This window comes from Echeneis naucrates, chromosome 12, assembly GCF_900963305.1.
Source record: "Echeneis naucrates chromosome 12, fEcheNa1.1, whole genome shotgun sequence".
Taxonomy (NCBI): Eukaryota; Metazoa; Chordata; class Actinopteri; order Carangiformes; family Echeneidae; genus Echeneis; species Echeneis naucrates.
Genome location: NC_042522.1, coordinates 7,989,832 through 8,134,010, shown reverse-complemented (window position 1 = coordinate 8,134,010; position 144,179 = coordinate 7,989,832). Strand labels below are relative to the sequence as shown.

Below are 144,179 nucleotides of genomic sequence, written 5' to 3'. Positions count from 1 at the left end.
TCATCCCAAACGCCTCACACAGCCATGACAGACCCAGACCATCCAACCAGTTTTGTTAAAGCTATGACATATCTCCGAATCCAATTATTCATTGTCATGCCACGCTATCTTCATTGTCATCTATTTCCCAGCCCGCATGTCATCTTATCGTCTTCAGCCCCTGTGAACCGTTCTCTCAGACCAGTTTCCAGGCGCAGCAGGGAGTGGTTATCTCAAACTTGCCATGTTAAACACAAAATAGAAGAGAGGCCACAGAAAGGCTGAGTGTCAGAGCCACTGGGTTTCTTCAGCAAACACCATCAGTTAGAAACTCATGTTTGTGTAGCAGAGACACTGACATTATCTGAAACAGTAGAAAAGAAAAACTGGGTCACACTTTGATTGAAGAATGGATTGATAGATAGGCTCACCATTCAATCAGCTAAAATAACTGGAGTGCTGTTGCTAGGCTACTGAAAACAAAAAAATGTCTCAATCTAACAATTTTCTTTCTGTTTTTTTAATTAGTTTATTTACTTACTGTGTTTTAAAATTGCACTTTGGACCACAGGACTTTTCAAGAGACTTTATAAAATTGTCTTATGAGCTCTTGAACTATGCAGTTAAATGTCATGACTGAATATGAGTACGAATTTACCGGGAAAAACATTTGCAACAATGTACTGTGAAAAGAATTGGAGAAAATAAAAAAAAAGAGGGAATGGATTTGCTCTGTATTTTTACTCATGCTACCATGGTTGTACCTTATTTGACCAGAGCTCTGTCTTCAAATCAGCATCACCTTATACATGTCTTATTAAAGATAAATGCCATCAGGCATAAATTAACCGTATCATTAATAGCTATTAATTAGTGAGGTAATGCTGGGTCTTACAAGAAAAGCACAACTGCATATTTCAAGTTTTTTATACTGTAGCTATTAATTCCTTTCCAATATGTTTTTTTTTTATTTCCCTGTTGTCTAAGTTTATTATCTACATTTTCTTCCTCACATTTCTCATATCTACACATTCCCAGAGACTTGTTTATTTATCCTCTAAGGAGTGATGACAGCTTATTTATTTGTTTATTGGGTGGGCCATAATACTACTGAATTTCAACTTAAATTTGACAAACATGTGCCACAGTAAAGTTTGCACTTCCTGCTCAGAATTGCTTTTCGCCTCCTTTGAACTTTCTGCTAAAGAGGAGAGCATGTTTTGAGGGCCTTCTCTTCGTCACCCTTGACACTTGAGGTACATATAGGCATGTACACGTGCATACATACGTGGACCAGACAGGAGCATGGTGATTATCCATAGGGAAGCTGGGGTAACATAGTAGCGAACCATGATGAGTGGGAGGTGTGTGATGCTGGCATGCCACAATCTATTCTTCTGGCTCTGCGGGTGACATCAGCCCCGAAGACGGAGCCTTGACACTGGATTTCTCTGAGTCACAGGGCACAGTGGGTGAGATGAGATCTCTTAGTTACTTCCTCACTGTTACACACACATAGACATACAGCTCACTGGTCAGTGAATAAAATCTAGGGTATAGTGGTGAATTAGAAGTCTTAGGTGAGATGAATGATTACACCAGTGATCTACAGCAGCTGCAGGATGGTGCTGACTGTCTCCAAGGCCACAGTTTTCCACATGCCTGCTGTCAAAACTGAAGTGAGCTTATTATTTTTTTTTTTTTAAATCACTTGTTTCACATATTGTAACTAATCTTTAGTTTAGCTTCAAAAGTAAATTATATTAAAGGACACTGAATCTTTTGGCATGTTTACACATTCTGAACCTTCTTTTTTCCTCCTTACGTTATAGTAAAAGCTCACATGGAATTATCAACAGACTGGAGACTTTGTTCTTATGGGCAGTTTGAGCCGAAAAGTCATGATGGCATGAGTGTAAAAGTCATAAGTTCTTGCTCTGCAGGAAGGTGATAGATTACAATCTCTCCAGTGAGTTATAGAACTAATTCTAATTTGGAAAGTTTGGAGAACTACACTTGATTTTTGTCCCACTTAAGTGAATTTAAATATGGCAAAAGACCAAGGGCAAGAATTATTTGTAATAATATGTGCAAGTGTTCTTGTAATTCCACTTTAACTGTATTATTTATTATTTTTACTATTACTTATTTCATTACTAGGTTTATTAATTTCCATACATCACATTCCACTTTATTGCCTCTTTTATCCTTATATGGAGGCACTGATGAGGAAATATGTTTGTTTCTTGATTTGGTTTCTGTCCTCACCGAAAAATCATATTTCAGAAAACCAATGCAGAGCAACAGAATAAAGTGAACCCACTCGTCATGTATGTTGCTTGCTCTCGTCTTTCGCATGTTGCAAGATCATGCTTCGCAAATGCCATGCACCTTTTGCAATATATGACTGTGATTGTGTATGAAAGTCAACCTGTGATTGATATTCCCTTGCACAAGGGAAATAACAGTCTGGAGATTATCGGTTTGTTTTTCTTCTTCGGCTCTCTGTGAACAGTTAATTTTCATGTTGTGAATTGGGATATCGATTTAGACTCTGTGCTGTTTGTCCTCAGCTCAGTTTATCATCTGAGGAGGAAAGAGGAAGAGAAACTTGCACAAGTTTGGCTTGTGGGAGAATGTGATCAATAGCTTGAACATGTTGTGCTCTTTTCTGCGGAACGTTTGTCTCACATTTTTGATTGTGCTTGTATTCCACTCTACTGTCTTGATACACTTTTTCTAAAAGCACATTCTTTCCTCAATTTTGGCACAATGCAAAAAAAGCATCATTTATACAGGCAGGATGATTACAGGTGGGATCATCTGCTTTTATAGCAAAAGTTCCTAATTAGAGAAGATTTAATTTTTGGTGTCCCAAGCAGGTGAAGGATGTTGCTATGACTGGCAGTAACACTCCTGTCAACAGAGAGAAAAAGAGCTATGACTGAACATCAGGTTTGAATTAAGTTTGATGAACACAGCATGTTCAGCAGTTAACATCTGATACAATCATCATTATATTATTTTTCTTTTTTTTGTATTCTTTAAATTATATATAATGCTAAACTATATTTAATGATAACCGTATGTGGGAAAGTTATTACTGCCACCCTCTTTCAAATAAATCTCATTTGTTGACGATTATAACAGCTTTATGAATCCAGCAGGATGCAAACCAACCTCTGCTGAAGCATCATCAGTTATTTGCACAACTCTCCTCTTAATGCAGATGCAATAAGCACAGCTTGCCAACATTGTTGTAAAAACAGGCTTGACTGACTGTCTGCATTGTGCCAACTGTGTCTCCTTTGAGTCTGGTTCATATACAGCTCATTTCAATCAGCAAACCTTTTCGGAGGAAACAATGCTTGAATTAATTGCAGTGGGGATTGCGTGGCATCCCCATCTTTGCTGTCTACTTCGGCCGCCTGCTACCTGTCAAATATAGACAATGTGCCAGAAAAAGCGAACCACATTGCTAACTTGAAGCTGTCACCATGTATCTGTATCGCCAAGGCTAGGTTAGCAGTTGGGCAAAGCAAGGAGCTGCCTCAGGACCTAAGAACCACAAGGCATTCAGAATTTCTTTATTCATGGTTTGACTGCTTTTCTAATTGGATTAGTAGATTGATCCACACTACTACTTTAACTACCACAAGAAAGATGCCATTTAACATTACTTTAGTATTCTCAACTGTGAATAAAAATGCATGTAGATTCTGTGACTGAAAAGTAAAGCCAATGCAGAGGTACTTTAGACCTGCATTGACCATCAGGGAACTACTCCACTTTGCAAAGAATTGCATTGAAGTCCATGTGAAACTATGTATTATTCTTTGTAGTAAACATTTACACCATTTATCAAAAAAAGTTTATAAAAACTTTAAAAATTTATAAAAACGAAGATGGCAAAGGCCAAATCTTCAAAATTCAAAATCTTCAACAGTTCAAAATCCAACAGGTGATGTCACAGTGAGTTACTGCCCCTCAGAACTTACTAGAAGATAGGACTATCCTCTTGCTACATAGTCTTTGGAGAGGATTTGGTTGCCTATGTCCCCAAGAGCCTATTTCTTGAGGTTCTTCACTTGTGCTGCCACTTTTATTTCTTATTATATTCTTTCCTGTTCAAGTTTCCTCAGCCTGCTCTGATCATCCAGCATGACCATGGTCCTTGATGGATTTCATACCTTTTCATCTGTTGCATGGTGTCTTTCATCCACAAGGTCTGTCCTGTTTTATAGCATAGCCCTATTGTGTGACCGAGACAGCAGTGCTAGACTGACACTTGACTGTGTTTAGAATTCTTTGAGCTTTTAATCTATTGCAATGCAATCACACCAATGGAGTTTTTTTTTTTTTTTGGCTAATATTAACTGGGCCAAATTAACCAAAATGTGCCTTGTCATTGCCGTTGACTTTGTCTCATCAGGCCTATCACATTTAGCAGTATTTGCACTGAGCACTTGCAATGCATTTACTATACGTTTAAATAAATACAAAGTATTTCACAATTAAGGCAAAAGCTGGTCTCATTCCTCCCACAAGCATGCCACCCATCTGCAAATCTTGACAAATATGTATAAGCTTTTAGTCGTATTGTGTGCTATAAATTAAATTGTAACTTGATTATCAGGGATTCTTTTGACTGGAAAGGTTTGAATGAGGCCAAAAATGTGCGCCATATGTTTTCAAGCTGAGCTGTAACCCTTCACAGCACATTTGATTCTGCTGCTGAAGATATAGTAATAAAGGTAAGTGCTTCAGCTCTTCTGGCAGCCACATTTGTGTTCATGAAATGAAAGAGAGAGAAAGAGGTGCAAGAAATCTTTTCAATGCACATCAGCTGCATGCTGCAAGTTGTGCTAAAAATGTGTTAAAAATGAGAGAGATGTCCAAAAAGCGGTGAACAAAAGCAGGGCTGGTATGGGTGTGGGGAGAGCGGTTAGCCAACAGACTGTAATGTCATGCCTCAGTAAAGCTGGTCAGAGCAGTCAGCAGAGGACAAGAAGAGAAAAGCAGCACTAGTGACATTATTTGTTGAATCATTAATGTCTGCGAGGTTTTGTGAAACGCATGCCTTCAGAATGTAGAGCCACCACCACATGTTCAGGGTGTTTTATAACGGCTTTTTCTGAACTAATGGAAGATTCTAATGTGACGGAAAAGACAACAAAAACTAACTAGGTAAAGTGTGATCCATACCCACCCAACCTGAGCACACAGTTGCAACATTCGTTGATTCATTAAATGAGTAAAACGGGCATTGATATTTATCTTTTCACTATCACAGCAACAGGATTCGTGATTCTGTGAAGCCAACTGCTTTGACTCTGGTTTTATGTTTATACTCGGGTGGTTAAATCTATTTAAAGTAATCTTGGATTCTAACTGATCTGGGAGCTCGCTGCTCTATTGGATTTATTCAGTTAATTTGGGAACCTGCAGGAGCTACAAATACACAATCCATCGGTGCAACACCCTTTCAAGAAATGAGATTTGCCTCTTTTTTTTTTTTTCCTTCTTCTTCACTTTTATTGTATATTTCACTAATGCTCAGCAGAGTGTAATAGGCTTCTGGCCCAGGCCATGGCATAATCTTTATTACTGCAGCTACAGTGTGATGCAGCGTGGAAAATATTGGAAGACAAAAGGTGAAATCTTTTGCTTCTGACAGTGTCTCTGGTGATGCTTTAGATATTCTATCCATTTAAAATTAACCGTTTGCTCTCCAAAAATCTGATTTGAGCATAAAAAACGAGGAAAACTATCTATGTTCATGTTCAAAATGTGCTCAAAATGCCTCAGTCTGTGACAGAGGCTTTTGTTCTTTGTCATTTCAGAGATTAAGATCTTTACTCCCACGAGAGGCTGCTGTGCTCTCAGAGGAGCCTGAACTCCAGAAGTTTGTGCCAATATGAATATGTTTAAGTGTTTTGCGGGCTGATGCATTGATTAAAATCATATATCTCCAGAATACTCTGTGTGCTGACAGAAAGTGTGCAGATAACATTATTAAGATACTTAATTTTGAATTCACAGGTTGTGCCGCAGTAGGGGGAGAACTCTGAGTGATTAGATGCATAATCGCTGATCATATATGCATATAAACAATGCCTTTTTGCACAAGTTAGTCAATGCATTGTATGACTTTGGGATTAATATTTTTGTGGACTCCTAATTCATTCAGTCAGTCAGTCAGTCAGTCATTCATTTATCTTCTACCCAATTTCCTGTGTGTGTGTCGGTGTGTGTCGCTAGGTCACTAGGCCCCATCACAGGGCCAACATACAGACAGTCACCAATTAACCTAAACATGCAAAGGCCCCAGATGCGGGAACGGAACCCATGACCTTCTAGTTGTGTGCAACACCACTATCCTGCCATGAAGCCCCACAAATATAATATATGCACCAAATACACTTTAGCCTCTATCCTATTCATAATAAAGTCACATTCATGTTTGCAGCTGAACACATGGCCCATCACAGCTGCATTTAACTGATAAGGCACTTAAGGAACAAACCTGATGGCAGCACAGAGACCAAAGACTAGTAAAATAGATTGACTGTATAAATCCCATGTGGTGCTTTCCATATCTTAATAGACCAGTGAGAGGGTGATGATTTACAACACAACAAGCTATGGTGATAGGTTAGCACTATATATGTGCATATGTGTGTGTGTGTGTGTGTGAGAGAGAGAGTGCAGTTGGTGTTTTCTTGTGTGTTTGGCAAGCTCAGGATTTTCCTGTGCAGCACATCACATTACTTTTCTTAAGAAATACAGTTCCTACACGGCACATCTGCTCAGAGCCACGGAAGGACTGGGTGAGAAACCAAATGAAGCCGTCTGCTCAGCCGCTGCTCTCCACCCACTCACACATTCCCAACTTTCAAATGTCTACAAGCTACTCACTGTTTTTACCCTCTAAACTACACCTGACAGCAAATCCAAATGAAACTGACACTACAGTTGGGTGGATCACCTGGAGGCTGCACTCTATCTGTAAAGGCTCCAAACGCACGGAAAACTACAAACAGCTGTGTTGATCAAATGTCTCATTTATTATCTGATGCCATTATTCCCAACATGAGGGCTGGTGCTGGGGCAGATGCAGCAGGTTAAGATTATTTTCTGGGGTCAGAGAATGAGTAACATGCTTATTTTTCATTTTCACTCCAGACACACAGTATTCTAACCGGTTGATAGATGAAGGGCTAAGAGGCAAAAGTGAAGCCCTTTACTGCTGATAGAGACGTGGCTCATTTCTAGTTTTGTCTCAGATACAGAACTATCATTGCACGATAAAGAGATATTCAAAAATAACACGATACAAAAAAGTTGATGTTTTTTTTTTTTTCCTAAAAGGATTGTACTTTAAAGCCCCACATTCACCGGTTTGCACACACATTGATACAATGCATTTGCATATTGTACCTTTCACACGCCGATGATGCACTGAGGTTCATTTGGCGGTCCGTAGCTTAGCTGCAGACATTGAAATGCGTAGAGCGTGCCAACCAACCTTAAGTTCAAAGCACTGTCTGCCTCCGTATGGCCACAGAGATGGGAAACCATCTTGAAAAAATCTTGTAAGTACTTACACTATAGCTCCAAGAGGAGACTGGATGTCTGCTTTGTTTATGTTCATATACAGTGATTAATGCAATTACCTCGTTATTATTATTGTTTTTACATAAACCATTAGAATCCGCTTCTGATGATTTGTTTTGTTTGGGGAAAAATCTTTAAATAAAAAAATAAAATGTCAAAAGTGTTAGCACTTGTCCAGTTGAAGATGAGTGGAGGGGGGGGGGGGGGGGGGGGGGGGGAGTGTTAGCATCTGGTACAAAGTGCGATGAAGCTATTTTACGTTTCGCATTTATTTAAGATATATTTTATCAATCCATATATTAGATATGGATTGATGAAACTTCACATTATTTACTTTACAATGTCTCTTGATTTGGACTTGGCGTAAATTAGAAATTAATGTTAATGTTAATGTTTGCTTCTATTTTGAAACCAAATAAAATATTAAATATGAAATATAGATAGATGGATAGATAGATAGATATAACTTTATTGATCCCAAGGTGAAATTCACCTAGTCAGGAGCTCATCAAAATAAAAATAAAAATAAAAAATATATAAAAGACAAAAACCAAAACATTATCCAGTCAGCAGGGTTGAAATCTCCAGATATTAAGACAAGTACCTCAGACTGTTTAGACTGTATCCTGGCTACAGTTTCGTGGAGAACTTCACATGGAACTTCAGCAGTTGCCTTGGCTGGAATGTACACAAGTATTGTTATAATATGACTGAATTCTCTTGGTACATAGTGTGGTCTCATACCAACTGCCATGAATGAAATATCTGGACAGCACATCTTCTCCTTGACAGTCATAAAGCCAGTCCTCCTCCTTTCCACCAGCTTTAGTGTCTCTGTCCATCAGTATGAGAAGTGAAGTCGGGTAGTTCCACACAGGAATCAGAGTTGTTTTGATTGAACCAGGTTTCAGTAAAACACATGAGGCTGCACTCGGGGTACACTGTCCGAGTCTTCACCAATATCTCCATCTCATCATGTTTGTTGGGCAGAGAGTTGACATTTGCCATGACGGTCGATGGCAGAAAGGGGTTATATCTCCATTTCCTGGCCTTCACCTTTGCACCAGCACAGCAACCATGAAAACACCTCTTTATCTCAGCTGGAATCGGGTGGCATCCTCCAGATTTGTCCAGTTTCAATGAAAACTCGCCTCCCCACAGAAATATCCATCAGCAATTGATGAAAAATAATAAAAATACAACAAAAATAAAGTCAAATTTAGTAAACATTGAGAGCTTCCAGACTTTGCTGCTTCTTGTTGATGCGCATGTTCTAGAATTTTGACTAATATGGGAGTAAACAGTTTCATTTCACTCATGCGACTGTTGCCTGAAAATACACTCCTGATTTCCTGAGACCTTTGATCTTGGATTAGATTGGAACTAACTGTTTGGCCTGGGAGAGCTTGTGGTGCAGCCTTAGGTGATCCAGGCATCTGAAGTTTAGGCTGCTATGGAATCCACTGAAAGGACTTCAAACCAGATGTATTAAAATATATATATTTAATCATGCAGTTTTCACTAATGTTGCCAAGACAAGAAAGCCAACTAATATAGCACGTGAGGAAAACCTCCTCCTCGGGATATTCTTAGTTCAACTGTCAGATGTATGCAGTGTTGGGCAAGTTAAAAAGTAATTAGTTACTCAGTTACAAATTATAAAAGTAACTGGTTTCTGCAGAAAGTGACTATAACGTTACTTTCAAGTAAACATTTAAATGCTCAAGTGTTTCTGCATTTGGAGCCCACCTCCAGCCCTGCATGTTCAATGCTAAGATGTTTGAGGAAGTTTGAACTGACGCCGACGTGGAGAGCCGCTTCTGTCCAGGACATTGTGTGCATTTCACAGTTCCATTGGTTCATTTAATTTGTTGGAGGGTAATGGCTACACTTTCGTTGAGAGAGGGCTACTTTTGGATTGGCTCGCCCTTCCCGTTGGCTGACTCACTTGTGTCATTCATTGTGCGTGCTTTCGAATTTCTGTAATAAAAACACCTGCCCATTATTTGATTGGCTTACCATGAAATTTTACTCTACCTCAGCCAATCATAATCCTTTATGCAGTTGTCTCATGCCCACTAACCAAGGAAGAACAGTAAAAAAAGTCTCTGCCTCTTGACTCAGAGATCTGGTTGGTCTGATGGAGGGAGGGGAAAAAAAAAAAAAAAAAAACCTGCTTCAGTTATAGTAATGCACCACATTTTTTGGCAGTAATGTAACAGCGTTATAAAGATGGGAAGAGTAATCAATTAGATTATTCGTTACTGAAGTGACGCCGTTATTCCTGTCACTGGATGCAAGCCCACATCACACCATTTGATTTACTTCCATTCCAATGTAATGACTAATCAGTGTTTAATTTGCAATAACAAGCGGGGCTGAAAAAAACAAAAGTTCTCAAATAAATGGTCATGCATTAGCACTATTAGTTTTTTTTGGCAAGTTAAAAAAAAACAAAAAAAAAAAACAGATGTAGCACTCACTCTCACACAGCCTCAAGCTTGACAGCTCACTGTACTTTGTAGAAGATGACACCTCCCCTCAAACCAAAGGCGTTATATGGAAAAATTGCACAGTGTGTCACGCAGCTTGCCTGAGGTCTTTAGCCTGACAGGTGACATGCCTGCTGGGATCACCTTTCATCAGTGCACTTGCTAACCTCAGTAAGACGAATGTGTCAGGGGTTTAGTCAGGACCCAAGAGCAGCACAACAGCAGGAGCATAGAAATAAAGTCTTTATTCAAATCCAGGCAGCAACTGAAACAATCCTACAGGAGTTTTCTAAAAGGTTCCGAGGTCAGTTAGTGTCCTTGTCAGGATGTGAACCCAGCTGTCTGGAGTGACAGACTGATTATAGCACTCAGTCACAGGACAGGCTGGCTGGAGTGGCAGCAGCAGCAGACTCAAAAGATGTAGCAGCAATTTCTCCCAGAAGAGCCAGAGGAACCAGGAGCAGGAGACACACAGGCAGAACTTACAGTCAGGGGCAGAAAGCAGGTCCAAGTTCCAGGACAGAGACGAGGAGACGTGATCAGGAAGAGGCAAAGTTGATACCAGGAGCTCAGTCCAGAAACATGTCTTGGCGAGCAGTTTATGTTTATGATGCAGTAATAATCTGACAGTGTCTGTTAGGATCTGGGCTGTTAAAATACTGGCTGGCTGATGAGTGGAGAGGAGCTTCAGCTGGGGAGACCAGGTGCCGTAGATTGTGACTGATGAGGTGTTGAGGCAGGAGGTGAGTGAGTGTGGGCTGGGTGTGACAGAATGTTCACATAAAAAAAACCAAAAAAACAAAAAATCCTTCCTGATGCAATTAAAGACGTTTATGTTTTCTGTATCTTTCCCATTTTCTTTTCAATTCGCCTGAAATGAACTTACAGTTGATTTTTATTTTACCTAAATGATTTTTTTTTTCTGTCTTCCTTCCCTCTCTTTCCCCATCAAAAGCTTTGAATCAATTTCATGCCCTACAAATGCTGTTTACCCTTTTGCGTGTGAAACATCTGCTGCTAGCTCCCACTGGTTTCTTGAGCTCTCCTTTGCTCTGTCTCTCTCTCGTTGGCTCTTTTTCCAACATTTTATAAAGAAGCTTGTTGCAGTTTAGGCCTGCTGTGGAAATGGTCGATTGCTCATAATGTGCATTACGAATGAGTGGGTTTGGTGCATTCATCTCCTCTATTCATCAATGTGGGACACTGCTACAGAATACTGTTCAGTCACCCTATAGTCTAATACATTTTCCATTGCAATCTGTTCCTTGTACTCACTTCCTTCTCAGTATGACTGCTATGAGACTGAAGAGTTGTTGCAGAAAACATATCTCTGGGATCCACACCATAATTTACACAGAAAATATTTAAATAAACAAATATCCACCATCTGGAAAAGTTTATAAAATGTTATTAGTTGCATTTATGAACATTTTGTAACTGCCGTAAGATGTTATTGCTCTCTGTCTCTCGCTCCTTTTCCTCTTAAAAAATTTGCTTGTTCTGGGAGTTTTAGGATTTGGAGTGATTTTAAAAAGATTATAATTTCAGATACACCCCAGGTCCTCAATGCAGTTGCATCACTAACAACTGGAAATACCAGACTGAAGTCTAAAGAGGAGATTTACCCGTAAGGGAGACCGGGTATGGTTGTGACACTTTCAAAAAAAAAAAAAAAGGAAAATGCCCACATTTGGTTATTTCAAATGGCACCTATTCGAAACCCTGCAAACCCTGTCAAATACATGGTGCTCCTTTGTTACAGCCCACTCTGGTTGTGGGGTGGGTGGTAACACATACTGCGGAGAGTTGTAACATTGAGACAAAATAAGCCAAAACAGAGACCACGCTAAATAGTATAATTCAAAACAGCTGTCCTGAGAAAAAAAAACCCAAACAAAGAAACAAGAATCCAGAGCAATGTCTGTCTCTCTATTACTGACCATAACTCACACACTGTGTGTTTAACTTAGGAGTGTGTCTGTGTGTGTGTGTATATGAGTCTACTAGAACAAGCTTTCATAACAATAAAGCAATACTGCAATGTTTAATGAATACTACAATGCACCTGTATAAAAAACACAATTTGAGCAGTATCTGCTGGCAGAGCCCTTGTTCCTTCACCGCTGATCTGTGATCTCTGTGGCCTAACCCCCCACCCCCCAAAAAAAAAACATCAGCACCTCTCAGTGTTTCTTTTCCACTGCCCAGGCATGATGTGAAATGGTTATATTCAAAGAAGTGTTTTTAGTTTCATGTGAGGGGATGGTTTTAATACTTAAATATATATTGAACCCCACCCAAATTATAGCAAATTATATTGGCATACGGGTTTGAAATTAGCAGGGGGAAAATACTCACCAATCACATTTTGCCTGAGAAGCTACAATTTGATACACTGTAAGCCACATGACCTTATCTGCAATTGTGTAAGTACTAGAAAAAAATCTAGTTTCGATCACAAAAATTTCATTCATATCTCAAAATCATTTTTTTCTCAATAAAATCTGCATGCATCTCTTCCCAGCCTTGACAACTACCATGTTGTCTATGCTGACACAGGGAGACTTTCTGTGTTACAGCTCAAGGATTTCTTGGTGCACGTTGTGTGACACAAAGGAATATGGCATCAAATCCTGCAATTCATATCCCTGCACTGCGTTTTCACTGAAATTATTATTTCAAAGATCTCTTCAACGCCACAGTTGCAACCCCAGCGAGCACTGTGACCACACTTTCAAAGACTGAAGGGTTTGAAAAATAATACTTGACTTTTTTTACATATGTGTTCTTACTCTATCTTTCTAGATTGAGTTAAACTTTTTAAATCAGGATAGGATTTCTGAAATACTTACTTAATACCGCATTTACACCTCAAAATAAATGTACATACCATCGACAAACACCTGTAGTTGTTACTGGGGAAAATGCATGTAAATACCATGTGTAAGTGCAAGAAGAACACACGAGGATCAGAGTGCTGCTGGATCATGCAGGCAGTATTTATTGGTGGTTGGGATCAGAATGTTATCAGATCTCAGTCAGGACTAAGCCCAATCCCTACTACGTGACAATATTTCTAAGAATAACAGCGACCCAGCAAGTTTAAAGGTCGTCTAACTCCATTTTCTCCTGCTAAGTCAAGCCCGACCTGCAAAAGCTGCACAGGTAGCAGCACTAATAGTTACTACCAAAAAGTCGGCCAGCCCCACTATATTTACTCTTACATTGAGAAACAGAGCCATTTTGTTGTAAATTGAAAGGCAGATGCCATCATCTAGATACAGGTCAGATGTTATCAGCAGGTGAAAATTGGGCGTGTGATTATTTCCAGTGCCTTGGTGCAAGGAAAACTCTTTTACAAGATGGAAGTTTTCAATTCACTTCTTGTGTTTTTCTACGACTGTGACTATAACAATGCCACCCTCTTTTCTCACTGAGGCCTGACCTTTTCTGTTCTTGAGTTGGAGTTTGCTACTACCTCAGCTGGAGATTACTGGAGTTTCAAACCCACAAGATAAATATTTCCACTCTTAGCACAGGCACTCTACACAGATAGAGAGCCACTGTCTGACACTGTCTCCACAAGTTGTTTTGTATTGTAACAGATACCATAACAGCTGAGAGGGTGCAGATTGTAAAGGTGCCATACAGTGCTGCAGAGATGGCACATTTTCACCCCCCCCCCCAAAAAAAAAAAAAAAAAGTCAATGAGCTCATATCTGAAATCAAATCTCCAACAAATGACATTTTTGACAATGAGACATTTTCGTCAGCAGGACAACATTTGCAAATGTAGACAACTTGTATGATGTTCGAAGCTCAAATGCAACTGCAAAACTATACCGCCGTTTTATTTTGCCGCTACTAAACTTCCAGCTCAGAGTTGGATTTTTAATTTTTTTTTGCTTTGCTTCTTTACAAAAGCTTTGCCTCTGACAAAGGTAGTCGGAGTAGTTTGCAAAAGTACAATAAGATTTTGAAAGTGCGCCGTTGAGTAGATTGGCTTTCAATTTCAGACTTTTTTAAAAAGACATAACAGCTTAAATAAGCCATTTCTGTTGAATATGATCATGTTTCTCAAGTTGCAAAATAAAAAAAAAAATTACAACAGACGATATTACAAACACAGAGCCAAAAACCCATTCGAGAAGTCGATGGACTCTGGAATGAGGGAATCAGAAGTGCCAAAATGGTAACTAACTCATTTTATGATCATTCATACGTGCTTCCTTCAAACATTACAAGTAGTTTTTGTGGCGATTTACATTACAAATGTCAAATGCATTCTTTTGATTATTTTGCATCTATAGCGTGCAGATACAACACACATCATTGACTTTTGACTATTTTATTTTAATTTAAGTACCTAGGCTGTTTCAGACTCGGACTGTCACTTTCATCAGTCACTGCAATTTGTTCCAACACCGTCACGCTGAGGTGCCCACCATCATCCTCAGCTACAAGTTGTTGGCTTCAGCAGCGCTTGATAATTTACAGTGGTGTCACTGCACTTGCGAATTGTCAGCTTCGGCTATATTTCATCAGCCGTCTCTCATTTTTAATTTTTCACCTATACCTCTGATTTTCTTAAACTTCATTGGTACGCCATGAGTGTTAGCTAAATTTCATCAGCCTTTGCAACACCTCATTGTCTGTACCTTGTCAGGCTCAGCACCTCAACAATTGAAATATCCAGACAACAACAGAAATCTGCATATGGCTGCATTTCTACTATAATTCAATTGCTCTAAGTCTATTTAATGTTGCAGTGGATTACTGAATATTCTGTAATAATTAATGAAAATCTATTTGAATGCCACTTCCCTTTCATTTAAATGTGTGCAGATCTGCTCACATCTGTGCGGCAGACTTTTACCTTTTTTTTTTTTTATTAGACAAGAATGGACACATCTCCAATGCATTCCTGCCCACCACCGCTTGTTGCCAAGTAATAAGTGAATCCCCTACTGCTACCACACAACTCCAATCAGCCAAAACAATCAAAATTTTGGAATAGATGTGAGCAACTGGCATGACAGGAAAAAATATTTCCGATTTTTTTTATTTTATTATTATTATTATTTTTTTTTTAAAGGCGACAATAGCCTCCTTATCTAACTTTGCTGTTATTGCACATTGCTCTTAATGTTAGAGCCTCTCAGCTCATTTGGAAAGATAAACATTTTCTGTTTCTGTAATATTCGAGAGGATTAATCCAACTTTACAATATAATGCTGATAAATGGAAAAAAAAAAAAAAACACCATCCACCCCCTCTAAAGCATCACTGAACACACACATGTAACCTTGTAAGATGTATTTGATATTAAAAAAAAAAGCTCACTGTAATCCCAGTGATCACAGCTCTGGTGTGACATACAGGCAATAATGCTCTTATGCAGTAGATTAAGGTCAGACTATAGGCGTTAACATGTGTCAGAGTGCTAAAAGTGGGAATCCTAAAAGTAAAACATTTATCTAATGTAAACAATGTCCTAAAAAAAAGGCTATGTTCCCAATGCGTGTTTGATATGAGAATTTCTCCTCTGAACTTGCCAATAAGTCAAGAAGCCAGAATGATACAGAGTTTATCATTTCTCTTTTCATCCTTTTCTTTTGCCACTTATGTATTACTAAACGCTCAGTGTGTTGTGTGCTGTGAGTGTTGTGTTGCTACATCTAAGGTGGGCTGTTTCTCTTAACCCTTACCTGTGCCATAAACGGGTCACCACTCTGGGGAGGTGATTATTCTCTAGCCTGGTTAATGGTCCTTACTGACAGCGCTTAATGAAAATTAATGACTGCACACAAATAGGGCAGCAACTGTATTTCCCCTTCTTAAAGGTTCCTCATTCAGAAACCAACCACAGAACAGAAACAGATAGAGCCATATGGATACAGCTAGATGAGAATTTACAAAATCTTGCCTGTTAATTTGTAGTTGGTGCCAATGTGTCCCTTTGCAGAGCAAACGTTCCAAAATAAATCAAGCCACCCTGCGGTAATACCCCAAATTTACTTGATGAGATGAACTCCAGGATGTATTTCTGTCTAATAATAACAAATTTTAGTTCCTGGCCAAGCCTCTGATGAACTGCCTTGGCAGTATTCTTGCTTCATCATGCACTCATTGGTCGGCCCAGCTGGCCATGGAGAGAAAGCAACACCCACTAGAAGAGATCAGCCTCAGCCTTAAGCCTGTGAGAATCCCATTAATGAGTATTAATGGATGTCTTGGTATGCTGTGATCCCTGCAACATGGATTGGATATATAGCCTCTTTACCTGACTCATTCTCAGAGATTAGGTATTATTGCAGTGAGGTAGATAAATTTCACTTGCTGTGTTTTAAGACATCATTGGACACGGCTGATAGCAAGTTGGAAAAAGTCAGTCAGAAGAATTGTCTTACAGTGTGCTGCTCCACACTGATTTTCTTCTCAACTTCTTAACATTAACATTATTTAAGAGTCATTTTTAACTTTTGCAATCAGGATTGTTGAGATCACATTTGCTAACCAAAAGAAAAAGAAAGTTGGAAGAAAATTGAAACACTACCAAATATGCTGAGATCATCCAAGCTCCAGTGCAGAGTTCACCTTCTTAGACAGCGTCTCTGCAGAATCCAAATGTGCCTCTTTACTCAATGTCTCGCGTCGTTTGTCGCATTAGTTTCAGAGGTTAACAGCATGGAATGAATGACCTTGTTTGTTTGTTTGTTTTTTCTGTAAATAATTCATGCTTAAGTTGAATTTGGACCGTTGCCTCCTGTCTCAATGATTGTCTACCTGCTATTAGTATTGTTGTCTGCAGTATTTGGGGTTCAGTTTTTAGTTTTCAGGGGAGGGTGTGAGTGTTTTGGAGTTAATCCATCAGGCAGAGTCTTGGTTTCAGCGCTGAGTCAAGTCAAACTATGCTTAGATCCGAGATCTTGTACTCACAAACAACTGCATACATTTTGTATGAGTCCTGTTCAGGTTGATGCTTCTGGCATACTTGGAGCACAGGCTGATGATTGTTGTTCAAATGCTCAACTGAGCTGCTATATGGGTTGGTAACCTTCAAATGTTGGACATAAATTCAACATTATTTTACATTAATCTGAGTTGTGAAGTCTGAAAGACAGCTCACCAAGCAATACATTTTCTGCTTGGGAACCTGTGGATTAGTGATGTGAAATATTTATTTTTTTGACTAGCTGCTATTAGAATCACAGATTTGTAATACTGATGGCAAAGAAGTTTCCAGACCCAAAAGTTACGTGACCCACCTAAATACATTTATTACATAATGGCCCAAAGGCAAACATCTTGGTTATAGTAATTTGTTTCCCTTTTTCAAATGTAATCACCATGGCACATGATCTCTAGTCGATCGCTGCTGCGAACACATACTTTTATTTAAGCAGCTGTTGCATTACCCTTTTAATTATGATTGATTTTTCTAGTATTTTGCCTTTTAAAATGTTGCATAAGTGGTTGGACTAATCTACCAAACACGCATAACATTAAGCGTTCCCCAAAGTTTTCCTGTTTTGCAGCGTCAGAGTCACAGTGAATTTACTGAATCAATGAAGATTAGGAAAAAGTGCAGAAAAGAAATGTGTCACATTCAGAAAGTGAACTGTTTGTATAGAGCAGATGCAAACAAGAGGTTGTCAATCCAGCGTGTGCAAGGAAATAATGTAGAAACATAGAGAGGGTTGATTTGTTTGTGAGATACCAAGCTGAGCATGTTTGGGTTAAATCGTGACTCTAGTCTGAGTGTGAGTGTGAGTGGTTGTTGGTCTCTGTCTGTTTCTGTGTTGTCCCCGTGATGGACTGGCGACCTGTCCAGGGTGTACCCCACCCTCACCCACAGTGAGCTGGGATTGGCTCCAGCACCCCGCCACCTGGAAACGGATAAGCGGTTGAAGATGAATGAATGAATGAATGTGTTCATACATGTGTCTGTAGAATAACAGGGTCCTTCTGAGAAAACTGATATTTTTGTGTGGCTGGTTTATTCTTGAGCAGTTGTAGCCGAGATATTAACAGTCAATACTCGTGCAAGCAATCTGAAACCATTGCAATTTATAGGCCATGTTTCTGCTGATACAGCCTGGCTGTCAAAATCATCAGTGTGTGCACACAAACACAGAGTCTTTCTGGAGGCACACAGAGCAAGACGTGCCACACACCCTGAGAATGAAAGGAGGGAGGAATATCTCTCTCCCTCTCTTTCTCTTCACGCCCCTCAATACTTCATGCCATTCAAACAGAGATTATCTTGTTTTCCTCCTCTTCCACAGCAGCAAACCCCATCAAACTGGGATTTGTCTGGAAAGCTGTCATTCAAAACCTTTGTGCTGCGTTTTTTTCTTTTTTTTTTTTTTCTTTTACAAATAATCTATAGCATTATAGTTAAACCATCTCTGAGATTATTATATACATGCTGCACAACACCAGTAGCATACCAGTAAGAAAACAAACAAAAAAAATCTTTAAAAGAAAATTTAATAAGTAATAGAAAATTCTACTAAAATAATGGCAGAATGTGAGTGAATTTATCCAGAACTGTATGTTTTTTTTACACCAGGAAAAGTCAATATCTGTGCCAAGCCAGTGGCTTTATTATGACTCGCATGTTGCAGTTTAATGGGCAATTATACCCATGCAGCACTTTTGATTTTTTTTTGGTCTACATCCTTTTGTTGACTAACTCTCCCCCAGTGGCTTTGTGTACACTGCGCATTGATAAATCATATGTTTCAAATATGCCGAAAGCTCTTTGGAGACAGATGAAGAGGGGGGATGGGATTTCAAAGCTATCAAGGACCGATAAGTCAAACTGATAAACCCCAAAGTTCTTCTTTCAGTGGCCTGGTCTAACATACCTGTTTGTATCAAGCTACACTGTCAATAGAATGCACTGATTTGATCTCTGCTTCTGGGTCCTGTGATAATTACACTGCTCAAGCATCAATGAGGATTTATTGGTGTTCACTCCACAGTGTATCAAAGAGCCTGCGTTTAATCCATGTGGGGTGAGAGGCTTCGACTTCTTAGCAATGTGTGAAACAACCCATCGTTTCTTTATCCTTGAGTAATCATTAGTGGAAATTAGTGTACAATGGATGGCGTGAGACTGGATGCTTGTATGAGGGGGAATAAAAAATACCAAAAGAAGTAAGGGGAAGTCATGAAGTTTGTGGTTGGAACAAATGAGCCACATGTGACCATGAAGGGCCAAACACAAGGATAGAGTATGGAGTGAAATATTTCCCTAATACTGAACAGAGGGATTCATTTGCTGCAGCATGAAAATGATCATCATTATTGTGCATCTTCCTGTTATATTTTTCTCTGTGCCCACTAAGTCTTGAATATAAACTGCTTGCTTTTTTTTTTTTTTACCGCATCCATCGTCTAAAAAGCTTCTGTGGGCTAGGGGCATTTCTCAATGATCTACCTCACATCAGTTTAACAGGACAAAAGTGAGGCATTTTACAGTGTAAGGCTCTAAATCAACCCTGTTTCCAAGAAATTACATTTCCATGCAGCATTAACGCGTCAACAAACCGCTGGATCATGTTCAGATCCAACGGGCTTTTTTAATGAATGAAGCATTGCTGTTACTCACAGCGGTGGAGCCACCAGGGGGTGCATGAGGTTGAGGGCGGGGCATAAAGGCCACAACTAGGCTCCCATCTGTTGTTAGCCTTAGGCGAAAAAACAATTTCTAAACAATTTACTGATATTCAGGATCGACATATCAATGACTTGCCAGTTCAAGAACTGAACAACACATTCTCATTATGCTGAGAGAAATCACCTGGCTTTCTATTGCAGTTAAAAGGTGTAATTTCGAGGAGGCAGAGTTAGCCAAGAGTTACTCAAAATATTGTATTGACAAATATGTATTGACCTTTGCTCAAACAGTGGCCATGCTTTGCGTCAAAGTTTTTCAGGCGTCAGCATTTTTGAGCCCAAATAAGATTTGTGTTATTTATGACTGCCTGACTTGCCTGAATGGCCACATATGACTGACAGGTAAATATGTCCAACCCTGACTTTGGTTTCTTGCCAGAAGCAGGTGACCAAATGGCCATGCAGTCGTCTTTTGTTTGAAACCTTGTTTTTGCTGTTTCTTGTTGCCATCTTGGTTTTCTGAACTGTGTATGGATTAGAAGGTGCAGCTGTGGTTGAGCAAGGGGGTGGCGGGGGGGTGGATCTGCCCTGTTCCAGACAGTATCCTATTGTCAGGCAGGTCAGCGTGTACAGTCTGTGAACAGCTACACCCTAGTGCATAAATTGCTTCATGGTCAATCTTCCTTTCAATATGACCACCATTTAAATTAACAACTAAGACTATAAACTCTTGAGGCAAAGCTTCACTGACGTAATACATCAAATCAGAAGTGGAACCATTTTCCGATAGACTTCAATACCAACAGGTTATATATATATATATATATTTTTTTTTTTTTTTTTTTTTTTCCTAGCACTGGAATATGCATCCATGTGATTTTGACGAGAACTTTGCCCACCCCGGCAATCCCCGTATCATCCCCTTCGTTAAAGGGGATGATACGGGGGTGCTTGCTCGACGGAGTTTGTGGGTTTAAAGTAAAACTAATGTTTTGATATGTGTAATTGCTGAAAATGTTCCCAGGGGATAAATATACGTCAACAAATTGCTCTCTAAAAATGCTGAGTGGCGATTTTTATTTTTTTGGTTGTTTTGTTTTTTCAATGTGTACATCAATGCTGTTGTATGCCATACCATCCAAATCTAGGCCGGAGAAGCCGGTACAGTGTGCCCTTGGCCTAAGCATCTGAACTCTGAGGTCTGAGGAAGGTGACTCCCACAGTGTGTAATTAAACAGCAAACTGCCTCACTAAACATGGAAGCTGCCCCACTGAGAGCCTCCTCGCTCTGGCATCTGTGCCCGACACCAGGCAGGCTTCCTTTGTCCATTTTTCATGGCGCTCCTCACGCTGTCAAAGAACTCAACAAGCAAGCAAGGAAAAAAAAAAAAAATGGCACACCACCAGTGTGACAGGTCATAAGTCAGGAACCGTAAAAAACACAAAAGAAAGTTAGCTTCACCTGAACTAACAAATCTCAAAGTGCCTCATTATACTGTAGTTCCCCGAATCCAGAGGTGTCGGGTATTAGACTACACTTTGAAGATGAGTTTTGTACGTTCTTTAGAAAAAATGTCATGAAATGTCAAAGGCAACACCACTGAAAGTGATATTTTCTCAGTTCTTTTGCTTCCTTTACTTGAGAGTATTTGTGCTAAATGTCAGTATATGCTTAATATTTAGAAATCCAGTAGAATCACAAGCATTTCAAGCATGTTCACTCCAAAAACCCCAGCATGAAATTTGGTTTCCTTTAGTTCTTTTTTTTTATATAAGAGGTGCTAATTTTTGATTGAAGCTTTGATTAAGACTTAGAAAATGTGTATTAGTTGTAATTTAATTTGATGGCAAATGTATTGACATCCTGTGTGTGTTTGTAGGCTATAGCTGTTCACCTCAGTAAAGCCAGATAATGTTTCACTTTCATCTGGCACAGCTGTTTATGCTAGTCTGGCATCACTGCTGACACCTGTGGATTCCCTCACCGCTTTGTGGAGCATCAGTTAGCTTGTTGGACACTGAAAGAAGTTCTGGTACATACTCGCACGCTGTGAACAATTAAAAGCGTCCGAATGAAAGCAACATTAAGGTCGCCTGTACATCCACGGCAACTGATATCTGCAGCACATGACCATATGTAACTGTGCTGCCTGCGTAGTTTTGTCGCCAGTCATTGTCTAAATCTGAGTGCCTTGTGAATTAACTTTGAGACCATTGAGGACGTATAACATTACTGTCTTTGCAAGGTGGTTTTTTTTTTTTTTTTATCAATAGCAGATCAGTAGGTCAAGTGCCAAATCCATCCTCTGAAGAGTGGATGAAACAGTTTTGTTTATCTGCAGCAACAAAGTATAATTCCATTTTCCCATCTGTTTTATTATGGTTTAGTTTTTGATTTAAGTTGAGAAAAAATGTAGTACTATTTCTTCATAGTTTTTCTCATTTTTGGCCAAAAAAAATAGGTCAGCAAAGAACATTTTCCCTGACAGTCATACTTTTCATTAATTAAATGAACACCTGATATAGTTTGACCGTATTTCACTGGAGGTCATCGATCATCAGCTTGTAAAAATTATCTTTTCGGTACTCTAGGCCAAGTGCTGGCCATGCACTTAGTATTTAACGGTGTCATTTTAAACATAGATGGATATCACTATTTGTTTGCTTTCCTGCATTAAGGGAACCAGTGGTGCTCTGCATTCGCTGATGGTTAATTAAGCTCCACAGGAATTGTCTTTGAAGCCAAGCCAAAAACCAGAGGTGCCATACATGCCACATGCTACAAGCATGCATCGCACAACTTGAAAATCGAACACTCCCATACTCTACTACAAGTAATAAAACCTTAAATTTGTGTGGGTTTGAAAATGATTCTGTGCATTGGTGTTTAACCACGGTCACCCGTATGAAATAGCCTGAGACCATCTGCGATTTATGATTCGCTCCAAGCCTCTGGCAAGCCAGGCTGAATAATTTACATTGTGCTGAGGCCTACGTGCCCAGAATTTCTGATGCCAAAAATAGAGGGATGAGGGGAGCAAGTGGGATGAGGGGACAGAGTCGGACAAGCTAACACTACCGTTGGAATGTAGCGCAAAGTGGGTGTGTCGGGAGAAAGGGAGGGGATCGCATGCTGAGTAATTGGCCAAACATGCTGAGTCATATGAAGTCCACTTGAGAGCCTTGCTAATGTCTCTCCAGTGTGTCACCATGACACTTTAAACACTATGTGTGGGAACAGCCTCTCCCTTCCTCTCCACCCCTAGAGCTGGAGCCTGTGATCCACGAGTCCGCAATGAAGTTGGTGGGAAAAGGCAAAAAAGCTGTCAAATGTTATTCACTCATCTCAGTTGACAGTCGGAAATTTACAAAATCAAAGAAACGGATAAATCTATAGGACGCAAGCCTCAGTAGAACAAATTCCCAAAAAAGAGAGGTACAGGAAGAGTGTTATGTGACTGGAGAATAAGTGGAAGTGTGTATTTGTGTGTGTGTGTGTTTTTTCTCCCTGTCTACCCCTCGGTTGGCTGGCTCTGACTCCCTCACAGGTGAATGCTCTTTAACAAAGGTGCAGCTCCGCCGCTCACAGCCCTCCCAAAGGGCCCCCGAGAACGGCAAGATGGGGAGGAACCAAATACGTACCTGGTGACCCTGTTTTATTTTTTTTCCACCAGTTGTTGCATGTGTTAATTTAGGAAAGGTCACAAATAAAAGCCTCCTTGACATTGCTTGAATTATAAAGCACCCTGCATTGCTCAGTGTATGAATGGTGCTATACAAATGAAGTTGCCTTTCCTTGCCCATAGAAAACAATGAGATACAATATGATAATGGATAAATGATAACACTGCTGCAGGGGGAAAAAAAAAAAAAAAAAAGGTCAATAACTGCATAAAATGTGTCCTTGAGGGTGCTTTTCTTATGTCTTTGACCACAAAAGTAAGCAGGAAAAGAGTGATTGCGCTGGGCGATAATCTACAACTCATGCCAATCACCCAGCCTAATCACATTGGGGATTTAATGAAAGTGGAGGACCATAGACAGCACAAAGTTAAACTGAGGCAGATAAGAAACTCCAGTGGCCTGTAATTGGACCTCATTGATCTGCTGGGTTTATAGATCCTTATCATCTCACATTATGTAAATTCTTCTGTCCCACAAGAGCATTAGCAGACATTCTCACTGACTCTAATTTTGACTCATATGGTTGTGCAAGGCTTCCTGTGTAAAAGACGTCGTGGTATTGCTGCTATAAGCTCGAATTACTGACGACTACCCTTTGAGTTTTCCCAACGAAACTAAACTCAACTTTGGACCCTTTCTTTGGCTATTTTTTCTCTCTTGTGACTTGTATTTTTTTTTTCATTATAATAATAATAATTATTATTATTATTATATAATTATATAATAATCAAATCTAAATCATTTATATCAAAAATCCCCTCGACTAAAACAAAACCTTGATGTCTACCCCTATTCTACCCATGTGCGCTTATGTCCACAGAGACCCCATGGGCAGTTGACAGATGGCAAGGCACTACCCTACACAGATGCCCACCTCTTATCCCTCACATCTTTGCCAAGACAAAACACGTGAAGCAGGAATGAAACCAAACAGTTGGTAACAAAATATGGGAGGAAACACTGAGGGAAGAAAGGCATACGCTAACACTAAAAATACACAGATCATCAAATCAGAAAAAAACGTGTTGCACGGTATAAATTTATTCTGTGTTCAGAAATGTGTTATCCTAGGGTTGGAAATGGCTTTTTCACTCAACGAAGATTTAAAATTGCAATTTTTACGATGGCCATTTTTCAGTGCATTTCATGGAGTTTCTGAAGTTTTGCCAATATGGAGGAAGAAGTTATAAAGTGTAAGTTTGTTTAACTTCCACTGTGGTCCCAGAGTCCCATTATTGTCTAAATCTCCCTGGTTATTCACGATACCAACTATAAATGTAAATCTGCTACAGACATTGAAAGAGAAATCTGAAATGACATCCGCATGGGAAGTTCTGAAAAAATCTTCACTTGATATTATTAGCAATATCCCCTGTCTCACAGACAGTGCGGTTGTGTCTGGCAGTAAATCAAATTTTCATTATCCCAGGATAGTAGATACAATCAGATGTATGAGGGGAAAAAAAAAATATTGCCCCCCACAAAAAACGTTGAGTAACAGCAGAAGGGATTGTTTGAAATCGTTGAGAAAGTTAGGAGCAATGGCTAAAAACAAAGAGTTGTTTCAAAAATTAAGAACATTTCTGACCAATGACATTACATTTACAATGATAAAGCATAGTTTTTGAAGGTCTATTATTTTACAGATGTAAAGGATCCGCCAGTGTTCTAAAAGTTGTGTGGTAAATGAATCATGTATCCTGGCTCTGCTGCCGTTTGTATAGCCGAAGCTTGCCATCATCCTAAAGGACCCAGTCGTTCCATACACGTGCGTCATACAAGAAATTCAAACATCTAATTGACACTTATATCCAAAATCGGGAAAATTTGCGTGGAAGACACTCACACAATAGATGAAATTCAGTGCTGACATAATTAAACAAACATAGCACTGGTGTTGCCGCTGCCAGGACAGAAGTGAAATTGTTTACATCATGTTGTCTTTTCATTATGCTGCTGAATCACACAGGCTGTGACATCACCAGCCTAACTGGTGTAGGTGGCCAACAAGCTGGCAGACTTTGGATTGTTACCTTCTCGTTCCTGGTGATGATGGCTAAACTAAAGGTTTGAGAAAAATGCTGTTGCAATCCTGTCTACAGTGGGAGTAGCTTTGCTCTTACATGTGCTGAATGCCACTGAGCATAATTAATTGCATTAAAAAGGTTTTAAAATTGTATGACCAGTTCTGGGAGTTTGCTGCTGTTAGGCTGCCGAGTAGAGCTTAAATGAGGAAAGCTTCACACATTCCACAGCACTGAATCCAACACTTCTAAAGGGCAATTACCCATTTAAACTACGCAAACATTGTGATCAACACAAATCTACAATATGGTCTGCAATCTAGAGCCTGTGATGAGGGACAAAGGGGGTGGACTAAAGAAAGCAAAATGTAGATCAATGTAAAGTGTTCACATCATAACTCTTCATTTGAAAGAAGCAGTTTAAGCGGAAAGAATGTATTCACTTTGTCAATCTTTTGCTCTACACTCCTCTGAAGTAGGTGCCCGTCACATGTAAATGAAACTGTGCACAATCAATAGACGATCCTTCTTTATGGCATATAAATGAAAAATTCCATTTAATCTGTTACCAACAGTGAGAGTGCTGACCTTGATGAAAAGCTGTCATAGAATCAATAGTTTGTGTTGGGCAACTTTCCTGCAAAACTGTAATCAGTTACTCACGACATATAACACGCTGAAAAACTACTTACGACAAATTACTTCTGGTTTAATTGTAAAAGTAGATTACCTTGGCAATATAAACCAGCTCTGACAGTTGAACGATTTGACAACAACTCCACAACCTCCAGAGCCTCATGTCAAATTCTGTGCGGAGTCAGGCTGCCTTTTCCACAGTTCCAGCTCCCTCCCAGTCCCTCCACTGATGGAGACAAAACTGCCCTCAACCCCCCAATGCATCCTGAAATATACAAAGCATTAAGAATGCTGCCTTTCTTGCAACAAGAAAGCTCATTCGAATACTGTTATTTATATTTATATATAAACATACACATTACTAAATAATCCATAACTGCATCACACTGTTCACAATACTGTAAGTTTAACATACAATAATGAACATGGATTTGATGTTCACTGTGACGGATTAAACAACTCAATCACAGTCCTTGAGCCTGTTGATAGATTTTTGTACAGAGCGGGAGTCTGAAATGGGAGCTCGAATATATTCACATTTCTAGAAGGCAACATTGTTGTTTGCTGAATGCATGGCGTAATAAAGTTTCAGACTTCTAAAACCTGCACGGCAATAAATCGTTGGTGCAGTCCCTCAACACCCTCCCAACCTACTCTTACCATGTGTGAGCAATACAAATAGTGTGCATTATCATCTTTGTTTAACATGACTGCAGCACTTTTCATGCGTCTGCTCATGTACATCCAAGCCCAGGCACCTTAGTCCAAACAACACGGGAACACAGAACCTCCAGATTGGAAACCAGCTTGGGGTAAAGGTTAATGGAAGCGACCTGCAAAACAGAGATTTACAACAACCGCATCTGCTGTGGCAACCTTGGCATCATAACATTCTTTATTCCAAAAACATCTTTTTTAAGGGAAGAAAAATGAGGAGCAAGAAAAAGTTTTATTTTCACATGGCTCTGTGTTTACCATATAAGCTGTCCCTGGATATTTGCTCTGTGATTCACATTCATAGGTGAAGTCGAAAAAACTCAGTGTCAGGTTGAAAATTGCCTTGAGGCAGGTTAAGATTATTCTGCCAGGCTTAAGATCAGAGGAAATGGAAAAAGAAAAGAATACTAGAGAGAACAAATCCCAGTCTAATGTGAACATGGGAAGGACGGAACAGAGCTGTCTTTCACCCTGGAGATAGCCTGAAAATACCTTCTGGTGTCAGAGTCACTTAGATAGAACACATATATCAACTAAAGCTGTACATTCACCTGTACATACGATGTCATTGACCAAAGCATAGTGTGCCAATGTGGGACTTGTACATGACGGCCAGCTGGTCCATCTATCTTTGTATGAATCTTGTGTCCGTGCTGATACAGTATGTTCTATTCGAAATCCCCCAGAATAGTTTTTTTTTTTTTTTTAACATTTATGGAATTTTTTATTTTCAGTTACAGGCGGAGGAAACTTTAGCTCTTTCAATTCTCACATGAATATTGGCAGGATATAAACACATCATTGCCATTTACGAAATATTTGTGCTCCATTATGTGTTCTGTCAAATTTAGCATCTCCATATATATGTGGGCATTATTATGAGTACTGTAACATTAATGTTAAATAGATATATAAACAATAAAGTAATAAGAATTTGAAGGATGTTTGTTCTATGTGACTTTTGAATCGGTTTTGAAAGATTGAAAAAGTGCTGCTATTGAAATCATTCGAGGCCTCAACATTCACAACCTGAAAGATTGTTCAGCATGTGAACATTGCCAGGCAACAAACACAGGTCTGATCAGGGAAGACAGCTTCGGTACCTAAAACTAAAATGTGTTTCGAAGGCTCTTCCCTTTTTATAGGGCTCCTTCCATTTTGTTTTTTTTCTTTTTTTTTCTTTTTTTACATGTAATAAACGCTACCAATCGGATACTCAGTTAAACAAACAAGTAGATGCATTCCAAAAGGTGATGCTAAACTATATAGTTATAGTTCGTGAGAGGATAAATCTGCATTGTAGCCTGTAGCCTGGCACTGTCTGTGTGTCCATAACTTCACAGGGTATTAATTGTTTCAGCGCCGTCAGCAGAATAGCCTCTGCTTGTTGAACAGAGTCCAGAAGTAAAGTCATCAGCCAAATTGCATGGGAGCAGAAACTGAAGCAGAGTTACAGTGCAAGATGCTGAATTTTAAGATGGTTGTGTTGGAGAATGTCTGGCTCCATTTTGAAATGAGAGGAAGCTGTGGAAACAGGTAGCCAACACTGAGCAGATGAACGGGTGGGAAACTGAACACATCAGTGGGTTGTTATCATAGCGATGTGGCAGGACAGGAAAACTGTAAATAATGCTGCTGAATTTTTTTGTGGCCGAGTTCTTATCAACATTAACCTGCAATTTTGTTTCATATTAGTGAATTTCATAGTCTACCAGATCAAGTCAAGTGCGGGATTTGATAGCAGTAATGCAGCAGTAATTAGCTGCCAAATTGGTGGTGTTGTGTTTTTTATTACTGTGGACGTGAAAGGAAAAAAAAAAAGCATATATATTCATTCATTCATGCATCTTCTACTCCCCTGAACAGGCCACCAGTCCATCACAGGGCCAACACACAGAGACAGACTAACAACCACACTCAGAGACCTACAGACCTGCAATACCGACAATATAGAGTCACCAATTAACCTAAACACGATGTCTTTGGATGGTGGGAGCAGGCACGGGGAGAACATGCAAGCTCCGCTCAGAAAGCCCCCAGGCCTGGGAGTCGAACCCACAACCTTTTTGCTGTGGGCAATAGCACTACAGCGCTAACCACTGTGCCGCCGTGCTGCCCTAGTGCATGGCGGTATAGTGCAAATTATACATAATGGAAATACTTAACAGAATGGAACCCAAATACCTCTGCTGATTCATAAACAAACCTTAAATTTGCTTCATACATTGTTAAACATGTTTAAGCTATGTTCATTGTGAATATGGGTGTCAGAAGAAGGCCAGCCGTATTTAAGGTTGAAAGAAAAGCGGACAACATAGATTCCTTGCCCGGTGCAGAGGCTATACACATTAAAAATTCAGATGCCCATTTCTTCCTTAAATACAGGCAGCTGGGGTGACGCAGAGGGAGGCCACTGTCGATTAAGTACTATTGCATTTCCGATACGGGTTAGTGCAGATTGTGAAGTAGAGTTCTGTTTATGACTCCCTAAGTCGTTTTTCATAACCAGTTTATCCCGGGGGGGGGGGGGGGGGGCAGTACCCTGGACAGTTCCGGGAAGCGCGCCTCCTATATTCACTGACTCCAATGTATCATTTCAGCACCACGGACAGCGTACTGCAAGCACTTCGCATTGGTTCCCAGTAGGTGGTTAAAGCTGCCTTCATAACGGACACGACACACACGACAGCTTTGTGTGTGTGTGTGTGTGTGTGTGTGTGTGCAGGCATGTTTTGCATGCAGGCATGCACCCTATAGATTCTACACACAACCTGCCTCCCAACCTGGACCTAGAGCTCATTATAAGAAATTATTAATCACTCTGCACAAAGGACCCGACAGTGAAGGCCAAACACTGAAAAATGGTCCTCACAGAAACGGAAGAGTACATACAATCTATTAAAAAATAAAAAATAAATAAATAAACTAAAGACACAACCAAACAAACAAACAAAAAAAAAAAAAACCCAACAACTGATATTTCAATGTTTGGACGTAATGATTGTAAAATTGCAAAGACGTCTCCCTCATGCAAATGACCTACTAGTGACCTACTCGTAATAATATTAACATCAGCACTCATAATCAATGTGATATTAGGCAGCCTTTTTCCAAAATCGTGGCTCAACCCACGACGCAGCCACGGACGAGCTTACGGGGTCGCAGTCTCACCAGAAGAGGGCATTCCGCTTCTGCCTGACAAAGTTGCCTTGACATGCAGACGTGATTAACAACAGCGTCATGCTGTACTTCAAACCGAGCCACGGCGACAATGAAAGGAACATTTGGGTAGAAAGGTGGATAATTGGATGTGCGGCTGTTCCGCGAAACCCGCTGAGAGTGTTTCACAGAGACTTGTGGATAAGCTGCCGTTACTTTCCTCTGTGCGCCATGCGCGGATCACACTGAGCATCCCGTAGAATAGAAACGCCGAGGTTGTACTTGGGGGAGAGGAATCTAAGGGCTGCTCGACTCCTTTGGAAAATTACGCCTTGCTTTTTCTGTGTGTGCATGTATGTGGGTGTGTGCGCGCGTTTGTGTTTGTGTGCGTGCGCTTGTGTGTCTGTGTTGCATCGTGCCACGTTTGTGAAGTTTGGCGACAGGATTTCCGCGGATTTTCTTTTTTGCGCATGTAAGACTGACATGAATTACTTGGATGTGGCTCCGTTATTGTCTGCGCCCACTGCGGTACTCCTTTTGGCTGTAACTTGAAAAAAAAAAAAAAAGAGAGAGAAAAAAAACCCCCAGAACGATTCTTTTGCTGTGAAGACACGGATAGGGAGTACTGAAACCGGATTTTTTCCCCCCCTCCTCCCTCTCAATCTGGATATGGAAGTAAATGACATTCGTCCCGGTTCAGTTGAACGGTTATACATGCAGAAGTAAACCGGATAGCACACCCAGGTCCGGGAGTGTAAAAAGGCAGGTGCGCTTTGGAGTCGGCGTCTGCGCGGAGAGACCGGGCTAGTGGATTAGGACGGTACCTGTCTGTGGAGAGCGCGTCATGCGGACTCGGATGTCGCGCACCAGAAGCCATTAAAACCTGTAGGCTGGAGCTGACAGATACGCGGATATGGGTAAGTTCTGCTTATGCTAACATCTTTTTTTCGTCTTTTTTTTAATAGCGTGGGTTGTTGGGAAATACACTCCAGTTGCTCTCCTTTCTCATAATATCCCCCTCCTCCTCCTCCACAACCCCCTTTCCTTACCCCCCCCCCCAAAAAAAAAAAAAAAAAAAAAAATGCCTTCACTCCAATAAGCAGAATCTCCCCTGAATCAGGTGTCTGCACTGAAATACTGCCGTCTTTTCCAATGCGCTGTTGGAGCAGCTCATGGGGGATTTAGCTGTTTTTTTTTTTTTTTTTTTTTTTGTGAAGTGCTTGTGGGAGCTTGAGAAATGTGTCTGAAGCCCTTGCTGTAGCTTGTTAGTCGCAGACCCGCAATATATTGTTTCCACCGCAGATGGATTATTAGACACTGGGGGTACTTGTGTGTCTGCGAGAATGCGCGCTGTAAAGATCTGATCTGAAATCACGAGCAAACCAAACAAGCCTGTTTGTCTAAGTGAGGACTCTCCACCCCCCCCAGTCTTTCCCACCCGGACTAGTTAGAGTGGCTGGCTCATTGACATGGACTGGAATGCTAATCACCTGAAATGTTGGAAGCCAGTCAACTTTATAAAGCGTGCTCCTGCATAATCATTGATTGCCCTTAATCTGTGCGCACGGTGCCTATTGTTCAGCCCGGTCTCATCCAAAACTCCGGTGGGCTGAAAGCACCAGTCGTGCAGATTTGGCCCAACAGACTGATTCTCATTCAAGAAAGCCGTCGTGTTCCTGCACCGGCCATCAAGAGGGACTCTCCAAATCTACCATAAAAACTGTGCATCCATGTAACCCTCCCCCCGCCCACCCCCTTTCTCTGAGTGCCCGTCACTAACGCATGACCATGTTTGTGTGCGCGCGTCCATCTATGTCTCCACATTTTAGTCTCACTTCTGGATTATTACTAGTAGAAATTTTTTCCCCTTATGCTTAAACATGCTCACCCCCCCAGCCCAACGGCACACTCTTGGCCTCTCTATCACTCTGTCCCTCATTCCACCCTTTCTCTCTCTTCACCTTTTGCACTCTCGGTCTGATATTATTTTCTGTGGTAGCCTAATCTCCTCAGCCATTCTTAACTAGTGTACAGATGGCCAAGTTCACTGGTGGTGCTGTGCCATTAATTGTAAGGCTGCATGATATATCGACCCACAGTGGGTTACTGCACCACATCAATATAAACTATAACAGCACACAAAGCCCTACAGTGGAGACTATATGGGCTCAGATGCAATTTATGCGTACTGCAAAACAGCGATATATGGTTAATTCTAGAGGTCTTCTTTATGGTTTGAGTCTAAATTTATGACCAGAGTATGTAAAAAGGCCCTGCATAGTTGAGGTATTTTGTTTCTGCCTCAGACCCACATGGTGCAGGTGCACTTGAAATGCATTTGTGTCCAGGTGCGGAAACCTGCCCCAAAAAATGGTAAACTTTTGTCAGCCGTATGTCTTCAGGCTGCTGCCCACGATTATTTGGTGATTACATGGCACTGTAGTCCCCCCATTATCCACCATTGTTGCTGACTGCGATGCTCCCTATTAACAGCATGCAATGCACTTATGTTTCACAGACCATATTATTTGAGATCTGCTTTGCATAAGGAGAACACTGGGGGAGAGACATTTAGAAAAGCCCCAGTCAGAGATGCTGTTGGACAGCATAAAGGCACATTTAGAGGCCCAAATGACCATCTGCATACTCTTTCTACATTAAAATATGTATTTGCCGCTCTGTAAACTAACATACTAGCCATCCACACGATAAAAAATGAAATAAATGCAGTGGTAAAGTTGAAATCAATGGCATTTCTTTCATACTGCTGCTCCTGAGTACATTTACGAATAGTACCATACAGGCAACAGATGACCTTCTGTTGGCCCTACAGCATCCAACAGGCAGCACTCTTGAAATGTCAGGAGAAGCAGGTGAAAAGAGGAGATCAACAGGTCTTTTGAGGGTAATGTCGTGGACATTTGTTATTTATATCTGCTTATTTATAAAGTAAAAAAAATAAAAAAATAAAAAAATCAATGGCTTGTGAAGCAATAGGAATCCAGCCACCATTATTTACAGTTCGCCTGCTTGTCATCTTCAGGTCGCAGGGTCTGGTTGCATTGAGCTATATGAGCTGAGGACCCACTGGAGAGGCTTCATTTTGTTTTGTTTTTTTATTGCTTTGTAAGCTAAAATTTATGGAGAAGGAGACATTTACAGGCCACAGATGAGCTCAGTGGAGTAAAGGCTGGCTGATTAAGGTGGCGGCCATGATGTACAAATATTCAGCAGAAATGGAAGTTGGAATTTCCCGGTACTGGATTAATAATTGACAGGACTTGTTGCGCAATGTATATTCTGGAAGCCCAATCATCATCCCAACTCTAGAATTTCTCGCTACTACGAAAAACATTTTGTTTTTGGGTCTTTGCAGAGTTCTGTCGTTGGCCACTGACAGGCGCAAACATCAAATCATCACACATTAAGATCCGGAAGCTATTATAAGATGACATTTTACGAGAAACTTGCAACTTCCACATTTGAAGAAAAAAAGCACTATTTAGTTTTTTCATCAAAAACTACAACAAAAATTGCAATATATTATCAATAAATTGTTATTTATAAACAAATACAATTAAAGTACAACAATGAGGATTTTTGCATTTTTTCAACCTTTTAGCTAATAGCCTTGTTTCTGTTATAGTTTCAGTTTCTTTAAACTATGACAATAAGCATTGAGGTTTGTTTTTGCGGTAACCACAGTGAAAACGATTGTCGAGCTCGGGTGTGGACAGGAACTTAGTCCACTACAGTACAGTGAAGGTTGATTGATTCTTACTGAAATATCAGTCAATTAAATATTTAATCCTTTTATTCTACATATGTTTTATATTTATTTTTTTAATTAATTTATTATTATTATTATTTGCTACAGCTGTTGTAATTATATTTTCAAAGTTTGCCAGAGTGAACTGATTATATACACTCTGAATTTGTTTGACTTTTTCATTTGGGGCTTTGAGTCAGTTTCCATTTTATTTTGAAATCCATTCATTTGTGTATCTCAAGTTAATTTACTTCCTGTCCTGTTCTTTCCCCCTCCTCTTTGATTATTTGCCCCGCCTTAATGTGTTTCACCTTTGCTCAATTGCACCACCAACTTGTGTATTTAAGTCTGTCTTCTTCTGCGCATTTGTCAGTTAGTCTGTTTCTCAGTGTTTGACTCAGGGAAGGCTCTCCTGACTCCTGTGCTACTGCCTTTTTTTCCCCCCTGTTATCTTTCCCCGTGCTCCTGGCTTTTGTTCCTTCCTGGATTGGTTTAGTAAGTTTTTTTACACACATTTTTTTTTTTTTTTTTAATTCTTTTTTCCACCAAACACCATTTGTCTACATTTGGGCTCCGCTGTCCTTCTAGCATGACACTGAGTTCAAGCTAAAATGTTGGATTGGTTCCCACGAATTGTACTTGCAGTTTTCTGATTGCTTGTATAGTACGTATGCAGTGGGAGTGAAGTCATGCAAGTGAATGGGAACCCACACTTTTATTGATGGCACTTTGTAGTCATCTCTGTATTCATTAATAATTCCAGCGGTGAGCTCCTTTTATTCTACCTGAGAAGTGCTAGGAAGAGCAGGCAGACACTTCAGGATGCAATGTTTTCTGACCACTGTTGAAATGGCTGTAACTTGGCAGGCCTTGCTATGATCTCAAAGATAATTGGAGACTAATAGAAGGGCTTAGGCTGGACCTAGGATGTCCTTCCCTGTCTGTTAGGCCCCCGTCCAGCTTCTATGTGCAGTCAAGGCTGTGGCTGGTAGCACTTTTGTCAATGATAAGCACCAAATAGCAATAAGCCACTTCTGTGCACTCAAAGTGCACCAGTTACTGAGTCCATTTGCCAAGTTATTAAGCTACATTTGGTTTTATTTTAGGTCAGCAGTAAAGTGCACTTACTCTCTCTATGTGTTAGGGTTGAGAGGCAGAAATAGCTATCTTCTCATGCTGAGGACAGCAATGCTGTCTGCTACATAACTAAGTATTGCGCTCATGCCTTCAGACAAATACACTACGTGGCAATAAAAAATGAGACATAAAGGTCTATGTATTATTATCCCCAAACATAAAAATGGAAATATTCAAAAGCTGGAAGAAATTAAGATGGAGGAGGAATGAAAATAGAAATCAATAAGGGAAGAGGAAAGCGCTAAGAAGATGGGTTTTGACCACATGCATAAAAATAGACTTCACATTTTGAAAACCTCCTGGTAGTTTTAGGGTTCAAGGACATTTAAAAATTGCTTATTTCAGTAGAACGGAAAATTAAATGGTGGGGAAAAAAATCGTTCATCTACGCAGATACAGCGTAGGAACAGTAATAGAGAGGGGGACATCATTTAACAGGTAATAGAGATGCAAACCTCGTGAGTGACACCTCAGAGAGTGACTTGTGCTCCTTTGTGAATAAGATTAGAGGAGCAGTGCAGAAGGAGATGGCTTACAGAGGCATTAGCGCACAGAGTGCTCATTAAAGCACGTACAGTGTCAGTAAGAGGGAGAGAGGTGTCCTGTGAGGCAGGCTCCATCTGAAAAAGATGGTGGAGTCACTTCTGATAAAGCATGCCTATTATGCACATGGGAAATAAAAGCATGAGGGGTTTGTTTCTATATTCTCCTAGTATGAGTCAAACAAAAAGTTTAGAAAAATTGCATTCATGTTCAACAGCCCACACGTTGTGTTTCACAGCCAAACGTATCTATTAAAATTCATTTAAATACCCATGGAACATAAAACATGAAGATTTTTTTTTTTTTTTACACGAGTATTTCTCTATCGTTGCTACAATAAAAGGGGGAAAACAACAAAACAGAAACAGCCTTGTAAACCTTTGAGGCAGAGTTGTTGACAAATTAGTTCGTCACATTCAGAAAACTGACACCATAAAAAAATTCTATTCTGAAATACTGCATCTTGTGTTCACCACCTTTCTCGCAGCAGGATTAAAGTGAAGGTATCTTGTGTGATCCAAGACGAAGGAACCTGACTGATATATTTGTTGGTATAATCAATAGTTAGCACAAATTAACTGTGCAGTTCCATAGTTCCTCAAAGAATGATGAAAGATTCCTCTGAAAACAAACAGTTAGCGTATCTTACTTTCTCCATCACACACGCGCACACAAACAATGTCCATATGGGCTCAGCAGATGCTTGGCAAGGAGAGAAATGGCTATGTTAGGTAGCATACGCCTTTCAGGCACTCAATGTCAGGAAATCATTTCTGACAAATCCTGCAGAGATGAAAGGAAAACACTAGGAAAATTGAAATTGTGTTTTTCATTTTTTTTTTTCCCCCCTCCAATGTTCCACAAGTTTCCCTGAAGTACTGGCGATGTAATGTTGGAGCTCAGGTTCGCCGTACATGTAAGCTGTCATTTTCACACATTACTTTGCACTTCTACTGTCTTAACATGAGAATCTCATCTCACTGTTATAATGTTAAGACCAAACCTGATGATCCTGTCTTGAGAAACAATCCTAAGTAGTGAACCCCCAGTCTCTCTCCTCCCCCCCCCCCGGACACACACACACCACCTCCTCAAGGGGAAGGGGAATGCATCTTAATGACAGATCATTAGTGGCTCTGTAAGGGGGAACGACTTTAATGGAAACAACTCTGTCTCACCTTAGAACGAGGAGTGATATGATGCAGCTACAGATCGTTTTGCTTCACTTTTAAAATTGCATTTGAGACAAAGCATCCACTCCAAGAAAATTAAGAAATGTACACTGTGAACATGTAGCCAGTCCTTCTTTGCTGACATTCACAGGCGTTCAGGTAGCTGCTGTCTTTAGGAGAGATGAGTTGTGTAAACCCAAAAGGGTTATAGTGTTTTTTTTTTTTTTTTTGTTCATTTATATATATATATATACAGTACAGGCCAAAAGTTTGGACACGCTCTCCTCTTCATTTGAATGAGAAGGTGTATGTTTGTGTATGTGTGTGCGTGTGTATATGTATGTGTGTATATATATATATATATATATATATATATATATATATATAGGAAGAGGAAATGACTGCTTTAACCTGCCCTGTTTTGGTTTGGTTAAATAAGAAATGGCTGGCGTTTGTATCTAAATGCATCCAGGATCTTATATACAATCACATTAAAAGAGGAAATGACTGCTTTAACCTGCCCTGTTTTGGTTTGGTTAAATAAGAAATGGCTGGCGTTTGTATCTAAATGCATCCAGGATCTTATATACAATCATCAGCTCCTTGAATGTTAACTTGTGCTTTTTGTGACTTATCTGCTTCTGCGATTGGCGCGCTGACAGCTTATTGAATGACTGAATGTAAATACAGATTAAAAAATAAGAATGAATTGCAAGTTCCTTATCCTCAACATTGATCGCCAAAGTGCATTCACTCGAAACATGCAGTACAAATGATGACAATCCAAACAGCGGTTAATGTATTCATCCAATTGAATAACAAAAATCTAAGATAAGTTTGCTGGTCAATGTTGAACGTTTTTCCGTTTCGTGTAAAGCAGCTCGTCACTCAGGTGCAACGTCGAATTGTCAGCAGACCAATACAAAAAGCATGAATAAATAAGTCAATCGCAAGTCGTTACATTAAAACACAGAAAGTTACAAAACAATTAATATTGAAAAAATCAAAATAAGCCCAAACAAGACAACTGAGAAAGAAATCTCAACATGCACATTACAGAATCTTTGATTTCAGTTAAACTCCAACAAATTAATCAGTTTAATTTCCTTTAACAGTTCCAAGTGGCTGGAGCAGAAAACATGAAAGCTTCTTTTCCCTTCTCTGCCAATGTGCCAGGGAGATTTGTCTCTTATGATTCTTAAGATTATGGTTGGAAGATGCATTAAGTAAAAGAAGGGACGTTTGTCAGGAATTACTTTAATAGAAATACGCTTGTGAGTCCTAAACTAACTAATTAAAACTAATTAAATGCACTTAACCTTGAAGTAACGTTAGTGTATGTAAAATCAAATTTTTTTTTAATAATTTCGGTTCTGGACTCAAGATGGGAAAAGGAAATTATACATTCTGGAAATAGTAAGTTTGTGTGGAAGAAAGAGCTTTTCAGTTGCAGAACTTTTCTTCTCTGTGCCTTTTAATCTAGTGATAAATAGTTTGCCTCGAAAAGCGATGACTCACATCATTCACAATCTCAAGCTGTGTTCTAGATGGTTTTTTTTTTCAGAGTTCAATAAAATAGTAAAAAGCTTTTTTTTTTTTATACTTTTATAGGTCTTATCAAGGATCAGCATTTCTATATATATATATACACACACACACTACCAGTCAAAAGTTTGGACACACCTTCTCAGTCAAACGCATAGGAAAGTGCGTCCAGACCTTTAACTGGTAGTGTGTATAGCTGCAGATGCTGTGTCTGGAAATAGCACTTTGGGAAATGAATTTGAACCTGAATGGTGGAAGGAGGAGCGAATGCTTAACTACTGCAGTAGTAGAAAAAGCAATCTCTCAAAAGCAGATGAAAGGAATTCTATCGTTTTGAAGCTGGGTTTTATCTTCTACCATTTCCACATTAGACAGGATGTGGAAAAGTATTCCTTCCTCTCGGATGTATCAGTCGTTGCTACTTTCAAAGCTTAATCTTATATTATCTGGTAATTTTGTTTTAAAGCTCTAATGTTTTTTGGCAAATGGGTTTGTGTCCTTCACATTCAGATGCACACTCATGAATCATTACATTAAATAGCTAAAAAGACAAATAAGATTGCTTCTTTGCTATCCTGCAGCAATGTTGTTACTTGATAATGATAAGAATACAATCTAAATGTAGAGGCACAGATACTTAATGCCTGCCTCGAGATACTTAATCAATTGCGAGTAAAACTGCAAAGATTTACCGAGAAGATGAGGCATATCCTCCCCAGGAATAAAATATATATATAAAAAAAAAAAAAAAACAGAGCAGGTAACTTGTTTAAAATCATCTGAACACCTGGAAAAATAATTCAGTGTAGCATCTTCTCACTAAGGGAAGAAAAATTGTAAGATACTGTTTGCGTTTTCTTTTGCAATACGATCATCTTCTTAATGGTCTTCTCTTTTCTCCATTTCCTCTCCCCTTCCCCTGCCCTGCAGGCTCTGCTCTGCGGCGTCGCTGGCTAGTGGTCCAACTCCTGATGCAGGTGTGGCTGGCGGCGAATCCATCTTTGAGTGAGCGTCCGTGCCCCAAAAGTTGTCGTTGTGATGGAAAAATTGTGTACTGTGAGTCGAGTGCATTTCGTGATGTTCCCAAGAACCTCTCAGGAGGATGCGAAGGCCTGTCCCTGCGGTACAACAGCCTCGCCAGTCTTCGTGCTGGCCAGTTTGTTGGTCTCAACCACCTCATATGGCTCTACTTGGACCACAATTACATAGCCTCTGTGGATGGAATGGCATTCCAGGGGATCCGCAGGCTCAAAGAGCTGATCCTGAGCTCCAATAAGATCACATCGCTCCACAACACCACATTCCACCCTGTCCCTAATTTGCGTAATCTGGACCTGTCTTACAACAAACTGCAAGCCTTGCAGCCTGGGCAATTCCAGGGCCTGCGGAAGCTTCTGAGCCTTCATATACGCTCAAACTCTCTAAAAATAATCCCAGTGCGTCTATTCCAAGATTGTAGAAATCTCGAGTTCCTGGATCTGGGTTACAACCGCCTGCGCAGTATCACTCGGAATGCATTTTCAGGCCTGGTCAAGCTGACTGAGCTGCATCTGGAGCATAACCAGTTCTCAAAGATCAATTTCTCCCACTTTCCTCGCCTGTTAAATCTTCGGGCACTTTATCTGCAATGGAATCGCATTCGCTCGATGAGCCAAGGCCTGACGTGGACCTGGACGTCCATCCAGAAACTGGACCTGTCTGGGAACGATCTGACGGAAGTAGATGCTGTGGTTTACCAATGCCTGCCCAACCTGCAGACGCTGAACCTGGACTCCAACAAGCTGACCAACGTTTCCCAGGAGGTGGTGGACGCCTGGATCTCTTTGACTATGATCAGCTTAGCTGGGAATGTATGGGACTGTGGCCCTTCCATCTGTCCTCTGGTGGCCTGGCTGAGAAACTTCAGAGGGGCAAAGGAGACCACCATGATCTGTGCCTCCCCCAAGAAAGCTCAGGGTGAGAAAGTGATGGATGCTGTCGAGGCTTTCAGTGTGTGTCAATCAAACCCAGTTACAACTCTCACTGCGAGTATTCCTCCGACCCCATCCATTGTTCCTGTGCAGACTGAGCGTCGCCCAGCCATTCTGGCTTCACCGACTGGTTCTGGAAAGAGGGGAGAGGGATCTGTCAGAGGCACCACATCGTCAGCCGTCACTCCACCTGCAGCACTTCCCCCAGACCAAGACATTGAGCCTGTGTCCTTCCATAAGATTGTGGCTGGAAGTGTTGCCCTTTTTCTGTCCGTTGCAATGATCTTGTTGGTGATCTACGTGTCTTGGAAGCGCTATCCTAGCAGCGTTAAGCAGCTGCAGGAGCACTCGGCAGCAGCTCGCAAACGGCGCAAGAAAGCTAGAGAGACAGAGCGCACCCTAAGCTCGCCGCTGCAGGAGTACTATGTGGACTACAAGCCCACCAACTCCGAGGCCATGGATGTCCTTGTCAATGGGACCGGACCCTGCACCTACACCATCTCAGGCTCTCGAGAATGCGAGGTATGACCCACACCACCGCCCCTCCTCCTAAACAAAACTCTGTCCACAGCGAGGCGACCAGAGGTAATTACTTACACTGCTTTGATAGATAAGTCTGCTTGTTGGTGATTTACTCTTACGCAGCAGATTAGTTAAATATGTGGCTTGCGCATTGGTTTTTTTATTGAACGAGGCAGGGGTACTTTCAGGAGCACCTTTTGCATAACAAGATGTCTCTGGTTTTCAGATGGGCGTTGATATATTTGCTTAAATCTTTGAGATACAAATGTTGGTTTTGCCGCAGAAATGTAAAGAAATGCAGATGAAGGAGACTGAGTTCTGTTTAAGCGATGCTGTTTGTAATAAGACAGTTGTGCTTGTTTAGGTAATAGTTGTGGTACTAGTGGTGGCGCACATCATATGCTTTGTGTTTGCTCTATTGTGATACAGATTTTGCTTAGGGAGAACAGTTGAACGGAAGATGGACACTGAATGTGAATACTAATAGGCTCTTTTGAGTAAACAAGCGAGCTGATGACTTCACATTTTTCTTGGCCTTGCTGCAACTCAAGATGCTTTTTGGAAATGCTAAACAATAGCAACAGCTTTCAGACTTTTACCTTCCTTTGTAAACTGACTGGCTAAATGTGCTCATTTTATTTTGGCTTGATTAGTCACGTATAAACTGAAACACACACTTGCAGTGACCATCCATATTTGAACTTGCTCAGAGATAGAGGGAAAAAAAAAGTGACACGCACAGATACTGTTTGATAGTTTCGAAGGGAGTGGGGATACTTTGGAAATGTTTTGTACAGGCAAGTTAATTCCTTTAAAACAGTATTTACAGACGACAGCAATGTGGGAATATGTCTTTTTTCTGCTCTTGCATTCAGTAGCTGGACACCTGTGTATCTGACATACTGTTCCGCTCTTAAACCTTTTCTTTTACTGTGCAGTTTAACCAAGCTGCATGAATCATGGCTTCTGCAGAAATCTATTATGTCATTGATAAACCAGCCCAGTTATAACAGGGAGCTAAGCATTGGCTAAGGCCACCTGGGTGATCAGATAGCACACTCTCAAAAGCTGTACTCCAACAGGCATGAGGCGCATTATATATATTTTCACATTACCAGCCCACTCACACTCGTTCTAGTTCCTAGAATTTCTCTTCATTTCCATGCCATGACTTTCTGGCGGGTTCTCTCTGGAGGAAGGAACATAAATGGAGAGGTTTAAACAACAAGGAGGAGGAGGTGGATGAGGGCTTGATCCTCCACACTCCTCCATTTCTGTTACTGACTGTCTGACTTCCGTCGAGGCAGGTCACCTGGTAAAAACTAACACTTGCAGGTTGTTCACAATTGGCACTTTGTTTTCTTTTGTTGTCACCTGTAGAGGCTTTCAGTGAGCTATTGTGTTGACATTTTTTTCCCTTTTTCTTTTAAACATAATACTCTGCTTAAAGTGATATTCTGAAAAGGACTGGAAATAGACTATGTGGCAAGTAATAATTCAGCCACTGTATTTCATCATTGACAATGCCAAACAAGCTTTCATTAAATTATGCTGTTTTCATATGACCTTTTGTGGTTTCACCACGACATACTGTTTCCCAGCCAACAAAATGCATTTTATGACATTTTATTTTCAGGTGCTAAATAGATCGCAGAGAGAAACGTGGTGTAATCAAAGCTTACCTGTTTACAGAGGGAAACTAAATGAAAACAGTTATTGCAGGATGCCATATTACCTGGTGCAAGACCATTACATATTCCTCAAAAACAGAAGTGCTTTAATGTTTGAGATGCCGTCTCAATAAAAAAAATTTAAATAAGGTTGTGGGGGTTTTTTGGCAGAAGGTATTTTGGATTTCAAAAGCTTGTGCAGGTGTTTGTGTTCTCGTGGCTGTCTCTCATAATGTAAATGATTAGCTGAGTAATTTGCAACAGTACATAGTGGCTGACTTCTGCCCTCAGGAATCATATTCATATGAAAAGGCATAATGAAAGATGCACGAAAGATGAACTTTCAAATCACAGATGTTACCCTCTGCTTGAACCTGAAGATTGGTCACTAAAATGTATGACTGTGACCATTTCAAGTTCATTATCCTTATACATTATTTCTCTAAGCAATTTTATATTGAAGGCATACATGTGGTGGACCAACAGATTGTCAGAGATCCTAAATACTGCATGTCATGATGTTTGCCAGAATTGTGAAAGTCAACATTAATACAGCATTAGGGAAACTCACTGGAAGGCTGTCGCACTGGGGATCAGCAGGAATTTACAGACCTTGGGGATAAGAGATGAAGACAAGATGTAAGAAAACTAAGAAAATACAATTCCAGTTTCTCATATTACAAGGGAAACGAGAGCTTCTCATTCACTCTTAGTCTTGATGCCCCAAGTCAGTGGCATCAGACTATTATTGGATTCATAATGAATGGTCTGGGGCAGCCCTACAAGAGACCTTATCAATTAAGGCAGGCCCCCACTTAAAGGGACAGTACGCAAAATACCTCAGAGCTTCTACATCAGCGCAAACTACAAGTGACCTTCAGCACATCTATCATTAGTGTTTTTATTTTGACTTGAGTGAACATTTATCTAGTTCTTTTATCTAGTCGGGCTTATAATGGAGGAGTTAACCCACTCTAAGAGGGGCAAGGGCTAAATCAATACAACAGAGCCAAGAAAGTGTAATAACCTGGACAACAAACTTATTCATCAACAAACTTATTAAGGAACTGTCGACAGAGATATAAGAGCCAGAGGAAAGCAACCAGTTTTTGTTCTTTTAGAATTGAGGGCAAAACTGGAATAGATCCAGAGCAATATAAAGGAAGGTTGTTAAAGGACAAAGTGAAGTAAGTCCTTCCTTAGACAAGATATCTGCATTGACCACAGACCAAATAAATAGTGGAAGACTACCAGCTTCATGAGCCGCATTTGAGAAGAGGGTGTATGTAGGGTGTAAAATGTGTGAGATGTGTTCATACGAACATGTGAACAAAGCTAATCAATGATCATTTATGCAAAGTAGGTCAGATCATTTAAAGGGAAAGTCGTTGTTTGTAAGTGTTTTTTTGTTTTTTTGTTTTTTTTGGTTCCGTAGCCATCTTCAGCACTAAACTTTATTCCTGTCCTCTATGGCCTGTCTCCGGTGGCACCAACTTGTCTCGCCACTCTCTGATATGGTCCCACTGTAGCCTCCAATCTGCTCATAGTCCAGTATTTACTCAGAGGGTTACAAGTAGTACTATGACCACTTGTAAATGCAGCTAAACTAGAATATCTTGCAGTAGAAGTGTAGCTTCCTTGGCTGTTTCCATGGGATGATTTGTTTTCATTAAAGGCCCAGTCCGCCCCTCCCCCTCCAGCCTTCAGCAAATTGCTAATTAATTCAATACACCTACAGGGGATTGCTATTTGCAGCAGTGTTACGTTTTGACCTCAGGTTTCTTATAGCTCCGCCTGTAAAGCGATATCCACATTATGTAGCATTGCCCACAAAAATCTTTTAAACTGTCTGTGGGGATGAAAAGTGAGCTAACACTAATTCCTCCATGAGTTTCTTTCTTTCTAAAAATCGCTGCACGCCATTTTGTTTCTCGATATCCTTGAAAATGCATTCTCTCTGGCCTTATCTGTCCCTCCGTCTCATCTTAAAGCATTGTGGAGAGGAGACAAGAACTATCAGTCAGCAGTCTGCAAAGTCCTGAGTTCATCTCAGAATGTGCTCCAATCCTGTTTCTACATTTTGTTGCTCTCGCGTAAACATAAATCACTTGGCGGTACGTGGCAGCACCTGCTGCACTCTCCCCAGCTCTTGCTCGCTCTCCTCACCATGCCGAGGCTGCTCAGGTCTGTTCATCCCTCCTGAGTGGGACTTGCTTATTCCTCCTGTGTCACTCGTACCATTTATTTCATTTGGATTCTGTGCCATCGCTATAACTCACGGCGGAGCTCTCCACATGATTGTTCTCTGTCAAGCCCGTTGGCCGACTCGATACAAAAGTGAGGTTTGGCAGCCTTTTTGGTGAATTACCTGAAGATGGTGCAATACTAATTTTCCCATGTCACGTCAACTTTTCCAAAGGGAGGATTATTTTGGTCGCTTTGTATCTATCCTCCTTTTATCTCTATCCTATAGCTGCACTCCTGTAGTTGGCAATGGATTTAACCTGATCTTGAATCCTTGTTGCCTGTCCATACCATAAAGGAACGCTTTTCTTTTTCCATCCTTTTCTCCTCTCACCTCTTTTGACTTTATACAGTTTACACGTCTGGATTCTTATCACATCTTTTGACCTCTGCCGCCTTTTATACGGAGCTGCTTCTGTTGTTGTATCGTGTTGCCCGGCTGCCAAGTTAACTAAGCAGACATCGCTCTTTGCCGCTGACACAAATTGGCTCAAATCTCCCTCTTTGATAAGAGTTTTGATGATATGCCAGGGCTTCTCTCCCACTAGTACTGCACATTATTCACCTACTACCATCTCATCATCCCCCCCCTCCAAAATGCATTAATACTTTCCTTTTGTTGGGGAGAGCTGAAACTCATTTCTGCCAGCAGGACAGCTACACAGCCTTTTGACGTCAAGTCTCGTTTCCTCTGATACTGCTTCTGACATTTTTCCACATTATAATCACTCACTAACTATAATGTCGCATGACATATGGCCGTGTTTGAAATAATTATCTGGTTTCTGCTTTTAAGACGTTCCAACTCATCTGATGCTAAGAGCTAGACTATTAGCTGTGTGACACCTACTTCTTTTGATTGCGCTGCCCTTTAGTCAAGTTAAAGAGTAGCATCCTAATTTTAATGTCCTTATGGCATTCACTTTTATATCAGGAGAAATCTATCTTTTTTTTTTTTTTTTAAACCCCGAGCTCCTATACAGTAAACTGTCAATTTTTCTGAAGACTTCACAATGTATCATCTATTGTGCTTGAACAAATCTTGATTTAATCAAGTTGTGACAGAAAATTAAGCAGTGATTATGTTTATGCAATATATGCAGGTTTTCTGCTCTTTGCTTATAAGATTTCACATTTAAATTCTCTGTGATGTCAACTGTCAAACCATAAGAAAACGTGCTCTCGTGCTCTGTAAAATCATGTACTTTTACCAATTTTTCTGACATGTGCAGCGAGAACATTTTGTCTGAGAACAAACAAAATTTGCTAATGAATAATTAAAATAATTGCTAGCTGTAGCAGTATTCATCCACAATGGATAATTAAACCTACTGTTTATTTCAGTGCTAAATATCTTGGTTTCTATAATTACACAATCTGTTTTTCTTAGACACCCAACTCAACAACAAATTACCTCCAGTTACTCAGAAATGAAGGAAGAATCCTGAATGAAAGTCAGTCTTAACTAAATTACTTAAAAATCATAAAGATGGATGATGACAGATGATGGATTAGGATTAGTACCTAAATCGCCGGTAACCAATTGTATGTTCTGCATTTCATTGTGACTCATGTTGCACAATGTACATAAATTTAAAGATTCTAACTCAGAACCAGCGGTTTTGAGGGGTTTTCTGGATGGACAGGCTCATGCACTGTTGTTTACAATCTTGTATTTGCTTGCTGGACCAGCACCCACAGTGTGCACCCCATAGCCCTTGTCTGTTTTTACAGTTTGGCCTCAGACTTGTTTTTTTTTTTTAAGAAAGCATTTGTTGGTTTGTTGGCTGAACTTCATTGTTGGGATTTGTTACTTTTGTGTCACTCAAACACCCATGAGATGAGATTCTGACTCGCATTTTTGTCGCTGAAAATGCACTGTCGCGAATTTATCCTGTACCATGATACAGCAGGATTTTTTTTTTTTTTTTGTGTGTATGTGTGTATGTGTGTTGTGAGACTTTTTTTTTTTTTTTTTTTTTTTGGCGGTTGTTTTTTTTCCCTCTCTCCTTGGCCCCCACCCCTTTTCTCTTTACAGTCCAAGGTCAGGATGTCAGATTGTTAATTGCTCAGAAAAAATACAAACACAAACACCGGGAGGCTAGCCAAGGGCAAGTACGCTATCTGTAATTCAGTGGGGAGGTTGAACGTCTCGAAGCTCTATAGCCGACAATTAGGCATGTAGGAGACTTCAAACACGCGCTGCACGTGAGAGAGCAGGTCTGTCATCCTCTAATCCTGTCTGTTTCACACTCTGGTTCCATGCTGCTGCTTTCTGCACTCCTATTTGATCCATGCTTAATGAGGGTGTTAGATCTCCAATATAGCAATTACATTACCTGAAAAAGGGGAAAGAGTCTTTTCTGCTTCTCCCAGTTTTAACAGTGCAGCCCAAGTACATCATTAATGCTTAGCTTCCTGCCTGATGCACTGCCTCTCTTATCTTGTCTTTTCATCTGTGATAGTCATCTCAAAATCTTTTACAATTGGCATCTGATGCAATTGCTTTGTACCATCTACTGGCTCTGCATTTATTTCTTTCTATTCCTCAAACTGGTCAGTTCATTGGTCGCTGGTTTCAAAGCTATGTTTCAAAGCTGTGCATCATTTGTTTTACAGGGACCCCCTGTCTGTTTTATTATCCTTTATTTGCTTTACTACGTACTGATGTAAGTCCCACTATCACACTCAGGCAGTTCTGCTCGGACCCCCACGTAGGGGAGAGAACCTCAATGACATATTGCAACTGTGTCCAACTAACAAATTGGACGGATATATATAAGTCCCATACATATACATACATACCAACAGAGAAAATGCTGGAAGGTTATTAACACATTTGAGCTGTGACTGCTAATCTAGCATGTGTCCTGCAGCTGCAGTTATTGCCATATGAAATATACAATCTTGTTAGGTAAAAACTGTGCAGCCATGACACAACAGATACATCATAAACATCCCCACCACTCTCTATAAAATCTGATTCTCATATATATAATATGTACTGTAGGACTGTGCCAGCGGCAAGTGGACTGGGCCTTTGTCATCTCGGTAGCAAGATTGAACGTTTTCGTGTGGCACAGAGAAGACAGTGAAATTGTCATGGAGAAAAAAACGAGTTGATTTTCTTATTCATGTCATGTTGGTTTCACACAGGAAACAAACGCAGCAAGACACAGTCCTGAATTTTGTTAACTCATCCTCCCACCCCCCTCCAACCACCACTGAAACCGACTGCGCCAAATAGGTTCTTCAACCTAATGTGAATCAGCTCATTTGAGGGGTTTCCACATTTGAGCTTTTATTAGAATAACATCATCTTGAGTTTTTAACATAAAAAAAACTTTGTCTCGCTCTTTTGTTAGCACGCTACAGATCCCTGGCATTTCACAGAACAATCCTCTCTTACTTTCATAGCCTGTTGTTGGTGTTTTAAATTCAAGACAGTTGTACAGACTTAAATGAAGGTTAGAGGTAATTAGCATCCCAATGAAGTCGCCTATTTTTCCTCGTTAACTATGAGATCGTTTTCAGTAAGCTTGGACAGCCTTACTGTCACCCTGCTCATTAGTCACTAAATTCAAATTCTTGCAAATCAGTAAGTATGAGGAAAGATGAAGATGAGTCACCCATACACTTGCATCTAAGTACATCACTAAGTACCTGAAACAGTACATCTGTTCAAGCTTAAAATTCTATAAATTGAAGTAAAAGGCAACCAAGCAATCAATGTGATAGGTGTTTTTTTTATCACTTTTTTTGGTCCACACTTACTGTTGAATGGAGCACGTGTGCTGAAGTTGTGCTGGCTAGTTAACATTTGCCAGAAAATGATGTGCTATTTAATCCTTGTGTTGTGTGTCAGACTGACCTACGATTCCATGTCCGCAAAGAGGATTTCAACACACAAAATAAGTTGTATTCATTTGCATGCAATTTTGTGTGTTTTTGTCAGCTTTTGTGCGTTTTGTACGTCAAAAATGCCCCATCATTAGACATTAATGGGGGAGATTACAATTAGTGTTTAAAAAAAAAAAAAAAAAAACTGGTCTGAAGTACGTCCTCTACATCCTCATTTGACAGATGGACACACACACACACACAGACATGCAGAAACACACACCCTGGTCCCCTTACAGCAACTACGGGAATCTTTCCCCAGTAGAGTCTCTTCCACAGGAAAAAAAAAAAAAACAAAAACACCTGTTGGCTGTCCTTGCAGACAGTTGTAAAATTGATTGCACAAGATTGAAATGTTCTTGTAGCTTAGGCTTTTTTGAGGCCTTGCTCAAAGTTAATTGGTTAGTAGCACCATGGCAGCTCGATTTAAAGTAAATCAGGCTCTTGATTATATACTTGATCACCATGCTGATGAGGACCCAAAGTCCTTTTCCAGGTATTGGGTTGCCTTGGTTACCACTGATGACTGCTAACCAAACCACATGAACTGGCTTTATGTTCCCTCCCATAGGGGGTTTTTAACTGCCTTTAGTCTACTGCCAATTACGGAGGACCTGTTTGTCTCAGCATTAAGCTCCAACATTGCTCCAACAATCATTTGGGTGCTCAAACCTCTCCACCACTTTAAGGTCACGGTTCGAGGATAAAGGTTGGGTTTTGAGGTAGACAAATGGGTGCAGTGATGCTCCTGCTATGCCGGTCTGCTGTGGTGAAGAAGGAGCTGGGCCGAAAGCGAAGCTCTCGATTTAGCGGTTGATCTACATTCCTCTCTTCACTTGTGGTCATGAACTTTGAGTCATGACCGAAGCAAAAAGATGCCTGATACAGAGGTGCAGGGTGGCGGGTTGCTCTCTTAGAGCTAGGGTTAGGAGCTTGGCTGAGAGCCACTGCTCCTCCACATCGAAAGGAGCCACCCGAGGTGGCTTGGGCATCCGTTTCTGAGGCCTCCCAGGGGAGATGCTCCAGGGCAAAACCTACAAGATCCCCCTGAAAAAGCTAGAGGAAGTGTCCATTTTGTGATCTATTTTCAGATTTTTTTTTTTTTTTTTTTTTTCTTCTGTCATAAGGCAAAAAAAACACACCTGATCTACTGATCTACGGACAATATGTTATTGCTGTTGTTGGTCGTTTTTGTTGTGAAACTGTGTTTTGGGAATCATTTCTCAACAGGTGTTGCGTTATGCAATTGTATAAAAAATGTTAAATGGCTTCAAAACAAATGTCCTGGATAAGTAGTCTGTGATAAACTTTCTATTATGATTAGTCTGATTATTTCTTATAATCAAAATTAGAACTCAAAATTCAAGATGAGGCATACAGGCCACAAATAACAAATACTTGAAGTTCAAAACTTGTAATGTTCACAAGAGCTTCACAAAAAAAAAGGTGGTGCAGTGATATGTATTATTGCAGTTTTTATGATGAGACTTATTTAAATGTTCATTTTTGACAGGGATAACAAAATAGTTTAACATGACCTGAACACACCACGGGGGTTAACAATGAGTCAACTGTAAATAGCCTCTCATCCTCGCATAACACTGCTGTCTAATATTTTAGCTTTCCAAAGTCAATTTTATATTTCTATTTAATAGGTCTCATGGGGCCTAGAGTCAAGAAACTTGCTAAGATTTAAAGAGCTCTTCTTTCAAAGAACTAAACTCTGTTACATTACTTTCAAGGAGAGAGTTTATCTGATTCTGTAACTCATCTTAATTAACCAAGCATTGTAATTAAGAGGAATGTAATAAAAATAAAAAAAATAAGAGAGGGATGATGATTTTTCCTGTGGGTAGACTTAGTGCTAAGAATAAAATAAATAAATTAATAAAATGTTTCTTCAGGTGCCAGGAGCAAAGTGCACTGATGTCTGTCTGTTAAAATAATACATAATACACATAAGCTAAATACATCTGAATATTTTATAATGTTAGTTTTAAGGGGTTTATTAAAATGATGTGCACGTCAATTCAACATAACTGTATGTTAAATTGTGTATAATGAATCGATCATTCTCCATATTTGTGGAAAGTGGCCTATATTTATTTTAATTCTTTGTCTATTTTTTTATCTAAAATCTAAGTATATAAACAAGATGGATCTCACTATATCACTGTAACATATGTAACACTAAGCCACATACAGTAGAAGCACGCACAAAATATAAAAACATACATATTTGTGTGGGTGAGACAGAAAGCAAGCAAGCAGGAAAAAAAAAATGCTGTTAGCAATCCGGTATACAGTGTTTGCATGTATTTGCATATAGAACAATAATGTTTTGTTTGCTTCCTAAGACGGAAATCATTCCAGTGCTTGGTGGGGGTCTTGAACCCCTCGTCTGTGCTGCATTATGCCTTTGGCACACTCCCCCAGGTAGTTTTACTGAACTGATTGGACCAGCTCTCTGCACTGTGCATGACTGACAGATTCCTGTTAGATTTCTTGCACCTGTTCCCCCGTTGGAATGTGAAAATGTACATCTTCCTCATGTCTATTCATAGATTCATATTCATATTAAACAGATTAATGGCAACCTTTAAGCCGGAAAGACAACAAAGATGCAATTTGAGGTCTACTGCTGTTGCATTATACAAATTAGCTTTTTACAAGGCAAGGCAAATTTATTTCTATAGCACATTTCATACACAAAGGCAATTCAATGGGCATTATAAACACACAAACAGTGAAAAGTAAGTACAGTAAAAATGTGAATAAGCAAGTGAGGAGCAAAATTTGAACGTTCAAAAATTTTTAACTGAATGGAATCTCTTGGCCAAATGTTGAAATATATAAATATATACATTATTAATCTTTCATTTAATCATTTGAAGTCCAACCAAATACCCTCCATGCCCACTCTCCATCGAGCAGAGCGCAGGAGAAGTTTGTGTTTTTATTGGTACTGACAGCGTTTAAAGGCACCCAGCTCAGTGGGTTCAACAGGCAGAAAAGATAGACTGGCACTCGGGGTTGAAGTGAACTGAAACAGGTATGCAAGTGAACCTGGCAGAGCGGCGCGTTCAACAGGACAGAGCGGTCGACAGGCGGACAGCAGAGGCGGTTAGAAAGCCAGAGAAAGCAGGCAGTCATCCAGACTCGACAGCTAGACTGGCAGGCGTCCGTCCACAAAGACACACAGGCCTTTGTCCACGGACAGCTGTCCGTCCTCTGATCAGTGATGGCTCAAAGCTTTTTTGAAGTAAGATAATAAGTCTGAGGCAAGGCCCAGCAGATTGGCATGTTTTCCTCACTGGCCTGATCAAAACCGCCATGCAAGAGGAGGCCGTGTATGTCCTCAGAATTAAAGGGCACTTTTTAATCAAAACCGCATCCAACTTGTCTGGTTCATTAAGTGACTGGGTTTGAAAAATTACAGCTGAGATGACAATACAATGGCACAGCTGCGTTTAGTGCTACACTAACTGATAGCCAATACAAATCATATCGGCTGCTCTAGTTAATTAATGACACGCTCTTCACTGCAGGATCAAATGTGCACATAGTTCACTCTCAGTAATGGACACGTTAGAAATATGGTTCCATTTCAGGTTGTGGTTTGAAACAAGTGGATTGAATATAGTTGATGGAAAATGTATTAGCAACATATTTGAGTTTTAAACTTCTTACCATTTAAGCAATAACAGGTGAGTGAGTCCATCATGGAAAATATAGTTGATTTATATGTAAACTTTCAAGGTACACTCAAATAAAAGAAGCACAAATAAAAGGCTGTGTGGATTTTTTTTATGTTTTTATTTTTTTAATGGTGTGGACTGAGCACTTGTATTATAGAATGAGAATATAATGCTTTCACTGTGTTGAGATGGCATCTAAGCTGCGGTATAATGAGAAAATTCAATTACGATATGAGGTCACTTGAATACACAAAACAATTCTGTATTCTTGACTTCATTATGAATACAAAATAATTTTAAGTCATTGAGTACATCATTATTGAAATAATCCAACGTGACAGCGTTTGTCTTCAAAAGGTTGCAAATTTAGTGTTTGAACCAAACAGCGCTTTCACTTGGCACAAGGTGCACTCATGACTAACTTTCACAGCTTTTCTCTCTACTTCAGCTAATTGGAGATGGTTTTTATACAGGAATTCATTATTTCACATATGCACAATTTATCCTCAAGTTCATTTTCCATTTAAGAAATGCATGTTTATATAAATGAAAAGGGGCATATACAGCGAGTGAAGCTGCCACTCCCAACACTTCTACTTGTCACATCAGTCAAACCAGAATCAAAGCGCAGCAGCACTATCAATCAGACTTTAAACTTCCGATGCTCCTGTGATGTGGTGCCCGTCTTTTATGTTCTGTATTTAAAGAAGTTACACAAAAGGCTGTGGGTGATGGAAATAAATTGATGTGGACAGTCGAAGGAAATTATCCATCGTGCTCAAGTTAGATCCCTCTGCGATATGTAGGTCTAAGAGTTGGCCAGCTGGATCCTGCATCCACTCGAGCCGGCATACAAAGTAACCTTCATCTCCCCCAGCTGGGTTATTCTCGGAGGTTTTGTTCCATTGTGTCTCCTGTTCCCTTTTCTCTGAAGCCCTTTCCCCTGCTATGTCAAGCACATATTATTTTTAGTTAATTACCTGTCTCTGCCAACATGCCCCGTCCCACTCATCAGCCCAATGCAGGTTGTCTTCCACTGCAGGAAAAAGTGCGTCCTTTGTGATTGATGGCTTCTGTTGTTCTCCTGTTTTGCTTTACTATTCTGGATGCACTTATCCAAGCTGCAAATACGCGTAATACAAGCACATGGTCATAGAACAAGTCCTAGTGTGTCTTCCACTGTTTTTTTTTTTTTTTTTTTTTTTTTTTTTTTATATGGTCATGCATGTTCATCTGATACAAACAAGAACAGGATAGAAAAAGTATCTGCCCCACAATGCAACACCATCCTTGTGGCAAATGTCATAAATTCAGGAACCATCTTTCACAGTAAAATATAATGGTCCTACTTATTGATTGGATTAGTAGGGTAATAAAAGGTTTGCATTGACGAAACTGACAATGGATACTTTGGGGATTGATTGCGCCATGAGGCCAGTGAGGCTGCTTAGGGACCAGGTTCCCTGTTTTGTAATCATGGCCTGTGTCAAGAGAAACATCATAACCATATAATCACATAACAATGAAATGAGGAACACCTCAAACCCATCTGAGCCTCGAGTATGTTTCAAATATATATATATATATATATATATATATATATGCATACAAAAAAAAATCCTTTAGCATTTAAAAAGATTGCTCCAGACAGAATGGTCAACTACGAGACCACCGACCGACTGGCTTGATCAAACTGTGGAAAATGTCATGGACTATCAGAGGAAGTTTTACATCGAAATTACAAGGCAGACATTACATCCTGCCTTGTAAGATTTCTAAAAAAACAGTTGAATCTGTGCCTTGGGAAAGGGCATCAAACTGCAGTCAATGCAAATCCAAAAGCATTTAATTCCTGCCAAAGTAGAGGCCGTTGGTAGACTTAAAGTAAACATAAAGTGCGTTAACACTGTGAAAAAGCATCTGGGATATGTGTTTCAAATTACTCACCAAGAATATTGCACAAAAGTGATAACAACTTAAGATGAAAAACCATCTGTTCCAGCTTTTCTGTACGGCAATTAGTTTCTTATTTGAACACATGTTTATTTAAGAATGCATACCTAGTGCATATAGGAATAGATATTACTTACAAGTTCCTGGTGCCAGACAGGGATTAAAGATTAGATAAAGATGTTATTTATAATGTGCTTAAGAGTTCCACTTGTTTACTTTATCAAACTGATTATGGATTTTGCAAAGTACCCATGCATGGGTACAAGCTTGAAAAGACGAGTTTTTGGGTTTAGAAAGCCTTTACTTTTCCATCTGTAGTGCTGAAAGTTAGTGGCTTGAGGCTACTTTAAATGCAGAATCTCAGAGTGAATTATTGGTGGTTGAGATGCATTGTGGGTAATGTAGGCATTGGGTATTCTAAAGGAAATCGAAACAACGTCTCAGTTTCACCGCATCGATTATGTGTGCCCCCCCCCCCCTTTTTTTGAGCTGTTACAAGTCTGGTTGTGTCTTAACCTTTCCTATTTCTACATAGTGTGCGTAAGTATAAACAGCTGTTTACTTAGCGGTCAGTAGGACTTTGCGTGTTTAGCATCAAACTCTATTCCTTTGCTCGCCAAATGCTGTCTCTAAGTGTGAAAGCCGCTGTGCTAATGTCAACCCTTGTTTTTTTTGGGGGGGGGTTTTTCCTGTGTGTTCAGCTGAAGGTAGCATGCTAACCAGCTGTCCATGAACCATAGTAGTTACTCACTGTACTCAATCTGTGCTGTGGACAAAGTGCTGCTCAGAGGGCATACAATAGGGTTTTTGTCTTAAAAGTCCTATAATGGCTGAAGCTCTTGTCAAGCATCATTTACCACAACCCGCTCCCAGCAAGAAACCTCATTCAGCGGCAGAGAAAAGCTACACATAGCACTTTTTAAAAGCTGCATCTTTTGGTGTGGTGGCGTAGAGGACTGGTGTGTGCAATTTGTGCAGTAATCACCAGTAAATCTTGTACTACCTGACAGTTTAGTGCAAATACAATAAAATGTGAAAAAATGTTTCAGATATATTGCATCCTGCTGTCCCTTGCAATATCCTTGGATCGTGAAAGAGCAGCTGTGGCCCTAAAAGTTCTTCTTTTGAAAAAACTTCAGTTTGGATGTTGAATCAAAAAGAAAACAAAAAAAAAAAGTTGAATTTATTGGCATCTTTTTCAGTTTATCAAATGTGATGATTTTCTGAGTTTCTCTGAAATTATTGGAAATTGAATATATTTTGGCTGGGGGGAAAAAAAATGTCAATAGCAGTAATATTCACAAGTCGAATCTTACATTTGCATGCCCCAGCTTTTCGTCATTTTCCAATGTGTAAGGTGGAGCCAGTGGGTAAAACCCATCATCAGACCACATCTTTCATCTGCTGTGTGTCTGATGCGGCACACATTCATCACACCTGATGTGGATGTGCAGCGTTTGAGATATGAGCCCCAGTGCTATTTTGTTACTGATCATAACCATTAACAAGCAGTCTGTCTGTGAATGGATGAGGTCACTACCCCCGGCATTAAAACATTAATCAGTGAATGTGATTTACTGGGTGCCCTCACCTAAGTGAGAGGATATGCTCTTTTCTATTAGGGGTATTTAAAACAGGATTTATTCCAAACTGCATCACAATCTATGCAAATAGAAACATTTAACCAGCTCAGCCATTGTCCTTCACCTCCATGCCGATTGATTGAATGGTTAATTTCTGCTCTACATGCATGTCTGATTTAACAATGGAGCTTCTTTTCTGTGACGTGGCCTCGATGTGTCCAGAGAAGTCAGACCAACCTCTAACAGTGTCAGTGACATGCATTTGACTCATATTTTTTTCTAACTATTTTTAAAATCAAATACACACATTAGAGACTTGAGTCAGTTTTTATTTTTATTTTTTTATTTTTTAATCAAGGCAGGTTGAGTGCGGGTATACCCCCCCCCCCCCTTCAGAATAAGGGCCAGTGCAGGGCACTAATCAACATCAGGCTAACAGATTTAGGTTAACAAATTGATGTTTTGGGCCTGTGACCGCTAGATTTGATGAAGGTTGAATAATCTGCAGATTGCATGGGTGCTTGAGCAAGATTAAGACAGCGGGTGTCAATACGGTTATCCATTCATTTGAATTAAATGACCTCCTCATACGATGCATAGAAGACAAAGCAGGGGGCCATGTCAAACGGATGAGGAACAGAAATAGAAGAGGAACGGAAAATTCCAATTTGAGCCAAAAGAAAGGAGTAGCCAAAAGGAGGGGAGACGGGCAGAAATGGGTAGGTGGACCTGCAGTAATGTAGGATTTGAGGACAGAGAAATTGATAGTTGGAAGGGAGAGCGGTGAAGAGCGCACACAGTCCCTCTCACAGCTCTCTCTGACCTGAGAGGCACAGCCTGTTTGATTTAGTGCCAATCAGAGTTTTTAATGCCTGTGCAGCGCATCATAATTTATTAGGATTATCATAAACTTGTGCTGAGAGACAGGGCAGGGGCACTTGTGCCTCCTCTCAGAATGAATTACTCACTGCAAGCTGGAGTGTCAGTCAGGCCACAAATGGCGATACCAGCTTCCTTCCACTGTTTTTCTCCAATCTTTCCGTGCGGGCCCATCAAAGCTTGGACCCCCAATAAATATTCATCCCATCATATTCCAACCCGGACACAGCCAAGGATATTAGATGGAGAGCTGAAGGCATGTTTGAATTATAGTCTGGCTTCAGAGGGGACGCCTGTGTCAAGAACAGCGAGGGTGAGGAATTTTTAAGGGGATTATTTGCTTTGAGCTTGATAGTAAAACCAACAGCTACAGAGACAGTTCTGGTGATTCTCATCTTTGGAAACTATATGAAATATAGACTCTGTGGACACCGCAGATATGCAACTTATGTTCCTTGCTGTAGGTGATTAGGAGTGCTTAATTCATATATCTCTAAATATTCATCGTTGTATGAGTATAATTATCACCATTAACATGATTAATTGTTAATTAGTTATAACGACTGCAACTTTTCCCCACTGATCCATGCACATGTCATTCTCATATTGATTTCTGTGTGTCAATGGTTGAGGCAGCTGAGCTTCCTGTTTAATTTGAACACTGGTTGAAGGAGCCACTTATTTCTTTGGCTGTTTTTGTTGAGACTAAAATGAAGACACTGACGTCTCATCATCTCCTGAGCCCCCTTCGCTCAGTTTTGATCTCACAGAACAAGGAAAGAGCCATTGAGTGAATTGTGTCCAATGTAGCAGCGGAGCATCATTGCATCTGTCCAAGACTGAGAACCCCTCTCAACCTACTTTAACATCATCATCCATGGCATGACCCACGTCGTTCGAGAAGTTTGGCTGGAGAACGGTAGTTTTTGCCTGATGCATTGTGTCAACGTTTGAGATAACAGCCATTTTGGAGTTTATCCATGCACACTGAAAGAAGTCATTTTTGTCTACTATTGATTCGTTCAATTTCGAAAAAGATAAGATTGTTTCTGATCCACCTACTGATTTGGAATTTTCTAAACTCATTCTCATTTATCAGTGTCAAACAAGTATTTCATTTACGTGTTGTCATATGGCATATTGCCATAATAAGAAATTGTTATTTTCCTTTGTTTTTTTTTTTTTGCCTGTCACAATAAAACCTGAACAGGGAGCTTTATAAAGCAGAGGACAGGTCTCAACAGGAGAATTTCAATATCAAAATTCAAGCATCATTAACTACATGTGGCTCACGATAAGTATTCAAGCATGCAAGCACCGTCTATCTGAGCAAGGTTATATCCTGGGTAGGTGTTTATTGTAATTTACAGACTTTACAGCGGAGCCTTAAACCCCACCATTGCCTGCCTTGACAGCGAAAACACACATTCCAATGAATGAATGGAAAATCTGTAGAACAATAGGTGGGCTGAATAGGTAGCATGAAGCTCGGTGGGAGTATGAGAGGCAGGCAGACTGGAAGCCTAATTAATCCAGCCTTCCTTAATTAGTCTCTCTCCCGTCCACAACGTACTCGCTGTTTCTGATGCTCCCTTTCCCTCCTCTGTGCTCTCTCTCTCTCTCTCTCGCATGCTGTCTCTCATTTTCCCCCGATCTATATTTCTATGAGAATTTCTGCTTTTCTCTTCACTCTGTCGAGTCTGCCATTTTCCCAGGCCTGACCCAATGGTGACAATATGTTCTGAGGTGATAAACAAGCACACGCCACTTCATAGGCCAGCTTAGGCAAAGCTACGGCCGTCTGTGCGGTTGCTTGTGTTACCACTAGAGGACCGGACAAAAGCCCAGCTGTAGGCGACGGAGATTGCCTGCACCACATTGTCTTTAGAGATATACGGTGTGTCTCACAATGCAGGTGGTCACCGTGTGGCTGGATGGCAAGATGCCCCGAGTGCTGCATCTCCTGCGTACAGATCATGGCAGAAATCAGCAAACACTGGCATGGGAAAATCCGGATGCATCCCTCCAGCTTGACAGGATAACACGCCATGGCAGTCGCTGTGAGCGAGGCCAAGCCTGTTATGCTCAAAGATGCTGACTTTAATGACGCTGTGCAACACTGAGGCCCAGCCCACTCACTCTGTGCCCAGAATAATGAGGCAGTTATTCCACCAGTGGCCATGGCTATTCAAAACAACTGCACTGTGAATAGTGATCAAGACTAACTGTTGACATTCTTATGCACCATGCTGGCTTTATAATGAGGTGCATGATTAACTCATCGGGGGTTTGTCTTTCTTGTTGGGAAGGTAATGTACTCCACGGTGAGATTACTAAGCAATTCAAGGTTTAACCAGTTTGTTACTGATTTTGAGTCGAGTACGATAGAAATAATTAACATTAACACATTTTGTTGTTATTTAGTATTTTAAGTTATTACATTTTTTTTTCTGCAGTCCATCGCAGGGCCAACTTACAGAGACAGACAGCGACAAACAACTAGTCACACTCAGACCTACGGACAATTTAGAGCCACCATCCATCCATCCATCCATCTCCTACCACTTTTCCGTTTCCAAGTTGTGGAGGGTGCTGGAGCCAATCCCAGCTCACTCTGGGCGAGGGCAGGGTACACCCTGGACAAGTCGCCAGTCTATCACAGGGCTCAAACCTACGGACAATTTAGAGTCATCAGTTAACCCGGACATTATGTGTTTGGATGGTGGGAGGAAACCAAAGTACCTGGAGGAAAGCCACACAGACACAGGGAGAACATACAAACTCTGCACAGAAAGGCCTGGGAACCGAACAACCACTATGCCACTGTGCTGCCCTGAATGTTTTCGCAGCAAAGGCATTGTTTGGCTTCTATCTCAGTGTTAGAACAGGCAGCTCAGTAAAGGAACCTTGGAAATGGGAAACAAAAGGAGGAGAGGAAAGTGTAGTTAGCTGGTGTAGCTGCAGCTGGAAGCTACAGATTTACCATACAGGCGTGGGAGTGGTGTCTCATCTAACCCTTGGCAAGTAAGTGAATGACCTTATTTCCCAAAATGTCAAACTACTCCTTTATTTAATCCACATGAATGCATCGCCACTATCTAAATGCTCATCTAAAAAGAAAAAAAAAAAAAAAAAATGTTGAAAGCTTAAGCCGAATTCCCCCAAAGATACTGCATATAAGAGAAGAATCAGTGTTTGGCTTTATTAATGTGCATATGCAGTCCCTGCAATCCCTGTGTATATATATATGTGTGTGTGTGTGTGTGTGTCAAAATGGAATGAGTGATAGTTGCCTGAGAAGTTATGCCTTAGTGCCAGTTGACGATAATATAATGAAGATCTAAAAGGTGATTCCTCATCTTTTTCCGATTTTTTTTGCCTTTGCCCGTGAAGATGAGCTATTTGTGTATCAAGGTCATCTCGTATCCCCGACGCACTTCCACAGAACACTTGCCAGACTTTTCTTTCTATATCACTCTCCATCTGTTTCTACGTCACCCTTTTTATGTTTCTGCCCTCCAGAGGGTAAAAAATCCCGCTGTCTCCTCGTGCCCTGACTGTAATAATGCCTCAAATGTCAAACCTTGGTTGTGATTGCCGTTGCCATATTGTGAGGCTTTGGTGGCATTTTAAATTGAACTTGAGATAAAAAAAAAAATAATAATAATAATAATAAAAATTCCAAAGGTTGGTTCGGATGGTGGCGGCATTTCCTTTTGTCTCAGGTGGAAAACTTAAAAGTTTACGGCTGAACAGTGAACATTTTCAGCAGTTTGCTTTGTGTAAGTTGGACCGCATCACACAGCTCGGCTCCAGGAAACCCCATGGATCAAGTGCCTCTTCCAAAAACACAAGTGAGTTTTGTTAACTTCCTGTTTGATGCCTCGGCGAGTGCGCCTTTGCCTCCTCCCCCCCTGCCTCTAATCCCAGGTTACTCTAAGGCTGTGTGGGTCTGAGATCAGGGAGCTTTCAGGGTTCTGCGCTCTAACTGGTGTATATCATGACTCACCACCACGCTGCTGTCTGCACACCTACCCATCACAGTCCCTGAGCACCAAGCATAAATCTGTTTAGTCTGCTCCAGTTTACAGTTTCTTTCTCCCACATTTCTTGCTTCTTTGACGCTGTGATTCACTAGTTTTGAATGTCCTGTTTGAGAATATCTGAATTTCTTTTTTTTTTTTTTTTTTTTTTTTGTTCAAGAGTGGGGGGAATTGAAAAATTCTGCCTCTTCAGTATGGCCCATTTCCTCAGTGTAGGTTTTTGGTTCTATCTGTGTCTTTATTTCTATAGCTCTGTTTCCCAAGGCCTCCTTGGCATCATTTGCATGGCCTACTTTCTGTATGTGGTTTAGTTAATACCCACAAGCAGACACTCGAGCAGTAAACACTTCCCTTGTCGTGACTAGCAGTGGGCTTTCCTGAATGAACTGATCCACTTATAGTTGATCTATATAATGCCGGTACACCATTCGGTACCACACTTCCTAGATTTTGACCAAGCGATCGCACACCTGTGAAGGGTCAAAAGGCCTCACTTCCTTCTAAAGAAGATACAATTAATACGATAATTATATCAACTTGGTTCTTCTTAGCAGTGATATATCATCTGTACTCTATAATTACCACACTCCTACTCTTATATCACTGCTGGTGCCGCTAATTTTAACTCTTCACCCGTGGCACCGGCGTGAAGTCAAAGTACCGTGTTACCCGATCAGAGAAAAATGAAATCCGCCAGATTGTTTTCAGAGAAGTAGGGAGTGAACCGTGTTAGCACTTCATGACTGACACAGCAAAGATTTATCAAAATATTCCATAGGGAAAATGGAACAAAACATGCCTCCAAGGCATCTGCTGCTAATTAAAGTTATCGATCCCACCTGACGCTTTTTGAGCAAGGGAGCACACGTTATTCAGAGTTTTGTCCGTGTTCCCAAATGTCTTGGAACAGTCACTACCGTAAGGCGTGATGCGATTATTTCCACCTGTCACAGTCCCTTTCAAATTCAGTTTCAGATGTGCAACAGCTGAATCCAGTTGAGAACAGACAGCTGTGCCTCTTTCACTTGAGGAATTGGTGTCCCGGCTCGTGAATCCATGATTTGTTTTCCTCTGTGCTTAGCTGAAATTCTTCAAAACATTGAAAATATGTTGGAGCAAAATGATTTGCAACTTCACTGTGTTACACTAACTTTGCAGTCCTCTGTTTTTTTTTTTATATATATATATATATATATATATATATATATATATATATATATAATTAATTAATTTATTTTTTTGGTGTGTGTTTTCAGTAATCATGGACACACAATAGACAAATGCCACATATACTGTACAGCTAAAAGAGTTTGAATTCGGTATAAAATGTCAGTATCTGTAAAAACCCACACACTTCTTCCAGTCTTCACCTGTCAGCCTGAGTTCTGCTCTGCATATACCTCTGGAGCATTTCAGTGTTTCTCCTTAAAATGAAAATAGATCAATAACAAAAGTGTCAAATGACGAGCAGCAGTCGCACCTTATCATGCATGGTGAATGAGAAGGATGGGAGAAAAAGAAAAAGTGTGTGTGTGTGTGTGTGGTGCGGGGTTGGGATGAAAACTTATCTCCCACTGCACAAGCAAAGCATTAAGGGGGAAGCCTACATAAAGCTTATGTGCTTCATAAACGACTTCTTGGAGTTTGCGTTTGCTGACTTTTCTTTGAGAGAGCAGGAGGTAGACGTTGAGGTTTGTCTTCATAAGACAGGAGCAGCGGATGAAAGATGGGAGACGGATGAGGCAGGTGGGGGATGGGCAGCCATGGTCCATATATAATGGCTGACTGGTAGAGAATGGGAATTGGCTGTTTTTCATTTCACCCGTCGTCGTAAAAGAAGTGCCTGTCACAATGAGGGCAATGTCACCAGGACGGACAATGTTTCCATGACAACTGGGAACCCCCCCACCACCACCACCCCCTCCCTACCTGATTTGTGTTGAGCTGTTGCATGGGTTAAAGTCTTTAAGCAGGGATGTGCTACTCCTCCACAGAACATAAATGAGAAGTGGAGCATCTTTTTTTTTTCTGCATACGCTGTGAGGGATGTTGCGTCTCTCTCTCTTTCTGTTCATTGTCCTTTCACTCTTCAGATCTTTTTCTCCATGCTGCTGTTTCATCCGCCCCAAATCAAGCTATTCCTTTTGATCGTTACTCTGCTTGTTCTTCATCAAACACCGACAGTGAGAGGTAATTTACAGTCTCTTGTGCCACTAATGTCTTACATCCGTGTTTAACATTTTGGCCAAAGACAAAATGATCTAGTTGTACTTCTTACATTGCTGACACAGAGTTATTTCTTTTTTCCAAGTGGGGGGGGGGACAAAAAAAACACTGGAGAATCCACTTTGTCCAACAGAACAAAGAGTGCACAAGGTTAAGATCCAAAGGTAGTCTATAAAGATAACAACAACCGTCAGGTTTAGAATGTTTCTCGCGCAATCCACAAAATCCCCAGGATGAAATGTATCAGCGGTGTGATCCAGGATAAGGCGCTGCTGCATACTGACACACAGCAGTGATTCAGTTCATCCGAGTCGTTTAATAAGTGTTGCAGGAGGAAGAAAAGGGAACACCCTAAACCTCTAGCTCAGAGATATTATTGCAGCGAGTACGTACGTGTGAAGTGCTGCTTCACCCAAACCACACAAAATATATGTTGCCGCTTATCTTTTTGTGTGGTACCTATCAGCACTGATGGTCTTACCTGAGTCTAAGATATGTGTCTTGGAGATTTATGCTGCCACCCGAATGCTGTAAAGGTGACTCAAATATCTTTACTAGTCCCATTGTGCCTCAGTGGAAAATTGTCTGTTTTCTGTAGAATAGCCAAAGCATTTTTAATGTAATTTGAGGTGTTGTGAAACAGAAATAGAAATCTTATTTACACTGCCATTAGGCTGTTATCGCCAGATATCTCAAGACCTCAGCAGATTAAAATAAAAAAAAAAAAAAACTCTTTGCAGGCCTATGCACCACTACTGTCCAGAGTGGCAGAGCACACAAAAATAAGTTTTCTTTTGTATATTGTGTTTATTTAATAAGTGGAGCATGATGGCATAGATTAGCATTGGGCTGAAAAGGCAGACAGAGAGCATTATTTTTGTTTTTTGGCAGTTGTTTTTTTTTTTTTTTTGCTGAGGCTTTGTTGATTGTGTACAATCAGACTTGATGTGGAAAGAAATTAGTTTTAGGCGAATCAGAGGCCACTTTTCCATAGTTACACAGTTGGAAAATCATAAGGCCAATCTGTTCCATGCACGGAGAGACAGTTTCCTGTAGGCTTACAGATTTTAAGGAAGAACATTTATGTTATGTTCAACCATCTCTTTTTTTGAGAGCAGCAGGTGGGCTTCTTCTTTTTTTTTTTTTTTTTTTTTGGTGGATCCCTGACCCTAGCCCCATTGTCCCCTCCTGGCGTGGAGGCACTTCCTGAGGTAGCGACAGAGCTGCAGTCACATGCTGTGTTTTGGAGATGTATTTACCTTGGGCAGCGGTTATAATTGAGGTCCATTTCACCTTCAGTGAAGCAGATTATTATGCAGTATATCAATATATTGTGTTTCCATCATTTCTTGGATATCACATATATATTTATATTTATTTTCGATAGTAAATAGCATTTCTAAATGTCAGAGAGGCAATCAAATCATGGTGAATTTAATGGCATGAACCGAGTGATGAATGACGTCTTGTGCCTCCTCGGAGACGTTTGAGTTTGCAGTCGTTGCAGAAAACAAGATGGATAAGTGAGGCTGAGCACTTATATGCTACATATTGATTCTCATCTGAGCCAAATAATATTAATCATTTGTGATCTAAATCTTGACCACAGAGCTTCATTATCATTCAGACAACTTTATAATTATGCAAATCTCATTATTCTTAGAAGTGTCTCTCAACTCAAGTGCCACATCCGATTTGTTTATGTCAAGGCACAAACTGTAAGACCATTGTTGTAAGACCAACTCTGTTATCGGCTGCCAAGAATCTTTAGGTATTAGTTTTATGCCAGCTATCAAGTCCTATCTAAAAGTAGAACAAAACATGAGTCATTCCCAGAATCAATCATTTAATTTTCTTCCCACTGCCACTTTCTTGATCAGCATTTCTTTAAATCAGTGACTCCTTCATGGATTTCTATTTGAAAGAATGCCTGTTCATTGATTCTATATGAGCTCCAGACATCCATACTGATCTGTTTCTGTTGCTAACGGCGCAAAAAATAAATAAAGGTCAAAAGCCTTTTATGTGACCATGAAACTGCTAGTGAAATGTTTAAACTTGTTGATATTATCAGCAAGTTTAAAAATTGACTCAATGACTTGAGTTTACTCCTAACTGTCCTTCAATATTTATATCTAACAGCAAAGAAGCTGTGATATGCATGTTAAAATTCTGCCTCATCAGTCATATGCATAGTGTCAAAATGATTAACAGTAATTATGCATTGTTGGTACGGAGGAATCCAACAGCTGACCTGACAGTAAGTATTTCAGGCACTTGACTGTCATGAGAAACACACTTGGTATGTCCCCTCTCTGGTTCATCCACAGCCAGCCATGCTCGACTGTATCAGTCTTGAGCTGAGGGGTCAGAGTTCAAACAAAACTCTTCATGACTCCCAGCAGAGACACCATTAGGATGTGGTCCCTCAGTCCAGCATGATGCAAAGACACTGGAAGTGTGCATTGATTTTCCCATCATGTCAGGACCATTCGGGGACGCAAAATCCTTTTCTAGTCTCTCCCAATTAGCTTTCAGCTCGGGAAACGCTGTCGATCCCCATCTGCCCATCTGCCTGTCAGTGGCTTCATTCCACTGAAGGCGAGAGAGCGAAAGGAAGGGGAAGTGAGGAAGGAAATGAGAGAGAGAGCAAGCAAGAAATGGATAATTCTGTGTTTGGCGGCTACAGGCAAAAAGGCTTGGCAAATCTGTCCAGAGCTGAAGCCAGTAGGGGTGGTTTGGAAGCGGATGGCCTCCCTGAGAGAGATACTGTTGTTTGGATGATAGAGTGAGGCCCAATGCCCACTCACTCTTTCCACAGCCATTTCTCAATGAAAACACAGGACTCGCTCTCTGTGCAGCTTCTGCCAGGGGATGATGCAGATTTTTTTTTTTTTTTTTTGTGGTCTCTGAGTTTTATATGTCTCCATTTATTCCTATCTTCTTATCTCCCCTTGGGGTGGAGATATAACTTCTTTACCCTGAAGGTTAGGAAAAAGGGTCCAGATAATAGCCTGTCAAACAGGACTTCAGCTAAGTCTTTCACTCTCCCAACAGGCCTCAGTGCCTAAGGGTGGACCATGTGTATGATTTCTGCCTGAACACTCTCCTATAGCTTCTTCTACTCCACCTCACCCCCTACGCACCAGCCATGAAACGGAAGATAACAGCGCCCCCCGCGCCCCCCCCCCCCCAACCAGAAAGAATGATAGAATACATCTTGAACAGTCGCCCTATATGACCGTCTGTCCATACTGTCAGCTGCCAAAAATTGGCCAAATGCCACAATTGTAAGTTTGGGAGATGGAATGAGAAATCTGCGCAAAGTAAATGAGATAAAAGAACACTCCTGTCCTTCAAATTTAATTTGACACCCAGTTTTCTCCTCATGGGGTTCTCTTGCCTTTCCTACCTCCCACAGCTGAACACAGTGTAATTGCATTTGTATGGAATAGCTGTTATATTCCATTGGCCACGAGTGGTTTCATCCTTTGGAATTGGCTCCATGCTCATGACGATCCTTTGTCCACGTACATATAAATCAGAGCCCATGCTGTTGTAGCAGCTTTGTTGTCCTCACTCTCATCACTCATTAATATTTGTCTTCACTCTTCATCCTGATGGGTGTGGTAATTACTGAAGCCGCAGAGAGGCGGCTGGATTTTAGATTGCGGGAAAACCTGCTGGGAGCCGCCCACTAGTGGGGAGGAAGGGAAATACATGCTAGCATTCTGTAACCTCATGGACTGGTGTGGCAAAACTAATTAAAACCAAACTTTGAAGAAAAAAGGAAGGCATTTGCATCCATCGATATTTAGGCGTGATTTGAGGCTATCGTCCGTGTGCACAACACGCACTGAAAAACACTCATATAAATGCATGCTCACACAGCAGGTCGTGTAGACATTGTGGAAATGTAGCTGTCTGCCCCTGCACACAAATAGATAAAGTCACCACTGGCCTGGGCTGCAGGCCGATGAATTTCCTCCCGCATGCCTTTATGGGTTGTACTTTTTTTATTTTGCTGCTGGGGTTTTATCTGGGGGCAGCAGTAGCTGAATCCACATATCCTGGGCCTGGCAGAGTCGGGACTTCGCCTACAGTGCATTAGTTCTCACATGAGGAATGAGTTTTTTGATGAAACGGCCCACCATTCTCAGGCCTGATGGAACACCACTATGGGTTTACCCACAGTGATCTAATCCACAGCACGGCAAGACACTGGCTGATATACTAGTGAGAGGGCAGAGAGAGATTGAAGGGGCTGAGTCGAAGAGATGTGGAGTAAGGGCAGGGGATTGAACCAGAATGAAAAGGATATACTCTGTGAGGAGAAACAGCATGAGAGGATCCTCCATTAGAGCGTCTGTATTTGGCATTTGGATGTGTGTGTGTGTGTGTGTGTGCAGTATGCGTGGATCTCACCCATCTCTCTGGCAAATAAACAACGCCTTGCATGACTGCAGGCACACTGGTCGGGCCGTGTGGTGTGTTTGAGGGGGTAGAATGAGAGAATAAACATCAATAACAACAGCCACAGTAAGAAACAACAAGCGGCGGCAGTGGTAGTGTTGCAGAGTAACCCACAGCGGTAGCCCCGGAGGAGCAGAGGCTGCATTCAAAAGCGTGGGTATGACTCATCGCAGTGGCTATAATGACCACAGATGGCCATTAGCAAGGTGCAAGGTGAGCAGTAGAGGCCCCGGGCCCCTAGCGCCAAAGAAGTGTACACCGCTTGGCAACGACAGGCTTAGACTTGATGTGCATATAACGAGCCCCCTGGTAAATCCCGTTTACACATAGAGTGTCTCCTCTCCTCACCTGCCAGAGAAAATTCGTACAACACGGCCACTGCAGGCGGACTCCATATTGCCGGTATCGTTTACTAACCTGAAACGTCTAGACTACATTTTTTAACTGATCCTCTGGCTTCTAACCAATCGCAAATTTAATTTGTCACTGTACTCAAGCCTCTCAGTCAAAGTCTGGGTTTTGAGTGGGATAAGTACTTTTCTTCAGGGCACACGGTAATCCTGCGCTCCCAAGTTCCTATGAAACTCACATACTTTGAGGCATTTTTTGAAATCAATTTGAATTCTATTTTGTGAAGTTTCACATACAGAAGTTGGGACTGTTTACTTGTAAAGATTGATAAGTTTCCAACATTAAAGAGGACAATTTTTTTTATTGAAGTCTTTTTTACATTTTACTCTTATTTTTAGTTTTTTCGTTTTTAACTCCAGTGTTTCAGAGGGGGCCCTCGGCACTGGGGGCTGTAAGTGGCCCTGGCTGTGCTGCCACTGCCTTGTTGGTTGCTTCGGCTGGATTGGGGGAGTGTCTGCACTCTGCCTTCTTGGCGGTGGTGTGGGCCCTTCTATCTGCCCATGCTGAGGTGGACTCCGTGTTGGTGTCCTGGTGCAGACTGCTCCCTGTGATGGTGTCTCCTCACCTGCACTTTGTGCTCCATTTATGCATGAAAAGTGCTTTATAAATAAAGATCGATCGAGCGAATGTTGAAATCTCCTTCAGAAATCTACAAAATCTAGGTTTGTGGAACTTTTAGAACAAAAGATCGTTGCTTAAATTATAATGAACCTTGTTGTCCATCCTCACCCTCCTACCCTCCTCCCTCTTAACACGGTCTGCGTGAGGAGTCTAAGTGTGGCACTCAGCTCACTCGTGTTCTCAGAGGCACTCTTACTCCTGGGTGTATTTGGTGTAACAGTACAGCAGGTGCTAAGCCCCTCTCCAGGGGAGTGGATGCTCAGATGCTTCAAGGAGTTTGGGCTGAGTTTGTCGCTGCCTCCCTCCCTTCCATCCCCGTGTCCCATCCTTCTCTCTAAGCTTGTTTAGATTCTCTGCCACGTTCTGTCATGGCTAAACTGAATAAAACCCTGAATATTTTCCCAATATTGCTTGATGGAAACAGGGCTGGGGAATTTTGGTTTTATTTATGTTAAAAGTTGTTGAGAACCAGGGAGATAGTTTGATCTAATGCAGCTCTAGCATCATAAAATGTTCTTTTTTTTTTTTAATTATTATTATTTATACACTCTACCTAACAGGAGGTTTTGCTCTCTTTTGTAGTTTTTATTCAAATCTGTCCACTTGTTTGTATGTGAAGCTAAAATGACCTAGACATGAGTATATTAGTGTGGACATATGACCCCAATAAGAGAATAACTCACTCAAAATGGGGAAACAACCTTCTACTGTGAATGCCAGTGTTCCCTGTCCACATACCTGGTGAAAGCATGTATTATTCATACGGTACATTGCACTGAGCCTGGAAACACCAGAAAGGGAAATGCTGCATGTCCACGCAGGAGTGTGGACAGTGCTGTCCCACATTCTGGTATGGTCTTCAGTTTTTTTGGTGTGTTTTTTTCCTTATACCTGTGTCAGGTCTTCTTTGACAAATTTTTCAGTTTCATTGACAGTTGGAATTCTGGACTCTCACTGGTTTCAACTCACATTATTGCATGCACCATATTCATTTTTCACCCCATAACTTACTGCTTCCTTTACCATTTGAACGTCATCTGAGTGCATATGTAAATATTCAGAAATATACATGTAAAACTGTCCCTTTTGTCAAAACTTTGTTCCTTCAGTCATCGCACAACAGGAGGCTAACAACAAAGAGGTATAAATGCACAGCAGGACGTAAGCTCCAAAAATGAAGACACAATCTGCAATTCATGTGCTGCCATATTACATAATATGATATAGATGCTATGTTTTAAGTAATTTGAGGATGTTGAAGGTTTTTTGTTTTGTTTTGTTTTGTTTTTTTCAACTCAGTGTTTGTTTTTTAGAAATTGTAGCCTGAATAGGTTTACTTCCCAGGAAGCTGCACTATTCACTGTTTCCATTCCTGAACAAGTCTCTCAGCCGAGCGCATTGCTGCTTCCTGAGCAATTCAGTTACCAGAAATAGTCAACAGTGGTTAAACCGAGAAGCGTTGAGGTAGGAGGGTTCAACAACATGCTTTAAAACTATGGCGAGGTTCTGTAGGCAAAAAACAAGCTTGTCCATTCAGTTTCTTTTCCTAAGTTCCTGTTAGCATTTGTCAATGCGCATATACAAGCAAAATTTTTGACTCTCTCATACATAAAAAAAAAAAAAAAAACTGTTCCCTATTCTCCATTAGTGTCCAACATGACTGAACCTACTTTGCACCTTTTGAAGGATCAAACACCTTTCGTGTGCTTTGTCCTTTTTCCTAAAGCACAAAACTTCTTCAAACAAGAATATTCTAAAGCAAGGCTGTTTCTAACTCCTCTGACTTTGAATTTTCCTATCCTGTCTTTTCTTGTTAGTCAAAACAACAAAATCCAATCCCCGGGAGACTGCTATAGGTTCTGGACGTCCTTTGTGGTCCTTTATGGTGCATCAGGCTGGTGATGGAGCAGCTTTGCTCGACACAGCAGGTATCCGTCTCGAGCTCCTTCACTCAGGGGGAGCTGGACACCAAGCAGACAGAAGCGTAGAGGCTTGTGGCAGGGCTGGACAAAATGTATCACAGGAATACACAGGCTGACTGTAAATGAGCGAGAGTACAGACAGCGGGGAGTTGAAGGAGGGTGCTCGTTGGGAGGCACAGAACAGCAGAGGCTAGTAGAGGCAAGAAGCCAGCAAGCCTCAGACCAGACGTGCTGATTCAACGTCTCCAATCATTTGCTTTGATCCACAGCGGGGAAATTATGGGATTGTTTGGGATCCCCCCCCCCCCCCCCATTGACTCTCCCTGTGATTGACAGCTACTTCCATTGATTGACACTTGCTAGGGAACTAGCAGCATGCTGCGAGGAAGGGGGGCTGGCTAATTGATCGTCTTCCAGCTGGTTTCCAGCTTCGAAACCAATGGCTATTTTTCTCTCTCCTGATAGCCCAGGAAAGATGAATTTTGTGGGAATAATTTGGCAGAGACACATGGAGCCGGCTCCCTGATTTTCACTTTGTCTTTTCCATGAACATGTCGGTGGGAATGTTGTGAGTCACTATCACCACCAACCTGGATGAGGGGAGTTTTCTTTGCCGTTATAAATACTGTCTCCATGCTCCAAAGGCAGAAATTAGAATTAGATAAAGCTGAGGGGCTCTGCTAAATTAAGTATTTCAGTGGTTGAATTATTGAACAAATAGAGATGTATACCTGCAGCAAAACAGCAGGGCTTGATGGTCTTTTTGAACAAAGAAGCAGAATCAGCCACATATTAAATTATGTGTTCCAATTATTTGCTTCAGTCCACTACATTGGACTAGGTGATTTTTTTTTTTTCTTTTTTCTCTTTTCTTCCTTCTTCTTCTTCTAAGAATCGCATTATTAGTTAATAATGGATGGGTCCACACAGAAAACCTCAGTGCACAAGAAGTGAAGACAATTCTTGGAGAACCCAGCAAGACAGAAGAGACAGTTCCTGCAAAGTCTGCTGTAGTTGGCCACAGTGTTGTAAGCCAAAAGGGAAAACGGGCACTGTGATGCATGATTTATTGCACGTTATAAATTTATCACGAACATTTTTTTCTGTTCCCATACAATCGCAAACGAGTAGGAAAGCAACATTAAGGCTGCCTAACTCAGCTTAGAGTTGATGAAAGCGAGGTTCTCGTTGCTGTAATCGAATAGCACCTGCGCATTAACGGTATAACTGTGACTTGTGAAAAAGTAACTTATTCCTCTCCCTTCTTGTCTTTATGCAGGACTCTTAAAGAAACTTTCTGAGCCACAGGATAAGAGCAACAGCACAGCTTCAGTATCTTCTAAATATCCTCTTGAGCAATGCTGGTAAACAATGTCCAATCCAAAGCTAATACCCATTTTAATTTGCAGCAGATGCACAATGTTTACACTGAGGTCACCCTATTGATTTGATGTAAGCTGCCGGAATGGGGGGGGGAATGCCATTTATTGAACCCATGCACAGAAGGTTGCATTTGTAAGAAGACACAGTCACTGTAATGTTTCTGTAAAATCCTACTGTAGCAACTTCCATAGAAGCTAATACAATTGATTTAACTGTCAGCAGAGGAACAATCATTGAGGTTAAGACGAACCATAAAAGGATCTTAGTCATCCGCCATTGTAGCCATCAAGGAAGGAGGACCTCATGCTTCTTTGCCAAAAAAAAAAAAAAAAAAAAAGGGGGGGGAATGTGGCCAGGATGAAATTTGGACAGGCCATCCAATTTTCTGCTTCGCTAAATGTCTGTGGGTGTTGGCTGCTACGTATGGAGGGCCATGCTTTGGCAATAACACACATCACACAAACACATCAGACTGAAGCTCGGAAAAAGAGAGAGAAAGAGAGAGAGATAATGGTCTGACTTATAGTTTGAAGGCTGTGGGTGTATAAAGAGAGGGTGGTGGGTGCGGTGTCCTCAGCTCTGGCTCAGGCCTTGGCATTGACAAGCTGTCCACATCTCACTGTAATTTAGAGACCTCACCCCAGAGAGCTGCTCTGAGTTATAACTTTTCTCTCTACCCACTCTGCTTCCATTCTTGCTCCTTCCTCCACCCATCTTCCACTGCCTCTGATTTTTCTTTGTCCCCTCGAGATACCATCTCTAGATTCTAACAATTTGGCCAGCATTCCCACTGATGATGATGATGATAATAATAATGATAATAATAATAATAACGCGGCTCTCAGCAGGTTAATAGGAGGACACCAATCTGCACCGGCAAACCATACATGGAGACACAGTGCAATAACGTGGATGCTGATTATCATCGGGCGCAATTTGCACACTGACTTTCTGCATCAACTTCGACTTACAAGTCGTCAATCAGTTTATCATTGCAACATTTTGGGTGCCCCACCGACTGCAATTTGGTGCCTTGCTCAGAAACAAGGTTTACCCAACACTCGCTCTAACCCTAATAACATCAATCAACACCAAGGAAATCTCTGTGCAGTTGAGGGATAAAGAACAATTCTGTCTCATTTTTGACTTCAAGAAGTGTATTTGTTATGCCGATCTTATGAAATATTGATTGAATTCTCTCTCCTGGTCTTGGATCTTTTTGACATTGTATCCTACAGATGGTATTGTAGCTTATTTTGACAAGAAGATTGGAATAAAAAGTTCCCCTTGTGGGACTGCAGAATAACTGTGAAAGCTTCTCTAAATTCTCTTCACAACTGAATCTATCCTCAGTGGTGTGATGATGGCTGTGAAGTTTGTGTTTTTTTTTTTTTTGTTGTTTTGTTTTTTTGTTTTTTTTAAATGCATGACAGAGAAACAATTACAGCCAATGAAAAAGGACATCCCATTGGACACTCAAAAGACAGTTTATCAAAACTCAGAATTTGTACCAGCAAATTACAATGTAAATTTGTCCTGGCTTACCGAACAGATGTCTGTGATCATCTTAACAAGGAGCAAACACGTTTGTATTCAAAGTGGGGAAGGTAAGAACTCCAGAGAGAGTCTGTGTACCTTTTCAATGTTGACATTTCCATCTGACTGTGAGAAATTAAGACCGTCCACTTTAGATGCTAATTTAACGGCTTAGCACATGATATCCCTTTCTCAGTAAAGCTTTACTCCCGCCATAAAGCTGTCGCCCTGGCTTCACATGCCACTTCCTTACGAGCACAGGGTACGGGGGTAGACACCAGTCCTCTTCCCCCACCAGGAGGAACAACAACCTTCATTATGTTTTGTTTTAATCACCTAATCCATGCTTTAATACAGAAGTAAACAAATAAAAGCACATCTAAGTAAATGAACAGTTGGAGTCATTTTGTAATAGCTCGTAAATCTTTCAGAGGTCGTAATGAGCTCCTTTCTCCTCTGGGCTCAGCAGCAAGAAATCAGCACTTCACACACAAGTGAGAGGCGGCGTGCAGGCAGACTCCCATTCTGAATGCATAGTATTTAGAGACTTGGGGGGAACATTGGATTGTTTGTTTGGGGAAGTTGTATTAATCTGTACGAGCATGCTACATTTCGGTATTGATGCACAATGAACGTCTTGGGAAAATGGTAGTAGTAAACATAGATTTATGTGACCAAACAGTTGAAATGTTACCCGTTTTATTTACTCAACTGTCAACTTCACGGGGAATGCATAATCACATATTTACTCAGTTGCCGGAAGACGTGCATTGGGATCCTATGTCTAAAGCATTGAGGTATCGTGACTGTGTGTTTTTAATATGCATGTGGATTTCAATATACATATCAAATACCTAATGATAAAATGAAATGACCACCCTTATTCTTCCTGTATCTAGGCAACTGGAACACCACACTGCATTTTCCTTCCTCTTGTTCCTTCTCTGTCTGACTCGTTTTCTCTTTCGCTGCAAGGAACACCTCATTTTACTTTTAAAATGAAGGGCTTCTGAATTTTAATTTTTTTATTTCATTTTTGTCTTACCCTTTGGAAATTTGTACCAATCTATTCCTTTTAAACACATAACTATGTGCCGGAGGATTCCTGGTGCATCATCCACCGAGCTGTGACTGTGTTTTATGGCTCTCCTTGAGGAGTGATGAAATGTTTACCAGTGGGTGAGGAGCAAACAGGGCAAGAGACAGACAGAAGGGGTGGGGGGGGATGTGTGGGAGGACCGACTCAGCTCTACTACAGGAAGGATGTGGAGGGAGGAGGAAGAGGAGGAGCTATAGGTGGAGTTTGATGTCAACCAGGCACAACCCCCGCTGAAACAAATTTTGGGTCCAAAGAACTAAGTGTTTTTCTTTTGTGTCTTGTGTCTTTACCTATCTAAGTTGCTACAGTCGTGCTCTTTCTGCATCATCACACTGTTCTGCCATTCCCGCCATTTGTGTCCTCTGTCCACCAGTGTTCGGACTGCAATAGTTTTTGCGAATCGGGCCATTTATTGTTACACATATTAAAATTCATTTCTCAGTTGGCCATTATAAGTAGTTATCAGTCATTTGCAATTTATTTCTTCTTAGGGATGTAGCACGTCATCCTCGAATGCACATGTGATAAAATAATTTAATGTGATTTATACTCCGCTTTCAACTTCGAAAGATGTAATTTCTTTTAATTAGTTAGATAGGAAGCATGCCATCTTCATTATTTTTTTATTTATTTATTTTTTTTTTAATTCATAGCATTTCTCAAGTATTTCCCCCCTACCAGGATTTCTTTATCTTTTTTTTTTTCATGTTGTCTTTTCTTTTTTGGGGGGGACATTAAGAGAATTATGAGCAAAACAGTTGAATTGACGTATAATGGTGCTCCTGCTGCATTTTATATTTTTACTCCTCATTTGATCTCATTCTTTTACTCTGCAGCAGATGCTTTTAGTCATTCAATTTGATGCCTTGGTGGTTGGTATGTTTGGATGAGAGAGTCCATTTGTCTTTTTTTTTTTTTCCTCACTAATGCCAACCTCTGGTCTGCACATTGAAGTGTTGAACAATGGTACACACCATATATTGGAATTCAATGGTTCCCCGGACACCTACGGAGCTACTTTAAGTCCTGATTTGACCTGATTGTTAAATACACGCAGTCTGCAACAAGTGCAATACTTTTCAAAAAAAAAAAAAAAAATCCCATCCACCATCTGACACCTTGAGTATCATTTTTCTTTTCTTTTCTTTTTTTTATTAAAATATAGCTTTGCTACATTTTAATATTGGCTACCTACAAAGGAGCAAAAAAGCAAGACTGTCCTCTCACAGGATCAAAAATAATGATAATCAACTTATTTTTATCCATTACAGCTCTACAACCCCACCTATGTTTCGCATTGAAACCATAAAAGCAGAGTTACTCTTGTCTTAATCTGAATTACCAAACTATCAACCATTATCACTACACGCCTACCACTGCTACTATTCAACAGCATCTAGTTTTTCTAATTTCATCTGTATGATGTTGTAGAAGCAGCATGAATGAGGATATCTGTGCTTTTTTTGCTTAAGAAAGCAACTGGTTAGATGTGCCTTAAAATCAAAACAATGAGCTAAAACAATTCATATACGTACAAGTTTATTGACGACTGCGAGGAAACGGTATGAATGAGAAAATGCAGCTAAAATTCACTTCAATTGTACTTGGTTTTTCTTCTCTAAAAGTAATGCAGCACAGGAAGTAGGCGACAGTGGGAGATGAGACACTGACTCTTGGTGATAGTTCCGCATGATGGATGTGGCTCACAGGTGACGGTCCATGCTGACACCCCAATGACAAAGCCATCCTTTATAGTGGGTGGCAGAATGCAACCTGCGGCCCGGCCTCTCCGCGGATGAGGCTCGGTGTCCTCTGCAGTGTAAAAATCACTTGTGGCCACATGCCAGAGCTTCCGTGCAGTGACGCTATTGACAAGTACCATGTAGAGGTAAAGTGGAGTTGTTTCTAAAAATGTCTTATATTCAGCCAGAGTCATCCAATGGTCAGATTCTGTCTATGCTGGAGGAGTAGCATGGCTGGTGGGCAAATGTGCAAGGAGGAATTACTAGGCCAGTTGTTAATTATAACTCTGCTGTACCTCACAAGTGCACTTTTGGCTACCTTTGCCCTTGAAGCATGTGTGGTGGTGGCTGTTCAAAGGCAACGGTATGGTGTGTGTGTGTGTGTGTGTGTGTGTGTGTGCGCGCGCGCATATATAGGCATTTATTGCATGCTGTGCACCTCATGTTTGCATGTAAATATTATCCAAGTGCACGGTGAAAGTTACTTTTCATCAGGTTAGTATTAGCAGTTGCACCACAATGTATGATGATGCGTGCAAAATGATTCAGACAGCAGACACAGAAAGTCTCTGAAATTAAAGTACACTGGAATTTAAAAAAAATTCTGCAGGGGGAAATTCAAAGAACGACTTCCTCTTCCATCTTGCTTTTTGCAAATTCGTTCTATGCTATGACCTTATTTTTCCTCTGAAAACATCCTTTCAAATGGAAAAACCTTCAGGGGGGAAAACAAAACGTCAACACCTTGTTGTCTCTTTTTCTGTTGTTTGACTTTTTTTTTCCTTTGTTTTGTGTGAACCATACTCTCTGGCAAACTGAGACATAGAGGGCATGAGAAGAACTCAGTAAGGTAGATAAGCTAAGACTCGCCTTTAAGTACCTCTCCACCTATTAAGATGGAGATTATACCTTCAAAGTTAATTGTTTTTTTTTTCCTTTCTTTCTTTGAGTCTTTTCCTGGAGATTGTGCCCCCAAATCAAGAAGTATGACCCTTTCTTTTCAATTTCCCTTCCTAATAAATTCCCCTGCTTTTATCCCTTGTCCTAATATAACGGCAAATTAAAATTCATTGAATTTCAACATGTTCATTAGGCTCTGAAGGTGAGCTCTCCGGGAGAGGATGTGGGTGCTGCAGAGGTACTTGCCTCTTTGTGAGTGAATGACAAATAGGCTAGAGAAAGCGTGTCAGAATTGAATGCAGAACAAGTGTGAAAGAGCTGCTAGCAGTCTTTCCATTTGCTCAAGGATTTTCACTTAATTTAGTGTTTCTTGTGCATTGCATTGTTGATGTTGTGTATATACTCAGTGTGTGCTGCAGAAAGACATTCTACAAGCATTCAATAGCACGCAGATGCATTTACATTGTACCAGCCACATACATATGCGACACACAACATGCTACGCAAGAGTGGATACTTAGTTGTGTAACATGAGTACAGGCAGCCGAAGACATAATGAGGAGAAATAGTCTTGGCAGGTGTTGGGAATTCATGTGCAGTGCAAACAATGGTGTCAGTGACCCTGACTTCCTCAAAGAGACAGCCAGCCAGCAAATAGTCACAAGGTCCACTGGGAAAACTAAATACCAGCCTCCGAATATCTTTTTCTACAAGGAAAGATCTTGAAATCATAAAATAGTGTGGGTACAGAATTGTTAGCAGAACTTTAGTCATTTTGATAAAACACTATCAGACAAATAAATGTTGGTATAGTAAGATGTAGTGCGTCGTCATTGTGAGTAATTGTCCATACACCTTCATTATCTATTGCTTCTGTACATTTGGCCTTTAGGGTTGTCCTTTTTTTGGCCTCATACCAGACAGGTGTTTGCGAAAACAAAATTGGGGTTGAAGATAATTTTTTAATACATCAGAGTATCTTAATTGGGTTTATATAGAAGTGAGTCTTCCTGGGGGTGCAATGTAAAATATGTCTGATAAGGTCCTCATTTTGGCTTCTATTTACAGAAATGAGGAAACGAGGCTGTAAAAGTCGAGAAAAGATGTTGTCTTATTCCATTTACCTCTTTGTCCACCTTGTCAGACCTGCGATACCTATACTCTGACTGGATGAGAGGAATAATGTGTTTTGAATTACTGCGACCATCAGTGAGGTCACATTGAAGTGTTAATATGACCACAAAAATGCTTGGTCATTACTAAACCTTTGGAGTTGGTATACGGGGGGGAAGAAAATCTGTTTTATTCAAACAGATATGGTAAAACAGTTGCAAGAATAAATGAATATAAATGATTCCTCTGTGATTGTTTGTCCCTTTTTAATGCAGGTGCATTTGAAATAATTCAAATGCATCCATGTAAATGTCAGATACGCCACTCTTTGGCATGAACAGAAGCAAAGTACTCATAGCTAAACACACTCTGGTGGATTTATTATAAATCTAACACTTATGATATGAATTAACCATGTTGGAATCCCAGTAGACTATCACATCCAAGCTATAATACATCTGAGCAGGGTCATTAATTCCCTCCTGCAAGCTTTTCACCTTCTTGTTTAGTGCTGAGGGAGAAACAATGACAGAGAGCAAGAGGAAGACAGAGAGGGAAGGACGGAGAAAACAACATAGTTCATCAGGTCTTGGCCTGCTGTGAAGTGAACAAGGGGCAAGCAGTGTGTTTGTGTGTGCATGTGTAAGTGTGAAGGCTGGGCGTGTGTATGTGTGTACGTGTGTGTTGTTGGGGTTTGGAGGGTGATGAGAAAAATCAAGGACAGCCGCCTGTGCCTTCCCTAACTCTGCTGGGCCAGACTGGCATTTTAATAAGGGCTGGTGAATACCACTGCTTCATCCTCCCGGGGAAGCCAAATGCACACACATTCACACGTCTTTGGCCTCATGAGCGCAAAGTATATAGAGGCAAGTAGAGGCACAAATCATGCTTAGGTGTGAGTGCATGCTAGAGTACGCAGAATGAGGGCATGTGTGTGTGTATATATATATAAAAAAAATACCTCAGTGGCTACATTTTATGAAGATCTAAAGGCTCAGTGGTGAATGTGTTTTAGATATTAAATTACTGCAAAGGTAAATCTATAAATGGTAAATTAAGTGTCTGGCAGGGATGGCCACCGGGGAGACCCTTGCCCGTATTGTAGTGCCATTAATGTCGCTACAAGAGCAGCAACGGTGGCCTGACAGAATACAAGAGAGCTTTCACATTTTCTCATATCAAGCCTGCTGACAATAAGGGAGAGGGAGCGAACAGTGAGACTGCAGCGCTGGTGCAAACACCGCTTGTGGCTTACATTAGTGTCCGCTGCCCATCAGTTGCTGAATGTGGTCCGATGCGTCGTGCCCAGTGGTGGTAGATAAGGCGCCAGGGAGTCATCTTGTGGAGACTTAACACAGATAGATGAAGGCTGGCTCATATTGACCAACAGAGATGAAAGCAGAGTCATACATAATGTTCACACATACTGTGCCTGCTTCTGCTATCGATCTCGAGTGTGGAAGTAGCAGAGACGCTGGCGTGCTGTGATGTGCTCATTGGATTGCCGCTGTCACACTCTTTACTCTCAGCAACATCCTGTGTCAGTATTTATGTAATGCAGCTCTGTATGGGGGCCCAGCCCCATCGTGGAACAATTCCCTCTTTGTTTCCTCTGAGCTCTTTTTTTTTTCGCCCCCCTTCTCTTTTCTTTTAAGCAAGGGTAAAAATATGAGTGCTGAGTTTGTATGACAACTTGACTGGAGCAACTTGCAAATGCAGTTGGGACCGAACTAATATGTTGACCTTTTAATCTGACAACTGTGTAATGTGATTGCATGCACGCAAGCTCAGTTTCTATTTTCTTGAGATTCCTTTTCACACAGCGGTGAGAGCGGCTCGTGAGAAGGGATAGGGGGGCCGTGATACCACTCGCCCTTTTTAAACAAGGGAGAGATGAAACAGAGCAGCATCCTGATTGAAGATAAATCCACTGTGATTAGCTTTACTGTGCTCTTTATGATGTTGTTTCTCCTCCCCCCCCCCCCCTCCTGCGTCTTTTAGTTGCCATTCCAGCTGAGTTCTAAAGTCTGCCGTTAAACCCTGACATCTTTGTGTAATTATTCACTCTATAGTCGTGCTTTTTTTTTTTTTTTTACTCAAACTGTTTTCCGGATGCCGTCTTTCCAGTGTTTATCTGAAACCAACAAACAATTTGTCTTTTATTTGTAGTGCGTAGCTACAGAAGCTGTGTGACTTGTCAAGCATGCATGCATACCAGGACATGCATGAAACATTCTGGATTACCATACGTATTACTTCAATTCAATTATTGGTATCCCCTTAAGTTTGTAGAAAATATTATTGGATTCCCATTTTATATCTTGATTTATTCATTTTCATTTCCCCACCAGGAGCCACAGAGGGCAGCTTTCTTTTTACATGCATACAATTATTGCTTCCAGATGGCCTTTACACGTACACCTATGCATAACCCCAACATGTAGAGGCTCGGGCTCGTCCCTTTACATTATTGGAATTACCCAATGGGCATTGCTAGCAAGGATTTAATGAATTAAAGTGGACATAGCTGACTCAGTTCAATCGATAACTGGTCCCCAGTGTAGCCCTTTACTCTCTGCGCCAGAGACAGCAGAGAGGAGAGAGATGGAAAGACAGAGATAGAGTGACAAAGAGAACACGGCAGAGAAATGAAAGAGAGAGCAGAAAAAGAGCATACAAAGGAGGAAAAATACAAACTAATCCCCAGAGGGAGAGATGATGTGAAGGGAGAGAAGCAGGGATGGAGCTGAATACGAAAATGGACTGAGGCGATGAATGAGGTCCGGCTGATGAAAGGGTTAAGTGTTTTGCAGTTCCTCACCATAATGGCTCCTCAAGAGGGCTAGTTTGTGCTGTACTCTCACAGGATCCTTGAAGATACACACTTGATTCCATTTTTTTTTTTTTTTACCCTCATCCCTTCAGCAGCTTGTTTGTACTTTACAGCACAAACAAACTGGGACTTTATAACACACGTGGCCTCATTCAGTCCAGCTCTCACAGAAATAGCATTTGTCTTGCTCCTCATCTGGGTGCTGAAATCATAATTGTTGTGGCCTTTGGAGCAATAAACACTTTCCAGGAGTGTGCTTTGTTCCAGCGAGAAGGCTGGCGGTATAAGAAAAAGTGAGCTTTGTGGGTTTTTTTTTGTTTTGCATAAGGAATATATTAAAGAAAACTGTTGGCTTCAAAGAATTACATCAGACAAAATGCAAGGTATAACCATTTTACAAAGCTGAATGATCTTTCTCGCTCTCTCCAGGGTTCATACTGGCTTACATCGGGCGTCCCAAACACCCAACATTAAATGGGTTTCGGTTTTGCTGCTTTATGGTTTTTTGTTCCCCCCCACTGCTGTCCGCCAGACTACTGGATGCTGCAGCACTATCCAACAGAGCCCACTCTCGAAATAAATGACAACACTGCTCGCTGGCTCACGCCACTTGAAACAAAATGTTTTGATAGAATATTGAAGTAGGAAATAGTATGACGCAGAACCTCTGAGCAAATTGTAGACAAGATACGATGTGCTTTATGGTCACCACTGAAGATAACCCAGAGAGATCAACTCATATTGACATTAAGAAGTGTAAGGATACATGCTCCATGGCAGTGATTAAGGTTGGGCCCCTGTTTTTTGCTCCACTTTATTCTCCACCAACTCTCGAGGAAGAAAAAGAATAGTAAATAAAATCTTTAAAGGTATTAGATGTTCAACTGCCTTCATTACCTAGTTGCTAACTTGCCAGGTAGATACATATCAAAAGTCAGAAGTCAGAAGTCATCAGAAGTCACAAAGTCAGGGATTGGAAGGAGTCCGTAATCTTTCATGCTTAGAAAATTATGGATTTGAGCTTTCCTTCCAACTGTATCAGATTCCTGATAGTGGGCACAGATGCATTTCCATGCTGTTGGAAATGACTGCCTCTGTTTTACTTGTTCTTTGTAGCGTTACATTTCTCGCATTCTATTATTTTTGTTTTAGCTTACCCCCGGCCGGTGCTCTCTTTTCATATTTTTCTGCCTTGACAGGGAACGGGTTCGCCTGTCATGTCACACTTGTGACTGACTGTGTGATGGATGGTATTCTGGTTAGAGCTCTGCTCTGTTTAAGGCGCACAGCGGGGTAGAAGCACCCAGCCACCTCCCACTCTACCTGTCACGCACCGCACCTTGCTCGCGTCACCCTGTATTACTTTAGATTTTCCCTTGTCGCCTCTTCTTTTTCAAAGCAACCTTGCTCTGCCTTTCTATGCTTTTGTTGAATTTTCTTTCCGCAGCTGCACACGGTCCGTCGTTCTATTTTACACTGAGATCCTTTCCACATTTGCATTTTGTCATCATTTCAGCACAGCCTAATATCCTTATTAAATCGTCTCCTTCAAAAGCCGTCTGGCATTTTGTTGCCAGACTGGATTTTTCTATTTCATTTTTAAACCTGAAACTTCTCTTCGGTCTAATGTTCCTCTCTCTGGAACTACTGTTTTTCAACAAGGACAATATAATCTAATGATTCCCCTTTTTTTTCCCATTAGGCTGTCTGCCCTGCCATCCTTTTGCTCCCAATTATTTCTTTGCAACTGGCCTCTAATCATAACATGTACAGATGAACAAAGTGTTAAAATTTAGTTGTGCCAGCAAGGAGCAGGACAAATGCAGCCCTTTCCAGCCACTGCTGCAGTAATGGGTCCTTGACTGATTGACAGGCCTATTCTCTGCACCTCCTGAGTGACAAGTCTGCAGTCGCTGCTGCAACGTAGGAAATGAGAGTGGAATTACAATACCAACCATGTCACCTCCTGAGGGGACAGGAGAAAAGAAAATACAATCACAGTCTCCATCAAACACACACACATGCGCGCACACACAGATGCACAATGCTGCAATCTTCATTTAGCTTCGTCCCAGTGGAGAAATTCACACATGCATCCACTCACACAACTAGTTTCCACCATTTTCTTTTTCCTTGCAGACGTGTTTTTGGCATGACCTAACATGACATCAAGCTGTTTAAGCCTCGACATGAAGAAAAGCTGCTTGTGTGGAAATCAATAATGTCTTAAAACTCCTGGTAAAACTCAGACTTTGGTTAAGATCCTCATCCCATCTATGAAACATTTTATAGAACAACGGTAAAAATATTCTTCAGCTTGAACATATTTGAAACTTCAGCTCAAACTGTTTTACTTCAGAAGAAGTGACAATATGAACGAAACTAATTCATTTTATCCCTGCGAAGTAAATGTGTGTAGAAGAATGGGTTCCTTAGAAAGTACTGAAAACACTCAGTGTTTTAGGGCATCCCAGGGATGTGTTTAAAAGAAAATGTGAAGATGATAGAAGGGATAGGGTTGGGAAGGTGCTGAATTTTATTTTATTTATTTATTTTTTTCATGTGTGTGTGTGTGTACATAAAAACAGAAGGGGGAAGCCAGTTAAGTTTGTTGTCTAACTACACCACATTACCAAACACAAATTCAAAACTGCTGATTTTTTTTTTTTTTTTCTCTCTCTCTCTTGTCAGTCAGGTCTAACTAATATAATCCTTGTAAGCAGGCAGAGAAAAAAAATCAAGCAATAAGTGAACCCTCAAGAGGAGCTTTATGGCCTTTGTCCGGTTCATGCTGCGAGAACACCCATGTGCATTACTCCCTCTTAGTCATTGCTGGTATCGGTTAATATGATTCTTTAGCAGATTAAAGTCTAAGTGGGGACATTTCCTATTAAAAGCTTTCTATTATGTCTGCTTTTGCATGGAGACCGCCACCAGCCCGCAGTCTGTTTGTGCTGCATTTACCCCATTCCCCTGTCGCTCTGTCTTTACTGCCTGCGGTGCGAGCGGGGGTGTTTATGAGTTTATAAAGGCTCTGACGCATCATCATGCTTTTATAAATTCAAACTTGAAAAGTCAGCCCACACGCCCTTCCCTCCTGCTCCCAACTGTCAAAGCCATCCTCTTGTTTCAAACCCATCCCAACACACTCATTTAACCTTGTTAAACCCTCTAAACTGGGCTGCTCAAGGGCTGTTACATGCCACAGTAATGTCAAACAGGGGATTCATTTCTGTCACTGTTAAAAGGGGAAACGGTTCACATCAGCTATCTATAATTTACAGACAGCAGGCTGAAGATCTTCAGGGTCGGAGGAGGAATGGCTATTGTTTTGATGTTACTTGAAGATGTAAGCCTTGGGGGCAGGAATAGAGACAAGGAGCAGGCTAGTTAGTGCTCGGAAACAACACCAAGGCCCTTTGTGTGGTGACAGACCAACACAAGGTGAAAGGTTTTAGGTTGTAATAGCCAGTGGTAGGAGGACACACATGCGCACCCGCAGACACTTTTAGTGTTAAGGAGCAGCTGGATGGGTGCACAGCCACCATAATGAACCCTATTGAAGCTGAGCAGGGGCCAGGTGGCTGGCCTTTCAGAGGTGGACGAAAGGCAATCAGACCCTGTGCCCACTTTTGTTTGTGCGCGTGTGTGAGCATGCGAGTGTGTGTATGATACGCGTGGCCCTGTAAGACTGAAAGGGGGATCAGTCAGAGAATTGAATTGTGTATGGCACTGAGAATTGCTTTCAGGGGAGCTGGAGTGTGCTGCTGTAGATGGACTGGTGTTAAAGCCTCAGTAGACATCTATTGGAAAATCCCCTCAGAATTCATTGTGGTTAGAATAAAGTCTCGGTGTCAAGCATAAGACTGTTCAATAATTCTCCACGGTAAATTGATAGTTTTGAGTGTATTGTACCTCATGGTGTCACGGGCTTCTGAAATTGTTTTTCGTTGAGCTATGTGTTTCCAATCCTGCAGTTAATGATACTTCTATTTTATTCTTTCAACTGCAGCCATCTGTACTCTTGAGCTTCTAACCAGGCGCATGTGAACACCTGTTTGAATGAATAATGGCTGGCCCAATATTGTGCAGTTAAGGAGCGTCATATGGGGAAAGAAATGGTGATTGTTTCCTTCCTTGAGATGTTCTGCGTTGCCACAGCATGGGGGCCTACTCCACAGATAAACCGCCAGATGTTGTACCGATGTAGATTTGGCTATGAATCACCTTAACTGCAGCTCAACCCTCGGATGGCACTGCTACTATATGGTCAAATCACCGTTTGTAATGGCACCCCACAATTTCTGACACACCTAGCAACTGCCATTGATGGTTTTCCTTTTCTCAGTCTCGAACCTCCAATTCCATGGCTCTTTCAGATATGTATGTCCATAGATGTGTATATATATATATATATTTTTTTTTTTTTTTTTTTCGTTACCGTGGCACGTGCTAATGTTTAAAAACCTCACTGTTTGCTGGTGCTAATGCAGTGAGTATCAATGGCTAATTAGAAATGCAAGATCACTTTGGTAAAACATCTGTTCCCCTCTTAATAAGCAGGGCTGTGTTGAAGCGATTGCGTTAAGTGTCATTAAGTGCTGATCAAACGATGCTGTCCAGTCAATGGTGGTGAACGTTGCTGAATGCTGAGTGGTGCATGCCCTGAATTCAAACACACTTTGAACCCAAACTATGGCAAAGTACAGGAATGTTATTTTTTTGTTTTATATGCTGTTGCTGAACATCTTATGATCTATTTTTTTTTTTTTTGCCTGCATACCTCCTATTTATATTTCATTTATTTTATGTTCACAAACCTTTTAACATCTATTACCATGCAAACATTATCTTACTCTGCAAAAAAGAAAGTCTCTAAATACAATAAATATAGTTACATTTCAAACATTGCTCTGGACCACTCCTCAGTCTGCAGTTTCAAGAAAGTCCCATTTAAATTTCCCCCGATCTGTTTCCAAGATCAAAAGCTTTTTTTAAAAAATGTTAAAATTGAAACCTTCATTATGGAACTTGTGTCTCTCTTCACACAGTGTTGTGTTGACTTAGCCAATATCAGCAAATAGAACAACAAATGCTTCCTTATTCAGGTCATCCATACATAAAGACAAAAAAGGGAGAAAGAGAGTGAGTGCAGGGAAAGATAACTCAGTTATTCATTTAAAAGTCTGAGTTCACAAAGGAAAGAAACTCCAAGAAGAATGAATTTCAAGTATGGGGCAGGATACTTCAGAGAGACTGATGGTGTGCCTCTAAACTAGGACAGACGGAGGAACTCATGACACCTGACTAACCTCAATGGCGGCTATGGTGAGACTGATGGTCTGACTTCGGAGACATACACTTTGATTTCAATAAATATACGCGAAAGTTTTCTGCCCCACACCCAGTTCTAATAAGTTAACATACAATGTGACACGTCACAAAGCCCTTTTATAGTGAGATGCTCATATTTAACATATACCAGGGTTTAACTTAAATATTTGGATTTGAAGATATTTAGAGGGTAGCTGAACATGCCATGTTTAAAAAAAAAAATAATGAAAAAAGCTGTTCACAAAGTTTGCACTTGTGTTGGTCTTTTTTTATGAAAACTTAATGGACTTGGTGAGCCAGGAAGAATCTCTAAGGCTTCAGTGTTTCTAAAGATTCCCTTTTTAAACTGCTCTTGTCCTCTTTCCACCACCCTGCCTGAATCGCACTATTCTGAATTACTGTATTTCAGTTTTATTCTCTTCTCTTTGCAATCTCTCCTATGCAAGTGCGCTGCCGTTTGTCCCCATATAATGTCTAAAAGGCAGTGTTCCAAGTCCTATTGTGTAAAGCATTGGTGTGCATTGCTGAACTAATGGCTTTTAAGATGTCAAAGGGAAATGTAGCGCACAGAGAAAGAAAACTCCTTGCCCTGTGTGGGTTTTCTCCTAAAATTGGTTTCTGTGCACTCTGCAGTCGGACAGCTGCCATCCATTCTGCGAGAGCCCTTTCTCGTGTCTCTTAAAGAATGGCTAACGGCGGCTAGGAGCAAAGGCAATTCAAGTGGATGCATATTAAATCTGATAATGTTCACAACACCCCGAGAACTTAAATGCACGGTGCACAAAAGATGTTCCTGCAGCCTGCTCATGGTGTTTTTGCTCCGTGGATTTTTGTATTTTACACTTGGCTGTGGCCCTCCCAGGTGTGTAAAGCGTCAGGCAGTGTCTGTGAAAGTGTGGCAGTGGGATGGATCCGATCCTATTATTTTCCTGCCTGGCTTGTAAAAACACTGTCTGGCCTACTCTCAGGTGAGCACATCTGCTACAGTAAAAGCCATCAGCTTATACAATGCGTCTTTGCTCTGGCAATCTTTTACCCAGCAAATGAAGGGCTGTGTGAGTTTTATCAGCGCTGCAATGCTCCCTCTGAAGGCTTCCTCTCAGGAAATGGAGGGGGAAGTGAGGGGTTGTGCACCATCAGTTATCAGATATACAGTAGTTGCTTTGGGATATTACTCACTGATAGATTCTGAATAAGACATCTGCCAAAATACAAGGAGAGTCACTTCTTTGCGCAGGTGCTTCGCGGCAGAGCAGACCTTGTTTGATTCCAAGATTGGAAATGCTTGAAGTTGCGATTGTTCCAGTTGTTATTGGTGCAACATAGTGAAATTGTGCAGAGCAACTGAGCTCTCTCAAGCCCTTCCCGCCAATATACCAAGTCATGTGCGTTAAGAGGAAGCGTAACCAACAGAGGAGGACAAGTCCACTATATCCACAAGACTTCCACCGACACATCTGACAGGTGCTAAAATGAGACATAAGGGCCTGTAAAATCCCCCAGACATAGAGAGCAAGGGAGCTGAGGAGTTGCAGATTCAGAGAGAAAAGACAGAGACGCTGCTGTCTGAGGCCACAACCCCAACAGCATCACTATGTACCATTTGTCTTCATGGATGTGACAGTCCTTAATTATTTCCAGGGGAGGCCTGAATGATTTGTATTTCAGTCAATGAGCTGCGAGTCTTTTCTTCATCTAGTGTTAATGATTTAACGAAGTGCATCTCATGTACTTTATCTGCATATGAATTCTGTTAACCATATTTCCAAAGCCCAGCATTTTCTCGCTGATAGCTATATGATGCTTTGTCCTCTGTTTAATTATCATTATCATTAGAGTATAAGGTTATTGTGTTGCTACTGATGCTGTTGCCATAACTGGCTACATCATGTGATACAATGGCTTTATTGCTTTCGTGTGTGTTTTTTCTTTAAGGTGTCCTTCACTTAACAATATAACATGCTAATGAGATTATTTTTGAAAATCAACCTGCAGCCTTTGAAGCTCAGTTTCTCGCACCATTGTTTTGTTTGCCTTGTACACTGATGAAATCTTTCCTGAAGCCCCTTTTTCCTCACTCTCTCTTCCCCTCCTATTTCCCAAGACGCTGCCGCTGTAAATAGATTTACCTTTCCCCACAGCAAAGTCCCGTCTGCATATGTTTTCCCTCCGCGATCAAGCCTTTCATCCGTCACTATCTGACTCTTTTTCTTTAACTTGAGCCTAAACTGAGACTAAGGATTGATTCAAAATGTCACATTAATAACACCTCTGGCATCTCAGTGTTGCCTTTAAGTTGAGTTCCATTAATATTTCCACACCATTATGCAGTGAAACCTGCAGTCCTGCGTCAAGTATGTCTACTTAGCTGGGTGTTTGAGTAGCAACATGAACAATCAAGAAAATGTGTTCAGATACCAAATATGTAGATGCATGAAGTGACATCATATGAAAACCGCCTGTTTAAGAATGTATCAGCACACTGGGGCATTATTAGCATCTCACTAAGCTGACAGTGTTACCTTTCTGTTCATAACATTTAAATCTTTCTGCCGTATGACAGCAAACAATGTAGGAGTGGCTTCCAAAATCCCCAGTAATCCATCTTCTTAGTGATTGCCACTAAGAACTGGCTGTTAACTGCTTGTGACAGCCAACATGAAACACTGAGACAGATGTCATAAGTTATTGTCGTTGGCAGTCAGGAGGCATTATGCAATTTTAATGGTGACTTACATCAAGCTTCACAAAGCCTTGTCGACTTCAAATTAGGATTCTCTGTCGCTCGCGGTGCAATGTCTCTCCAGCCCAAATGCACCGTCCAAGTCCGTGAGCTGCAACTAGGAGAGCATCGCTCCCAAAAGGCTCGCTGGAGCATGGCCCCGAGCCACCTTGAACCATACCATTGCTCCTCAAATAACTCAAATGGAGGTCATTTTATAGAGTGAAGTTACTGTAAGCACAATGGATGTACTTACTCTGCAGCAGTGGCCTGAAGAGTCCAAGAGCATAAATGAAGCCTGGGATATTATACCACAAACCCACCTCCCCCTCCTTCTTCTGCTCTGTCTCTGTCATTTGTGCACACATGCACACCATGCTCTCTCTCTCTCTCTCTCTCTCTCTCCATTCCTCTTGCTCTCTGCCAGGTTTGGTCCTTAGAACAATTTACAGCAAAGGTGGCACAAGTCCACAGATTGCAACTCCTACTCACATCCCTCAGCTCGTTAGCATACAGACAGACACTGTAGTTCCTGTTCCAGCTTTACTCTCCCGCACCAACATGTCCCTGACTATAGTTCAGTGCCCATTTTCAACCCCATTTCCCCACACCTAAATCCTTATCTGCCGGACTGGCATGCCCCACCGTCTGAAATTAACCTCAGTTACCCCCACACCCTGTAGCATGCAGCATCACGGAAACCCACTCATCTGCAAATGTTTCCTTTTGTTATGCATGGCTACCAGTCCGGTGACACAATTCTCTTCCCGTCTCACCAGGCCATTAACACCATGGGGGCGGGGGGCAGAAAATGAAGTCGGAGATGGAGGCTGGTCTGGGCAGTAGGAGATGACAATAAGGGACTGGAGGGGGCGGGTGGTTGCTGCGATCTGGCTGCTGAACTAAAATATATATATCATTTGCCAAAGACCACCAATGTGTAATGCACAGCCCTAATGAATGAGAATAGCAAATGAGGGACTGACATATACAAACACAGGCTGTCTGAATAATTTCATTAGAAAACAGTCAATGTTCATTTGGGTTGTAATTAGGCCCCTTCTCCCAGAGACATGCTGGCCTGATTGATAGTCAAATTGCAGGAGATTGTGTTTACTTTTTCATCCTATCTAGTTAGGAATTCTTCCTACGTCTCATGTCTCATGTTCTCGCTTTCATCCCTCCCCCCAATCCCTCCATCCATCTCATGAATAAAGCAACAGAATGACCAGGGGTTTGATTCTTGGAAACAGGAAACACAATTATTGTAAAATCTAGCTACACCTCTCGAAAGGGCTTGAGGATCACAGCAGCAGATTACTTTCATCACTAAAGGCGTGTACTATGGATGCATGCTTGTAAGAACGTCATTACTACCATTGCTCACCAAAACCGGCTCATTTGCTCTTTTCAAAACATTTAAATATTCTAAAATCTTTTTTTTTTTTTCTTTTTTTTTTTTTTTAAGAAGTTATTTTTGAAGTTATTCAAAACAAAATCCCCAAAGAATTTTAGTTATCTCTTTCAGTTTGGCTTTAGTAAAAAAAATGTTAGCTTTTAGCTCGGCTCATGGTATAATGTTTTATCTGCAGGAGAAGAAGCATGGCATCATGGTGTCATCATGATCCTTGAAATCTTTAGCCTGAGGGCAGCACATGGTACCTACTGCGTTGCAGTGTTTTTGTCGAGGGGGCGCGTGCCTTCCAGTGTACTGCTTTGTACAGTTACCATAAAACACACTGCTTGAGAGAAGGATTTATTTATTTATATATTCATTTATTTATTTGTGTATTTTTGGCAGAAAGTGGGTGGCAGTGAGTTTTCAGTTTTGGATGGCATTGCATGGCATGGCAGTGTTCTCATTTAACTCACAAATACTAGTTCCACTTTTGTTAGTGCCCTTCTCAGCTTTAAAATCGTAAGAAACCAGAGCCTAATTCCATCCAGTTGTAATGTGAGTCACTCTGTCGTGATCATTTGATTTCTTTTGAGAGGCTGCTTAGCTGTTTATTTTTGAATATCCATCCACTTTATTTTGGAATCACTTAGCTTCCCACCCCCCCCCCCTTCCTGTATTCCAATTGTTGCTTCATTATGCAAGAAAACACGCCTGTATTCAAAGATAGCAAAACATTTCTTTGACTATTCCACTACCAAACAGTGTGCATGGCATGCTTGGTAAGTGCCCACAACAGCAGTTTTATTTCCGTTATTGTTTGCTCATGAGGCCGCACTGATGAAAAAGGCAGCCTGCATGATCCAGTGGAGGCACACACACCCTGGCAGCCATGTGTGCTCCTGGAGCACGCTGGCAGTGCCTGCAGTAATGACTTAATATCAGTCCTCCCACGGCATGGCAGATGAGAGCACAGGTGTGCAGATTGTCCCCTGTCACATGGCACTGCAGGGTCTGTACACGCCACTTTCCTTAAGTTAACCCATCATCAGGCCTGTAATGTTCTCACTGACATTAACACATATATGTATACCGTGTTTATGCTTTTGCCGAGTTTTCCGATGCCTTCGCTCCTCCGTCTGTTTTCCATTCCCTTCTACGGCGTCAAAACCTGTCTCAAAAATACTACCATCACAAGAAGACTAGCTTTCTGCATCTTTTTCTTTCGCTTGCTTTCCCTTCTCTCTCGTTCTCTCTTCCTCTCTCCTCCCTGTCTCTCTCTCTCTCACACCCACACTCCTACATGTGCCTGCATAACCACACCACATTGTCTTGCACAAACACAGTAAAGTTGGGGGGGTTGTGATGACTAGTGATGGGAATGCACTTTGGCTTGAATCTCATCTGAAGCCCCCCCAGCTGCCCCCGCTGTGGCAGGCGGACCCAGCTGCTGTCGCAGGCTGTGCGTCCGTGGCCCTGTCAACAGGTCAGGGTGCCCGCCGCCCGACTTTGTTCTTCCTCACAAACTGCAGCAGCATTTGTGCTTGAAGACCAAGCTGAATTTACCCTTATTTTCATTTCCCTGCTCTGTTCTCATTTACAAAATCCAAAACCAAAATTTAGTAATATTTTTGTGATTAATTCTAAATGGAAATAGCTGCTTAAAAAAAACAAATACCCACACACCAATATACATATGTTGCCCTATATCAAATTAGACATCTTCTAAACGATAATTCCAGTCTATTACAACTTTGGGCTTATTTTAGTAGTCTTTGCTATTACTTCACTCTATCTGTGATGGACAGCATCTTCCCAGATCTCAGCACTTACTCCTGTGAGTGCAGTGTTATTGTCACTGATGATGTAACAGACTGTGAAGTCTATCTTAATAAGTTTTAATCCACTTTAAAGTGCCTCATTTAACACAGCTGCGGAACACTACAGGTGGGTGATGTGAAGTTAAAGTGACAAGGCACAATGCACGTAGCATTCTCTAGAATCTCAAATGTCCATTTATTGCGCCATGAAAAGTCCTTGACCAGTCACAGTAGGTAGAATGAAGTTGGAAGCTGATCTCATGAGCTGCCACAAGGTGAACCAGTTATAACCTCTAACACATGACAGACAAGCAAACATGGTGATGCATCATAACATGGATGTGGCATCCTGGTAATTATACAGCTAATTGTCATCCTGCTGGGATATGTATCTTCTACCACTTAATCGTTTCCGGGTCGCGGAGGATGCTGGAGCCAATCCCAGTTCACATTGGGCGAAGGCAGGGCACACCCTGGACAGGTCGCCAGTCCATAACAGAGCCAACACACAGAGACGGAGAGAGAACAACAACCACTCACAGTCACACTCAGACCTATAAAGAATTTAGTCACCAGTGAACGCAAACATGCTTGTCTTTGGACAGTGGGAGGAAACCAGGAGAACATGAAAACTCCACACAGAAAGGCCCTAGGCTGGGAACCAAACTCAGAATTTACTTACTTACTGTGGAGTAAAAACTCTAACCACTTTGCTGTCACGGGCATATATATATATATATATATATAGAGAGAGAGAGAGAGAGACATAGATATATATATATATATATATATATATATATATATATATATGCCTTCATTTGCAGTCTTTATTTGTTGTAGGACATTTAAGTATCACCTCTGTATGAGAACAAAAACTCTTACTGTACATTCATAATTGTCAACAATAAAATTGTTAACTTCAGGATAATATTATGACAAATTAAATGACAGCTTTACACCAAAATAAAAGGATAAAAATATCAGTTGTAGAATATTTTTCAGAAACAATTTTATTTACGTTGCTTCACAACAAGAAGGTAGTGGGGTCGTGGTTCATATATTTTTTTTTTTTTTTCCTTTTGGTTTTGACATTTCCACAATGCAGCAAATGAAGGCCATCACAAGCAGTGACTCAGCCTGGTATACATTTGTGAGGGTTTTAATGTGATATAAACACAAGATCTATTAGTCCAAGGAAATTTCAAAAACAGATGCATAGGAGAAAATCAGGTGACATAGTACATGATGAGTTACAGTGAAGGGATGGGTCTACTGCTTGTTTCCTCGCAAATGGTGGTACCTCTATCCTTGAGCATTCTACAGCCTAACCGGATGTTTATTATCCTATGTGTGATGACAAATGTCCTCTGTTGTGTTTATTGTTGCTATGGGTTGTATAAGAGGGGGGGCAAAAAGGGGGGGGAGAGGTTAAATGACTGGGGTCACTGACTGCTCCTGTGGCTTTATGTGTTTGGATATGCTTTTCAGACCAAAAATGTGACAGCACATATGTGTAACTCAAGTTCATTTTAGATGTACTTGAAAGAGTTGAAAGGTTTTGCCTTAACTACATAACTGCTATTAGCGTTAACCGCTGTTTGCTTTCTTGTCTAAAAGAAAAATTGTGAGTTCAGCCTCATACTTAATCCCTTTACTCACCAACACAGCCCCCAGCCACGGAGAGGAATGCCAACGTCTGTATCAAGTCAGTTCTTCTGTTGAAGTTAGCATGCTAATTAGCTAGCCCCAGGCCATATCATTTTCCTTGAGTAACTCTGAAGATGCAGTCCTGCTCCGAAGACGTATTACACCCTTTTGTCTTGTAAGGATCTAAATAGCCAAAGTAGCAGATCACATTTGATGACTGATAAAATGTATTCTTCTAATCTATTCTTTAAATATACAGATATCCTATGAAGCAGTGATGCTCATACTGTATGTTCACTCATCTGTTGAGTCCAGTGTTAGTAACTATTTCTGACATTTTCTTGTCATTTCTTTTTCACCTGAAAGCTGCAAATGCTGAAAGTTTCAAAGTGAAATAACTTGAGTGAAAATGGACCAAATTCCTCTCATCACATCTGTAAACTACACGTAACATTAGCTGTTAGTTTGGTTAACCTCACAACATGTTCAGTGCCTCACAGCCTGGCAAATGCGCGAGTCATATCATTTGTAGCACAGCTTAGAGGATTGCGGGTGTAGAATTGGAAATAAGCTTGAAAAAAAATTAAAGGCTGAGCAAGGAGTGATTCATTATTCAGCAAGTTGCACATTCAGAAATAGTACTAAAAGGTCACTAACACCAGGCTAGTTTTGAAAAGACAAAACACTTGTCTGTATGTTACTATGTACGAATTTATGTCATGTGCAGATTATGAGGAAAGGAATAGTCAAAAAGTAAATCCTATAATTGCATTCACCAAGACCAAAAAATATACATGTATATTAAATTATTATGGAAATATCCCCATGCTGCAAATCTAGAATAAGATCTCACAGTGGTCCGATCACACTGATGATTGCTGTGGCGTGTTGACTACCAGATACTTCCTGGTGATAACACATGATCCTGGAAGGATTTAAGAGAATGAATCAATGATGCACATTTTGGAGTCTATAACGTTTTCCATGAAAGCGGTAAGAATCCTAATTCATCCAGTATTCATTGCCATTTGCTCTCTGTAGCTGGAGGGTATAAGTTGTCATTTCTATTCAGCATAGATAGTGTGTTTGAAAAGCCCCATTGTTGGAGGGGTCCTCTGGAGCCACTATTTAGTGAGCATTTTATAGCTCAGAGCCATACAGGTCTTTTCAAATATGCATCACTTTTACACAAAAAATACAATATAAACCAGCTCATAGTCACTATCTTTACAATTAAACATCCTCCCAGACAGCCTATGGGTAGGGCCGGTGGTTCAGTGCTGTTCCCTCCGGCAAGGCTACTGGGACTAGGATGATAAAGGAAATGTAATACTCCCCCAACCCCCTTTTTTTAATCAGCATAATGGTAATGTGACTGAATGAATGCAGATTGCACTCTTCTTTATATTTCTCTAAAATATTCCGCTTGGTTAATGTTAAGAGCTTGGTTTAATACTTGCCAAGCAGTGAAGTTGACATCTGAAGCGCAATGTGTTATGTATGTAACATTCACCAGAAATCTTTCCCTTTCCTATTCTGTATGTTCTCGGTGGAAATGGGTAGAAATTTTGACATTTTGCAGAAATGCTCAAAACATGTCTCCTGAGTCTGCTCTGATCATGCAGATAAACGCAGCACCTGCTTCCATGACGGTCGATATGTTGTGATTGCACACTGTCTATAAAGATGCATCTTAGCTATGCTGACATCACCTGCATCGCCTGCCTGTTCTGATATTGCCATCATGATCCAAAAATACACCAAAACGTGGGGGTCTTGGGCGGAGCAGAGACTTGGATGCAACACAGTTTGTGTGACCACTTGCTCATCCATGCCTTCAATCGTGCTCAACTTTAAGCCTTACTAAAATTCTACATGGCGAGTTACGGAAAAGTTCGTTCCTTGTCATTAAAGGAGAATTAGCCGTCAGGGCAGTTTAATGGAGACTGATTTGAACTGCTGCGTTTGGGAATTTCAGACTCCTCGTCTAGGTCCTACTGCAAGGTTTACTCCAGCAGTGGCTCATCACACAACACTTGGCTGAGCCAGTTTTGACAGCACTGAAAATACGTTTGCTCAGTGTTATCATGTATTCCTGAAAAAACGAGTTTTAAACTTTTCTCTATTGCTTCCTTTCTCCATTATGCAAGGACACAGTTTACTTTGAAGTGATACATACACTTTTTTTTTTTTTTTTTTTGAAGGAAAATGACTGAGACAGTCTGTTTTCCTGGGGTGTAATAAGATTGACTCAGATGACACACTTGCTGCATCAGACTAATTACCCTTTCGCACAACTATGCCATAGAGGGATTTGCGAGAACCCACGGGACATCAAAGGCGAGTATCGTCTGCTCATCCCTATATCCTCGGTCTTTTTAACATCCCCTTCTTGTAAAAACACTGGTCTGGCTTAATTGACTTGGCCCCATCCAGAGTAGCTCTTCCATATTACTGAAACCTAAGCTGCTTGTGAGTGTCATGAGGCAAGCCAGCGAGGCCCGGGGAGAAAATATTCTGAGGCAGCTCCTTTCCCTTGAGCCCTCATTGTTCTTCCAGCGGCACCATTGGCTGAGAATGGAACATTTGGATGATTAAAAGGGATTTGGTGGCGCACTGTGTCATGTTCCTGTAATCTTCCAGATGATGGATTAGGGGTCTGCCCTGTCATACTCCCCTAATCTGGCCCTGGTGACGTCTGCGTGTGAATCCCAGTTGCCTCGACACCCACGTCGCCTTCCCAGAGGCCCCTCCGCTGCCCTGGAGGAGAAGCAGGAGCAATTTGACCCAGTCAGCCCAATTCCTACACAAAACAGCGTCATACCAGCAGCTCATGGGCAGAGAATGTGCTGCGCTTATCTCTCTGCATTCCTAAACTATGGCCATAGTGGAGAGATTGCAAAATATTTTTTCCCCCGGTATTCAATCTGCACATCATTTTTCCCAGACATCAGTAAAGGGGAGAGGGGGTGCTGCTGATAAAGAGCTAGGAAAATTACTACCAGTATTCCGAATGTCTTTTGAACCCAAGGGAGTGTCGCATTTTCCATTTGTCATAATACACAATCTTCCCTGACACCAATGATTTGGATGGATTGTCTCACGGGATTTTGAATAAGATAAAGTAGAATGACACTGAAATTAATAAGGTGAAATAGACAGATGTGAGCCCTGGCCTTTGCCTTTTAAGTGGCTGTCATTTTTTCTTGACAAGGTTCATAAGGAGAAAGAAAAAGAAAGGAAGAGAATGAGGGTAAGAGGGAGAGAAATCGAAAAGGGACAGAGGGGATGAGGCAGGAGAATAGCTTTCCACCGCTGCCGTCCCTAACAATAGTCCTGTCATCTCCCTCCAAAGAGCAGATGCCCAGGTTCCCGGTGGCATCTCCAGAGAGAATGTCAGGGGGGAAATAAATCTCTCAGCCAATTTATGGGAGGAAGGTGAACTTTTTACTAGCTTTCTATGGTAAAGCCAACACGGGGAAATCACTGACAGCTCTGAGTGGAGATTTTCTTTCTTATTTCTTGGTTGACATGGCATTTTTATTCATTGGACCTCCAAAATGCATTCTTGTGCAACGTGGGGGTGAAAGAGAGTCAAAAACTGTCCATGTGAGACGCCCTCGACACAGGAATTGTAAAAAAAAAAAAAAAAAAAAAAAAAGTGATAGTGAAAAATGTTTTTTGTTTTGTTTTTTGTTTTATGTATTCCATTGGAGCTTGAGCCCAGCTGATCAGATTCCACCTATTTTCAAAGCTTGATCCAATCAGGGGCAAGCCTTAAATACCAGCAAGTGCTCAAAGAGCACACTGCAATTCACCTGTTTTGCTGAACTTTTTTTTTTCCCCCATTACATGCATCTGCAGCACATCTAAGGCAGAATTTACCTTGAGCAAGCGAAGTAACAAGAAAATCCAATGGCAGGCTGCAGCCCATAAAATTAACTGTAATGGATTTGTATTGTTCTTAGTTGCTTTTTTCCGATTATGTAGTGCCATCATCTTACCCACTGTCAACCTAAAAAACTGGATAGTATTACCTTGAGGCCAATTGGTTTCCAGGCAGTAAAATACATATTTGTGTGAAGCAAAGTGCTCTTTATCGTGTCTGTACTCCAAAAACCTGCCATACCACAAATGAGATCCTCTTAGGATTCAGTGCACGTGCAACATATTGATGTATTATTTTATGCCAAACAAAGCAGTTAATTCCCTTGAAAAGAAGTGAGGAGAGAATTAAGCATCTTCCAAATCAAATTTAAGGGCTGAAATGAGAAGAAAAGGTTACAGGGATGTAGTATTCTTTTACATAAGAGTACCATATCGAAAATGCACTACTACTGTACTCTTCATCAACAACACAGACAGAGAAAATCAGAAAAGAAAACCCAGATTTTAGTCCACCAGTGGATGCAGCGCATTTGCAGTTAAGCTATTAGTGCTAAATCTATAACATTAAAGTTGCATTTAATGCAAAGAGCTTTAAAATTCTGTTCCAACAAAGAGAATCACATCTCAAAAGCAGCATGACGTTAAATGAGAGATTCAATATGACGTTATAAAAACAGCATAGTTGGCAAGATAACAGTCCAGTTTTCACTCCTGGCAAAACTGCACTTTGTAAGTGCTGCTGTTGGCTGAAAGCTTCCATTTTATGATGGGGAAGCTGTCTGAATCCAGTCCAAACCTTCTGACACAGCAGAGCAACAGGCCGACACAAAAGTTACCACAGGAGGCGGCACAAAGAAACGCCAAATAACATGACAAGTAACCACGGAGAGTGAGGTCTAACGCAACATAGCTATAATAACAATGATTATTAGAAATGCGCCTCAGAGGACAGGATGTGGGGTCAATCCTCCGAACGCTTTGCCGAGGGATATCATTGTATGGAAACTGTCTAATATTGACACAATACTCCTGATGGCTGGGCTCCCGATGCAGTAGGCATACTAATGTTTCTTTATTTATTTATTTTTTTCTTCCCACTGAAGATGTATTTTTTTTGCTTGAGTTTGAATATACAGATAATGTATCTGGCCTGTGTAGGTTGTACAGCAATGCTTGAGATGAAATGCTAATGTAACAATGCTAACTTGCTGGTGTTCAACAGTACTCAGGGTGCTGTTATCTCGGTTCTACCTTTGTGATTAATTGAAAAAAGAAGAAAGCAGCAGATCTTGTCAGACCGTGGCCACACATCGCTCACTTTCTTGAGGGTTTTTAATTCCAGATTAGAGGCTTTTGCTTTTAAAATGCAACAAAACTTCTGACTGTTTACAATTTTGGCAGTCAGTGCAAAAGTGAGACAGGATGAAAGTAAAAGTGATGAAAGCCTGAACCTCCCTTCAACATCTTGCACACTTTTTTATGAAGGGAGCTGATTTGTGTGTGTGTGTGTGTGTGTGTGTGTGTGTGTGTGTGTGTGTGTGTCTCTGTGTTTCCTGTTGGTATAAGCCAGACTGACAGCCTTGTATTATATACCGGAGGGCTTCGCACTACAGAGGTCAGCGACTACTTTCACTTGTTTGGTGTTGACGAGATTACAGTATGCACTTAAGAGCAGAACTCAGCTCTCACCGAGAAGTGCAACAAAGATATTTTGACAAGTCAGTACATGACTACGTAAATGTAGAAAGAAATTTTAATGGGGGGGCTTCCTGATGTCCCTAGGTGATGATTCTGGCAGTCAATTGAGTCCTTTATTTTTCTGAAATTATTAGAAATAAACTAAAAGAGTTTTTTTTTTTTTTTTTCGTCTTAATGCATAGGGTGGGGGTTATTTGAGTAATTTGGTAATCCAGAAACAAATCATCAATCTTTGTGACATAGCGAGTGAGTTCAAGTGGAAATCTGGGGAAGTCTTGTTCACATCCACCCCGTTCTGTCGGTCCTGCTTGGTGGAGTTTCCTGGCCCCAGTGGAGAGTCCGCCCGCTAGCATGGCACAAACTTGGTGCAGGGACCCGCAGTGCCGGCTGGTTGCCGGGCAGAGTTGAAGTCTATTTCTGTCTCCTGCGGCTCATTTTGGGAATGGCTCCTCATCAGCAGGATGTCAGCTATATCTATAAGGGTGCACAGGAGTGTGTGAGGAGCTGCCAAAGCGCCACCAGAAAAGTCCTCTCCCTTTCTGTTTTAATGAGACCAGCCCATAAACAGACACATCACTTGCACTATCTCAGCATGAGGAGGCCCATTGATATGTGCATAAAACATGAGGTGGCAAGGAGATGTACAAATAGTACGCTGTCCCTCCATCCAAGGTGGTGATATTATGTGCATATCATTACTTTCTTGGCTACTATATTCTATATATATTATTCAAATCTATGTGAAGCAACATTTTATCACTCCCTCCCACTTCGAGAGGTTGCTCATGTGAAACAGATTTTTCCTCATCTGTTAAACATCATGGCAGCATATTGCCATATACAGTGGGCCAGAAGTTGATTGGATGCCTTCATATGGCTTCCACTCTACTGTATCCCAGGAGGATGGGCTTCTCCTCTCTCTTTCTTTCTTCTCTTCCTTACTTCCCCGACGCTGCAACCATGGAATTCGCCATCACAATTCGTTGAACTCATGAGTAAAATGATCAGCCAAGAATTTTAGACTGACTGTAGAAAAATTTGCTCAGCTGTCCCTCAGACTGAAAATAGACCGAAGAGCTCTTTGATTGGTGGTTTCTATGACAACTATGACCAGTTGTTGCCTCAAGCTAGTTAGTAAGATTGACCTCAAACTTTGGTTCAGTGTAGCAACTTACAATACAAAATGGAGGACGTTTTTTTTTTTTTTTTTTTTCCCTTAAAGCAGTATGATATGGTTGAAGTGGAGGATCTTCCTCATCAAACTCATTTTAGGCTTTTTCCCCCAAACTTCTTCCACAAAGTTGGTAACGCACTACTGTGTATAGTGTCCCTGCACTGTATGCCGTAACATCAGGGGCCAAACGGTAGTAACAGAACAAAAGTATACATACTGGGTGTCTATGTATGTTTGGCCATGTAGTATTTCTTTTCTTGAGTGAACTAAAGCCATGTTTTACGGCTTCTGTTGGCAGACCTGTTCGACCTTACTTTGCTTTTTTTCTTCTCCTGGGTTTTGCACAACTTTGCATCCACAGGATTCTCTGTCAATACCTACTGAACACTGGAGGAACATTATAGACTAAGCGCGTTGCACATAACAAATTTGCTGCGAGCTGCATGTCCAGTTCTGCTTTCTTCAGCTCACCCTTTTAATAACAGAATTACACTCAGCTCAATGTCACACCATGCATTACAGAGCAATTTGTTCTAATTCCAAGTGTATTATGTGTAGACCCGGTTATGGTGTTGTTAACACTGTGTTTGTGTGCGTGTGCATGCGCATACGTGTTTAAGTGTGCATGTCTATTGTGGGACCCAGCTCTCCTCTGGACATGCCAGGGGGCGGCTCGGGTGATGGGCTGCACTGCTGCTGCTGGCCATCCTTCTGAGATAATATCATAATGGGGGGGGACAGCTGGCAGCTTTGTTTCCTGTCGGCGCAAATTTTCTACTACATCAATAATGAGTGCCACAGCCCAGCCATGAGCGCTACGGCTCAGTAGGCGCGTGACTGTATTCGCATGTGTCCTCTCATTCTCTCTTCTTCTCTCTGTATCTTTTTTTTTTCCTCCTTCTGCAATTCATCTTTATCATGTCTTCTCCATCACCATCTCTGTTCACATTTATTTGTGTTACTCTTCATATCAGTATCTTCCTCCTACGCAAATCTAGTTTTCCTTTTTTATTTTTTTTATTTTTTTTTTCTCGGTAATTGAACCATGAAAGCAATTCAGGTTTCCTGGATTTTACATCAGGCCTATATGGTTTTCAGGATTTCTTGGGGCCCTCTGTAAGTAAATAGAAGGACAATATTTGTTAATATTGTGATATTGCAGAGGAATATGGAGTACAGGAAGGCTCCCATTAATCCACAGATGATATGACCTCTGTTTATATGCAGCTTTTTCGGTGGAGCGAAGCACAACCTAAATGGGGAAAATTACTAAGGGAGACTTGAATTAAAAAAATCTTCTTGCTTTTGGCATACTTGTCTTATCTTCAATTTCCTTGGTTTCCTAATATAATTTAAGCTCGATTCTTCCCAGTCTTGTGAAATATGTGCTGCATAATAAAATACCAATGAAAGGTGCTGCACAACCATACACCAGATATCTGCTTTCTCAGTGTTGTCTCGGTGTAAATATAGGCCATGGAAATGACGGGGAAGTAAAATCTGGAGGGTGGGTGATTGTGACTGCCGACATGTCAGAGCATCAGGGACCAATGGGTGGCATGACAGTGTGACACTTAAATGCAGTTCAGGATTTCACAAATACGCTTCAAAGCTCAGCGATATGTCATGGTAGCTGTCTTTAAAAGTGTGTGAACACAACACAGGAGAACAACAACAGTGACTGTGTTTCTGTCTTTTTCTGTTGCGGGAAAGTTACACTGAGATGTTCCGTGACATTTGGACCTGTGTCTTTGCTGTGTGGTTTAATTTTGAAACGTCAGTGAGCAAGGAAGCCTGAGAAATTAGCATCATATGTGTAGTTAATCAACTGTCATGCAAACAATATAACTTGGACTAGATTTCTCTTCCAATTCTACCCTGAATCTTCCCCAGCAGAAATTACCCTGAAGTAACCCCTATGGCTTTCTGCATCTATGATTAAAGAGTGAACTTTCACAGACATGGACATGAATACAAATTTTTTATATATACAAATGTTTCTTTTTTGTTTTGTTTTTCTGGTGTTCATGTGACTATGTATAAAAACATGCCAAGCAGAGTGCATTCATTTCAGTGCAGAATGAGACAACCATCAGTACAGTTCAGTGTCTAGTGTCTTTTGTCTGAGCTTTAGATGTCTGTACAAATAAAGGAATGACAAATTAGTGCAAAGCCCGTAGCTTTTTGCTCACTGAATCTATGTTGTCATTGTTTTTAGCCTTGCTAGCAGAATGTCCCTATACTTTGCAATGATGTCCTGTCAGTTAGTGAAATATCTGGATTGCTTTGTGAGAGTTTGTGAGAGACATTGATGGTCCATAGAGGAAGTTATGGAAGTATGACTGGTTGATGTTTTTTTTTTTGTTGTTGTTGTTGTTTGTTTGTTTTTTTTTTTGTTTTTTTTTGTTTTTTTTTCAAAAGTTTAGCCTCAAAGTTAGAACTTTTGTCCATCTGATATTATTTTTATCGTCTTTATTAAACAACTTCAAATTGAACAACAATGCCGTGTTAAAACATCTAACATCAATTCAAAGCTGCATACTTTAAGGTGAGATAATAGAAATAGTGAATACTTCAATCTGTTAAGGTTATGGTTATTCAGCCAGCCTGAGGAAGAATAGCACAGACTTGATCCCCTTACGACCTCTGCGTGAGAAGTGGAATGGAATTCATGGAATTTTATTTTTTATAGATTTTATTTTTTACTCTGTATGAGTCTATCATTGAGGCTTGTCATTTAATTCTTTGTAGTAATCATGATGTATATGCCTATTGATTAGTTATGGCTGTTTTGGCCTCTCTCTGAGCATGTAATTGGTTTTATCTTTAACTGTGCCTTTAAAGCGCTCAGTAACTTGATTTTAAAAAGCACTTTATTTAAATAAAGCTCATTTTAATTACATCTTGCTTAGCCTGTCCATTATCACCACTTTGGTTTAGTTATATCTAAAGTGAATAATAATCTGGAAGGAGCAACTATTTAAAGAAGAAAAATAAGAAAACTCTCCCCAATCACTTCTTCCCAATGCAGCAGTGTGAAGGAGATTTTGTAATATGCAGGCCTGCAACCATCCCTTCTGCTGTAATTTAGATAACAGTTGATTGAACAGTGCAAGTCTCGAATGCTTCATGAAATGGTTGGTTGCAGTTTTCCATCAGAAACATCCGAGTATTATAAGTATTCTGCTGCCAGCAGCACTGTTAGCTTTGTTGTTTTTCTCACACTTTGAAAATTGCAACATGCAGGGCAGAGCAGAAGGGCATGGAGCCGCCAAAACCTACTGGAACCAATGGTGGAATTATCTGGAGTCGAACATCTGGCATTGGAATGTAGCTGGGGTGTAAGGATGCTTGGCTTTGGAGTCATGTGATCCACTGCTGATAAGATCCAGATACTTTTTTTGGTCATAAGGAGACCTTTCTATAAAGAGCAGCAATAACATTTGGGATGTTTACTATTTGTTTGATTTTTAGACATTGCTTTGGTGAGAGTTCATTATTCAGCTAGGTTCAAGTAACCACTTATGTGATGAAAGTGTCTCAGTGAAAACTTAAAATCCATGACATTTCATAATGTGGAAAAAGACGTCTCAGTACAGTGTGATACAATTTGACAAACACTGCACAAAAAGGAATACAGCTGAATAATTGTAAAATCACAGCAACTGCTTGTACTGTGGCCTTCACTAACCCTGCCCTTCATATTTAACAACAAGGCACACAGAATATTATCTAACCATAATCTGACAGCTAGGAAACGTCTTTCGAAACCCTTTGGTTTATCAGCCTCCCGCTTAATGTGATGGGTTTTCATCTGAACTGCGTCTCTTCGCAAAAACACAAAGCCAAGTCAGTCTGCTAATATGAAGACTTGTCTCATATTAAATTCAAGCAAACCTAACTGGAGAGGCACACCACAGAGAAATTTGAACATTTACACGACTTGCAATGCATAAACAGTATAATAATGACTGCTTCTCTGGGGTGCCACATTCTGTGATTTTCGAACAGCATCTCACAGCCACAAATGAGACAAATCATCACAGTTAGATAGTAGTGAAAGCCCTCTTAACGGCTTTGCATATTTTTTTCTACGCCACTCAAAATGAACATATTTCTTTTGTCAATTATTTTTTGCAAGCACATGATATTTCCAGCTCCACTGCCATTGGAGTAAACTTGGGGCGAAAATGGTAATAAGTGCTTGTGTATGTTCTGTTCAGTACTCAGGCAGATTTCCAAAAGGTATGGAAATGATGAGTATTAATAATTGAGTTGACCTTGCATCACACACGCTGCATATGTTTCCAGAGAAATTGCCATAGAAACAGTTGTCTTCATGCCAAGGATATGGCCGCGCAATCAGACCACTTAGCAGGCAAGTCAGAGGAAGGTAGTTCTTGGCTCCCTCACTCCTCTGTAATTCGGTTACCACCAGGCTGTCATTTAGCGCAGGCAGACTGACAGGGCTTTAAAAGTAAGGAAGAAACCACAATTACCCTGGAAGAAATGCAGTAAAAAAAGCAAGAGCCATCAGACGGCTTTCATGTCGACACGAACACCCAGAAAGTGAAGGCTCCATGTTACACATCAGTGAGGCTGATGAAAGTGTCCTTAGTCTTTTGTTTCCTTGTGTTTTTTTTTTTTCCTTCTTTTTTTCCTCACTGTAGCACGATGTGTTGCATTATGAGGCTTTTAGGCTTTAAGATGTGAGATGTGAGACTCTGCATGTCCAGTCCGTCCACATCAAATGCAGAAAGTATGTGCCATTTGATAAAGAGATGATCCACATTCAGAGTCATCTCTACCCTGAGGCATAAATATGATAGATTCTGTCAAGCTGGCGGTACTTTTTTGTAGAAAATGTATCTATTTCATTTCACATACTGGACCTTTACAACCTCTTCCTTTTCACTTCACTTTTTATTGAATTCATATATGCCTAATCCAGGCTGGCAAGACACCTCTGCAAAGCACAGTTTGATGTTGATGCTTGGATGATGTATGTCTTGGAAAAAAAATAAAAATAAATTACGCTATGTAAAGATCATCCATGCCCCTGTAGCACGTGCAAGTGATAGAAGAACCAGTCAATTGGCTGAAACTTCACACAAAAGATATCCGACGGACACAATCACAAGTAAGAGACTTCTAGTGGGTAATGGAGCAGGATTTTCCATTATGCATGAGGGGAATAGTGCCAGAAACATAAAACGGATTAAACTTAAACAAAAAAGAGGGGCGCAGGGTAACACAAAAATTAGTTTTGACAAAATCAATTGATTGTTTTGATCAACTGTTCCAGTAATAATCAATGGTTCTTTGGAAGTTCAATATTGGACAAATAAAAATATTTGGAAATTAATACATTTAGTTGATGAAACAACTGCAAAGAATATATACACATGATTTGATACCATTATTTATTTATTAAATGGATTTTAATTTTAAAAGGCAGTGACGCATTAATTTGAATCAATAAATTTGTTTTTTCAATGAACGTGCCCTTTGCATGTCAGATGATAACATTTAAGAGTCATTCTAGTTTAGTCAGATTATGATTCAACAGGTAAAAACAACGTAGCATGAGTATCAGACTCTCAAAAATAACCATACAGGCAGAAGGTGTTGCCTAATTAGTCGAACAATGAACTGTATTGTGTTGACTTGTACTAGGAATGAAACTGGGACAAAAAAAAAAAGAGGGGGAATGAAAGCAAAAGCCAAATTACCCTCAGATCTTCCCCACATGAAAAGGAAGAACTGGGGGTATTATTATTGATTTTTGCACTTTTATTTATTTACATTTTGAGCGAGAGAACAAACTGTTCTGACAAGGACTTCCAAATACATTCCATTAAAAGTCTGACGGGGTTTCAAGAGGATACGAAGCCAGGTATTAGTATTCTCATGCCGTCTCATCATGTCTGTGAGTCAGCTGTGACTGTACTAATGAATTTCTGTATTTCTCTAATATCCATGAATGTGAGAAATTGTCTGTGCTGCTATTGCAGGAAGATACATTCCTCTACCAAGGACAAGAGGAATCCCTGAGGATTTTAATCTGTAGGTTCCAAATTTCTGCCGCCTCTCACCACCTGCGCTCCATTATAACCCTGGTCTCCTGCACTGCACAAGGATGTGATGGGATGTCTGATTTAGTCGTCAGGGCAGAACACACCAGTTATTTTACATCTGTCAGCTTTAAATTCCGCTGAAGTACATGACAGGATACAAACTCAACTTGCCTGTCTGAGCTTAGTTTGTCTGTGTAGTAGGTCTTTGGTTCTGAGTCAATCTGTCATTCAATCACTGGGTTTAATTTTGAGTGAGAGAAACTGTTGGAAATCAAGGTCTGAGAAGGAAGCAGAGAGCCAGGAAATTCACTCTGCGTATTTATATTTATATATCAAGACAGAGAAAGAGAGAGAGAGCTTTTTTTTTTCTTTTTAATCTAAAGGGTAAAATTCTCATTTCCGTTAGTCGTCTTATTTAACTTTGCAAAGACAGTAAGAATCGCACACTTTGCACACTGGCAAGCAGACTGCCACTATCAGCCAGATGGACTTTTAACATGTTAAAGTTTGGGCTGCCACTTGACTTGGCTGGGATCATCGTAACAAAATTGCCTGCAAATTAATGGTCTGCATTGTTTCTTAGGACAAAAAGATATTTCAAGAAATAACACTTACCAAAGTGCGTACGCTTGAATCACTGTTTTCATGTGATGTTTGTTGCATCTGCAATCTGCCAGCTCATTAGTCAGCTAGTCAGCAGGACAGGCCTGTCAGGTTTTTGTTCCCGGCATTTCTCTGGGATGACAGAATTAAATCATGACAGTGATTAACGTCCATATCTACAATTCTGTCAACTTGAATGTCAGAGGTTTGAGAAAAACTGCCGCTTTTGATGCCTTGGTTTGAAGTGAACTGCATTCCCGTTGTTAAAGTTACTTTTTTGGCAAATTTTCAACAGGAGCATGAAGATCATAGATGATCAAACAACTCCAGTCCTGCAAGTTGTAACCCAGCAAGATCCAAAGTCTTTAAAAAAAAAAAGCTTATTCTGTCAGACTAAAAGACTTATTGATGCATTTTTATCCAACTCCAGCTACTGTGGCTGCTTGACAGCAAGGCAGTTCCTTTCACTGGAAGGTTAGCACTGTAACAAGTTCAGTTTTTCCAAGAACAGAAGATTAAGGCTGTGTTCACACAGCAGGCCCAAGTCGCCCAAATCTGATTTCCCCACCCCCATGTGACCCAGATCTGATTGTTTAATGATGGTGTGAACAGTATAAATCACATGGAATCTGACCTTCCAAATCAGATTTGGACCAAATCTTTTTTGACATACAAACTCCACAGCCATGTGACCCATATCAGATTTCAATGCAAATTTTACATCACTCTGGAGCGACAGTCTTCAAAACAAAAACAAACATTGCAGAAAGCAGCAACCGAGGTAGTCAATGGTGGGACAGTAAAATACTGGACTTTATCAGTATTCGGGGGGAAAGACACATCTGCCTGCTTCCGCTGCACAATGAAACGCTAACATTTATGGCCCCCATGTCTGTTGTTCCCGAACTTTTCTGGTTTACTTCCATACACAGAGTGCAGTACATGATGTCTTGTTGTTCTGCTGTGCGTCACCTCAGGGCCATGACCAGCTCACATTGAAGTCCAAGTTTTAGAAGATAATGTGAACAGCTGCATGAAAAAGTATTGTCAAGAGAGAAATCTGAAATGAGCACAAAGGCTTGTAGTGTCAACGCAGTCTAACACCACAATGAATCACCCATCAGCGGCGTTCAGAGGCCTTTTCATTTCTTAGATACGTTCAGAAAGTAGTTAGGTTTCCATTTATCTTTAATGACCAAGTCAAAGCAAAGTGGCAGATGTTTTCATAAAAAATAACAAATTTGTGTTTTTTAATAATAATAATAATAATGATAAGAATACAGAGTACTCTTAACAAGACACTTTACAGGAAGCAAGTTAATTAAAAATAATAAAATCATACAGGATAAAAGACTATAAAAATAGAAACTAATTTGTTGCCCTTAAAAATAAAAAAGGGTGGTTTGATAAACACATTAAGACCTTATTGTACAGTTCTTGCCGATTTAGTTTTTTATTAGATCGCCCTAAACTAAAGGACAGAAAATGCGATGACAGAGGCAGGTACAGATGAAGGGAAAGTGAGAAAACTCAGAGGCGTGGGAGACAGGGTCAGGCAGCCTGACAGTGCATGGAAACATGCTACTGTAGACTATTGGTCAAAGCACACCCGGCTGAGTTTTGTCAGGATTACTTCCCTCCTGTATCACTGTGGTCTGGTTCAAACTCCTCCGGGGGTCATTTCATGGTTTGTTACTGGAACTGAAATATTAAAAAGTGAGGAGGAAGATCATTCAAATTCTGACTTTTGATCTTAAACAGAAGGAAAGAGACTTATTTTCCTCCCTTCTTTCATATAGTATATCGGCATGGCCTTGATCCTTTTGTTTTCTATTCAGCTTTGGGTGGGCATGAAGTCTGCGAAACACAATGAAATATTCAATATGCATATTTACTCAGAAACATGGCGTGAATCCGTAAGGTCATTTTTTTCTTCACCTGTTCAAACATATGTACTGTTTCTGAATAAATATTGTGAAGATATTGCTATTAACTATTTTAGCTGGCTTGCCATTAGGTTTCATTCTTCACAATTTAGATATTGCTACAAAATATGGTAAAAATAACACAAGCTTAATTGTTTGATCTTGTAACAGAGGCCAGTAAAGTGCTATTGTGCCACATTGTGCCAGTGAATGTGTACATGCCATGTATGTTTATGCAGACTTGTGTCCAAGGTGTGTGTTGGGAAGAAGGAGAGAGGGATTGTAAACAAATCCAATGACGGCAATTTGAATTTTGTTGCTGCATTACAATAGCAATCACAGAGAGCCACCTGATGAAATATTTATCAGGGATTTGAAGATTCAGGCGGTTTTAATTACCATTTGCTAAACAGGCTTCTCACAAGGTTTACTCTGGTGCCATCGCTCCTGTCATTCAGCGCGAGCTTGTTTCTGCTTACAGCAACATGTTTTTGGAGTGCATTGCGAGACAAAAACAAGATCCTAACAAAGGAAACATACTGTTTCTTTAATCCCATGAACCCTTTCATCTGACTTCTTAGCCAAAATGTTTGGTTGTATTTTATTTTTTTGTTTTGTTTTTTACTTACTGCATATTGGCCCCTAACGTGCCATGGCGTAACAGTTTGATGCATAAAACAAGTAAAGTAGCAAAAGTAGCATCTGCAGTGGCAGAATAACGGTGTAGATACTAACCAATAAAGGTGATCGAAGGTAGAGATAATGCAATGAGCAAAAAAAAGTCAGATTTGGACCAAGTTAAGACTGTAGGTCAGCCGGTCAGCCGAGACCTGAAGGGGATAACAAAGTGAATGTGAAATGATTTTTGAGATACAACTAGATACCAACGGATAAAACTTGGAGATAAACCGCATGGAGTGTTTCAGATGTATCTGTAATCTTGGCCGGGGAATTATGTTTTCTTGAATGAAAGCAAACAAAGAGGGGTGGGAAAAAAAAGCACAGAGCTGCACTTTTTGTCAAGCCAAACAATGGTAAGTTGATCAATGAAGGTTATCTGCCGCAAATTTAGGATGCCAACATTTTCCGTGTTTACTGTAGCTTCCTTTACCAAACTCTCTCATTGAAATTCAAGCTAGCCTCAAAGGAACTGTCGGGTCAAGGTTTATCAGTGGAACGGTTCTCTCTTGAGATTTGCACTGCTGCAAGCATATGCAAAACTGTCCCCTCCGGGACTGCCTGTGGCGACCAGGATTTTCCTGCGATTATTTAAGCCCTATGGCTAATTACCTTTTCAGATGAAAACATACACCTCCTCATTAATTTAACGCTCTACAATCTATCATAATTACTGCCAAATAAGTTGTTGTTATCGCTTTAATTCAAATTAGTGGCTGTGATTTTACCTCAAAAGAATTTTTCATTCATGTCTTTGCACACAGTCAAGTAAAAGAAATTAGCAAAAATAAATAAATAAATAACTAGAAAATTGAAAATGATCTGTTCACTGCCTTTAGAAGAGTGCCGCCACCTCACAGCCAAATTGTATCAAACTGTCATGATACGTTAACCAAGAGGATCCTTCCCAGGGTTTTTACGCCATTAGAAAAACTTTGAACTTAGAAAAAAAACAAAGGAAGTATTCCATGAGCTGGGAAGTGTCATGATAACCAATCGAGGTTCTTAGTTTTCCTCCATATAAGTGATCTCTACAGATAATGTCCCTTGGCTGGTGCCAGCAGCATAGAACATCTGCAGGACGATCTTATGAGAAACCTGACATTCCTTTTGCAAGTAACCTGAAAATACATCTAAGATAACTATAAAGGATCAGTGGAGGGAGCACTGGTGCAAGTTGCTGTATGTCTTTTGAATAAAGGGAAGTATCCAGGAGAGAGTTGATGTTTGCCAAGAAATAATGAAAACAAGCTGTGACTTTACACATTCTGCCCCATTCAGGAACAGAACATTATGATATTAAAGAGCAAAAAAAAACTCAGGATTAAAAAAATAAATAAAAATAAAAACTTTCAAAACAGCAAGGCAAGGGGAGAAATTTTGAGAGCCGGCAGAGGAGGGCGAAAATGATTAGCCATGATGGCCCCATGCTGCTTCGAGATGCTTTGTGTTTGTTTGCATGGCGAGGCAGGGTGGGAAGTAGATGGGGACAAGTTCTGCGTATCATTTCTGGCTCCTGTTCAGGTCCCTTTGACATGTCTTATTAGTCAGGTCTTTAAAAGCTTCAGCCTGTCTTCCCAGGCACACACCTCCCCAATATCCCTGATTAAAGTGCGACCGACGCTCCCAGTGTAGAGCCAAGTTAGCCACACAGCGTTTATGTTGGGTCATGCTCATTACTCACACACACTGCCAGTGCTGCCACGACAGGGAGCAGCACATAATGCAATACATCGTTGGCCAAGAGATTTGGAGAACTTTGAATTCATTATGGCACAGCAGAAATTAAACTACAAATTGTTCTCCTCTGATATAGGCCGTCATTCTATCCCCTTAATATGCACTTGGGGACTCAGCAATGGGTGCAAGGCATTTACCATGTAAGCAGAGTTGCAAGCAATTGAAATTTGTTAAGGATTGAAACACCATCAGCATGCCAGTCCTGGATTTTATCATTTGCATGGAGCATATAAATAGCCCCAGATGGCTTTAGTTGCATGAGGCACCATTTTTAAGGTGAAGTTAAACTGCCAAATTATCTATCGTTCTGTAAAAACAATTAGTTTTAAGACTGCAATGGTAAATATTCAGTGAGCATATTATAGAGAAATTCATTAACAATGTCAGTAAATGTGCACTGACAGTGAGCCCACATTGTACACGGCAAGCTTTCTGTCTGATTGCTATGTTTCACAGACTCTTTGCCCTCGTCTTCATTAGTGGTCGAGATTGGGCGTTGCGTCGGGCGTGTGTGCAAAAGCAAACCGGGCAGAGAAACGTGTTGAGCATTGAGTAACATTTCACGGGCCATTTGCTGTGGTCTGCAGAAGCTCCTTTGCTGCACGTATCGTGGAGTGGGAGGAGGTTGTGATGAGCCAACGTTGGGCACTCACCGGTGCATGAAGGAGGCCTCAATCCCGCTCTCCCCTTCTCTGTCTTTCCCCAGGTTCTCTCTCTTACTTTTCCCACCTTGAAAACAGCCCTCCGACTGGTGTTCTCGATGTATTTATAAATGTGTTCATCTCTGTGTGTGTGTTTTGTGTCAGAGACCTGTAATCAACAGTCACTGCACATAAAGAGACCTCCAGTCATTAAGGAATTAGTGGGAGGCTAACAGCTTGTTTAGAGAATCAATTAGTTTAAAATGTGGACATGTGGACTCATTTTCACACACAGCTCTACGTGGGAATGTCAAGGTTGTACGTTCTGCCTCTAAAGTTAACTGACCCTGTGTGACTATGGCTAGTACAGCCCTGACTGAGGGGCCTCTTTAATCCCAGCTAGTGGATACTGGCTGTAAACACCGGAATGGCATTTGAAGCATCGGCGGTCTCCGATATAGCTACACTTTTCTGGGTGAAATGGATTATGAGGGAAGGGTGTAATTTCAGGAAAGATGTGATGAAAATTGTTCAGGGATTTGATTTGATTGCTTGAAGTAGGCATCTATTAAGAGTTCACACTGAGCCTCCGGAGAACCACAGCGATTCTCTCTATTGAACGCTACAGGACTGTTAGTGTCTTATCTGCCAGTGGAGGAGGAGGAAGATGAATGAATCAACTTCCCCCACTTGGATCACAGCTGCTGTGCATTTCGAAAATATGAAGGGTTATTTACCTTATTTGCTTCGGGCTGTTTACCCGCAAACAGATGACTCCCGTTGACCCAGCATGTCAAGCAAATCTAGCAATGGTGGTTGTGTATGATCTGTAGGTTTCTCCTCAAATAACATTTGAAATGAATGTAGATGAAATCTAATGCAGAATAACACACCCAAAAACAAAGCATTGTTTTACTGGAAGAGCAAAGAGATACATTTTTATGCATGAAAATGCTTTTGTTGTTTCCAATTTATTTATTTATTCAAAACAATTTCTAACAGAGGATGTTATTGTGACGAAATAATGATTTCGCTGCACTGAACTTGTTCCATCCAGCGTTCGATTATGATAATTACCACAGATGTTAACACAAAGGCAGATGTGCACTGCTACACGTGCACACCTAAGTCTATTACACTGCCACACAACAAGACACACTCACTTATCCGTGCAGCTGGGAAGGCTTCCTCTCGAGATGTGCTGTCTGAAAACAAACTGATGGTGTTTAGCTTCACACCCCCTCAGACATCTCCATGCACACCGCTCTGCTGAAAACCTGACTCGTGGGCTCCGTGTCATTGATGCCCGCCTAGCAACATCTGTGCTGACTATCAAGCTGATGCCAGGGCTGCACACATTAGGAAAAGCAACACTCAACCACGTAGGAAGTCACAGCAACCCCCTTCCCCCACAAACACACACACAGACACGTGAACACCCACATGCTCACACATTTTTGAGCGTGTGTGCGCATGAACGCGAAGTCACACTTTGCAGGGTCCATGTGGTTTTGTCATTTCAATTAATGAGGGCTTTAAGTGTAAGGTGTTAAGGCTTATGATTTCGCCTGTTGACATGGTTCAGAGCATAACAATACACTGACAACCATGAGAAGTCTATGTAAACATGGCCCCCGTGGATCTTTTAATGAATGTGTACACAGCTCATGTATATATTTGCATCTGTCACATATTTATATGCTATTAACATTGGAAGCTTTGGGATGGTTGGGAAAGTGCACTTTTTTTTTTTTTTTTTTTTTTCCCTTATCATCAGTTGGGTTTGAGTCTCTTAGCTTCCCTGCAATTTCCACAAGAACCAAACTATAACTGCCACCACCACGCGTCTGATGCCACTGATGTTACTATACCATCACAACCAGTGGATTTAGTATTAACACTGCTGGCGCAGTTGCCACCAACGCTACCACTAACACATTATTCCAATCATCATCATATTAAAGATTCCACACAGTATATCATAACTTTTCCGATGTTTTCTTTAACATTTCCGTCCATTAATTATTATTAGTACCAGGAAAACATTTATATGTACTATTGTACATCATCAGACTGAATTATATTAATTTATATGATATTTCATAGTTGTGTTCACATTGCGAAGACAACTGTTATTTGAACTTTCGGTGGTGTTACAAAAAGGGCAGATGTAAACAAAACGAATGATTATGGCAAAGGGAATAATGCTGTAGTGGGTGGCGAAAGTATGAAAAATGCAAAACCCTAAGATGATTTATTCTCTGTGACGGTTAATATTTTGTTCAACATCATCAGTACTGTGGGATGTTGCTATACAGAAACAATTTCAGCAGCATAAACAGTCAAGCTTTACATCAAATATGCATTACAGTCTGCTTTAAATATAGATGGGCCAAAACGAATTATGGTAATACATCTCCAGACTTTTTGCAGAGAGGACTAGAAGGATGAGGACTAGACAAAGAAAGGAGTAATTAAAAAGTTATTTCTAGAAACTCGGTCATGGCTTGTTTCAATAATTCCCCAAGATGAATAGCGATCTAACAAATTGTTTTATATTTAATAATGCAGTGTAGAGAAATATTGTACATGCTGAAAACAATGTTACACATGAATAGCAGACAATTAAATTTTTGCTTTCAAAAATCTATTGTATGTAAACATGACACAGTTCACAGCCACCTGTCAGTGGTATTGGCTCCACATATCCTAGTTATTAGCTGTTTGCTGACCATTGGCTGTTTGAGGGACATAAAGAAGATAAGTACTTAACATTAACCGGGCATTCTCAACAAAAATGATGGCTTTACAAAAAAAGAAACATTAGATTTATTGAAAGAAGAAAAATTAAGCCTAGGCAACATTTTAGTGGGAGGCTGTTGAACCTTCAATTGTTATGCTTATTTGTGCCACAGTCAGAGTTTCACTCGGAAAGCCGCAAACTTCTGAACTGTAATGCTCCTAAAGCCCAGGGAGGCATTAGCATTGTCTGCCTGTGGCACTGTTACTGCCTCCTTAGCTGCTCATAAAGGCATGAATACAAAAAGAAATAACTTCTAAGGGACACTGGAATGCTGTAAAAATTAATTTATGCGATTTGTGTTTTTTTTTTTTTTTTAAGAGTTGCTCGACTCCTCCAACAAAGTTGAGCAGTTGCAATGCAGTAATGTAGAAACTGAGCGTTCAGTTTGGCGTGCAGTTCTCTGATTAGCTTTTTATAGTTTGTTGTCTCTGTGTACATAATTGGTACAAAGACATTTGTGTCACTATAGATGCTGTGTAGTAAATTCAGTTGAAAATATCCCTAAGGAAAGTCGCGCACAGAATAGTCTGACATTCGAAAGTAACCATGAACACAATAGCAGCCAATGTCCCGTAAAAGCCAGCTTCAGAAGAGATATAAAAAATGACACTGGTCTGGTTTAATCTCCTTGTGCAGGTTGGGTCAAAGCTTTGCGGCCTAAAGTCAAACTACAGTCTGTTCAGGCATACGGAGATAAACATCCAGGGGGAGGCAGGGTGCCAGTCATTGTCAGTTGAAACACATGCCAGTAGTGGTGGCAGGGATCCAAATAAGCAAAAAAGAAGAAAAAAAAAAAGAAAAGAAAGAAATCCATCCAGCAGTGCCAGCATTTCCAGCAGTGCAGCGTGTGGATTGAGAGAGTTTTTTTTTTTTTTACCCCTCCCAATGCAAATCTAGTCTGAGAGGTATACAAGTCTGCAGTACACAGTGCAGAACATATGACAAAGCTGCAGTTACAGGAAGGCTTTGTGTGTGACATGTCCCCCCCACTTTGGAGATGCCTAGTATGTTTCAGCAACTTCAATTCATCCTGGCTCAGTTTGTGCTCAAAGCTCAGTTTCAACTTGTTTGTCACTGACCTCCCAACGGCCCTTTAATGTGACAACCACTTTGGACAGACAGACCAAAGAATGGAACAGGTTTCATGCACCCTGCTCCCATCTTGAGCACCGGGTTCTGACAAGTCGTCTTCTCAGATGGAGGATAATTGCTGGTGCCCTCTTCTATCTTAAACTGAAATGCATAATTCATAACTGCTCCTTGTTTTGCCTTTCAAATGTCCTGGAGCTTGGCTGCTACCTGGCGCATAGCAACGTGACTGTGCTCTGTGCTCCGCCTTGCGGTCGGTTCAGCATACACTTCTGATCAGTCACAATCTAGGACCAGTTTCATGTCCAGTGTAGATATGGCAGTGGTCTTAATGGTAAATGTTGCAAAATTAAAAGAATGTGATTATCCCCAGTGAGGCGTACCAACCGGTGGCAAATGATCCAATTTGTCAAGCATCGGCAAATACTACGTAACCTCTACTAATTCTGCCTTATAACGTCATTTGGCTCCCATTCAGCTGGATATGTAAATGAAGTGCTCAGTGCTCATAAACGCCCAAAGCTACAGATTGAGCAAGTGAGACAGTCTGCTTCTTTGTGTCTTTATGTCATGCTGGAAGGGGAGCATCTGCTTGGGAAGGAGGTTCACAATCTTAGGTGATGCACATAGAGGCTTATTGGTGCCAAAATGTAAACAGTTTGAAGAAGCTGAATCCAGGACGGTATGAATTTATAGTTGTGATGGGATGCTTGGGCAATGCATTTTCTCTCCTGAGGAGTGAAAATTGAACGCCGTTATCATCATCATTCTGTTGAAAATTGGAAAGCAAAGATCTCTTCATGAAAATCATAAATATTAATATCCATGTGAAATATTGCTGTTTTTATGTGCAGTTGCTTTTCGTACAATAGTCCAACTACTTCTTTAACTCATTCTAAGTGCCAGACTTCAGGCAAAAGGGAAATCCATTGTCCAACAAAAAAAAAAAAAAAAAAAGCCCTGGATAAGTACCTAAGCATTTAGTGTTGGAAAGAAATTTGCCCTGTGCTGCCTCTCCAAAGTGTTTGGCCTGTTAAGATTGTCCCTCAAATTTCCCTCATTTCCACCCAATTGCAGTATTTTTAGAACATATGGAAAATAGATTGAAGTGTCTATTTTGTTTTTTTTTTTTATTTATTTATTTATTTATTTTTTGTCTGACCAGATGTTATCCATTTACATATTTGGCCGTCTCTGCTGTCAGTGTGAGGAATTAATAATTTCCTAATCCTGAAAGGCACAAAGAGGAGATGACAGCATCCCTAATGAGTGAGCTGTACCTTGCAACTATGTGAATGGCGGGTGAATCTCAATAACACCTTTTTGTTTGGGAGACATTTAGATTTTATTCTAGAAGTTAAATCAGGGCCAACTCTGAGGTCTGTGTCTCTCAGCACCCCCCTGCAGTGAATAAAAAAATAAATAAAATAACAGAAAAAAGTGGAAACCGCACAAGCTGCCGCATAAACGGTGTCTTTTGTTCCTTTTTTTTTTTTTTTTTGGGAAAAAAGCCAACTTTCCCTTCTTCAAATGCATCCAGACACACCTGAGCAAACACGCACAAATATGCATACTCACACTCACACACAAACAATGCACAAGGCCGTGACAATCTGATAGACTTCATTAAAACAATGAGGAGTTAATATTTTATAATTAATGCGCTGGACCTGGGCGGGGATAGTTGAGCAGAGGTGAGGTGGAGGTAAGGGGTTAGTGGTGGAGGCGGCGGTGATGGTAATGGCGGCAGGGTTGGTGAAGGGTTTAGTGGCTAAATGAGGGGAGTAATCCGCTGAGTGCTTATAATGTAATGAGTCGGTCTCGCTTAACGGAGCCTATTTGAGGGAAGAAGGGGGTATAGGAATGAGGAAGGTAACGGTTCGGGAGGCGCGTGGATGGACTAGACTTGAAACGATGGCATTGTGATATGTCATGCTGCTTTATGAGCGGCTGTTTTGTTTGTGCCATCGCTGTATTGTGATGCTGCAGTGTATCATAAAAGCGTGCAACTGTAAAGCTCGATGTTACAAATAACAGTTTTTATTTATTTTTTTTTTTTCCTGAAACAGAAGTGCTGTTAATTCTGTCAGTGGCTTCATCTTAGCCTTGTGGTACTGTGTAATTCCTGAGCTGCCAAGCTGTGTCAGTGCAGACAATTTCCATTTGACTTTGAAATCTGTGCTTGGACACACACACACGCATGTCGCCACACAAACACACACAATCCCCGTGTCTTACCCTCAGCCAACATATATCTGCATTTCATTGACACAGTCGGTCCTCTTTTAAGAAACCATGCCCTAAATTCACTTATTTTCCCTCAAATGTAATTTCTTTTCCCAGAACTGACTTCGTATAATAATTTAAATAAATGTACAAGCATTACTCATAACCAGTGACTGAATTATTCTTAAATCCACTTTGTGTCCTTTTCTTCTCCTCCGTTACCTCTTTGGGACACACTTTATTTGGGATGTCTACTAAAGTATTATTTGCTTCCCTGCTTGCACCTCTTTCTTTTCCTTTCCACTTAACACCAATGCTTTCTTACTTGTGGTACATAACCGTGTAGCTAATTTTGGTTTGACATGCCAAGTTTCTCAGCATCTGACACCAACTGTTTGCTCCTTGAGTCACTCTGTAATAAGTATTTGTCTATTGTCCGAGGTAACAAGACCATTGTTTCTGGTAGGGTAGTGTATGTTGCCTTTCAGCTTTTCAATTGTTCTTTTCTCCTTGCTCCTGAGAAGCTCAGATGGAATTTGACTCACTTGCACAGCATAAGAGTGACAGCACCCATATCTCAAAATCTCAGCATTGAAAATCCAAAACGTCCACGCCGATCAGATCTCAAAAGAGGAAAAGTTGGAAAGGGGGGGGAAAAAAAAAAAAAAAAAAAAGTAGGATGCCCTCCTGTAAATTAGACAACCTAAATATGACATGGAATTTTCTTTTAAACAGCATTTTTTGTGAAGCACTGATTAAAATCCTCCTGGAGATAAAATTGAGGGTGGGAGTTAAATTTGTGTCAAAGGAGTGGATGAAAGACGGTGCAGTTGTGGTACCTCTCCACTTCCAATGCCTCCTCGGGAGTTAACGGTTGTATTATTAATGTCTTCCCCGCCGGTGTCTTATCTGCAGCTCCTGCTGTTGTTGTGTGCTTCTTGTTGCATGTGTGTACAGATCTGATGATCTGTCGCTCTGCCAGGCTGCTGTGTTTAATCCAGGTCAGCTGCCATCTTACCCTGCACGGCCTGTTAGAAATCGCTTAATTGGCCTCTTTTTCTATGACGAATAAGTGTTTGTGTGTTTAAAGTTAGGGGTAGACAGTGTCACAAGAGTCTCATCTGTTTGCTTGGAACTGTGTTGTGGTTTTCGAGAGCGCACAAGACCAGACATGTAGGCAGATGTGATGAGCGGTCGTAGCTGATTTTTTTTTTGGTCATCTGTGTCATTCAAAGGCATCTCATTCCTGCGACAGTCACAGTGAGCATTAACATACAAATCATGGGCAGGACAGACAGCCTGACGTCTACACAAAATGCTTTGCACATCTGTCAATAAAAGAAAAAAGGTTGTCACAGATGCTTCACATATTTTTGGAGGGTCTTTGCAGCAAATGGGTTTTGGGTAGTGGAAGGCTCAGGTGGTAACCATGTGAGGATGATTGCAGAAGGCCGGCACGGAGCTGCCAGACTAACTGTGTCACACAAGGCACAATGAAATGTTGTATAACAAATTAGCTGCAGTGGGCGGGGAAAAAAAAAAAAAAAAACTAAACTAAAAACAAGATGTTGTTCAAATATTTATTTGAAAAGAAAATGGCTGTGTGTCTTGCCTGTTAGTTTGGGTTTCAAGAAATATATTTGATTTTGAATAGTTGTTTATTGTAACAAAGTCGGTTTACTGAGAAAAACAAAGTCGCATGACAAGACAGCACCACCACTGAAGGCGTTCTCACTTCCAATTATTTGAGGTTAAAGGCAGCGAAACTCAGCTGGAGGCCATAGAACTAAAACTATCTGCATAGCAACATAACATACATCCAGACATCCTGTAGCTGAACTTTTCACTCAACTCTCTAACTCTTTTGTTTCATCACCAATCACAACAATGTTGATCAGCGATCTAATACACTTGTTTATCTAGAGAGGCCACTTTGTTGAGAACTTGAGGGTCTAATGTTTCTTATTCTCTCCGTCTCTCTCTTTTTTTCCCTCTACCCTGCTCACGCCTCCTCATCCTCTCCCTTCATCATTCCTTCTGTCTTTTTCTCCCTTCCCCCTGTCTATCCGCACAGGTCCCCCACCAGATGGGAGCGCTGACCTTCTATCGTTATGAACAGCCAATCGTAGACTATTGCCAGGCCCATCAACCCCTGCGGCTCAACATGGGCTACGAGGGACCCTCACAGGGCCTGGAGGACCTGGGGCCGTGTGATAGGGGCACCATTCAGACAGTGGCGCTGCCCGCTGTGCCCACCGCTGCCAGCATAGGTGCCCCTATGCCCCATTCTCCTCCGCCATCCCTCAGACCACCGACTGAAGGTCCCAGCAGCGGTCCTTTCCCTCCCACCGAGCGTACCGGCACACTCAAATTTGGACGCTAGTGAGCCACGTCTGATTATTAGAAATGGGGCTACAGCGTTTGATTTACCATGACTTTGAAATGAAGGGGGCAGGCGAGCTGGTTATTCAGTGGGGCCTTGTTTTCAGAACATGACATCGTGAACTAGAGGACAATTTTTTCAGATTCTGCCCGGAGGGATTTGCCATCTGAAACACACAGTCACACCAGTATTCAGTCGACGTTGAGCTATTGTTGCTTCATCATTTTGATTTCTTTTTTTCTTTTTCTTTTTTTTTTTTTCCTCCCCAAAGCACCTTAATGAAAACGTATCGCTACTCACTCATGGAAGCTACACATACACACACACAAAAACCTTGTTCCCAAATCTGGTCTTTGCCGTGTCACATGTCAACATCATGGGGCTCCTGTTCACGACATACAGTAAGGGCAGTCCACTTGTGCTGAGTCAAGAGTGACAGGGAAAGTGCAATAAACACAAAAAGTTCTCTATCACAAAGAGTGAGAGTGGCAACATAAAATATTGGACCTAGACATCATGGGAAGAACAGGAGGCTTAATATTGTGATTATTATTCCATTGTGTATTCAATAATCATCAGCAAAAGCAAATCAATAACATTAATTCATAAAGATGAATGATTTTCTCAAGACAGTTTCTATTTCTTTTGTGTTCCTCTCTTTCGTGTCATTGGCTGTTGGGTTCATTAATGTGCATGTCAAACCAAAGAGTTTATTTTCCTTTAATGCACATATGCTAATTTAGCCGAGGGCGTCCCTATAGCGCCAGTTCTACTAAAACTAACATCCGCTAAGTCAAACTCACAATTACGACCAAATCTCCTGGTAGCCTGAGCTTGTCTTCAGTGTAATGAAGAAAGTGAGGTAGTGAAAGATTTATTTTTTATTTTTTTTTATTATTTTTTTTTTTTAACACACGGTAAGGCATCATAACCTTCCATTCAGTTTTTTTACTCATGACCTTGGTGATGCTATGAGCAACAACCACAGAAGCATTTTAAATTGAGATATTGTGGGCATGTTCCATGAATTTCTTAAACACATACATGGGTCCATTCCACATCAGAATGGCAGGTCTTTGTATATGATAATTTCCCTGCTGAATGATTCACTATGCTTTAATGAGGTATTCATGGAGGATTTTTTTTTTTTTTTTTTTTTGTTTTTGGTAGTAAAATAAGTACTTATAAATGCAACCTATTGTACATATGCTTAAAAAAAGGCTCATTTTACTGAAGGTCAAACCACTCTCACTGCCCCAAACAGTCATTGGAAACATTGTTGAGTCAATGTTTGACTTTCATCACACCGGACAGTTTGGCGAGCACGGGTTGGCAAAGCTCTGGCTGTGTGCTCCCAACTCCCCTCCGCCACAGAGAACAACAGTGCCTAGTGGGAGCGTGTTGAACCAGCACATTGACTTCTCTTTGACCTGCGTGTGAACCTGTGGACCACACTGGGAATATTGCCTGACATCTCCCTCTTTTTCGAGAAAGTCTGCCTGCAGTGCTGGACTTTTATTGCACTCAGTAACCCTTTGGTCAGAGTGTCGAGCACTTCTACTTATTGACTTATGGCGCTGATGAGGACTTCAGATAAGGCTGTGATAGCCTGTCAAATATCTACAGCTTAAACCAAGCAGTGCTCTGAGGTCATTTTCTACATGTCAGTGGAGATGCTCCCGGGAGTTATGGAAAACTGTGCTTGGCCCTCCCACAATGCAACTGATTGATCCACAGATGGAATGAGGGGCCAAAATTCTCCACTGATGAGGGTGTATCCTCAAGATTAAAAAAAAAAAAAAAAAAGCTAAATAGGATTTTTTTTTTTTTTTTCTTTTGGTTGTTTGTTTTCAGTTTTGTTATTTTATCTTTTTGGCTTGGAACAAAAAGAGACAGTTTTTGAGGTGTTCACAGATGATGTCAAGAAATTCTATATGACTAATCAAAGGACAAAATTGAATAGAACTTATTTATCGTGTAAATAGTGGATCTTTAATGATGGAAAAAAAACAAGAAAAAAGAAAAAAGTATGAACTTCACTTCTTCTGAAACACAAACTACTCGTGACCAGAAGAGGAGCCTTATTCACTTTCCAGTTGGAATCTGTTACCAAGATGACTCGGTGAAGAGGTTCCTACTGCGGCGCTCCTGTTGTTTCGATGATAAATATTTTTCTATCTGCTCCCGTCACTATTCTATCATTCCACCATGAAACGGAAATTATATTACTGAAATTATTTCTCTAATCCAGCCATATTACTGTATCACACAGGGAAGGAAAGATTGGGAGGCCTGTTATCGTGATGTACTTCGAACCTCATTGAGTTCTGTATTTTCTGTTCTGACTTCTGAAATGTTGAAAGCTTGTCACGCACGAGGTGGCCCTATGATGATGTGTTGTTAATCCACTCCCCTTGTTTAAGAAGTTCAACTCCCTCTGCCATTTTAAAGGTATACTCGGAGTGAAGAAGTATGCTATTCTTTATACCAAGAATTTAACTTGTGAAGGATGTTTCTTTTTTTGATGTGCCATTAGTTTGTTATATGTTTTACCAAACACCAGCCCCAAAACAACAAGCGACCCAAAAGTCTTCATAGTTCCATGACTAAGAAGGGTTTGTTCCCCTTCATGTACAGGACGTTGCATAAAAAGCAGTTGATTCGCTCAGTATGGTTGCTTAATAGTGCTGGTGGAGTTTACTTTGTAATAGCAGCTGTGCCAATGTCTTTATAATGGGAGCTCTCTCAATTCTATCCATGTATTGTCTTGCCTTGCTCTATATCACCCCTGCTAACTCCTTGGCCTGAATTTCATGTCTGCCTCTTGGTGACTGGGGTGAACCTGTTTAATGATGTTCTATTTCTGTCCGCATGTTGATATTTTTGGGACCCTACACCCAGTTAGGGGAGGAGAGCTGACAAACAGTGCAGCAGATAGGTCCTATCTGGTGTGCCCTAAAACGAGAAGCACGTGTCATGGATGACTTCACTGTTTTTAAAGCAAATTGTGTGCTGAACCATACCTGCACCCTGTCTCACCGAAAAATCTAATTCCCTGGCTGTTGAGCTGAGAGAGGGAGCCTTGCGTTGGGCTCTCACTCCAGGGACAGACTTTCCCTTTAACAGTCTCCTGCTAAAGCCCCATACCTCACATGTAGTAATTACCTCAGTTTTCGGAGCAGTGATGCTGGTTCAATTCTTTCTAAACACACTGATCAAAGCTACTTTGCCCCATCATGTGTAATTAGAAAATGCTAATAAAATCTGTGTATGCTCACAATTAAGTCAACTACTAATAAGCAATTGATTAATCATGACCACCTCCCTGATAAAATTGGATATGTTCAGTGGAATGTTGGAATTGTGCTGCCAGTAATTATTTAGTCTTTTGTCCATTTCTTTTGCCATCAGAGAGCTGGAAGCACAGGCACTGCATGCTAATAATGCATGTTTGAGCTGAACTCCAGGACCGTCTGTGCTCGTCCTGCAAAGCCAACAGGCTTTATTTTCTCTTCTGCTTTAGTTGTTTGTGGTTTTGTTCACTCCAAGCTCCCCACCTAATCCAACTTCACTCTTGGGCTCTCCAGTTTGTGCTGAAGTCCACATTGGGAGCATTTTAACCTTCATCTCCCCCCCCTCCATATATATATATATATATATATTTTTTTTTTTTAATGCTCCAGGTAGGGTGAATTAAGGTCTGAAGAATTGCAGTAAAAATTTTCATATTTCAGTGTTTATGTCCAGAGGAGCTAAACGCAAACCTCAAAGGGGACAGTGAGAGAGATTTGGGGGAGGAATGCTGCACAAAAGGGTTAACTTAAAGGGACAATTAGTTAATGAATTCATTAATGGTAAGATGTTGCTTTATAATCAAAGGCTTTGTGACATGCCTAAATCTCCCTTGCAACTTCCACGAGTAGAAATGACACAGATAGCTTCAGACTTGGAACCTCGAATAACGCTCCACCTCCCTCAATTAATAAGGAAATAAAACTGATTCTTAGTTTCCTCAAAATGTCAAGCGCGTTCATTTTCTGTAGGCTGCAGCCTGGCCTTCCTTCCTGCTGTTGCCATCCAGATCCTCACTCAGCAAATCAGAAAGCACTGTTACCCCATGTGCCCGCCCCCACACTCAAGTTTTGGTGATCATTTCACTGCTTTACAACCCCTCTCCTCGTTATTCTCTGGGAGTTTTAAAATCTCATGTTTTGTTTTGTTTTTTCTTCCCTGTCCCACATGATCGAATTTCAATATTTACCCCTTAACTAAATTTACTGGAAATAGCATTGCTGCCCTTTGTGCTTGGTTATAAAATTATTTACTTATTCTCCATATTTGTTGGTCATGAGATAAAGAGAAATGAGCGTGCACACACACACACACACACACACACACAGATGAAGACAGGACAGATCATCACACAAGTACATCGTCCTTTTGACTTTGTTTTGTCAAAGAATTGTCAAGAAGCAATGACCCTGTTATCGCAGATGCCTACAAAACTCCATGTAATAAGTTCCTAAAAGATATAGCTATAGCAGTTAACCAATGCAGGGACATCAGCCTCTCACTTCAACAGCGAGGCTACTGTTTGCATGGAAAATGACATATCGAGACGCTTCTGCATACTGTCTGAGCCAGCGAGTAAAAACAAAGATGGGCAATACGTCTCCGCTTCGTATCACAGTGCAAAACAGGAACCAAAATTGTTATGGCACTGGTGTTGTCATTTGGAGCCACAGTAGTGAGGAACGCAACTGTGACTCAGTCATCAATCATCATCATCAAATAACTAATTAAATCAAAACAACAAGAACCACCCACTTCCGATTTACTAAGCGATGCGATTAAGATGTTTTGGCCTCGCTTTAACGAGCTGTTATATTCCCCATCTTTAGATTCAGGCTGTGGTCTGAACCCGGTGGCTTGCCTGCAGACGCCAAAATCTGCAGTTGCAGCACTTAGCGTCAGCATCTACCTATCTAACTATGGAAGCAAACAGAATGTAAATGGAGTTTCTTTCTTTCTTTCTTTTTTTTCTCTGAAGCAGCTGGTAATTTCGAATGCAACATTTTAAACAGGGCTCGGCAAATGTCAGCGAAGACACAAGCTGTTTTATTTGCAGCTTTCCTGTCCGTCTCGTTTGCTACCTTTTAGTTTTCTCTTAGTTTTAGCTTACCTAAGGTTTCCTCCAACCTGCTAAACCCCTGGCTTCAGCCAACTTCATGCGCACACACAAGTATTGTAGAGTCATATATGGCACGCACAAACTAAAGACAAGGCACACTTGGATCTTCTAAACCGTTACTTATGATGCATGCTTACATACGAAAGTAGTCCAATGCACCCATCTGCTGTAAAGCACCGCGTCAGCCTGTTACTGCAGAAACATGTAAATGCATACATGGGAAAAAAAAAGAAGAAAAAATTCAAATAAAATATATGAAAAAATATTTTTGAAAATACAAACACAAGCAGCACATATTGATAGATGATCGTAAAGAACTGCAAGGTTTTGACACTTTCATCCATTCCAGTTCACCCAAGGCCATCTGCGACGGTTCACTAGGTTCTAATCCATTACCTGATAAATAGATTTGAAAAATGAATCCCAAGCCAGGCGAGGATTTGCAGCTTTTCTTCCTCTGCCATACATCTGTGTCTTACCCACAGGCAGCGCTGGGGCATACCCATACAGCACACAGCCGTGACGCCTGAGAGTCAGCACGTATGCATATGGATAGGAGTTGGGGCATGAAGGGGTGGAGGGGGGAAAAAAAAAAAAAACAACCAATGCTCCCCATATGCCACTTCAAGATTTCCACTTTCTATTTTTGTTAGTGTGTCATTAGAGCGTGTGCAGACTGCAAAGCGGGAAGAATTAATAATTTTGTCATGCTAGAAGGCATAGAGCAAGACAGGAAGCTGTGCTAGTGAGTTAGCTACCCCGCATGTACCCAGAAAGCCTGTGTGTATATGTGTGTGCGTGCGCGTGAGTGTGTGTGTGTGTGTGTGTGTGTGTGTGTATAGCAGCACCTACTCCTCTACCTCCTCTGAACCAACATCACCTTTAATGTTCAGGCCAGCCCGGTCCCCATTGATTGTTATTGTTCCATGCTGTTTCACATTAGCACAAAGTCTTTACCCTTTGACCCGCATTAACCTGATTCTCTTTTTCTGCCGTTGCTCATGTCAGAGGGGACACTGAAAGGGGAGGCGCGATCATTAACCTCTGTCGGCGAAAAAACACACTTTTGCGTTTGTCTGACTAAGCCGGTTTATGCCCCTAATTGGATTTAATGTGAGCACTGAAGAAAAGAAGGTTTTTATTCAAATTTGCTGCGTTTCACTCCTGCAGCTCGAAGGTGCAGCGAGAGAAAAAGCAGGGAGGAGCTGACAGAAAGCAATATCAGAATTAAACTTTGTTTCATTGCAGCCTCAAAGCGGTTTCTCCGTTATTTTTGCCTCCTCTTAAATGCTTTCCATCTAAATCACATGATTCCCACTGTTCTCGTTCATTTCCTGCAAAGAGCATTGATTTCTGTAGGGTGTAAATATGCGCTGCATCGTTTCCTTTAGTAGCTGGTTTGTTGTTGAGGTTTGTTTTTTTTTCCTTTTGTTTTCTAATTTGGATTTCTTTTTTTTCTTTTTTTTTATTGTATTCAGACCTTAAGCATTTTTGTGGAGACCTGGTCCAAGCGCAAAAATATGGCTCTTTGAGTATATTATTGTCAGAAAATGTTTTGTAAAAATTTTGATGATGATATCAGAAATAAACATCTAAAGATGGGAGTTTTCATGTCTTGTTTACCTGTAACTATATCAATACTTTGTCTGATAACAGTTACAACAATCAGGTGAAACTGAAATGTTTTGCCATCAAATTAATTATTTATATTTCTGCCATAAATTAGCCAATAAGAAACACCAATAATCAGCAATACCATTATCACACTCCACCATGATCCCCAAAATTCAAAGGCGTGACATGTACACCAGTTTTATTTATGGTATTGTAACATTTTCTTTTTGATAAGAAAGAAAATTATTTTCTGTGCTGTGCTTTTTTTTTTTTTTTATCAAAGAATTTTTACCTTGAATGCTAGGTAGCTAGGTATGCTGGGTCATGTTTGTAAATTAATGTCAATAGCAAAAAGCTAATCTGATCAATCAAGCCAACTATCCATCAGAAGTTTAGTCTGACTGACTGGTCAATTAGTACAAGGTGATATTTCATGGGGAGGCTAATTAATAATGAATTTTGAGTTGATGGCATATAATCCTTGGAGATGACAGGGTGGTTGTTTCTAAGTGATAAATGGGCCATCAAACCTAAGAAAAGAACAGGGTCAATAAAATTGAAGCAGAACTCTCCCAAAAAAGCCATTCAGGCTTAATTAAATGTCTTACCCGCATTATAGGGGCTATGTTATGCCAGCTTTTGATGTTAGCTGTCTGTGATTTACCCTGAGCGCATTAGTGGTAAATAAATCTGTCCAACTGGTTGATTCTTCAGCTATGTCCGTCCCCTCTTCGGGGGAACACAAGCTCTGTACTTTTCACGGAGAATCTAGCTCGGCCTGTGTGGGTGAGGGGATGTTGGTATTTAGATGTCTCATGGCTGAAGCAGATGTGATTTTTTTTTTTTTTTTTTTTTAGCCTACTCGCTCTTTCCCTGTCTTCTCCACTCTCCTCTGTAATATGAGGATTTCCTCGGCAAATTGTGCCCCTGTTGTGTCTGGAGAGATTTATTTCAGTTCAAAAGTCATATAAACATAAATTCGGCTTGTCTGCACTGTAACACTCGTTCAAACATCTAAACAAATTCGCGATAATGAGTGTAATCTGGACCCTGCACCACCTGCTGCCCTGCAATCAGAGGGTCCAGAGAGGGAATGAAATCAAGCTCAGCGGGTTTTGACAGCCTGTGGTTAGCCTGACTAGGGATTCCTCAAAATAGCAACACGATGCACAAAGAGGTAGCATTAGAACAAGAAACACAGACCGCGATGTAAGGCACTGTGTTCACATTTTTACAATCCCCTCCCCACAATGTGTGAGCAGGTTGCGGTTCCCTGTAGTTGCAGGTTCTGAAAAGTTCGCTACAACACACTGGTGTTTTTGAAACCTGCCGACATGTTAAGACAGTGCTTCAGGCTCATCAGAGGTCTACACACCAAAACATCGACTCAGCCGCGGCACCTAGGCTGTTAAGTGAAGTGAGGAGCAAAGATGAGCAAAAGAAATGCCTTTTCAGCCAGAGAAGAAATTTCACCCAGTGTTAAGGTATCCTTTATGTCAAAGAGGGGCAGCACTCCTGCAGAGCAGGTTTATTTCGCAACATGATGCAAGTGAACTCGGCTGAACTGAACAAAACATCAGCTCCATAATAATAAACCCTGAGTAAGAAGATTTTGTTTCACATTTATTTTCTTGAAGACAAAACCTGGACGGCTTAGCAAAGAAGTAGCAAAATGTGATATTTTTCACACAGACATCGGTCTTGTATGGTCCGAAATACAACAGAACTCAGGAGTGCTTCAGGCCATGCCATCGACATAAACCCAGCCACAGAGATGAATCATAGCCACAGTCAATTCAGAGCACTTTGAGTCTGCAATCAGTAGCAAAGCGCTGCATCATATTGGGTGAATTCATTTGAAACTGACCAAGAAATCAAAGCAGTACTTGCTGACGACTCCCCGTCACTTACTAGAGCCTGTTATTACAGGTACTATTTGTCACTTTCACAAGAAGTTGCACGAAACCACCGGAATCTGGTACCTTCGGGAAGTTCCACAAAGGCTGCTCAAAGCAGTTCGACAACTTAAAACAAGGTATGGCTCAGGTTAGCATTGCTGTATTACATCAGTAGGCCTTCGAGCAGTAGCAACATTTTCCGAACACATTCATAATATCAGTAACAGCAAGTAACGTGATCATGCCACAGTAGCTGGTTCACTGGTGGAATCAGACGTGTTGCCATCATGTGACTCACACGAGGGGGAGAGGAAAAACCAGCTATGAGTGACGCTGGGCTCCTTTGGCAGTAGACTGTAGACCGACAGACTTGAGCTGCTAGTGGTTGCCAATATGGGCAGGCATAGAGAGAGCCAGTAAAGACACTGATGGAGCCAGTAAAAACATGAAACCCTTGGACACTTTGACGGTCCATGAGCCGAGGCAGACTTGAGCCAATAATAGCCATGGCCAGTCCGTCTGCGCTCTGGTCTTATCTCTGTCAGATGCCTGTGTAGCTGAAAACAAATGTAGGACTTTTGTGTAGGAAAATCTGGAAGGTCATTTTCACCTGAGTGCTGTGCTCATCGCTGTGCCAATGGGGTCGTCATCCAAACACAAAGATAGTTTGGTGGCGCACAACATGCACAGTGAGTCACTACAATGCTGAATAGGCACAGAGAAAGGGAAGAAAGAAAAGCCACAGAAAATTCAAAGACAGTGACCAGATAACCTACATTTTCAGAGGTGGTGTTTAGGATACAAACTTTTGGGAGACGGCACTGGCATACAAAGGATCAGAAAGCAAACTAGACGAATACAAATGACTTGTTCTGAGTGAACCGAATCCTCTTGGTGAAGGAGTACCTTCACAGAGACGGGGGATCTCCTTGCTTCAGCCTGCTGTCACTGCACACCGGTTGCTCCAAGGCAGTGATAGCATGGCCTGTGCATCAGAATATTGCGACGTGTGCACGACAGACCTGCTCACAGTCCGACTCAAAAATTGTGCGGCTGCTATCTTTGACTTTTCTTTGACTTTTGTTTGTTTGGTGATCCTTCGATATAATTAATTAAACTTATGTCTACTACATAACATGGCATGGTAATTGGTAAAAAAAAAAAAAAAAATGCTAATTAATTATTGTAAACCAAACCATATAAACGTTATCAGATACCATACGCTATTGGCAGCATCATATGAAAATGCACCGAATGGCTCTATGCTTTGGAGAGGAATCATCTTTTCCTCTCCGAAGGCGCACCTTATTGGAAAGGTTAAAAAAAAAAAAAAAAAAAAAAGGTCTGACATGGCTGAAGGGGTCAGCCTATTTCAGCTGATTGCACACAACCCACCTCATCTCCGTCTGTGTGAAAAAGCCTGTGGCCAGCGTTTGATTGGACAGCTCAGGTGGCTTGGTAAGTATGCACCGTGTGATTCTCAGTGACCTTTAAAGCAGTATGATGCTACAGCAGGGCTGAAAACTCTCCACTGCATAGGAGTGGGAAATTCATGAGTTGGAGACACTCAATGTTTTGCAACTGCAACCCACTCTGAATCTCTCTTTCTCTTCTTTTATTTGTTTATTTTTAGCCGAGCAGAGAATTCTATGGCACTGTTAGCCCCGCATCTACTGCAAGTAATGCAGCTCCTCGGGGATGGAAAACACTTTGTCCTCACACAACCTACAGTTGCTTTCAGCTGGATTTTAGCCACAATCGTTGCCCTCTATAGAAGGCCAGAGAGAGCCCTTTTGCTGTTCCCTTTAGCACTTTCTTTTCACATACTGTGTCGTGTCTTCCTCTTGACCTGAAGCGAGCAGTCAACATTTAAAAATAGAGTTTACATTTAGCTTCATTTGTTCATTTCTGTTGGTTGTAAACTTCCAGTCGCAAAGTAGTGGAAGTCTCTACTTTTGTGTAAAAATGACCACAGCAGATGGTGAAATTGCAAAAAGAATTACAATTGGAATGTATCTGAAATTGTATCAAAAACTTTAAAATCAAATAGGCCTTATATATATTCTTTATAGAAACACACAGAGCTTTAAACTGGGTTTTCCTCTACAGCAACCCACTGTTAAAGGATTCAGTAGAGGGGGGTCCAAACATCTGTGACCGCACAGAGCAAAGCCTGGCTGCTGAGGCTGGTCCTCAGACACACACTGAGACTTTAGGATGGACATTCAAGGTCACCAAGGTTTCCTAAACAAAATCTTAAAGCTTTAACCAGACAGCTGTTTATTTCCACCAGGGAGCTGGAGTGGAGTGCAAGCCGGGACGCAGGCACCCTGAAGGGAGAGTGAAGAGCTTAAGCTTATTCAAAAGCCTTCATTCTACACGACAGTGTCACATAATGAGGGAAAGACAGTTGAGATGCAAAAAAAAAATTAACGCCTATAATCCGACCACATGAGCAAGCAGCGGCGGTACAGGTGAGGTGTTATCACCGGGTCAACAGTGAGCTTGATAGCTTGGCTTCAAGAAAACACCATGAGACGCTCCAGGCTTGGAAAGTGGAAAACCGTCTTCTTATAAGACACAGAGATTGAGGTCATGCGTGGTTGATTTGGCTCAATACTTTGGGCACACTGCGACTTGAGGAATTGTCATAAAAACCCACACTGCTGGAATGCTACCCGACACATTGTCAGGATGAATTTGGATGAAGGTGTTTATTACCTTGAACGTGTTGGCATGAAGAATGTTCAAACGCGAATAAGACAACTCTCATCAAATGTTCCATGAACTTATTTAAAAAAAAAAAAAAAAAAAAAAAAAAAACATCTAAGAAATACAGAACAAAACTACACACTTCACATTTAGATTTTTTTTTTGTTTGTTTCTGATCGAGGGGTTCTGATTTGCCTCTAATGTGGCCATCTGTCAAAAGCATTTTTTAAACAGTGAAAGCATAAACAACAAACACATCCTGACAAACGACAAATATGAAAGCATATGCTAATGGATACAATTTATGTGACAAGAATAATTAGGACAGATGTTCACCAGGACACTATATCAAGGCTGGTGTAGCTGCGTATAAAATGTTTTCAGAAACGAAAAGAATGCAGTCATAAAAAATTAAAAAAAGAAATAAAATAAGATAAAGAATTGACCATGCATGTGATGTGATTATGCAGGTTAACCTATTCTCATCCTTCCACGAAAAAAATAAAACTATCAAAAGCATTAGAGTGACATTTACACCATCTTCTTTGAAGCTAAACAACTTTAAATGATTTTTATTGATTGATTTATTTTTATTTTTTTTACCACATGGTTTTACTACTAATTCATATCTGTCCTCTGTTTGCCAAGTTGTATGTACATTTCTTCAGATGTTTCATTGTATTTCAGCGGTTTTCAATTATCTGTCTTTTTTTTTTTTTTGATGAGACATTTTTAACTCCCTTGGGTAGGTTAGGCTTTTCATTTTATCTTGATTGGGGGTCCAATCAAATCAAATCAAAACAAATCAGATTTCTTTATATAGCGCCAAATCATAACAAAGGCTTATGATTTCCACAGAACTGGACCTCTCTTTCCTGACGTAAACATAGTCTACCAAAGCAGAAAAAAACACTGTGCATTATCATTTATTTTTATTTATTTAATTTTTTTTTATTTTGTTGATGAAGGGTCTCCCCAAAGCCATTGAGTAGAGTCTTTAGTGCTGCAAGCAAGTGTTGACATCATCACAGCATGAAAAAGTGGAGCAGAGAATGTTTTAGATTAATAGCTAGGACAAGGTAATAAGTATTTTTACAGATGCTCCACAACTGCAGAGAAATTCTAATGTGTCATGGAACACATTTTAAATCACATCTTAATTATGTGCTTAATTCTGGTAGGTGGCAAATGGGTGTTGCAGGTTGGGTGATAAATTTGACTTTAATTGTGATAGGATGATGATACTTCCTGTAGTGTATGTATTAGATTTTTTTATTTACACTGACATGCTTTCAGTGAAGAGGCAGTAGAAATCTTATACCAAATTTGATCACGTAAACCTCCCACAGCTCAAACACATGAAATTACATTCACATTATGTTGCATTTAGTAGCTTTTCTCCCAGTTAGATTAACACAAAAATCAGTATGAGAAATAATAATAAAAAAAAAGTCTAATCCTATGGCTGAAAAAAAGGAAGCACTGAAAGGCAAGAGAAGTACTGGAAAACACATGTGCCTTTAACTCAGGCAAATTTACTAAACCACCCACTGAAAATAAGGTTTTTGCTCAGAATGTAAAAGGAAATTCCATCAGTTGGGACAGCACAGGGGCATAGTGGTTAGTGCTGTTTGAAGTTTGAAGTTTTTTCTTTTATTTTGCACAGTAGTAACACAAAAAGCAAAGACTAAAGAAAAAAACAAGAAGAAAAGTGCAAGGTAGCAGCAAGAAACCCAAAGGGATTATACAAGGCCCTTACCTGTACTACGCAAAAATTCACAAGATTCAAAACAAATAATTATGAATTGGCAGAAAAGCTGTTGCCTCACAATAAGAAGGTCACGGGTCCGGTTCGTGGGCCTGGGGCCTTTCTGCGCATTTGCATGTTCTCTCTGTGTCTGTGTGGGTTTCCTCCTGGTAATCCGGTTTCCTCCCACCGTCCAAAGGCATGCATGTCGAGGTTAACTGGTGAGTGTCTGCAGGTCTGAGTGTGAGTGGTTGTTAGTTTCTCTCTGCCTCTGTGTGTTGGCCCTGCAATTGACTGGCGACCTGTCCAGGGTGTACCCCGCACTTGCCCAGTGTTAGCTGGGATTGGCTCCAGCACCCCCCTGCGACCCAGAAACGGATAAACGGTAGAAGAATGAATGAACGAATATCTGAGCAGACCTTGCTCAGGGGAGATGCAACTAGCTAAATACTGTTACCCCAAGTCAAGTTGGATTGACTTGAAAAATTCGATGTAACTGATACAAAGATGTATTAAATTTTTTAAGTCATGTGAGCTGGGATTGGCTCCAGCATGCCCCGAGACCTGGAAAGATAAGTGGTAGAAGATGGATGAATGAATGTTTGAATTCCATTGACTGTATGCATCTGCTTACAAATCTGTAAGCAAATCTGTAAACAGTAACGGCGTTTATGAAATACGTATGGTTGTATGTTTGTCCAGAGCAACGGGAGTGGGATAAATCAGTTTCAGTGTCAGATGTGGCTGAAGATTAAGTTGAAAAAACTGCGAAGCTATAAAGCAGCAGAATAACCTGGCTTCATATCTGTGTTTGAGACCAAAGGCTACAATGAGCCGCTACCAGCATCAGACACACAAACCATCAAGTGACCTGCAGTTGGAAAAGGATAGACAGCTATGAAATAAACACCTTTTCTGACGACAGATCAATACAAGATCAAGTGTCAAACCACCAAGGGGTCACCCACTTGTTGGTGAGCTGCTGTTTTGAAACCTCAGCTTTGTGAATTGGCTGCTGCCATGTTGGTTTTTTTGAAAACAGAAAAAAAGGGTTAAAAAACATATTTGGGAGAGAATCTCAACCTGAGGAAGAGTGAGACATGGATCTGACTTGATTTCTCCACCTGCCGCCAACCATCATCAGATTAAAAGCAGGTTTAAGTTTCTTGTGCATTTCCTTGACTTCACAGACCCAGAGTCAACATCCATTTTTATTGGCAGCTGGTGTAAAACATGAGCAGAGCAAGACTGCCTCTTTCATGTAACTATGCTTCATGTGACCACCAAAATTAAGTCAAATGTTAATTCCCAGCGACGTAACACAGAAGTATAATCTTAGAAACTTAGACTACACAGAAAAGGTAAGTTCTGAACTAACTGTGACCATCTGAAATCATACCGCACAAAATATTAATCTCCAACTTTATCCCCCAATGTCAGCTTTGATAAATATTTACAAGCGCCCTTGATTTGAACTGTACAAGAACATAGAAATGATTTGGTCCTGTTGGCACAAAAATGAATTCTTTTCAAATAAAGTTAAGTTTCTCAATGTGGTGTGCCCACATCACACTCACAGTTCAGTGTAATTCAGACAGATTTAGTTGGTTAGAGGTCAAAGGAAAGGACAGGCAGCAAGCTGAGAGGAGGAAGCAAGAAAATGAAACTACAAATGGCAAGAGTGGTCGAAATCATTTGAATTGGTTGAGTGCCCAGAGCAGAAGTGTACTGCCTGTGTGAACATTGTTTTTTATCTCATGCCTTCTCCAAAGCAATTCAAAATCAATCTGTGTGTTTCATGTTGTCTTTCGGGTACTTGACTTGTATTACACATCATAAAGTGATAAAGGTTGAAGGCACAAGAGGCGAGAACAGAAGAAAAGAGAGGGGCAGACATAATCCAAACTTGATAGACCTAGATGTGCCTTTTTGATAAATCTATGACCTTGATATCAAACCAAATTATCTGATGCCCCAAGAGAGGGGTGAATATTTTAAAGCTACAATGCTGAGTTCATGCACGTCTACAAGGGAGAATTCAATTAGAGGCCTATCCAGTGTTTGTATTCAGATACCAGTTTTATCCTTTGCATTAAGAGCCTCTTGAGACACAGCAGGTCTCTATCAGCTTTTTCTTAAACTAGTCAGTCTAGGCATACACTTGAATGAGTCATTTTTATTTTTTCTGTGCTCCTAAGTGTTGAAAGAGGCCCAGCAGGGAGTATTATACCTGTATGATTCTAAGCACACAATGAAGCGTGAGTTCTTCATGTCATTTTTTTCCAGCAAAGCAGACTTCATTGATGAGTTCCAATCATATAGCACATCGCTGAAAAATATTTCTCAGTTGATGATGATTGTCCTGGCAATTAATAGCCTGGAAGCTTGGCAGCACGTTACGCCTTCTACTTGGTACTTCAGATCATCTTGGCCCACTTCACAAGAGACATGTTCCTCCCAAAAAACAGTGCCCTACAGCAACATATGTTTACTGATTACGATTTGATTCCTGTTCTCGACCAATCATCAGCATTTGGAACTGTAGCCATTCTGTAACCCGAACCATGTGCTTGCAATTTTAACAAAACTTTTCAGACTTTGGATTTTTTTTCCCGGTTTTCCCTCAGCCTACTTGATGGGAGGCAATGTCCAGAATGTGAGGGGTCATTCCAGATAACAGAGATCCCCTCTATTGGTGTTTACATTCCTCATTGGTAGCTGTTTTTTTGGGCCAAGAAAAAGAGGATCCATTCCTCAGCCACATTTGAAGGGACATTTGAAATTGGAGAGCCACACAGCCAGTCTTCAAATGCAACCTCTGGGGGGACGCAGACACTCAGAAGTAGACCGCAGGATAGAATTGGGACATCATTAATGTTAGGGGTCACAGTAATTAAGCTACAGAATGATGGAATGATTGTGGCCATTCTTATCCTTTCATGGAATTAATAAGATCACCCCTTTTGCAGTAATATCATTATAGTTCATACGACCACTAGAGGGCTTTGTAACTTCACCATAACCACAAGTTGCTTTGGGGCACATCCTCAACTGCTTGTTGCTCATTCTGGAGAGAGCATCTCATTTTGCTTCCATTAGATATAATGAACCATTGGCCATACCCAAAGGTTTGGCTCAACCTTATTATCAGCTCCATTCTCTTGTGTTCCATACAATTTGTGCCAAAACGCTTTCCAAAACTCCACTGATCTGTGTAAACACAACTGGAGCCGTGCCACTCTGCTCCCCCACACACAACCAGATTTATCAAAAAATTAGCAAAGATGCAAAATTATAAAATAACAATGCTGTGATGGCAAAAAAATTACATTCAAGTTGCATTTTTGCCCCACCTTGGGCTCAGGATATTTTTTTGTAGGAATGATATGTACTCTAGCCCCATGGCAGCAGCTCACAAGCATAATGCAATAAATACTGAATATTAAATAGAAACCAAACAGTAAAACCAAGAAATACGTCTTTATGGTTAGTTTAATGCATGTTTCATTTCTATTGCAGACACTTTCACACAACCTTACTTTTCTCAAAGGGGCAATAAAGATAGGCGCGTTGGGGAAAGGCCAAGTATGAAGATGAATGAATGAATCCCGCCAAATAGCGCCGCGTTCTCGAATGGTGATCAAACTGAGATGCTGAGCTCGGCACTGCGTACGAGTCTGGTAATCAACTGACAATGCACAAGCTCGGTCACACTAGTTTGCCTGTGTATACACAGTCGAATTGTAATTCTGAGTGCAATCCCATGGGTCAATCTAATTTACTTGGAGATTTTTAATTTCCATCAATGCCTTTTTTTTCCGAGTTAAGAGAAGATGGGCTCATAAAATTGCATTCAGAGAGGGTAATGACAGGCATCTTACATTCACTCAACAGTCAAATATTATAGCAAAAAGCTGTAACAGGCCACTAATTTATCTGCATAATAGGCTAAATTTATCAATGCATATTGGTCTCTGCAGGGTAGGGACTCCGCTGGTGGGGGGCACACTGTCAAATTAGCTGTATGGCTGCTGACCTCTTGGATCTTGGAGACTTGTCATTTTGTCTCACGCCATAGGCATTCGATGGAAATGGAAAACCAGCTTTGCACTCAGATTATATTTAATATTTGGCCCCAGTAGGATCAGCAAGTGGAGAATTTCAATCTGTCCTTCATATATGTTTGTTTTTTCCCTTTAATGGATGGCTGAAATGGTGTCACTGGTTGTTTGTTTTGCTTTTTTTTTTTTTAACTGTTGGGTTCCACTTTCTCCCCGCTGGTATTTACACACTAGCTGCAAGTGAAACAGATCAGATTTCACTGATGTGTAAATTCTACATACTCAGGATCCATTGTGGGGATTCATTTCATTGGCATGTAGCTGAAAAAATTTCATTGAAATACAAACAAACAAAAAAACATCTCAAAGCTAAAGCAACCGAGTGCATCTGATCTCTCCTTTCAGGCACCAGACGGCAGTCTCTAACTCATTTGTGGTCATCTTCAAGGGCACAAAAGAACTCAAATCCCATATCGTCCTAAATCTGTCTCTTCCAACAAAGCTTTGGAGCGCTCCTCTCGTCTGTCTAGCCATCAAAAAAACATGGTTTCTCTAAAAATGTATAAGCTCAATGCAGGAAATAGATCTGAACTTCAATTGCAGGGAAAATAAAACTAAACAACTTTGTCTTTGAAAGTTTGTGGCATGTTATTTTTGGTAAAGCTCTTGTTTGCATCAAGGCTTCTAACTTCTAAGGAACTGAATCATGCCTCCGGAGAGTAACAAGTAGAATTCAGCTCTCATTACTTCACCATTTAAACAATTGCAAAGCTTAGACTGAACACCGCTATCAAACAGAGAGGTCTTTATTCTTCTTCTTCTTCTTCTTCTTCTTTTCTCTGGACAGCTTGACTTCCAAAGAGTTGTTGATTTGTGATGTATTTAAAAATCCATGCAAGATTTGCACAGAAACTTCACAAGTCATGCAAAAAGAGTACCTTTATATATCACACTCCCAGGAGAGACTAATAATTGATTAATAAGCCTTAGTTGTGGTTGAAGTGAACTGATCAGACTGCAAATGTGTGAACTTTTCCAATTACTGTAACTGCTCTGCATTGTCTGCATTCTCTTCTCTGCACCTTGTTCTGTGTAGACGGAGTTTTGAAACCTCTGTATGTGCACAAATATGCTCACTGAAGACGAAGAGCTATTCTTACATGGCAGCACTTAACAAAATAATAGATCCAGATCCATAATAGCCCCTCATTGATGCTTCAGCAACAAAATAAAAGAAAACCCCAAACTGAATACTCTGCTGGTGGTATCACCGACTGTTCTGCAATTCTCTTGATTTGTATTATTATAAAATCCCCTGCTGCCTCTGATTTATTAGTCTGTTTGAAGTTATACATTAATGCGACAATTCAACATGCTGGCAACATATCAGACTGTTAGTTTATTTCATCAAGCAGACAGAAACAATAGAATTTGTTTCTAACAATAAGAAAATAAATGCTGTTAATCTGTTGTACAGTACCAGCAATTCACACAGTAAAGTCTTATGCGGCTGTGGAAAGAGCTTTTTCTAAAGTCTGTAAATGTAATAGTAATGATGTGATCATGCTTGGGCTTGAAAACTTGAGCCAGTGCGCATTAGTGTGTCCTAATTAAATGACTCTTTGGGGCAGTATTCAAATACATCAACAGAACTTGCGCAGTTGTTGGAGGTAATTTTGCTATAGATTTGTTTTTAAAAACCAATGATAATCCAAATTCGAGCTGACAAAATGACACAAATATTATATTTTCACCTCCAAACACTACACAGCCAAAGCAGAGTTTTTCGCCTCTTGATGAAACTACCAACATTGAGATTTCTATCCATGCAACCCAATCCATAACCCAATATTAAAAATACAAATACAAATACAACATATTTGTATCTTTAACACGTAATAACTAGATTTTATTTAATTCTTTCATTGGCCTATTTAGCATACTGCTCATCTCAGCCCCTGAATGCGTGTTTGTAATAGTCATTAGACTATACCTGTGAGATTGATAGCTCTCATTTGTTCATTACATGAGTTAATTGAGCCATGTGTTATATGAATGGATGGCGACGATCATTAAGCAGGCGTGTCTCAGCATGCTCTGATAAACTTCCATGTTTTCAGTTTTAATGGGCACAGTGGAGGCAGTTCGCAGAAACATGTCATACACATGTTTTTGCGAGCGTGTATTATAACAATGGGATGAACCCATTGTTATAAAATTTGGGCACAGATTGAAGGATGAATGAAAGATGGTACCAAGTTCCATAGTTGAGAATGTAATATTTTCGTGGGAAAGGTGTTGAACGAGCTCAAAAGCTCAGATGTTAAGATTTCTCTCTTTCTTTTTCTTTCCTGGTTTATCTTTCTTGATCTTAGTCCTACTCACACATCTTCCACCATAGTCTGACATTATCAGATCAACCCTGTCTCCCCGAAATCACACTTCCATACAACTGAACTAAAAAGGTAAATACATTTGTGAGCTGTGTTTTGGATTGCATTGTCTGTTAAAGGGGAAAGTCTATTTGTATGACTACTGTTGCCACGTAGCAATGCTGCATTAGCAGCTGTTTGCCATTAGATTCATTACCAAAAGCCATCTCCAGTGGTGCAAAGCAACACTGGGTTTATCTTTGGTCTTTCTCACATCTTTTGTCCTCCAACACCTCGCCTCATCCTGTGGCATCACTTTTCCAATAACAAATTTCTGTCTGGTCACTTCACCTTAATAAGTAACACTGCTCAGAGGGCATAATAATCTCTTGTAAACACAGCAATGGCTGAACTGTTTTCGAGAGGCACACACCACGGACTTCTCCCGGCATGAAACGGCATGAGACTAACCGATACTTGTTAATTAACACTTTTTGCAAAGCGCCAAAATGATTTGCAGCGATACTTTTAATGCCCATACAACAATTTGCATGTGTAGACACACACAGGACTTGATTAAACTTGTGTACGTTTTTGTACAGAAGAAATTCAAGCTGGCTTCAGATCTCAATGAGAGCTCCGGTCTCATGCATCAAGTTATCAATCCATCCCAACCTGACAATCCTGCCATTATTAAATGTAGTGCTTCATTCATTCAAAAAAAATTCTGAACAGTTGCCTCAACATTTGAATTTTTAGCGGTTGTTTTAGATGATTTGTCTGTTGTTTATTTCTTAATATTGCTGTTTATAGTAATATTATCCTGCTGGTATATTAATGTTCTTGTAAATAAGAATCAATATAATTATAGAAACAGAATCATCTGCATAAAAATCATTATGCAAAGGAATAAATAATATGTTTTCCAAAGTAAACACAAACTTTGAACTTCCCTTTCATTAAAGTTTGAACAATCTATTAACTATCTCTAAGTTTTTCTTCTAGGACTCAGAGAGATATTGTCAGAACAGAGATGAGAGTGACATTTTGTCTAACCGGATCATATTATATGCTGCGACTAAGCTGAGACATGATGCGTGAAGTTCTGGCCCCACAGTGCTGGCAGGGAAAATAATTTGAAATATTTGACAGGGTGAAAATTAACTCTGCGCTAAAATACAGAGCTGGACTCGAAGAAGAGCAAATAGTCCCCGAACCCACGTGAAGTCAACTTGGACACTGCAGAGAGCAAGAAAAAAGAGCAAGGTGGGAGAGAAGAGAGAGGAAGAAAGAGGAGGATTAGTGGGGGAATGAGACTGATAAGCCTGAGAGAGACAAACAAACTGCTCAGCAGATTGAGCGGGGATGACGGGACGGATGAAAGCTTACTGACTTAAAGAGTGACTCAGCCAAAATTCATAATCTGACCGTCACAATGGGGAAAGAGAATTGTTTTCAAAGTTGATAACTTGTGCTAAGCGCGTTGTGTGATTCCAGTACTGCATGTAAGCATCTCTTTCATGCGAAAATGAAAGAAAATGGGAAAAACCGACCAGGGGGAAAGTAGAAAAAGAAAAGATTATGTATTCTGAGTATAAGATACCTGCTGCCGCTTAATTACAGGATCAGTGTCTTAATTACTGTCAGTAATCAGTCAACAGAATGAACGTCCTCTTGCTCATTACTTCAAGCTTCAGTGTTGCAATAGACTTTTCGCACTGTCTTTTTCTATAGACACACCAAATGAAAGTCAATTTCCATCACTTGGGTAAACATTGGCTCTAACATTAACTGCATCTGTGATCACTGGTTCACCAGTGAGAGGAAACGTCCCTGCTGGTAACACCGAAGCAAGACTGACACAATAAATTCGGGGCTGCTGGGTTTAATTTGATGTTTTTGGTTGTGGGTTGACTTCTGATTCTTCTTTGAAGCCAGTCTGGTTTATTGCATTTTTATTTTTTTCACTGTTTAGATGGGGTATAGGTCATTTGATTAGCTGCAACAGCTCTCAGTGCAATTTCCTTCTCTCTATGTTGGATAATACCTGGTTTATTCTCACACTCGAGCACTTGTTGGAAGAATAATAATTTCTGAGAGGTGATCAACCTTAAAATTTATCAGCACCAGCAGAGAGCACCCCGCTAGGATATATCATCTAATATAATTACTGTTTTCTTATTGCCAAGGCAGTCAAACTGAGAGGGTTTTTTCGGATGTCTGAGAACTAACTCTGCCGACAGTGTGCTGTTTTTCAGGCTGTGTTGGATTATCAATGCAAACTGGATAGAGGACAAATACAGCGCAAATGCCCTCCGTGAAAAGCAGCTCTCAAGGTTTCACTTATGGGTGATAATAAAAACGGATCCATCGCAAGCTTTCCTGTTTTGTATGAACTTGTAAAACTTTTGACAGTTTCCCATTCGCTGAACTCAGCTGTCGATACTGGAATGGGGAAAATGTAAACATGTTGTGATGAAGTTAGTGCTGGGGAGAGCCTGCAGCAATTATTTCTGACTGGAACTGTCATACACATCAACAACACCAACACCAATGGGACCACTTAACAAGCAGCAACACCAACACAAAAACACTTGGCCAAGAAATTCCACACACCTCTTTTCGGTTGCCGTTTCCACCCCATGTGGTCCGTTTGAGGGGGAAGAAGACCTGTTAATACATTTGCTCAAACAGACAGGTAGGGGCTCTGGGGATATAACCACGGTCCAGCGCTGGGTTATTTGTCTGCACTTATTTATTAGATTTTTTTCGGGGGGGGGGGGATTTGCTGCTAGAATTAGCTAATTAGTAGGAGTCAGGTGTTAATTAGCCGAGGCGAGAGGGGATCCGTTTGGTTCCAATCCATAATGCCGTGTCTCACGGAGCTCCAACTCTTTGATCTACCCTGCAGCGCTGAACGCACCACTGTGCTTGTCATTTTCAATTAGGATGTTAAACAGATATTCCAGAGATATCCTCCTTGTTACCCCGTCCCTTCCTCATCCCAGCCAGATGAGTGGAACAAGAAGGATGACAAATCGACGGAGTGAATATTTTCTTTCTGTCAAGCGCTCTCCTTTCAGCTGTCTGACGGGAAGCGCGAGCTCTGAATACGCAAAGCAGCACCTGCTGAGGAGGACCGGGGGAGAGTGTAAATACAGCAACAGTTTTCCGTCTGTTGGGATGAAATCATATCTGCAAAACATAGTTGTTATTTCAAGCAATAAAGGAGCGTCGACATGTCAGCAGCAACAGTTGCCTGAGCTTTTATCCAGCGACGCTCGAGTGGAATGCTTGACTCACACATTATGTTCTGAAAGCCATGGAATTCACCATCAGATCCAAATGTGTCACCATTACAAGAGAGAAGCAATTTAAACCAATCAATAACTATCTCCTGGTAATTAGAAAGTTGTTTGCGGGCATGGCCTTTAGAGGTTTACATGTGGGCACGAATACCAGCGAAGATGAAATGCAGCCAAAAGCGTTCTGCCAGTTGTGCGTGGGACTTGCAGTGCAGGCAATATAGCAACTCAGTACCTGACATGAGTGGTAAAATCATCCAGCACTCTCAAGATACAGCACTAATTATTTTACCAGTGGGCTGTAAGATCATTTTGTCCGTCGTGATTAATTTTTACTGCAAGGAAACGTCTGAAACAACCACTGAAGCAGTCAACTGACGTTTCGGCACACAAGCTCACGGCCAAACAAATATTTGCAATATCGCTACACTTCTCCCAGAGGGCTTTTTTTGTCATTTAACTGTGTTCGGGGAACATTTCTCACGTGGGCGTCATCAGTGACTGTGTCATCAATCTTGATTTTCAGATCTGTCTGCTTTTCATCAGGAAGTTAGCCAAGTAAGTAAAGGTTCTGTTTGTCGATTGCAGTTTAGCTTTTAACATCACTCTCCCA

General features: G+C 40.8%; 1 protein-coding gene across 1 annotated transcript; it reads left to right on the top strand.

Moving 5' to 3' along the window:
* The first annotated feature begins 30,848 nt into the window (after positions 1 to 30,848).
* On the top strand, positions 30,849 to 120,666 carry LOC115052352 (leucine-rich repeat transmembrane neuronal protein 4). Its single transcript, XM_029516423.1, has 3 exons — positions 30,849 to 30,852; positions 39,032 to 40,593; positions 120,358 to 120,666. The coding sequence occupies exons 1-3, from the start codon at positions 30,849 to 30,851 to the stop codon at positions 120,664 to 120,666; spliced, it is 1,875 nt and encodes a 624-aa protein (XP_029372283.1).
* The last annotated feature ends 23,513 nt before the right edge of the window (positions 120,667 to 144,179 follow it).

Bases quoted from the DNA above. Each gene is read 5' to 3' on its own strand.
- LOC115052352 (XM_029516423.1), top strand. The intron at 40,594-120,357 runs GTATGACCCACA...CTATCCGCACAG, and splicing joins CAGGCTCTCGAGAATGCGAG to GTCCCCCACCAGATGGGAGC.